The following is a 142,482-nucleotide window of genomic DNA, read 5'->3' as shown; positions in this document are numbered from 1 at the left end:
TATATACATTTTTATAAAAATGCAAAAAACAAATCATCATATATATGAACAAAAAATCTGGAAAAAAACAGGACATATAATCATATATACACACATACATATAATCACACATATACATATAATCTAAAAAAACATCATATATATGAAAAAAAAACAGAGAGGAAGGCCGGCGGCCGGACCGAACGTGGCGGCGGCGTGTGGTCGGGGCAGGCCGGGGGCGTGGGGCGGCGTCGGCGCAGGGGCACGGGCGCAGCTGAGGCGGCGCGTCGGGGTAGGGGCGCACTGGCCGGGGGTGGTGCGTCGGGGAAGGGGAAGGGCGCGGGGCGGCGTGTCGGGGCAGGGCAAGGGCGTGGGTCGACGGCGACGAGGAGCGGGCGGCGAAGGCGAAGGCGACCGCGGGGCGGTGACGGCGAGCACGGGCAGCCTGGCGGCGACGATGAGTTCGGCGTCGTCAGGGGGCAAATGGTCGATGAAACTGAAAAATTTACACGTCATGCTTATATACACAGCGCATTGGTCCCGGTTCGTGGCACAAACAGGGACGAATGCCCCCCTTTGGTCCCGGTTCATGCCACCAACCGGGACCAAAGGTCTCTTTTCAGCAGCCCAAAGGGCAGGAAGCGAAGGCCTTTGGTCCCGGTTGGTGGCACCAACCGGGACTAAAGGGGGGGCTTTGGTCCCGCCTGGTGCCACGAACCGGTACGAATGCCCCCCCTTTAGTCCCGGTTGGTGCCACCAACCGGGACCAAAAGCCTTGTGCTGCCCGCGTCGCGGCCAAAAGTTTAGTCCCACCCCGCTAGCTGAGAGAGCTCGAGAGTGGTTTATAAGCGCTGCTGCACCCACCCTCTCGAGCTCCTCTCAACTGCAGGTTTTCGGGCCTACCTGTCACTTTGTGCCTGTGGGCCTGCTGGGCCTGTTGTAGGCCTGAATCCCGGCCCATGGTTGGGTTTCTAGTCGTATTCGGGACGTGGTGGACCAGTAGGTGGCATTTTTTTGTTTTCTTTGTTGCTTTATTTATTTTATTTTGTTTCTACTTACAACAAAATACTTACTGTTGCTATTTTATTTTATTTTGTTTCTACTTAGTTATTAAAATTTATTTTGTTTCTACTTATTTATTTTATTTTGTTTCTAGTTATTTATTTTATTTTGTTTCTACTTATTTATTTTATTTTTTTCTACTTATTTATTTTATTTTATTTTTCTTATAATGTTTTGAAAAAAAATACTTTGATAATTTTAGTTGATTCCTTTTGCTATTAGAGTTTCATTAAAGTTTTCTAGTTCATTCTTTTTTCTATTAGAGTTTCATTAAAGTTTATTTTGTTTCTACTTATTTATTTTCTGTTCTTTTTTGCTTTTTTATTGATTTTATGTAAATTCTTTTTTGCTTTTAATGTTTTGAACAGAAAATACTTTGATAATTTTAGTTGCATAAATTTCGTGTACAAAACTAGATGCACTTCGTGTACAAAACGGACAATCTCTTTCGAAGTATTAGGGTTTCATACGGAAACTCATCTGTTACAAAGCGATTTTTTTGAACTTATTTAAACTCCAGACTTTTTGTGTGTTCAAAATGCACCATTCAAAGCCACATCATCAATTTTCAACCCTTTCTGACTTCATTTGTTATTTTTCATGCATTTACTGATTTTTTTGAGCTATAAGACCCTAAAATTCAAAAGCGTTTCACATGAACTTTGAAAAGGTTGAAAGTTGGCATGGTATCATCATTTCACCCACATAACATGTGCAAAAAAGTTGAGAGGGTTATGGGAAAAACTAGATGCACTTCGTGTACAAAACGGACAATCTCTTTCGAAGTATCAGGGTTTCATACGGAAACTCATCTGTTACAAAGGGATTTCGTTTTTTTGAACTTATTTGAACTCCAGACTTTTTGTGTGTTAAAAATGCACCATTCAAAGCCACATCATGAATTTTCAACCCTTTCTGACTTCATTTGTTATTTTTCATGCATTTACTGATTTTTTTTAAGCTATAAGACCCTGAAATTCAAAAGCATTTCAAATGAACTCTGAAAAGGTTGAAAGTTGGCATGGTATCATCATTTCACCCACATAGCATGTGCTAAACAGTTGAGAGGGTTAGGGCATGGACAACACATAAAACCATTCTGCTTGTTTGCCTCAGCCACTTCGAGAAAATTATGCAGGCCCTAAATGTACTCGGAGGTGTGTGTGTCACCGTACATCCATTGCCGGTTCATCTGTGTGCATTATATATAATTATGTGTGTCAAAAACTATTACAGATTCACATGGATAGATAAGTGACCAAATTAATAGAATTCATCATCACATTAAAACCAAAGTACATACATAGTTCAAATTGAACAACATATAGCTCTCGAGAGCATCTAGTTAAACCATACATTGAAACTATGTAAAATCTTTCAATGCAACAACAAATGCGATCATAATCACAACCAAGGTAACAATTGATCCAACGGCATAATGATACCAAGCCTCGGTATGAATGGCATATTTTCTAATCTTTCTAATCTTCAACCGCATTGCATCCATCTTGATCTTGTGATCGTCGACGACATCCGCAACATGCAACTCCAATATCATCTTCTCCTCCTTAATTTTTTGACAGCTGGTGGATATAGTAGTGACAAACGTAGACCAAGCTACCTAATCACAACAAGGAATCATATTAGTGGCCTCGACGCTTCTCTAGGGTTTGGGGTGGCCTCGGCAACGCTTCAAGGGTTTGGGGTGGCCTCGACGACAACGCTCTTTTAACTTGGTAAATTTGGGTGGCCTCGGCAGCGCTTCTAGGGTTTAGATCAACTTGTGCACATTGCCAGACCCTCGACCCTCGACCGCTCGGCGATCCACGACCCTCTACGTACCCTATTTCCCGACCCTCGACCCCCTCATGTCACGTCTGTCTAGTGTCAAAGGATTCAACAAAACCATGTCTTCATCATTAGGCGAAAGTAACAGGCGCATGATTGTACGAAGCTCTCTAAAGTTATTTTGGAACGGAGTACCAGATAGGATAATTATCCTATCTGGGACTCCATTCCAGAACAACTTTGCACAACTTCGTACCATCATGCCCCAGTTACTTCCGGATAATGATGAAGCCATGGATTTCTTCAATACTTTGAAACTAGGTAACCTCTCGACCCCTCGGCGATCCTCGACCCTCGAACCCTCGGCGGCCCTCGACCCCTCAACCCTCGAACCCTAGGCCCCTCGACGACCCTCGAACCCTCGACCCTCAAACATCTACCCTAGTTCCCGGCCCTCGCCCCTCGAACCCTCGGCGACCCCCCCCCCCCCTCATGTCGAAGTTATCATCGAGGGGGTATATCGACCCCCCCTCCTCATGTAAGAAGAGGAAAAAGGATCGAAGAAGAACATAGAGGACAAGAAGAAAGGAATAGAGAGAAGATCAAAGAAAAAAAAGAAAAAAAAGAGGAGAAGAAGAATGGAATAGAGGAAAAGAAGAAAAAAATATAATAATTCTATTTTTTCTTCTTCTCCTCTATTCCTTTCTCCTTCTCCTCTTTTTTCTTCTCCTTTTTTTCTCTTCTTATTTATTTGTCCTATTCTTCCTCTCCTCTTCTTCTCCTTCTTCTTCTCCTTCTTCCTCTTCTTATTTTCTAAAAATGTAACTTTTGCATATATAAAACTTTTCTAAAAATGTAACTTTTGCATATATAAAAACTTTTCTTCTTCTAACTTTTGCATACATAGACAAAACTTTTCTAAAAGGTTGAAAGTTGGCATGGTATCATCATTTCACCCACATAGCATGTGCTAAACAGTTGAGAGGGTTAGGGCATGGACAACACATAAAACCATTCTGCTTGTTTGCCTCAGCCACTTCGAGAAAATTATGCAGGCCCTAAATGTACTCGGAGGTGTGTTTGTCACCGTACATCCATTGCCGGTTCATCTGCGTGCATTATATATAATTATGTGTGTCAAAAACCATTACAGATTCACATGGATAGATAAGTGACCAAATTAATAGAAGTTCATCATCACATTAAAACCAAAGTACATACATAGTTCAAATTGAACAACAGATAGCTCTCCAGAGCATCTAGTTAAACCATACATTGAAACTATGGAAAACCTTTCAATGCAACAACAAATGCGATCATAATCACAACCTATGTAACAATTGATCCAACGGCATAATGATACCAAGCCTCGGTATGAATGGCATATTTTCTAATCTTTCTAATCTTCAACCGCATTGCATCCATCTTGATCTTGTGATCATCGACGACATCCGCAACATGCAACTCCAATATCATCTTCTCCTCCTTAATTTTTTTTATTTTTTCCTTCAAGCAAATTATTTTTTTCTTCAACTAAATTTAACCTCTCGGCAATAGGGTCGGTTGGAATTTCCGGTTCAACTACCTCCTAGATAAATCAAATCTATGTCACGTTGGTCGGCATAATTGTCATAAACAATAAATGAAGCAAATAGTTATAAAAAGATAATAAATACCACATCCGAATCATAGACAGGACGAGGGCCGACGGGGGCGGATACCAAAACCATCGCACTATATAATAACAAGGAATAATAAAAGTAAGAAAATTAGACAAGTATCTATATGAAGTAAGAATTTTTTTGTTTCAGAAAGAAGATAAGAACAAGAGGCTCAACATGGTGGTGCCGGCGACGAGATCGACGCGGGCGATCGACGGTGGTGAAGACAGGAACGGGACGTGACGCACCGCTAAACCTAGACAACTCTCGCGGAAATGGAGCTCTGAGGTCAAGTTTCGAGAGGAGAAAGCTTAACTAGTGTGGCTCGGACATTTCATCGAACACCTCATGTGCATAGGAGGTGAGCTAGAGCACCACAAAGCTCTCCCCTCGCCGGCCAGAAAAAATAGAGCAGTGTGGAGTGCTCTACTCGCCGGCGAGGTGGTATATATAGACACCTCATTGGTCCCGGTTCGTGGCTGGAACCGGGACTAAAGGCTACCCTTCTGTCTCGGTTTTAGGCACGAACCGCGACCAATGGCTATGGGCCAGGAGCGAGGACCATTGGTCCCGGTTCGTGCCTGGAACTGGGACAAATGGGTCCACAAGAACCGGGACAAATGCCTCCCGAGGCCCGGCCGGCCCCCTGGGTGCACGAACCAGGATGTATGCCCCCATGGGTCCCGGTTCGTGACAGAACCGAGACTAATGGACTGACCAGGCCCCAACCAAAGCCCTGTTTTCTACTAGTGATCATAGGCGTTTGACGAACAAGGAATGGAAATGAATAGAAGATAGATTTGAAAAAATACTAAGCTGCTGGAAGGGCAAGCTAATGTCTTACGGAGGTCATCTAGTTTAGATAAATTCGGTTTTGACGAGTTTGCCTATGTTGCTTTTGTCCTTCTTTGAAGTGCCGGTTGGGGTGCGGAAAAGACTAGACTTCTATAGATCCCGCTTCTTTTGGCAAACTGATGAGACTAAGAAGAAATACCGGTTGGCCCGATGGGATATCATATGCAGACCAAAGGACCAAGGTGGGTTAGGGATCGAGAACTTGAGGTAAAGAACAGATGCTGGCTTAGCAAATGGCTTTACAGGCTTGTGGTCGAGACCGATGGTATGTGGGCTCAAATTTTGAGAAATAAGTACCTACGCACTAAGACTTTGGCCCAGGTTACAGCTAGGCCCACAGACTCACATTTGGAAAGGGTTAATGAGGACAAAGGTCACCTTCTTCCAACGGGTGAAGTTCATCGTAGGTAAAGGTACCACCGTTAGATTCTGGGAGGATACATGGCTAGGGGAGATGCCTCTGGCTCTACAATATCCATCTTTATATAATATTGTGCAACGAAAGGGTGACTTTACCGCCACAGTATTAAATTCGGTACCGCTTAACATCCAATTTAGGAGATCCCTAGTGGGGGAAAGGTGGAACGCCTGGTTACACCTTGTCCGCAGGTTGATGGAAGTTCAACTATCAGACCTTGAGGATACGATTCACTGGAAGTTAGTCGCGAACAGGATCTTTTCAGTGAAATCTATGTATCTGGACCTAATTGACTCTGGGCCATTGTCTAGGTCTCTTCACATATGGAAGATTAAAGTACCGCTCCGAATTAAGATTTTCATGTGGTTCATGCACAAAGGAGTCATTTTGACCAAATACAATCTGCTTAAAAGGAATTGGATCGGCAGTTCCAGATGTTGTTTTTGTGATCATAATGAAACGATTAAACACCTCATTCTCGAGTGCCCACTTGCAAAATTATTTTGGCACTCAATTCATATTACTTTTAACGTCCATCCTCCAACGAGCATAAACACGTTCTTTGGGACGTGGCTCAGTGGAGTAGACGTACATACAGCGAAACATATCCAGATAGGGATATGTACATTATTTTGGGCGATATGGAATCCTAGAAATGATTTGATCTTTAATGGGACAAACTTCACGAATTTTTTGTAGGTAGTATATAAAGTTACAACGTGGATCCGTATGTGGTCATTACTCACTCATTTGGACTATAGGGAGCTTTGGCTATTGGTTGCAACCGCTGGGAGACGGTAGCATGGGCTATCTTCAGCCGATTTGGATGGCGTGCTGATAATTGGCTAGGTGTATAGGCATCGTAGCCTGGTCAGTTTCGTCGGATGTGGCATCTTTATTTTATTTTATTGCATTTGGCACTATGATTCTGGGCCCCTAGTGACCCTAGGACTTTGTTACTTTATCGTTAATAAGATGGCTGCAAGCATCGATTGATGCAGAGGCCGGGGGTTTTGCCTCCTTTTCCAAAAAAATAGATACAATTAATTACATGATGTCCAAACAACACATGAGGAAGATGGGTAAAGAATATAGAATTGTTTTCACCATCGGCAAGTTGGCACCATATGTCAAGTAACAACAAGTAACAAGAAATTATCCTAGGTTTTGTTAGAACTTGTTTGGAGCAAACAATAAACAAATGGTCTACCCAAAAAAACATGGCACTAAATTTGTTATGCAGAAATAATTTGTGGCAAGAATATTGTGTTTGCTGTGCATTTTTTGTTATTTTGCATATGCAATAACCCCCTCCCCACAGAATAAAAATAACAAAATATGTAAGTGGCAACCGTGTGGCAGATTGCAAAACTGCCACACGCATCCAGCACCGTCAGTTCCGGCCCCACGCGCCTTCCCGATTTTCGGACAAAAATAATGCTTGGATTGGGATTTGATCTCTGGTCTGCAAGTAATCAACGAAGGGAGCTAACCACCTCACCTATGACACTCAATGTTGGACAAGCTAAGGGAAATACTGTTTTTGACATGTTTTGTCTTTAATATTTTAGCACTGAAAAACTTTTGTTTCACTTATCAAACCTGGCACATAAACTTTTCCCGTGGTAAATTCTCCATCACCACCACGATAAATGACGCACCACCAACATGATAACTTTTGTATACCACACGGTACATTATGTGTAAGTAGCATGGTCATAAGCATTGAAGGCGTGATAACTTTGGTGAAAGCATCGTGGTAACTTTGATCATTGGGAAGAAATTTGTTGAACCCCGGCCCCTGGTAATTTCTGTAAATAGCACGATAACATTCACGCCATAGACCTGATAATTTAGATACAAACATCGTGGTAACTTTAACCATTGGGGAAGAAAAATGTGAAAAGATACCCGATAATTTATGTGTAAATAGATGATAATATACACAACGCACATCTGATAACTGAGGTAGAAACACCATGGTAACTTTGAACATAGGGAAGATTTTTTTTGAAAAGATACTCCGGTATCTTCTGTGTAAAATAGCACGGTACTATACCTCCCTTCCCTGGTATTTTTATGTGTAAATAGCATGAAAACATATGCACTGCAATAACTAAACACCATGATAAGTTTTTGACCCTTGGGGGGGGGGGGATTTTGCTGAAACATACTCCTGATAAATTTTGTGTAAATAGCATGATATTTTAAGCACTGCGGGCTTGATAGGTTACCTAGAATCACCATGATAACTTCTTGTCCTGGGAAAAAGTTGTTCAAAACATCCCCGATAATTTTTGTGTGTATAACATGATAATATAAGCACCGCATAACCGATAACTTACAATATAAACATGATGGTAACTTTTTACCAAAGGAAAACAAGTTGTTAAAAACATACGCTCGCCTCGCGGGGCCTCTTAGATGAACACAACACATGATGTGCCACGGAAAAGCCACATAATGTTTAGTGTGATGAGGGGCACACGTGCTCGTGGGTTGGCCTAGAAAAACGGCCCACTTTGACCCGCTATAGGTGTGATAAGTTACGCAAAACATCATGGTAATTTTTGACCTATGGAAAAAGTTGCCGAAACACATCCAGGTTTTTAGGTGTAAGTACCATGATAATATACGAACTGTAGACCCGGTAACTCATGTACAATCCCCCATGGTAACTTTAACCAGGGGCGAGGTTGATGTACACATACCTTGATAACTTATGTGTAAGTACCACGGTATTTCACACATCGAAGACCTTATAACTTGTGTACACAGTGGTAACTTTGAAACGGGTGTAGTTGTTGAAACATAGTATCTGGTAAGTTCTATGTAAATAGCACGGTAACTTACGCAACACAGGCCTGATAACTTGCATGCGAATATCATGGTAACTTTGTCCTGAGGGGAAATCGTTGTAATTTTCTATACCGTTTTTTATAACAAAATTGTAAAAAAAAGGGGGGTCAAAACGATTAGTTTCTTTAGTTTGAGCAACAAATACCTAAGAGTGAGTTGGTTGTGGTGGCGCGCTTTGGTGCCAAGGAGGTGTGGGTTCGAATCCCACATGCGCAATATTTTTTTAATCATGTGGTAGATATGAAGAAGTGGTAGTTTTCTCGGTGGTGGGCGCGCGAGATGTGCGGGAGAAGCAGGTTTCTCGGGTGAGCTTGCGGGGTCGTTTGGGGGAAGGCGGGGTCGAAGGAAGGGGGATTGCATGGTACTTTAAAGTGAAAGAAGTAGAGGTGTGGCAGTTTTGCTTATATGGCACACATGTGCCAAATATCACAGTCCTAAAAATAATAATAATAAGGGGTCAACTGCGTAAAACAATTTCATGGTCGTTTATACGTCTCTTAGGTTGCATCGTGGAGTTCATTTTCTTCTTCTTGTCTCTTAGACTAGGATGGATTGCACAACGGGCGGTAAATATTAATGGCAAGTGGGTTCTTGTTAGTTGTTACAATTTGTTGACCACATCCAACTTCTGGATGCTGTGCACGAAAATACTCAATGGAGCTCGGCCTCCATGCAGGCCGAATTTGAATTGATCAAAATTCAAATTTTCACGTTTTACTTTTAAAAAATACACATATGCTTAGAGACATAATGCAAAAGTGTGTACATTTCCAAGGCGATATACGTTAACATGAGTGCTATACAAAAAAAAAATCTGAGGCTTTTTAGTAGATGCAGTACTCATCCTAAAAGTCCATGATTTTTTTTGCACAGTTCCTACTTCAAGCTATTTCATTTTGAAGTTTTACACATATACACATCACATCCTCGTTTACTTGGTCAATTTTTTTCAGATTTTTTGAAGCTGAGAAGTTTGAATTTTGAATTTTTTTAAAAGTTCGGCCTCTATGGAGGCCAAGCTCCAAAACGCCTTCTCTGTTGTGCAGCTGCACCACGGTCAATATTACGTGATATCACGCCAGAACTTTTCCATGGAGCACTTCAGAAAATATTTTCAGCACCAGGACGTACGTGCACCAGTGGCGGAGCTAGCATTTGACAGCAGGGTGGTCCGCCTTCAAAAAAACAATTTTTTTAGAACAACTATGACATGTAAACATTTTAACTAATTGCAAATATCACATAAATAAATCAATATTGTCTTATAAACACACTAAAATTCTCATTCAAGTGTCAATTTTGCATAAAAGAAGCTTAGATAGTACATAGTATTTACATTGAGAAGTGAAAGAAGACTATTTTCCGGCCTACGCTTTTGCATAGCCATGAATGTATCCAATATATCATTATCATTTACCTCAGAAAAAAGCATCCATCTCAATAATGTGACAAGGCAATCATCCAAAAGAGTATCATCCAACTTATTTCTCAACTTGCTCTTGACTGAAACATGTTGGTGAAAAAATTCTGCAATATCTCCAGTCCTCTTCATTCTTCAATAATTCTGCAATAAGAATTTACTCGCTGTCAATCATAAATTCATAATGACACAACTGAATAGAAATAATATGCTTAATTAGGTGTTTGTTCATCGGTTCATCTTCATCAGTTTGTGTATTCGTACTGTCTAGTGCACAACACAAAAAAATAGCAAGCAAACCCTAAGTAAAAGATTGGGGAATTGGGGAGTGGATGAACGGCACCTCAAATCAGGCCGAGCCAAGTGCAGTAGTGCGGACTAGGCGGCTGCAGCCGGCTTGCAGGGGCACCAGGCGGCTGGGACAGGGAAGGATCACAGCCTGGGATGGTGGTGCGGCTCGCGCCGAGCGATTGGCAGGCCGAATGCGCAACGGGGAGGCAGGAGCGGAGGAGCCTCATGGCTGCTAAGCGGGCCGGCAAGGGCGGCCACCGGCGATGCAGGCGGGGACGGGGCGGCCGGCGGCTGGGTATCGGACAGAGGGTCTCGCGCGCGTACCTGGTGTCGCTACGAGCGAGAGGTGTTTTTCGTTCTAGGTTAAGTTGCTGGGCCGTTTTTTTTCTTCTCTGGCCCATCTCTATATGTATAGGTATATAGGCCGGGTCAAAATCCCAGGGTGGGCCGCGGCCCACCCTGACCACCCTGTAGCTCCGCCCCTGACGTGCACTTGTAGGCTTGTATCAGATCATGTCATGTAGTTCGTTCAGTGTTCTCTGACTTGGCGAAACCAATTAATTGAACTGACACACGACCGCGTCAACACATAAAATTAATGAATAATACACAATTCAGTGTCTACCGAACAGATCACCTAATCAGATTTGTAAGCATTACTATGCAATCGTCAATGATGGTAGTTTACCGGAGTAGCTAGTAAACCTACCACAAAACAACCGCGTATACGATTGCATGTACGAATTAACCATTCATATTTCACTAGTGGATCAAGCACGCGTTAACTGATGGCACGTTTTGAAAATTCAGTTACATTCATGTCCCTGTCTAAAATTAAAGAATGTCAACCTTTGAATGGTTCCTGCGCCTAATGCTTAATTTGGAAGTTTATGGTCCCAAGAATTTCTCCCATGTTGCTGATGCATTTCCGCCGTGTCACATAAATGCAATGAACCGTTCAAATGGCATATCTTAAAGTTGAATATTTTTCAAGTGACACTTTTTGAATCCAATGACCCAAGTATCTTTGTCAAGGAAAGCCTACATTCCTCACCATCCCAGTGGCAGCATTGTCTCAGGACCCAAGGGTTAGTTTAATTCATGGTTCTCATACGCCATTAAGGGTGTATTTGGGTTGACCTCGGGTGTCATTAAGTCCCATCACATCTAAGGGCATCATTAATTGCGTCGATCGTCGAACGGAGAACCCGTTGCTAGACTAAGAGCATGGTTAATAAGGCCCCTCCCAATGCTCCACCTTGTATTGGTGCTAAGACTACCATGTAGACAAAAAATCTGATGTGGCAAGGTAATTAAGAGGAGAGGGATGAGTGTGGTGACCCCAGAAAGAAACAATGCCAAGTGCGAGAACCTAGGCAAAACACTTAAATGAAAGAATTCTACCAATGCATCAAGAACTTTAATTATAAAATCATTAAATGAAGGATGTTTAGCACCAACAAGTTAAGCACCTACGCATTGGAGGCTTTAGTTGCTAAAGTTTATAATGTGCTTAGCACCTCATGTAAACACCAATGCATTGGCAATAGCCTAATATAGCTAGTTGATGGCTATAAGAAATCGCCATGTCATCTATAACCATCATCTATATGCACTTATACAATAATGTGGTCTATAATTAAGGTTGGCTATTTCATTAGTACTTTTTCCATCTTCTATCTATCTCTTTCTTCATATTTATTGCATTTACCTAGAAATGCGTATATAACCAGGCTTTTGCACGAGAGCCCACTCCCCTTACTTTTTCACATCTCTCTTCTTCATATAGGCAAAAGTGCCATGTAAGCGGGCTACAAGCCCACTATTGTACTTGCTCTAAAGCATTGTATTACTACAACCCTGTCACCAGTACTCTACTAAAAAATGTACCAAGTCGTTGAGTAAGCCGGAGACCTGCGGAATTGGATAAGCAGGAGACTTGCAGAACGGGAGATCTCCACCGGCACGTTACGCTGAACAATATATCAAAGTCATAGTAGCTACTAGTAGAAGTAGTAAGAATGAAGCTAAGCTAGGTGCGAGTGGATCGACGTGGGCTCACCGTAAGTAGTATAGCTCTTAGATAGAACCACTTGCAAATGGATCGCTAGGCACGTAACGTTGCATGCTTAAGCGCCTGCGCGCATAAAAGACGTTACCCGTTGCCTAAGGCGAGCCTACTTACACAGACAGATTTAGAAGGTACTTACGTACCAGGGGATGGCTGGCGACTGGTCCTCATCGTCGTCGACGGCCGCAGTGCCGGCGGCCAAGGGCGTGGAGAGAAGGCTGGCTCGGCACCACCAGGCCGTGGTCGGCTTCCTGCTGGGTTTCTTCGTCAGCGTCGTGCTCTACACCACGGTGTCCGGCCTGCTCCGGTTCACCAATACCCTTGGTTAGTATACTTGGTAGTGGTAACCTTCTTCTACTACTATCTCAGTTATCTAAATTCCTGCGTGCGGTTCTCAGTCATACAAGAGCGTACGTACGTGTTAGAGTACCACTTTTCTTTTAGAAATAAGACACCCAAAGAGCATCTTGATTTGGTAATTATTAAAAAAAATAGTGTTTATTGGTTAAAATGCTAATGTGTGTTTCGAGATGGATGCACGATATTAGTCATAACGTACAAGAGGAGTGCTTTTTTTCTTCTTTGCGGTGAAAAAAACTTCACCGCAAACTCCACTATCTCATCAGGTCCTTTCATGAGCCATACAACAGTTCTGGGACCTGATCTACCCATCTGCCAGTAGCCTATGGCTGACAACATTTTGTTGGCGACGTACATGCTTTATTGCATGTTCCTGGTTAAGTCCGAGGAGCAGTTTATGTGTACATATAATGCTAATTATACTTTGAATGACTAAAAGTAGCTGTGCTATTTGTGCTCGGATTTCGGGAGCCACAGGAAAATATCATACACTTGCCAACCCATCAACACTGGGTGCACTGCGTTTGGCTAAGGTGATGCCCCCAAAAGTCACACACTCACGGAGCCTAAGACCGTTACAGTCAGACCTACCGGATCCGGTCCTCTAAACGTCCGCAGACGCGCCCCCTCTCCCACAACACACACTGACTGTGAAATTTACGAAATAGTTGTAGTGTTTGCGATAAATATTACGTGATGGCGGGACCGCATATTTGGCACGGAGCGCTTCCCCAAGATGCAAAACGCGCACTTCCTGCTCCCACGTGCCCCCTTTTGAGCATGTCCATGTGTGAGGCGTGACACCCCCTGCTTTTTATTTCTTTTTGGCTTCATTTTTATTCTTCAAAATAATTAGGGATTTTCAAATAGCTCCAAATTTCTGAAGTATTACGAATTTTGAAAAAAATTGTTCAAGAATCATAAAATGTGCATGAATTCAAAAAAATGTTCATGATTAAAAAATGGAGGGGAAACCATAAAATGTCCACGGATTCAAAAAATGTTAGCATATTAATAAAATTTTCGCGATTAAAAATATATAATTGAGAAATAAAATAATGTTCATGATTTTGAAAAAGTCCGCATATTCAAAATATGTTGATGAATTTCAACAAAATATTCATGTATTTAAAAAAACTAATTTTGAGTTCACTAAGAATGCACCACATATAGCCACGTCATTTTTCTGGAACAACTACTTTTCAGTTCCCATGCAATCCGCTAGCTCCAAATCTAACTACCTATCGAGGACAAAAGTTTTTGTTTTTTTTGCGGAATAGCTCGTACTAAAGTTACCGCTGAGCAGTACCCTAAAACAAGCTAGAAGATTCACTCAGAGTGTTTGCTACTCCCTCCATTGAAAAATAATTGAAGTTCTATGATTGTCTTATAAGTCAAACTTCATTAAGTTGACCACGTCTATATAAAAATACATAAATATTTATAACACCAAATTTGCTTCATTATTATGAAATATATTTCCATGAATCTTTAGAACTTTTTCTATAGATTTGGTCAAACTTTAAAAAGTTTCACTTCGGACAATTCTTGAATTTCTATTATTTCGAATCGGAGGAAGTACTCTCAAAACGAGACCATCCACTTCCTTTTAGATTTGTAACATCTATTTATTTATGAAATTCTTCATAGTAATATGCTTGTTTCTTTGTATGTTCAGTCATTCTGCAGCCCACGTCGGGCGAGCGTACCGAACAAAGTGCCATGACTGCTCCTCCTCTAGTGTTGTCGACACCTAATCATTCTACTGAAGGTATATTAATTACTACTATGCGTCTCGCTATACTCTGATTTAGCATATGTACTGGTAGGTGACAGATATGTGTACGACCATACAGTTTTAGAGAGAGTATGGTTAAACTAAAATATATATATCATTGCATCTATTATGCTACATAGTTTCACAATTTTGTAGATGTAGGTATGTTTTTCTATAAATTTGGTCAAAATTGACTTCTGAAAAAAATGCATTTTATTATGAAAATACTTCCTTAGAAAGAGATCATCTGTGTCCTTGTTACACAGTTCCATGTGCACACACTTTTTGTTACACTAATCTAGCTATATATGTTTCAAAATATATACATTTTATTAGTGCATACTAATTGTATGTTTATTCTGGCTATATATGTTTTAAGATTGAATATTTAAGAGCAGCCCCCGCTCCACCTTGTAATATACCTTAATCATGATACCTAAGCAAAAATCTGACATGGCACCCTATTTAATGAGAAAAACGAGAATTACCATATCTTAATCTAGCTATAGCTCTTAGCGCCAAAACAAAGATAACAAATAACTTTTCTCTCTCACAAAACACATTGAAATGAGAATTTTTTTCTAATACAATCCATTGTAGGACCTATATCTAAAGATCTATCTAATGCATATATGTGTGTGTGTGTGTCGGTAACACTATTCATCACTCGGGGTGCAGAATAAGTTATTCTTCACCCGATGTAATCTTACGGTCATTTCATAAATAAATTATGTTCGAAATATGAATATTACATTCATATTGATTCACTACGTAAAATTTGGCATAAGAAAAACAAAAATATAGGTCATAAGATCGGAAAATTTACATTTTATGTATATTTAACACTATGATATTACGTTTGTAATTTTACGTAACATAAAATATTTTTACGATGATTATATATTTTCTTACGTTCTCTTTTTGCGTACGAAATAAGAAAAATGTATGAAATGTAAAATACGGTGAATTGATGTCAAAATAAAGGAGGTGGGGGGGAGGGGGGTGAAGAATAACTATTCCTCACCCAGGGTGAGATATACTAGTAATGCACTGGAATGCCCTAAGGCCAAGTAATTCTGTTGTGGATTGATGTATACTAACATTGACAGCGGCAGTGCATGACATAGAAAATGGGCAGAAGGATGAGGTAACCAAGACGATGGGGAAAGAACGTATCGAAGACAAAAACTTAGTAGATGGGACCGACATGAGTACAAAAACTGATAACTCATCTGTGTTTTTTTTTCTCTTTTTTTGAGGGTGCATCTATGGTTTATGTTGGAATAATTACTTTCTTGATCCTATGTTGACATAATTATTATTTTTGTTAGTATGCTCTAGTCTCTTGCGGTTATTTTTTACTTATTTATGACCTGATTAAATTAATGTATTAATTCAGGTAACGTGCAAGTGCATAGCACAGACCAGTTAGGCCGAACAGTAAACGATGCTAGTGGCAAGTTGGATGAAGAGCTCATTCGGCAAGAACTCGATCAACACGGTGATGAGAATAATGGAAGCAACGTCACACGTGGTTAGCTCGTTTTAACATTGAACGCCTTGTACTATACCTTGATCATGATACCTAAGAAAAAAAAAGTGATGTAGCATCCTATTTAGTGAGAAAAACGAGAGTTACCACATCTTAATCTATCTATAGCTCCTAGTAGCGTCAAAACAAATGTCACTACTTCTTACGTCTCATAATATAAGAGCGTTTTTAACACTACAGTATTGTTTTCTCTCACAGAATACATTTAAATGAGACTTTTCCAGATACAATCCATTGTAGGAGCTATATCTAAATACCAACCAAATGCGTATATATAACTTAAGGTATAGTAATGCACTGGAATGCCCTAAGGCCAAGTAATTCTGCGTATTTTGCTTTGTGGATTGATGTATATACTAACATTGACAGCAGCAGTGCATGACATAGGAGATGGGCAGAAGGACGAGGTAACCAAGACGATGGGGAAAGAACGTATCGAAGACAAAAACTTAGTAGATGGGACCGACATGAATAATAAAACTGGTAACTCATCCGTAGTTATTTCTTCTTTAAGGTGCATTTTTTTCCGAGTATGCAAGTTAATGTATTAATTCAGGTAACGTGCAAGTGCATAGCACAGACCAGTTAGGTCAAACAGCAAATGATGCTAGCGGCAAGTTGGAGGAAGAGCTCATTCGGCAAGAACTCGATCAAGACGGTGATGGGAATAATAGAAGCAACGTCAAACATGGTTAGCTTGCTTCCGCAAGAGACTCACTTCCCTTCATATGTCATTTCATTCCATTCATCTTCTGAATTAGGTGCTCCAGGCAAGCCCATCTGCGACCTGTCGGACCCTAGGTATGCCATCTGCGAGATCTCTGGGGACGCCCGTGCCATCGGCGCCAACTGTACTGTCTTCCATGTCCCGCCTGCCGATGAGCGCGGCTCTGACGGCCTGGAATGGGCCATCAGGGACCAGTCTCGCAAGGACCTCGGATACATCAACAAGGTGAATGTCAAGACCCTGAGCGCCGCCCAGTCGCTGGTGGCGCCGGAGTGCACCTCCCGGCACGCTGTCCCGGCCATTGTGTTCGCCATGAACGGGCTCACGTCCAACCCATGGCACGACTTCAGCGACGTTCTGATCCCGCTCTTCATCACCACTCGCGCCTATGATGGCGAGATCCAGTTCCTCGTCACCGATCTCCGGCCGTGGTTTGTGGACAAGTACCACCTCATCCTCACCAACCTGTCACGCTACGACATCATCGACTTCAACAAGGACACTGGTGTCCGGTGCTACCCACACATCATAGTCGGCCTACGCAGCCACGGCGACCTCAGCATTGACCCGGCCCGCGCGCCGCACAACTACACAATGCTGGACTTCCGCATGTACATCCGAGACGTCTTCTCACTGCCGCCGGAAGGCCAAGGAATCCCGTACAAGGAGACTAACAAGAAGAACAAAAACGGTGGCACTAGCACGGAGGAACAAAAGCCGCGCCTCATGCTCATCAACCGCGCCGGGATCAGGAAGTTCGTCAACCTTCCAGAGATCTCCGCGGCGGTGCAGGCCGCCGGGTTCGAGGTGCTGGTCGTGGAGCCGCTCCGTGACATGAGCCTCGAGGATTTCTCTCGGCAGGTGGACTCATGCGACGTGCTGATGGGAGCGCACGGGGCCGCGCTCACAAGCTTCTTCTTCCTCCGCACCAACGCGGTCATGCTACAGGTGGTGCCATGGGGCTTAGAGAGGGAGGCCATGAGTTACTTCGGCGTGCATGCCAAGAACATGATGTTGCAGGACATCGAGTACAGCATCACCGTCGAGGAGAGCACGCTGTATGAGAAGTATGGCAAATACCACCTGGCGGTACGTGACCCAGAGGCCCTACGTAAGCAGGGGTGGCAGTTGTTAAGGCAGTACTTGTGGGACGAGCAGGACATCAGGCTCAACGTCACCAGATTTTCTTTGACTCTACACCAGCTGCTTCGAACGCTCGGTGAATAGAGGATAGGAAAGACTACTAGTAGTAGATTACAAGAAGGTTAAAATAACAAATTTGCTCATTTTCAAAACAGTAACTTGTGCCTACTGGAATTCTGGTGTCCGGTGTAATATGCTTCAAGCTTCCGAAATAAAGCACTCGGCAAAATATATGCAAAACATATAGTATGACAAGATGGACTTTACTAATTGTTTACGGACTGTTTATTTTGAGAAAAACACACTTTACACACTAGAACTAATGGCCGAGTTCAATTTGCAACTCCCAGTGTCAAAATTTGTTAGGACTTGAAAAGGGGGTTATCTCAAGAGTTTTTTGATGGTTTAGTATAAATATATGGAGAGATAACTGGTTGCCTAGGATTTATGCACATAAAATCTCAGAAAAAACGAATAAGCCAGGATAAAATGGGTGTTGGAGTTATTCGTGAGCGGGTCAAGGAGATGGGATGTGAATTTAATTAATCACTTGTTTCACCCTCATGATGCCGATGAGATTTTAAAGGTGCATTTTCAATCTTCGGGTGACGGTGATTTTGTTGCTTGGCACTACGAAAAGAATGGATTGTTCTCCATAGAAAGCATTTATAATCGGGCACTTATTCACAAGGAACGGAAGGAGAAGTGTGTCCAGTCTAGTGGAGGCGTCTATGAACAGAGGAAGCTTTGGAATGTCATTTGAAAGGCCATTGTCCCTCAGAAGATCGGAATTTTTGTCTGGTGTGCAGCGTCTAATAGCGAGATGGCACAGCTTAATAGAGTTAAACATCATCAGGCGACTTTGGGCATATACTCTATTTGTGGAATGGAGGATCAAATCACGTTTTATGCTTTGGTGTCTTGTCCTAATCCAAGAGCTCTACGAATGGAGTTGAGGGAGTGTGAAATATGCTGAGGGGGCAGGCTTTCAAGTGTTTCGGAGCCTAATTGGATATGTGAGGGAGTCCTGGATTAAGGGGTCCTCGGGTGTCCGGGCTGTGTGATACGGGCCGGACTGATGGGCCGTGAAGATACAAGGTAGAAGGCCTTCCCCCGTGTCAGGATAGGACTCTCGTTTGCGTGGATGGCAAGATTGGCGTCTGGATGTATAGTTTCCTTCCTCTGTAAGCCGACTCTTTAGAACCCTAGGCCCCTCCGGTGTCTATATAAGCCGGAGGGGTTAGTCCATAGTGGCTATCAGAATTCATATAGGCTAGACATCTAGGGTTTAGCCATTAAGATCTCGAGGTAGATCAACTCTTGTAACCCCTATACTCATCAAAGTCAATCAAGCAGGAAGTAGGGTTTTACCTCCATTAAGAGGGCCCGAACCTGGGTAAACATTGTGTCCCCTTTGTCTCCTGTTACCTTCGATCCTCAGACGCACAGTTCGGGACCCTCTACCCGAGATCGGTCAATTTTGACACCGACAATGTGTATCTTGTTGGATCAGTTAATCCATCCAATACGTGAACAATTCGTATTCATGTTCTCGAGAACTTGACCCTTAATTACATAATGATCAAATTTTTGCCAAGGTGGAGGAGTCTGTTTCAAACTCAGCTACCTTTGTGGATAACCGTGAGATATATATTTTTAACTTGTCCTAGACGTCGTTCTCATCCTTCCAATCCAATGCAAAGTTCGTCCCTGGCGGGTAAGGGACTTAATGATGGGTTAAAGCCTGGTAATACTCCTCTGAGTATCCGTGAGGTATGGCAGCCTCCGCCTTTTGATTATATCAAGATCAATGTGGATGTTGGTTTAGTGAAGAGACATTGCACTGCAAGTGTGGCGGTTGTTGCCAGAGATTCGGCAGAAAACAGGCGAAGCCATTCTCGCCTCGTGGGATTATATTAGTTTGTGTGCTAGTGCTAATTAAGCGGAGCTTCAGGCGTGTCTCGTATGTGTATAGTGGCATGACTCTGTATAAGTCTGTTATTTTTGAAATGGATTGCTCTTTTGTGGTTTTTTTTCTTGCACGTGATAACCTTGATAAATCTTCTCTCGTGGATCTGAAGAAGGAAATTGTAGCCATCACCAAGCTTCTTACAAATTTTAAGCAGGCGAAGATCCATAGACAGGCCAATGTGGTGGGTCACCAACTAGCTAAGTTTAGTTTTGATAGTAGGCCTGATGGTTTTCTCTGTAATAGTGTTCCGCCCTGCTTGGAGATTGCTATAAGGAGCGATTGTATTGAACTATTTTAAGTTTTAATATATGGGGCCTTTTAATAAAAAAGTCGATTAGGACGACCTCAAACTTTTAATACCATTTGGTTTAGTTCACACACACACAAGCGCGCGCCCGCGCGCACAAGCGAGTTGCACCAGGTCTGCTCTGGGCTGGGCGACTGAGGGGTCCCAGAAATGGAGGGCGGATCCTATTCCACATATAATTCCGTGCAATTGTGTACCCATCTATTTCGCATGTAATTCCGTGCAATCGCGCACCCCTCCGAAGTGTTGCGCTCATATAATAAGCTGGCACACACCCATGTAGTTTAAAACATAATTTTCTTTTTATGAAGACAAATCAATATCCGTATTTGCTGCAATACTCTGGTATATGAAAATATTATCACAATGATTTGGAAGCAAAATATATATCTATGGAAGCATGGCGTCTAATTTTGACTAGGCGGTGCAAGACCTAATCATATGCTTCATTTTAGGTATATGGAAACAAATTCTGATGTTTTAGATGCAAGTACAAGATTATTTGGAAGCGAATCCCCCACTCTTTGGATGCAAATACCAATTCTTTGAAAGCAAATTTGTAATTTAATTTGTTTGAAGCAGTGTGTAACAAAGGTAAACTAATTAAAATATGTCTGAAGCAACTTATTGTTACATTGGGGACAATTCTCTGGTCATTCAAAGCAAAATTTTCCCACATGAAAATAAATGGTCGTGTTGGACACGGACCTTAACAAATTGAAACAATCTCATTTTCATATGGAAGCAAATTCGCTAGCAAATAGAAGGAAAATAAATTGTTCAAGCCTTTACTGACGTGTCAAGTCCTTCGTTTTTGTTGACAGTGATCAAGTCCTTACATTTAGTAGAACATGTCTCCATATATCGCAATGTATTTTGGGTCAAACTATGATCGTAAATTTTGGGTCAAACTATGATCAAGTCCTTACATTGAGTAGCCCCTTTGTATTTTGGGTCAAACTATGATCGTAAATTTAACTAATAAATTACGTGTTTTATGTACTAGTAAAAGCAATATCATTCAAAACATTTTTTGAATAAAAAACTAGTGATGTAAATTTAATACTAATATTTAACTTAAATTCTGCTAGTTAAATCTATGGTTGAATTTTACAAGGGGTATTTATAAACCTGAACAGAGGAGGTACTATACTCCAGTGTCACACACACTAAAATTGTACTACATCAGAGCCAAGTCGGGTTCTCTGTTCGATCGAGCGCGGACTTCATAACCAAACCGTTGATGAGCCGGAGACTTGCAAAATGGGATCAGCCAGAGACTTGCACAGCAGGAGACCTACAGAAGTACGAATCAAACCCTCTTATTTCCTGAACCCTTAGTAGCCAGGCACGTTGCTTAGGCGCCAGCAACTTCCATATACTAAAGATATCCCGTGTGTTGCTGCGGAAATGACATGAGAATAAAAATTAAAAATACATACTTCCTTCATCCCATATTGGTTGACGCTCAAAGATGAATCTAGACGTATAGAGAGAGTATGACTACTTATATTTAACTATGCATAGTTCTACCAATATTTATTGAATGTAAGTAGAATAATTGAATGAAAAATATTTTTTGATGCATGATTGCATGTTGAGGTGGGCTTTAATATCATGTATAGTTTTATTATGAGATGGCATGCTTGCATGTTCGTATAAATAAGTTAGTGAAAATTACTCTCTTAGGTATATAGAATACGTACAGACTGATAGACGTTACGTGCGGCCAACCCATAAGGCGAGCCTGCAGGTTACACACAAACAAATTTACAAGTGAGGGAAATAATACATGCAGTGAGAAGTGATCGATCAGGAGAATGGCTAACGACTCGTCCTCAGTATCGGCGCCGGCGGCGAAGGGCGTGGCGATATGGTTGGCTCAACACCACCAAGCCATGGCCGGGTTGGTCGCCAGCCTCGTCTTCTACACCATGGTGTCTGGCTAGTTCGTGTCGACCAATAGCATCGATTAGTACTACACGGTAGTAAGGGCATCTCCTATGCGGCCCCTCAAAAATGCCGGAAAACGTCCGGACATGGTTGTATGGATGCAGTTTGTCATTCAACATGGAACCCATCGGTCCACAGATGAGTCTGGTTGTCTGAAATTTCTTATACTAGACGCAAACCAAAGGGGCTTTGCGGGTGGTCGGACCGCAACCATGCACACGTCCGACAGCCCAATCCCACCCGAAAACATATCCCTTTGCTGTCGTGGATCCCTCTAGTTCTGCCTCAGACTGATGCCGCTCGGACACCGTGAACAAAAACGATGCCAACTCTGACTACACAACGACGTGTGGACCCGCCACCATCGCAGCCGACCCTCTCTTCTTTGCTTCACTACCATCGCATTGTGGCCCCAACCAAGACCACCACCGAGCATCGCCAAGTACCCCAAAGACTCGGACCTCTACCAAGTACATGGATCACCAGAACTGCCGCTTCACCCTCAAGTCGAGTAAATTGCACGAAACCATCACTTTGAAGGCTAGGTTTGCAGAAAACACTACGCTACATTTTCGTTGCAGAACACACCACGTCTTGTGTAATCGTTTTGCAAAAACCACTGATCGGCGGATTAGAGGTCTTTGAGCATGTTTATGACAGATGGGGCCCGTTCGTCAGGAGCTGACTTGGCAAAAACATGCCACACGTACACTTTGACTGGTCTTCTCTGGCCAAAACGATAAGTCATCTGGTTTTCTCGCATGTGCGCCTCTACCCACGCCCAGTCCCGCAGACGGACTGCACCGTCGTCACCGGCGCGCCCAACGGCCCCTCCAGCTCCTCTCCCCTCCCTCTACTCCTCTCCAATCCATCGTCGCTCGCCCCGCCCCGGCCAAGGCAGAGGTCACAGTCGCCGTTGCCGCACCGAGGCAGAGGCCGACACCAGCGCTCCCCCGTGGATCGGCGCCATCCTTGAGCAGGGCCACCCTGTCCTCGCAGGGATCCCGACGCTGCCTGGAGCACCGTCGTCGAATCCATGTCAGATCTGGAGCACCTCGAGCACGAGGCGGGTGTCTTGTAGCTCGGAGACGGCCGAGGAGCTCGCGTGCGCGGCCTGGGACACGCCGACGCGGTCGGGGGCGCGCCGCCGGCTCCTGCCCTCGAATCTCGTCGTTGGTGGGCGGCGGCGCCCATGGAGGCTTGGGTCAACGTCGTCTTCGAGACCCGCCGGTGGACGCTGCCGCCGTTGGGGCAAGGGGTGCGCGATGTCCTGCTAGGGGAAGGGGCGCGCCGTCGGCTGGGCGACCCGCCGGTGGACGCTGCTATCGTCGTCTTCCCGATGCGCTGCTGGGGGAAGGGCGCGCCATGACGGGGAAGGCGGCTGAGGAGAGGAGCGCGACTACCGCAGGGCACTCGCCGGTGGACGCTGCTGCCGCGGAGGCCGACACTGAGGGAGTTGGGGCGGCGGTGGTGGTGGCTTGAATGGGGATTGGGCGAGAGGAAGAAGAGAATGGACTGTGTGGGATCGTGTCAACGTGGCGTTTTTGACTAGTCAAAGTCCCCGCGTGGCATGTTTTTGCCAAGTCAGCTCCTGACGAACGGGACCCATCTGTCATAAACATGCTCAAAGACCTCTAATCCGCCGATCAGTGGTTTTTGCAAAACGATTACACAAAACGTGGTGTGTTCTGCAACGAAAATGTAGCGTAGTGTTTTCTGCAAACCTAGCCTTCAAAATGGTGGTTTCGTGCAATTTACTCCCCTCAAGTCCTTTAACCCCAAACTCCGAGCTTGACTAGTGACGACCTGCAACTATCACTTAGGATTTGACCACCCGAAGCCCGACGCCCCCACGCTGCAAGCCCGATGACCACCGCATGTCAATAATTAGGGAGGAAAATAATCAAACAAAAATAAAAAAACAAGAGAACACATGGAAAGAAAAACAGAAAAAAAATAAAGAAAGATAAAAACCAAGTGAGTAGAACCCAAAGAAAGAAAACCTTCACAAAACCGGCAGAAGGTTGGTAAAAATACTTTGGTAAGGACTAAGGAATGCCTACATTCCTTTTATTTTTATTTTTGCAGGGTGGAATGCCTACATTCCGCACCGTAGCATGGCAGTGGCAACTCGGTCTCCGAACTCCTGCAGCTGAAGCATACTATGATGTGATCTTCTTTTGAGATCAGACGCGCTTAGATTCATGAGGGTTAGTTTGATCCCTGATTCTCTTACCTCGTTAATTGCGTGTTCAGGTTGACCCTCGGTGTCATTAATCCCATCACATGTACATGCACGTACTCTAATGGCATGGATCATTAACTGCGCTGACTGCCGAATAAACAACATTGTCGATTATAAGAGCATCAGTATAGTCAACAGTCAGCTATATGAGGTTGACACGTCACGTATAGCCGACCTAGTAGTAGTAGTTACTAAGAAGTACTATATTTTTTTAATAAATGGTTTATCTTACACTTTTATTATGTTTTGAAGGCCTTGCTGTAGCTGACTGTTAATCTACAGTCCGCTTCTCTTCTCTTCTCTCATCAAATTCAATAAAAATATAATACTTTACTCTTACATCTTTATATCATCTTATTGTACTTTCTCTATACATTTTATACTACTCTATCACACGGATTAAGAAAAAAATGTACTCAACGAGGACTTAAGGACCAGGTCGGTTATAAGCCGGAGACTTGCGGAATGGGAGAGCTAGCAACGGCACGGGAGAGCTAGCTAGTTTGCATAGTTCAGGGTGCAATCGACGGGGATTTTGACTTGGGGGTTCGTTCCGCCCGACCTCTACGAGTTCAGGGTTCAATGAGTATCAAACTAGCTACCTAGTACTAGCACGTCATGTGGAATACTGAGTATCAAACTAGCTACCTGGTACTGGCAGAAGTAAGGGTCAACTAACCTGGTGCGAGTGGAACCATGTGCGCTCACCGCCCAAGCCCTCCTAAACCCCTACGTGGCTCGTAGAACCACATGGATGGAAATCCCCAGGTAGCTAGGCGCCAGCAAACTGCCCTGTATGTGTATACATAAGGCTCCGTCGAAGGCTAAATACAGGTGAAAGCATCACACACAGACCAACGAACATTACAGATAAATTTACAAAACTACAAGAGCGGAGGGAGAGAAGAGACGGAAGGAGAAGTGACCGACGATCAGGATGGCGATGGCCGCCGACTCGCCCTCATCGTCGTCGTCGTCGGGCATGGCGAGAAGGCTGGCTCACCACCACCAGGCCGTGCTCGGCTTCCTGCTCGGTCTCTTCGTCAGCCTCGTGCTCTACACCACTATGTCTGGCCAGTTCGGGTCGACCAAGAGCGTTGGTCAGTACTCCTTTCGGTCCTTTTTACAGCGTGCGGTTCTCCATCCGGCCAATTGACCGTGGCCAGTCGTACTAGATCATACGTGCGTGTTACCCGTGTACTTGTTTTATGGCTAATGCGTGTTTTGAGGCGGATGCATGCACCATAGTCAGATTATAAGCATGCTTCATAATAGCGTAAGTAAGAGACGAGTGATTTATGTGTATGTATAGTGCTAATAATATTTTGGACTACCAAGGGGCTCGTTTGGTTGCTGGGTTTCCCTAAGGATCCCTTCCTTTTACCTAGGCACGAAACAACCCACGTGGAAACTCATGCCGGGTAATCGAGTATGACATTTGGACGATCCGATCCGCAGGGCATGCCAGCCCGAAACCATTTCTTTCCTCGGATAGCAGTCCCATGCCTTCACACTCATGGAAATTTCTCTCGCATTGTCTGCCTCGCGCCATGCTAGTCCGCCTCCTCGCGAAACTGTGACTCCATCGCCTGCTGCCTTCCGTTCTTTTACCTCTCCTCTTCCCCTCCCCTTACCACCAAATGACCATCCCCAAGGAGGAGATCTCCCCTGTGAAAGGAAGGGGGACCCATGTGCTTGTGAAATTTCCCTATCGGGATTTAGCACCCTGGGCTTTCTCCCTCTAGCCACCAAATAAAGCCTAACGAAATGGCTTGATAGACGATAGTTTCCGCCCGATTTGCGAACGACAGTTCCTTGCCGTCCAAAGCTTGTGCATGCACACTCGGTATAGCGCTGCCACGCAGGATTGTTCAGCAGTCGGGCGCTATTTTATCGTGCGTATAGCAGCGCTCAAAGCCTAAAAGTAGTTGTGATAGTTGTACTCCGATTTCATGAGCCACATGAAAAATATCATACGCTTGCCGTCAGCACCGCATTTGATCAGGTGATGACCAAAAATTCACACACTCTCGCGGAACCTAATGTCTCATTTGCTTCAGCTAAGGGTGCTAGGATTGAGGTCCGATCAGAAAGTTCCCGTGTAGCTCAGGCTACATAGAACCTCTTATCCTCAACCCTCCAGCCTTGCTTTGAGATCCGTGCTCTCCAACTAACTTATAACAAGAAGATTTCTCTTTTTTATTTCTCTCAAATGAAACAACATATGAACTTCAAACTCTGCAGATCGAACAAACATTAGAACATCAATGTGTGGAAAAAACTTTCAGATTTTATGGTCTGATATAAATATACAAAATGAGATTTTATTTGACAAAAAATATTATTTTAAGTATTTAAAATGCATGAAAAAAATCTGAAAGTTGTTTCCCAAATTGTAGTTAGAATGTATTGTTGTTCTGCAAAATTTGAAGTTTATATGTTGTCACGTTTGAGAGAAACAAAAAAGACAAATGCGTCTGCACAGATCGTGATGGAAAAATGAATGGCAAAGATAAGGGGTACCATGTAGCTCGAGCTACAGAAAACCACACTCAGGTCCGATCTCCACTGCCCTCTCGTTTATTTCCCATAGAACTGGACGTCCTGCTTTCTCCTAGATAATCTCTCTCTCTCTCTCTCTCTCTCTCTCCCTCTCTCTCTCCATTATTGCTAGATAGCATTATTGCTAGATAAGTTGCTAGCTCAGAGAATATCATATGAAATCCAAGTTTCAGAGAAAACTTCGTGGAAACCATGTATGGAAGTTTTGAAAAAAACTGAAAAAAAAAAGGAATATTAAGAGGGTGATGTTGTATTGCCGTGCAAAATTTGAAGTTCAAACACATTACCATTTATGAGCTCAAACACATTACCATTTATGTTTTAACTTGGGAATTTCACATGCAAATAAAACAACAGTCTTAACATTCAATTTTTTGAAACTTTAAAACAACGTCTCCACGTGGTTTTCATCTTCTCTCGTTGTTGGCTAGGTGCAGGCGGGTTAGTGTCCACGTGGTGTGCAAATGATACTTTGTCGAAGAAATACGGGCCCGGCCTTAGCGCTATGGGCTACGAGATGCCACTCCTCCCATGTCCCATCATTGCCCGTCTTTTCTTTCATCTCACTCTCTCCTTGTCTATCAGTTTATCATTTGTCCAGATCTGGAGACCAGACAGATGGTGATGAGCCCCACATAGATCCGCGGAGTAGGTGTCGAATCTGTTGGCTTCTATGGAGGAGGACTGAGCGACGCTGCTAAGTGGAAGAACTTTTGTTGCCCTCACCCTCCAGGTCCGACTCGCTTGTTATGTCTTTTCTCTTGAATCTTTGACAAATTCGCTCGTCTCGAGCACCACCAATGTCTATGGCCACCGCATAGCCCTCGCGGTTGTCATCACCTGTGAATCCTGTGCCCCCACAGCTCCGGTGGTGCCCCTTGGTCTGCCTCAACGTCAAGGTGCCGCTGACTCCACTGCCGGACAGGGAATTAGAGACGCTGTAGGCTCAAGAGCTTCCACTGGATGATGTCGCCGACGGAGTCCATTGCAGCGAATGGGTAGCCCCGTGGAGGCCGTCATCCATGGGACACAGCTGCAGCGGGTCATGGCAATATAACTGTTAGGTTGATCTCTCTCCCGTTCGAGCCCAACGGGTCGAACGGGCCCCTGACTCGCGCCCTGATCGGGGGCGCTCAACCAAACCATGGTTGGTGGGCCCCTGTGACCCGCGCTATATAAACAGAGGTGGGGCCGGGGCGCTATTCACGAGGTTAATCGCTGCCACAATCCCCACCTACAATCCCTACCGATCTATGGTTAGCGCGGTGCTCACGGGAAGCTCCACCTCCACCTCGCCTACTCTCTGCCATCGCCGTGCGCCCCAGCACCACGATGGCCTCCAGCTCGAGTTCATCTGCTGCTGGACAAGGTAGGTTCACCGGATCTACTAGCCTACTTCGATCCAAAGATCTATCAATGGTATCAGCCAGATCGGGCTAGTTGTTTTCGGTAGAAAGAAATGAAAGCAATAGTTTTTCCCTCCCTAAAGAACCCTATCAGGGCAGAGAAAAGCAAACAAAAAGAACAGCACAAAGATCACCGGAAGAGGCCCTCGGGCTCGCCGGCAAAGTGCGCCGCCACACCGGCCGCACCAGTTCCTCTCGATCCGAACGGGCATCGGCAAGCCGAGCCGTTCGAACGAAGAACAACCCCGCAAGGGGCAAAGTGTACCGCGGCCGATCCGTTCGACGGCGGCGCGCTCACCACAGAGGGGAACGCGCAGCCGGCGAAGGGAATGGCAATGGCACCGCCGCTCGAAGCTCCGCCGTCGTCGTTTACTGCGAGGAGGAGCGGGCGGTGGAAAAGGACAGTGGGGGGAAAGAGAAGGGGGCTCGCGCGGTGCGGTGGCTTCACGCCGTCGCTGGCGGCCGGCGGAGCCCCAACCCCGCTACACAGCTTGGCCGCGTTTCTCTCTCGCTCTCTCTGTCACAGAGAAGGAGGGGGTACAGGGAGGAGAGGGGGAAAGGAGGCCAGAGCGGCTCGCGTGGCGCGGTGGCCCGACACGGTCGCCGGCGGCCGGCGTGGTTTTTCCGCGCGGCCGGCGAAGTCCCGTGCGGGACAAAGGCGAGCGGCGCGACGAGAGAGAATGGGGGAAGGAAACAGAGTCGCACGGCGGGGTGGTGCGCTGGCGCTCATCGCCGGCGGCCGGCCTGGTGCCGCGGCACGGTGGCCCGACCCGGTCGGGACAGCGAGCGAGAGGGGTGCGAGCGGCGCGCGAAGAGAGAACGAGAACGGGGCTAGGGTTCGAGATCAGTCGGCACTGGTTTTGACCAAGCGAAAGCCGCGGATGGCCGTCGGATCTCCACGGACGTCCAGGATCAAAACCCTAACTGGACACGGGCCTTTTGGGCTGAAAGTGGCACAGGCCGGCGTCGGCAGCACGGGCGCAGAAGCTGGGCCGATTGGCAGCCACGCCTTGAGCCCAGTGGCTCGGGCGGCAGAGCTTGCGGTGGAGCAGGCCTTGGGCCGCTGCGGGCCTCCCGCGCCAGGCCGAGGCCGGCTGGAGCTGGCTAATTTTCTATAGCTTTTCTGTTCAAATTAATCCCAAAAAAAATTGTCCAGAAAAAGAAATGTTCATGAATTTTATAAAGAAAATTAAAAAGTTCATAATTTTTTATTCTGTCAAAGAAAAAGTTTCTGTAAAGAGTAAAAGTTCGTGAATTTTTATTCATGATTTTCCGCTGTGTAAATAATTAATAGTGCTCTTTTACAAAGAAAATAAAAGTTTAAAAAGAATTAAGTTTTTAAGAGCATGTTAAAGTGAATATTTTAATGAATATGATTATGTTATTTGTATGACCAATGTTGTTAATAACATGATCATGTTTTATTATTGAAATTTAAAGGTGCTCTTTTAAAAGTGAATCGAACTAAAGTAAGATATTAAATTGTTGCTTCTCTAATGCATTTTTGAACGAACCGGTTAAAATTGCTTAGAGAGTAAAAGAGTACAGAATTATTTTTGAATAGAATATTATAAAGTTTCCGCTGCAAAGTAAAAGTTTTATCCTCCAATTAAATTGGAACCAACGGGAAAATTTAATTGGAAGAAATGTTCTTAGCAATGTTTTTCCCCTGTGGGTGAAATAAGATGCAGATAGTTTCCACTATGACAAAAGAAAGATATTTGTTTTAAAGTTAAAATGTGGCATTGTTATTTTCTGACCAACGTTGATGATAACAATGCTATCATTCTATGAGTCTTATGTTCAAAGTTTAAATCTCTGATAAGTTTTGTATCAAAGTGGTCAATTTTCAGAGAACGGATAAAGATCAAGAAATGCTCTTGAACTAGAGAAATGTATATTTCTTGTTCCCGCTGCAATAAAGTTGATGGTGAAGATTAATTCTTAGCAAAGTTGTTTAATAGAAATACTATCATCACATTGTTTATAAGTTATATGCATTATTTCCATTTCTGCCCAACGGTGATATGGAATTAATGTATAAGGATGATGTTTATTCTAATTCTGCCACAATGGTGATTTAGAATATAAAAGAAAGTTTCAAAAGTTTAATGTGCATTTCTTTTAACCAGACCAACGTAGGGTTATTTTTTATGCCCATCATTGTTGATTATTGGCTAAGTTTTCTCAGACTAAAAGTTTTGCATGCTTTCATTCGTGAAAGCGAATGGCTGGGTACTTGTGACCCAAAAGATGACCAAGAAAAGTCATAACGTGAGGGAGTATGTTCTCTCTAAAGAATGGCATAAAAAGAAAAGTTCAGAGTCTTGGTTGATGAATGTCTTTCATGTACTCTCTATGAAGAAGTTTTTTGAGTCAACATGATTTGAGATGAAAAAAGTACCATGCGTGTTTAATTTGACCAACGTCGGATCAAGCATGTGTGTCAAAGAGCATTCAGATTTATTCCTAAATTTGATGATTCAATATGCAGTCAAAAAAGCCAATTCTGGCATTTATGTTCCCTTACAAGGAATTACCCGCATGGCGGGAAAAGATGATTATGATAAAACCTGCATGGCGGAAAAAGTCTGGGAAAATACCTGCGTAACGGGGTAAAGCTGACATAATATTATGTCAAAAATCCCGTATGGCGGGAGAAATTATGGCAAGAGAAAAATATGATAACTCATGTGCTTTTAATGTATCCCACTTTGAGAGAAAAGAATGGAGTAGCTGAAAGGCGCAACTGTATACTTATGGATATGGTGCGCAGCATGATGAGTTATTCCAACTTGCCATTGGGATTATGGATGGAGGCGCTTAAAACCACCATTCACATTCTTGATAGAGTACTAAGCAAGTCGGTGCCCAAAACACTGTATGATCTATGGACAGGACGGGTTCCCTCCCTACAACACTTCAAGGTGTGGGGGTGCCCTGCTGAGGCCAAAATGTTTAATCCAAACATTCCAAAGTTAGATCCCAAAACAGTAAGTTGCCACTTTATTGGCTATCCAGACAGATCGAAAGGTTTTCGTTTCTACTGCCCTGACAGATATACAAAGTTTGTAGAAACGAGACATGCAGTCTTCTTAGAGGACGAAATGATGAGGGGGAGCTTGGTAGCTCGGAAAATTGATCTTGAGGAGAAGAGGGTGCATGCACCTAATCCGATGATTCAGGAGCCATTTTTCTCACTACCAGTTGCAACTCCACCCATGACAACTATGGGGGAAGACCCGGAACCTGTACGCCAGGAGCCGACTGAACCCGATGTTGAGCATGAAAGGGAGGTGCAACAGCAAATTTTAGAAGAAGTGCCAGAAGTTGAGGCACAAAATGTGCCAGAAACTGAGGCCCTTAGAAGGTCTACAAGATCAAGAAAGTCAGCTATTTCTACTGATTTTAAAGTTTATAACACAGAAATGGTTCATATGGAAAAAGATCCCACCTCATATGAAGAAGCCATGAGAAGCCCTTATTCATCGAAGTGGATGAAGGCAATGGAAGACGAGATGAAAACGATGAGTTCCAAAGATGTTTGGGACTTAGAGGAAATTCCTAAAGGAGCCAAAACAGTAGGCTGTAAATGGGTCTACAAAATTAAGTATGACTCTAAAGGGAATATAGAAAAGTATAAAGCACGACTCGTGGCAAAAGGATTTACACAAAGAGAAGGGATAGATTACAATGAGACATTTTCTCCAGTCTCATGTAAGGATTCCTTCAGAATCATAATGGCATTAGTTGCTCATTTTGATTTAGAGTTACATCAAATGGATGTTAAGATGGCATTTCTGAATGGTGATTTAAAAGAAAAGGTCTACATGAAACAACCCAAGGGTTTTATCATGGAAGGCAAGGAAAATATGGGATGCCGCCTGAAGAAATCCATTTATGGATTAAGACAAGCCTCTCGGCAGTGGTATCTAAAGTTTAATCAAACGATTAAAAGTTTTGGATTTAAAGAAAATATTGAGGATAATTGCATTTATGCAATGTTTAAAAATGGGAAATATATTTTCCTAATCTTGTATGTGGATGATATCCTGCTTGCTAGTAGTGATGTTCGTCTACTACAAGAAACAAAGAAATACTTATCCTCAAATTTTGACATAACAGATCTTGGTGAAGCATCATATGTTTTGGGCATAGAAATTCACCGTGATAGGAACAATGGAGTCTTAGGACTATCTCAGCAAGCATATTTAGAAAAGGTTCTTAAAAAGTATAATATGCATGCGAGTAAGCCACACCTGCTCCAATAGTCAAGGGCGATAGTTTTGGGAAATTTCAATGTCCCAAGAACCAGTATGAGATCGATCAAATGAAAGCAGTACCATATGCTTCGGCAGTTGGCAGCTTACAGTATGCACAAGTGTGCACTCGCCCTGACTTAGCTTTTATCACCGGGGTACTCGGTAGATATCAAGAGAATCCAGGCCTAGAGCACTAGAAGATGGTAAAGAAAGCATTGCGTTATGCGCAAGGCACGAAGGACTACATGCTAATATACAGGAGAAGTGATTCCCTAGAGATAAAAGGATATTCAGACGCAGATTTTGCGGGGGACAGAGATGATAGAAAATCCACGTCAGGATACATATTCACCCTCGCTGGGGGAGCTATTTCGTGGAAAAGCTCCAAACAGTCGATAGTTGCATCATCCACGATGTATGCAGAATTCATAGCATGCTTCGAAGCCACGGGGCAGGCGATATGGCTCAAGAAATTTGTACCCTACTTGAAAGTGGTAGATTGTATTCACAAACCACTAAAGATGTACTGTGACAACCAGCCCGCAGTATTTTACGCTCACAACAACAAGTCGAGTAATGCTGCCAAAACAATAGAGATAAGGTATTATGTTGTGAAAGATAAAATCCAGGATCAAACTAGAAGTCTCAAGCATATAAGGACAAAAGATATGCTTGCGGATCCGCTAACGAAAGGCTTACCACCCAATGTGTTCAAGGAACACTTAGCCGGCATGGGTTTAAGGGAAAGCCTTATGATTCCTAGATAGGCCCAAAAGGAACAGAATTTGTTTCTGAACATAAAGTATGTTGTAGCTGTATGATTCTAACGGCAATTAAGCCGTGACGATGAAACATGCTCTATGTACCAATATGTGATGAAACAGATAAACTAGAAAGTATAAAGTTAAAAGTAAAGTTGAGATCAAGGGGGAGAATGTTAGGTTGATCTCTCTCCCGTTCGAGCCCAACGGGTCGAACGGGCCCCTGACTCGCGCCCTGATCGGGGGCGCTCAACCAAACCATGGTTGGTGGGCCCCTGTGACCCGCGCTATATAAACAGAGGTGGGGGCCGGGGCGCTATTCACGAGGTTAATCGCTGCCACAATCCCCACCTACAATCCCTACCGATCTAGGGTTAGCGCGGTGCTCACAGGAAGCTCCACCTCCACCTCGCCTACTCTCTGCCATCGCCGTGCGCCCCAGCACCACGATGGCCTCACTAGTAGAAAAAGAGGCTTCCATACGCCCCCATTAGTCCCTAAAATAATCGAACCGCGACCAAAGGGGTCTTTAGTCGCGGTTCGGGAGGAGACCCGCGACCAACTATCTGGGCCCAGCGCGCTCGGTCGACAGCTGGCGGACGGGAGGGGCTTTAGTCCCGGTTGGCCTGGCCAACCGGGACTAAAGGTCCTCAGGCTGGCCCGAAGGCCTTTAGTTGCGGTTGGCCAGGCCAACCGGGACTAAAGGCCCATCCCTATATATAGGACTCAGCTCACTTCACTTAGCCACAATTCAGAAGGGGGTGGTGGGTTTGCTTTTGGTTCCTCCTATGCACACAAGGTGTTCGATGAAATGCCCGAGAGCATGAAACAAACATGATATGAAGTGTCCGAGCCACACTTGAGCTTTCTCATTTATTTTTCCTCCGCGATCGCGGTTAGCAACTTGAACCTTTCATGTGTCATTGATAAAATATGCATGTGTGTAGTTCATTGTTTAATTTGTATTATTTCTAGCTAGTTAGTTTAACAAATGCATGATGGTTAATTATATACTTTATATAATAATAATGCAGATGAATCGGCAATGGATGTACGGTCCCCGACTCTCCGGCGAGTTCACTACGGGTTTGAAAGATTTCCTCGTAGTGGCAAATGCGAACAAGCAGTGAGGTTTTATTATCTGTCCATGTGCTGTCTGTAAGAATCAGAAGGGTTACTCCTCCTCAAGAGACGTTCACATGCACCTGCTTCGGCACGGTTTCATGCGAAGCTATAATTGTTGGACCAAGCATGGAGAAAGAGGGGGTTAGAATGGAAGAAGATGAAGAAGGGGATGATATCGATGACAACTATCATGATCATTTCGGTGATACTTTCATGGAGGATGATGCTGAAGGTGGGGAAGGGTTAGGTGAAGGTGAAGAAGAGGCACATGATGAGCCCGGTGATGATCTTGGTCGGACCATTGCTGATGCACGGAGACGCTGCGAAACTGACAAGGAGAGGGAGAATTTGGATCGCATGTTAGAGGATCACAAAAAGTCGTTGTACCCAGGATGCGATAATAGTCTGAAAAAGCTGGGCTGCACACTGGATTTGCTAAAATGGAAGGCACGGGAAGGTGTAGCTGACTCATCATTTGAAAATTTGCTGAAAATGTTGAAGAATATGTTTCCGAAGAATAACGAGTTGCCCGCCAGTACGTACAAAGCAAAGAAGGTTGTCTGCCCTCTAGGTTTAGAGGTTCTGAAGATACATGCATGCATTAACGACTGCATCCCTCTACCGCGGTGAATACGAGAATTTGAATGAATGCCCTGTATGCACTGCATTGCGTTATAAGATCAGAGGCGATGACCCTGGTGACGATGTTGAGGGCGAGAAACCCACGAAGAGGGTTCCCGCCAAGGTGATGTGGTATGCTCCTATAATACCACGGTTGAAACGTCTGTTCAGGAACAAAAAGCATGCCAAGTCGTTGCGATGGCACAAAGAGGACCGTAAGTCCGACGGGGAGTTGAGACACCCCGCTGATGGAACGCAATGGAGAAAGATCGACAGAGTGTTCAAAGATTTTGCAGCTGACGCAAGGAACATAATATTTGGTCTAAGTACTGATGGCATGAATCCTTTTGGCGAGCAGAGCTCTAGCCATAGCACCTGGCCCGTGACTCTATGCATCTACAACCTTCCTCCTTGGTTGTGCATGAAGCGGAAGTTCATTATGATGCCAGTGCTCATCCAAGGTCCAAAGCAACCCGGGAACGACATCGATGTGTACCTAAGGCCATTAGTTGATGAACTTTTACAGTTGTGGGGCAGACCTGGTGTACGTGTCTGGGATGAGCACAAAGAAGAGGAATTTGACCTACGAGCGTTGCTTTTTGTAACCATCAACGATTGGCCTGCTCTCAGTAACCTTTCGGGACAGACAAATAAGGGATACAATGCATGCACGCACTGCTTACATGAGACTGAAAGTGTACGTTTGGGTAATTGTAAGAAGAACGTGTACCTGGGTCATCGTTGATTTCTTCCCGAAATCATAACGTAAGAAAGAAAGGCAAGCATTTCAACGGCAAGGCAGATCACCGGCCGAAGCCTGCGGAACGTACTGGTGCTGAGATATTTGATATGGTCAAGGATTTGAAAGTCATCTTTGGAAAGGGTCCTGGCGGACAATCAGTTCCGCGGGGAGTTGACGGGCACGCACCCATGTGGAAGAAGAAATCTATATTTTGGGAGCTAGAATATTGGAAAGTCCTAGATGTCCGCTCTGCAATCGACGTGATGCATGTTACGAAGAATATTTGCGTGAACCTGCTAAGCTTCTTGGGCGTGTATGGGAAGACAAATGATACAAAGGAAGCACGGCAGGACCAGCAACTTTTGAAAGACCCAGATGACCGGCATCCGGAATGGTTTCAAGGTCGTGCCAGCTACGCTCTTACCAAAGAAGAGAAGGTCATATTTTTTGAATGCCTGAGCAGTATGAAGGTCCCGTCTGGCTTCTCGTCGAATATAAAGGGAATAATAAACATGGCGGACAAAAAGTTCCTAAACCTGAAGTCTCACGACTGCCACGTGATTATGACGCAATTGCTTCCGATTGCTTTGAGGGGGCTCCTACCGGAAAATGTTCGAGTAGCCATTGTGAAGCTATGTGCATTCCTCAATGCAATCTCTCAGAAGGTAATCAATCCAGAAGATCTACCACGGTTACAGAACGATGTGGTCCAATGCCTTGTCAGTTTCGAGTTGGTGTTCCCACCTTCCTTCTTCGATATTATGACGCACCTCCTGCTCCACCTAGTCGAAGAGATTTCCATTCTTGGTCCTGTATTTCTACACAATATGTTCCCCTTTGAGAGGTTCATGGGAGTATTAAAGAAATATGTTCGTAACCGTGCTAGGCCAAAAGGAAGCATCGTCAAGGGCTATGGAAATGAGGAGGTAATTGAGTTCTGTATTGACTATGTTCCTGACCTTAAGCCGATTGGTATTCCTCAATCGCGGCACGAGGGGAGACTAAGTGGAAAAGGCACGATCGGAAGGAAATCAACGATATGTATGGACGGTCATTCTATGACTGAAGCACACCACACAGTTCTGCAAAATTCCAGCTTGGTGGCTCCGTACTTCGAGCAACACAAGAATATTTTACGCTCGGACAACCCGGGGAAGCCTGAATCCTGGATTAGAAAGGCCCACATGGAGACTTTCGGCAGTTGGTTGCGAAAACATTTAATGAATGACAATGATGTTGGAGATCAGCTGTACATGTTGGCCAAGACACCATCTTCGACTATAACGACTTTCCAAGGGTACGAGATAAATGGGAATACATTTTACACCATCGCCCAAGATAAAAAGAGCACCAACCAAAACAGTGGTGTCCGCTTTGATGCAGCAACCGAGAATGGGCAAAAGGTCACATATTATGGTTACATAGAGGAGATATGGGAACTTGACTATGGACCCTCCTTTAAGGTCCCTTTGTTCCGGTGCAAATGGTTCAAGCTAACAGGAGGTGGGGTAAAGGTGGACGAGCAATACGGAATGACAATGGTGGATTTCAACAACTTGGTTACCTTGACGAACCATTCGTCCTTGCCAAAGATGTCGCTCAGGTTTTTTATTTGAAGGACATGAGTAGCAAACCGAGGAAACGGAAAGATAAGAAAACGATCAGTACATCATGCGATGATCCAAAGCGCCACATTGTTCTTTCAGGGAAAAGAAACATCGTGGGAGTGGAGGACAAGACAGACATGTCAGAAGATTATAATATGTTTGGTGAAATTCCGCCCTTCAAAGTGAACACTGACCCAAGCATTAAGTTAAATGATGAGGATGCTCCATGGATACGGCACAATCGTAAGCAAGCAGGGACACAAGGGAAGAATTGATGTGTAATAATTTATTGTACCAAACTTTGTTGAATGGATCATGTGAATTAAAACATACGATGGCGAATCCGGATGATTTGTATTTGATATATTATTTGTATTTTTAAGATTTTAAAATGAATTAGTTTTATTTTTCTGAATTTTTTGATATATTATTTGTATTTTTAAGATTTTAAAATGAATTAGTTTTATTTTCTGAATTTTTTGATATATTATTTGTATTTTTAAGATTTTAAAATGAATTAGTTTTATTTTTCTGAATTTTTTGATATATTATTTGTATTTTTAAGATTTTAAAACGAATTAGTTTTATTTTTTGAATTTTTTGATATATTATTTGTATTTTTAAGATTTTAAAATGAAAAGTATATGAAAAAGGACCTTTAGTCGCGGTTCGTGACCGCGACTAAAGCTCTTTCCGCGCGGGAACGAAAGCGGCGCGAAAGAACCTTTAGTCCCGGTTGGGGACACCAACCACGACTAAAGGGTACCTTTAGTCGCGGTTGGTGTCACCAACCGGGACTAAAGGGGGGCATTGGTCCCGGTTGGTGCCACGAACCGGGACCAATGCTCTGTCTATATATACAGCACTTAGTACATTTTCCCCGACCTCCCATTCTCCTCTCGACGTCGACGCCCTGCCCCGACGCCGATCGACGCCGACGCCGCCAGGCTACTGCTGCGCCGCCCTTCCCCGAGCCTGCACGCTCCCCCAGTGAGCTCCGCCGCCCCCAGTGAGCTCTGCCCCCACTTCCCCTGCCCTACGCCGCCGCCCTTGCCCTGCACTGCCGCCGCCCCTGCCCTGCCCTGCGCGCCGCCGCCACCGCTGCCCCTGCCCCTGCGCGCTGCCGCCGCCGCCCCCCAGTGAGCTCCGCTCCCCTTCCCCCTGCGCCGCCGCGTGCTGCCGCCCCTTCCCTGCGCTGCCACCGCCGCCCTTGCCCTGCACTGCCGCCGCCGCCCCTGCCCTGCCCTGCGCGCCGCCGCCACCGCTGCCCCTGCCCCTGTGCGCTGCCGCCGCCGCCCCCCAGTGAGCTCCGCTCCCCTTCTCCCCGCGCCGCCGCGTGCTGCCGCCCCTTCCCTGCGCTGCCACCGCCGCCGCAACTGCCCTGCGAGTTGCCGCCGCCACCGCCCCTAATTAAAAGAAAAGGAAAAAGAAAATGGCATAACTAATTAAAAGAAAAGGAAAAACATCAATTTTCTGTTCTGGTCATAAAAGAAAAGTTAAAAGAAAATGGCATAACTAATTAAATAATTATCCAAAAATTATGTTTAATACCTCAAAATGTTCAGTGAAACATTTGGCACATGTTTTCAACCTTACTACATGCAGGAGTGACATATGGCGGACGATAGAGCCGAGCCGCTTAGGGATCCGGAGGCTGAACGTTATTTAATGGGCATCATAAACAACGAGATTCCTTATGTGCCGGGCTCAGAATATGAGCAAGAAGAGGATGTAGTCTCTTCTTTTCTGAACCTTGACGGTGGAACAGACATTGTCGATGATCAAGAAGGTGAAGGAACGGACATTGTCGACGGAGGTCAACCGTCAACAAACGACGGTCTCGAATTGCAAGTAGCAACCACCTCCGGCGAGGTATATATATACATTGAGCCTCTCGTGATACAAACTTACTGAAATGTGAATACATATGTATTAACGCGCGTGACTCTCTTTCTTTTTTTAGCCCTCGGCGGGATCGAGTACGACAAAGCGTGGCAAATCCAAGGCGATGAAAACAGGAGAAACATATGCCATTGATTTTGTCAGTGAAACCGGCAAGCCCCTACAGCACACCTCAAAGTTTATCAACCAATGCGGAGTCGTTGTTAGAGACAACGTCCCGATCACCGTCCAGGAATGGAAGGAGCCAAAGAAGGCACGTCTTGGTTTCAGTTTTGTCGACAAGAGAACGAAAAAGGATTGCTGGAGAAAGCTTATGGAACATTTCATTCTACCTCCGGAATACAACAAAGTTGATGAATTCGGTAACGAGGTTCCGGGTGGACGTGAGAGGAGGAGGCTAGTTAAAGAGTTCGCTCTTCAGAAGATGGCCGAAGCATTCCGGAACATCAAGAAAAATTTAACCCGTGACTATGTCAACAAGGGCAAGACTCCGGATTTCAATGGACAACATGAGAAACTGAAAGATGATTGGCCAGAATTTGTGAGGCAAAAGAAATCGGAGCATTTCAAGGAAATATCGAAAAAAATAAGGATAATGCGAGTAAGAAAAAGTTCCATCATATTATGGGGCCAGGAGGATACCGCCTTTCGGAGCCTAAGTGGCAGAAGATGGAGGAGGACTGAGGGTGCGAGGAATCCCTCTAGGTACAGAGGGATGGGACCCAAGGGCCAAAAGCTGGTGGTACGGGCATGGGGGATCGCTAGACCCGGAGACAGGGGTGTGTGTTCACCGGAAGAAAAAGTTTGCTCCCACCCAAGCCCTTATTGACGCAATGACCCAAGCTCAAGAGGGCTTGATCAAGTTCAACAGAGAGAAAGACGCACTGACAACAGCCCTCGGGAATGATGAACACGGAGGACGTGTACGAGGCAAAGGCAGAATTCCGTGGAAAGTAGGGTTTTCCCAGGACAATGACCCGTACTGTTACAGAAGCCGTAAGAGAAAGACAGACCGGGATGCAGATCTTTTGGCGAAGTTTGCATCGGAACTCCATGAGTTGAAGTAGACCGTGCATGAACTAGTAAAAGAAAAATCGGCTGCAGGGCCGCATGAAGATCATGAAGCGGATCGCGGAAGCCAGCAGCGGAGAAGCAGCGTGGCTTCCACGGATGCCCCGCCTGGTGCTAATGCACCGATGATCGAGATTCGTGCACCGGAGCCTCACTACCCCGTGGATGATGTAAAGGAGATGAAAGAATGTGATCTGCATTATCCCGTGGGGAACGTTTCCACGAAGGTAGCTACCGGCAGTGCTTTACCCTGTACACCTGGAGCACTCCACCACAACAACCCTATTGCATATGGCTATGCTCGTGTCACGGTGGAAGACATAGTCCAAGAGTTTGAGGACCTGGAGATTGACAAAGCTACACCCGAAGGGGAGAGAAGACTTGGAGATGTCAAGCGCCAGATCGTTCTATGGAAAAAGAAGTACATAGTGTTTCCAGGCGAGGCGCCAAGGCTAACAAGTCCACCCCCCTCCGATGGTGGTGGTGGTGGTGGTCGTGGTGGCGGTGGTGGTGGTCGTGGTGGTTCACCTACACCTCCTTCACGCCATTCGACGCCGTCCCCCGATCCACAACCTCCGGCGGGTAAGCAGCCGCCGCCCCCCAATCCTCCTCCGGCGGGTACGAAGCCCCCCAATCCTCCTCCGGTGGGTACGACGCCCCCCAATCCACCTCCGGCGAAGAAGCAGAAGCAGGCGGACAGCAAGGAAACCCGCTCCTGGACTATTAACCCGGACCCTTATGTACCTAAGACCACAAGGGTACCGGAGCCATCACTGAAGCCTCTCCTCCCAAGGCCTTGGGAACTTAGTGAAGCTGAAACCAAATTGGCCGCGTCTGCTCATTATGAGAAATGGAAGGCGGATACGAAGGCGATAAAAGAGCCTGAGCCCAAGCAAGTATTCACTGAGAAGCAAAAGAAGTGGGCTAAGGATTTTTTGACGACACCGTCCCAAGCCGAGCTGAATATGCCTGACGACTATGGACATGAACTTCGTAGGCAAGCAAAAATATTGAAGGAGGAGAAAGAAGAAAGTAAAAAAAGCGGGAAACAAGTTGACCAGCTCGGGATGCAGAATAAACAATCGATCCCCCCGCTCATAGTGAAAGCCGGTCCGGAAGAGGACCCCGAGATCATAGCAGCTGCGGCAGCACTTGGATTGACTGTAGCGAATGCCATGAAACAAGCGTCCGAGATGGGTTTGACTCTTCGTGCCTTCTTAGGCCTTGAGGATGCGCCAGTGTGTGAGATAGCTTTACAATATATGCGGAATGGGCCTCTCGTCGAGCCTGCGCGGGAAAAGAGTCTACCACCACAAATGCGAAATCTGCTACGTTGGTACAAGCAATTCATAACATGGGCCGACAAAGAATATGTTTATGCGGATGTTACAGAGGAGCATCACGCCAAACGGTACTCTGTACAAGTTCATATGAGTGAATTGTTCCAGCTGTTCAATCTGCGCGAGCTCGACAAATCTATCCTGAGTTGCTACATTCTGTAAGTGATTTATTTCTACCTCATCTCGTTCTTCATTGCCTGCACTATATATATATATATATATATTGTCCTAACTATATTGTTGCGTACGCTATTATGCAGATTGAAGATTTGGGAATGCAAAATAAGAAACATCCATGATGTTGGGTTCATTGACCCACATATCGTTAATGGACATGTGTTACAAAATCACCCCGAAGACATGGAGAAAGACTTGTACAAGTTTTTTAGAAAGCATCAACTCAAAAGTCATATTCTATTTCCTTACCATTTTGGGTGAGTGTCTCTCTCTTGTGCCCATTCTCTTTTGTTTACTCCATGCATGGTATGTCTAATCGATGAGTTATGTATGACTGTGCATGTAACGTGTCCGCAGGTTTCACTGGATTCTGCTAAATATTGAACTTCACACCTCCAGAGTTCTAATCATGGACTCTATGGATTCGGATCCAAAGCATTGGGCCGACATAGAAAAATGCTGCAAAAGTAATTATTTTCAATCATTTGAGCTCTATATCGATCGGTCTCTTTCGTTCATTTCGTAATATCAAGTAACTAATAACTCCCTTGTTCATTTAATTTTCTTTGCCCTGTAGGGTTTGGAGACGGTTCTCAGAAGAAATTGTCGGTGAATTCAAACATGAGCTAGATTTTAGAAGGTTAGTTAATGTGGATAAGCAGCCACCGGGGACCAATCTATGTGGATACTATGTTTGTGAGAACATCCGGAGACACACCTCTGAGCGGAAGGCATCGGATAGCGTGTGGAAGGCGACGGATAACTTGCGGAGGAGGCTTAGTCCAGAAGCTCGCTTCCGACCAATTCAAGATGAATTAGCAGGATTTTTATGAGGGAAGTCCTCAATCCTAAAGGAGAACACTATACCGAGGACGAAGAAATTTATATGCATACCCGAGATTGAAACTTGTTCGAAGTTGTATATGGTCATCCATCCTAATTGTGTATGGAAACTTGTTCGAAGTTGTATATGGTCACCCGAGATTGAATATATATTATATATTCCTCTTGAATTCTTCTTGTTTGAAATTTCATATGCATGTATATAGTAGCGTAGAATATGTGTACTGAAACTTCATCAAAATTAAAATAAAACACAAAATAAAATATAAAAGAAATAAAACACTACAAATTAAAAAGAAACCAGGTTTAGGGGGGCTAAAACCCTAAACCTGCGGAGGAGGCCTTTAGTCCCGGTTAGCCACGAGAACCGGGACTAAAGGTTCTCCGCCCGACGGACTCCTGGCGCCCACGTGGACGGGCCTTTAGTCGCGGTTCGTAAGAGGCGCGACTAAAGGGGGAGCCTTTAGTCGCGCATATTTAGTCCCGGTTGCACAGCCGGGATTAATGGCCTTCGTGAACCGGGACTAAAGGCATATTTTCTACTAGTGCCTCCAGCTCGAGTTCATCTACTGCTGGACAAGGTAGGTTCACCGGATCTACTAGCCTACTCCGATCCAAAGATCTATCAATAACCTCTATCCGAGATCAATCTCAAGCTACCGTTCCAATTCGTGAAGCCGGCACTCGTGCCACAGATTCATTGTACCTAGGACACCGATTCACTACACTCATGTGGCCAACCAGCACCATGTAGACCCCACCGATTGTGGCTTTTCTCTTATGGAGAACGAATTGATTGTGCTCGATGAGAAGAATAAGGTTAGGGCTGAACTGGGCTACTTTTGCTCTAAATGGGACCTTCGCTCCATCGCGGCACATCTTGCACTACCACTTCCTCTGCCTCCACCCAAGCCGAATTAGTTGCTTAGTTTTTATTCACGGGTGTGTTGTGTTGAGCCCCCAACAAGACTTTGTTTGTTTACCCTGCAAAAAAAACAAGACTTTGTTTGTGCTCGCAAAAAAAAAACAATACTTTGTCTGTGTTATTTTTTTGCGACTTGAACTCTCCCTTTGTTGTACCAACCTTGTTGTTGGCCGTTGCTTTATAATCTAAAGCGGGGAAATCATTTTTCGTCAAGTGGGTTGTTAGCCCAGCCACCCATTGTGAGTCAGAGTTGGCTACCCTCGACCCAAAATTTGCACGAGGAGCCAGAGTTGAGAGCTTGATCAGCGATGTAGTATAGTTTAGTCTTTTATGTAACCGGCTGTGGGGAAAAACACCCCCGCATCACCCTATTCTGGCGACACGGGGGGCGATAGTCAGTGCCGTCGCCAGGAGCCCTCCTCCCCCGATCTACTCGTCCCGCCGCTGCCTGAGGACTCGCCGGCGAAGCCAGGGCGAGGCCGGGGACGACGACGACGTGGCGCTCCCCTGAGGCGCCTCTCTCCTCCCCGGTCGTGCTCCCATGTGTGGCCATGGCCAGCGGGTGGGCGGAGGCTGGATCTTCGGGGCGGAGGCGACCGGGCCGTGGTGCTCTCTGGCGTGTGGTCGCGTGGGTCGGCGGCGTCGGGAGGCCTAGACATGCAGCTGCTGGCTTTGGCCTAATAATGGTGGTTTGTCCTAGCGCTCTTCTTCCACCAAGTCGTCTTTCTGTCAGATGTCAACCTCTTGGATCTGGCTGCTGCGAGTTCCCGTCTTCCCGTTCAGAGATCTATATGGCTTGGCGTATGTTGTCCCTAGATATCTAGATCGAAAAGACTTTGGTTGCATGCGCTCATATTATCAGCCAACACGGCTTCAAGTGGGCGCGGCGTGAGGCTTCACTTTCTTATTGGTGCCATGAGACATGTCTAAGTCAAGATTCACAAGGCATTGATAGAGGTGGAGAAAGTCATCATGGTCGCTATGATTGCAGGTCTTAAAGCATTGGCGGAAGGGTGTATTGGATGCGATGAAGACTGTGTGCCAGGTGTTTGGTGACTTGCAACTGCGGCCTCAGCAAGTGGTGGCGATAGCACTGGAGGACTGCAATTTTGGTGGTGCTCCTCGAGTATCGAGTCTCGATTCACGGGGTGAAATCCAAGTCTGGCCTTTATTGGTTGTACCTGGCAATGACCTTGTTGAATGCATTGTTTTCTTCGGGTGAACTCGGACTTTCTCCAGTGTGAAAATCCAAGATCTTTGATCGGACAACGACAACGCTTGTGCATTGTTTCCTTCTTGGAGGCGTTGCTTTTCGAGAACCTCTTTTGTATTCCGAGTGTTGTATTTGGTGGTGGTTAGAGTGCTGCTGATGCTAGTGACTCATCACCGTGGTGGGGTGCTTTTTTCTTCTGTTATTTTTATTTTATTTTTTGGTTGTGTGTATCCTTGATGCCTTTGGTCATTATTCGTACCGAGGCCGAGGCCGGGTATAATTTATATCTTCGCGATATTAATATATTCCCTTTGTCGAAAAATAGTCCAATCTTTTATTGGGTGGGGACCATTGGTGAGGATATGATGGGCGGAAAAAGAATAAGAAATGATCCTAATATTACATAGAAAATTGTTTCGCTTGAACCCAATGGTAGACTGGGTGACTTACAACATCTTATATAATGTCCCTTTAGAATTCTCCTTCTACACTAGCTCTACAAATCTGGAAACATGTTAGTCACCGTTCCTTTTCACAAGAATGGAAGATATATAAGAGGTTAGTGATCTAAAACATTTTATTAGTGATCTAAAACGTCTTATATATCTTCACGGAGTGAGTAATATACAAGAGATACATTTTAATTCGTAGTTCCATTAAAATTATTGTACTGCGAGTTGTTCTGTTAAATTCACTAAAAAATGCACCACATATAGCCAGCCATTTTTTTAGAACAATTAATTTTCTGTTTCCATGCAATCTGCTAGCTCCAAATCTAACTTACGTAGATCAGATTAGCGTCTTTCTTTTTTTTCTTTTGGGCAAAATCTAGTAGTACTAAAGTTAGCACCGAGCAGTACTTGGAAACAAGCTACTCCCTCCGATCCATAAGAAGGGTTGTGGTTTTAGTTCAAATGGATCGGAGGGAGTAAACGATAGTGTTTTTCTAGTCCCAAACAAGACCACCATTTTTAAAGATTTGTAACGTCTATTGATGTATGAAATTCTTCATAACAATATGCTTGTTTCTTTGTATGTGCAGTCGTTCCGCAGTCAATGTCCGGCGAGCGTGCAGAACAAAATGTCAGGACTTCTCCTCCTCCAGTGTCGTCGGCGCCTAACAATTCTATTCAAGGTATATTAACTAGTAGCGTCCAGTTATATTCTGGTTTTCTGCGTAGGTACTAGGCAGATATGTGTACAGTCGTACCTTTTTAGAGAGAATACAATTATACCAAATACATGTCATTAGATATATCATGAACATAGTTCGACGATCTATGTGTGACATCTCGGAAATAGTTTGATGACCTAGGATGCACTTCACTGTTTCACATTATTGTATATGTTTGCTACATAGACGTAGACTTATTTCTCAATAAATTTGGTCAAAGTTGGACATGCATTATATTATGGAACAGAGCAAATACCTTTTTAAAGAGAGATATCATGTGTGTACTTGTTACACAGTAAGCACACACTTTTTGTTAAAAAAATCTACTGATATATGTTACAAAATGTATACAGTTTGTTAGTACATATTAATTGTATATCTATTTGGCTATATATGTTTTATTATGGCTTACTTGAATATCTAAGGGCAGTCTTGGTTCTTCACCTTGTACTATGGGCTAATACCCTTTGGCTTCTAGGTGTATATACACCTCATATAGGGAAAATAATTATTAAAAAGGTAAAAGTTTGGAAGTTCTTATTTAAGTACTATTTTTTCCCGTATAGGGTGTACTAGAGGCTAACGCGCACTTCACCGCGCTGTTCTTCACTCGTGGGATTAATTCTTATATATCTAATAGATTATCGCGGTCGGTTGTTCTGTTTGGATTTTATCAATGTTGACTTGTGTTTTAATTATGTCATGAAGGTGTTTTTTCGTTTGTATATCGTGCCGGGCTTGTGTTGGAAACAATATTTCCTAGAGGAGAATGAAGTTTTTTGGTGCGTCCTTCTCTAGTGTCTTTACACGTGTCGGCCTCGGTGCCAGCTGGTGGTGGTCATTTGAGCCTCTTGAGAAGTCCTATTCCACGCTAAAATCAGAAAATTGCTGCTATAACACTCACGTGGATCGGCCATAGAGCTCTCGCTCGCTTAACTTGACTCTCTACTCCTCTCGGTCGGTTAGCCTTTTTTCCGCTCGCCCCATTGCTCGGTCAGAAAAATGAACTATATTTTTTAGAAAATTGGTTAGTTTAATTAAAATATGTTCAAGGATTAAAAAAATATTGTGAATTTACAAAACCATGAATTATAGAAAATGCTCATGAATTTAAAATATATTCATGGATTCAAAAATTGTTTGTAGATTAAACTAGTTTCAATTCTGAAGAGTGTTCAAAGCTTTAAAAATATCCGTGAACTTCAAAATATTCATGAATGTAATAAATATTAATGAGCTAAAAATGTAAATTATTATTATTTGTTTTTTTAATGTTCACAAATTTTAATAAGCGCTCACGAATTAAAACCTGTAAAAAATTTAAAGAGAGAAGGGGAAACAAAACTAAGCAACAAACAACCTTATATGCGGGTCCCGCAGCGATCCCACAACCCCCGAAGCACCAGAGCGCTCCAAATCGTGGGGGCTTAGTATCTCTATATCTGAATTATGAAGGCTAAGCAAAATCGGACGTGATATCATATTTAATGAGAAAAAGGAGAGTTATCGTATCTTAATCTTACTATATATAGCACTTAACATCAAAACCAAGATAACTCATATTTTTCACTCACAAAATACATAAAATGTGAGTTTTTTTAGATACCATGATAAGATACAATCCATAGCAGGAGCTATATCTAAATACATATGTAATGCATATAGTATAACTTAGATATAATGCACTGGAATGCCCTAAGGCGCCAAGTAATTCTGCGTATTTTGCTTTGTGGATTGATGTGTACTAAGGTATCAAAGACAAAGGGAAAAACTGGTAACTCATCTATTTTTTGTGTTATAATTTACTGATTGACCAGCTTTCAAATTAATTTGATTCAGGTAACGTGCAAGTGAATACAACATACCAGTTAGACCAAACAGTAAATGATGCTAGTGACAAGATGAAGGGAGAGCTCATTCGGCAAGAACTCAATCAAGACGGTGATGGGAATGACGATGGAAGCAATGTCAAACATGGTTAGTTTGCTTCTGCCAAAAACTCACTACGTTCATGTGCCATTTCATTCATCATTTAATTCGCCACATACATGCAGGTGCTCCACGCAAGCCCATCTGCGACCTAACAGACCCTAGGTACGACATCTGCGAGATCTCCGGCGACGGCCGTGCACTCGGCGCAAACCGTACCATCCTCTATGTTCCGCCCGCCGAGGAGCGCGGCAGCGACGGCCCGGAGTGGGCCATCAAGGACCAGTCCCGCAAGTACCTGAGTGACATCAAGGAGGTGAATGTCAAGACCCTGAGCGCCGCCCAGTCCTTGGTGGCGCCGGAGTGCACCTCTCGGCACACTGTCCCGGCCGTCGTGTTCGCCATGAATGGGATCATAGGCAACCCGTGGCACGACTTCAGCGATCTCCTACTGCCCCTCTTCATCACCACCCGCGCCTACGACGGTGAGGTCCAGTTCCTCGTCACCGAGCTCCAGCCGTGGTTCGTGGACAAGTACCGCCTCATCCTCACCAACCTGTCACGCTACGACATCGTCGACTTCAACAAGGACATTGGTGTCCGGTGCTACCCGCACATCATAGTCGGCCTCCGCAGCCACGGCGACCTCAGCATCGACCCGGCCCGCACGCCGCAGAACTACACAATGCTGGACTTCCGCCTGTACATGCGGGACATCTTCTCGCTGCCGTGGGACGGCCAAGGAATCCCGTACAAGGAGAAGGCCAACAAGAAAAACGCAACCGGCGGCATCGATGATGGCACGGAGAAACAAAAGCCGCGGCTCATGCTCATCAACCGCGGCTGGAACAGGAAGTTCGTCAACCTTCCAGAGATCTCCGCGGCGGTGCAGGCCGCCGGGTTCGAGTTGCTGGTCGTGGAGCCGCTCCGTGACACGAGGCTGGAGGAATTCTCTCGGGAGGTGGACTCGTGCGACGTGCTGATGGGCGCGCACGGGGCCGCGCTCACAAGCTTCTTCTTCCTCCGCACCAACGCAGTCATGCTGCAGGTGGTGCCGTGGGGCTTGAAGCGCGAGGCCATGATTTACTTCGGCGTGCATGTCAAGGAGATGATGTTGCAGGACATCGAGTACAGCATCACCGTCGAGGAGAGCACGCTCTATGAAAAGTATGGCAAGGACCACCCGGCGATACGTGACCCAGACTCGATACATAAGCAGTGGTGGCAGGGTGCAAGGAAGTACTTCTGGGAGGAGCAGGACATCAGACTAAACGTCAGCAGATTTGCTCCCACGCTCCACCAGTTGCTTCAGACGCTCAGGGAATAGAAGCAGAAGGTTAAAACAACAAATTTGTTCATTTTCAAAGTAGTAAGTTTCGCTGACGGGAAATCTGTTCGTAAAATGAGCTTGAACCACCCGTATGGAACACTCTGCAGAAGTATTCAGAGATTATAGTATGGAAAGATGGAGTTTACTAAAGGTTTACAGACTGTTCTGTTTTGAGGGGAATACACTTTACTAAACCCTTGACTAATGCCCAATTCAATTTACAACTTTTCGATTTCAAGTCGTCTAGGACGGCAACCTCCAAATCTGAACACTATTTAGTTTAGTTGACACACGAGTGCACGGGCACACGTAGTGAGTTATTGATACTAGATGACCCGTTGCGTCCATGGCGGAAAAAAACAGATGCAGCCGAGAACTTAGGCTTAGGCTAATTGTATAAAACTATAACCGAAAGAAACGGCCGTTACATCAAAGGCTCAAAACCCAAATACAAGTGAGGGGTGCGGGCTAATTGCAAGGTACAGGAAGCTCAAAGAAATAAAGCAATTATGTTCTGTTGTATATGCACGGTTGCACTCTGGACTGGAGCAGGCCTAAACATTCCAGTCGGCTGATGGTTAGTATTCCGTCAGATTCTTTTTCTACAGCGTTGCTGAAACTCTCTACTAGAGTTTTCAACTTCAAACAACACATTACGGCAATACAGAGATTGAAAGAACATTGTACCTTGTAGCATCTCCAGCAGAAGGTGGATGTGATCATCAACATAGATTTAGCATAAGGGGGCCCAAAAGCTCACCATGGCACCTTCTCGACTTCCTTGTCCTACAAGATGCAATTTGAGGGGTGTACCACCACGCCTCTGCTCAAGACCGTTTGGACGGTCTATGCCACTCCAAAATGCAAGTTCTCCGCTTGGTTAGTCATCCACAACAGAGTTTGGACGGTCGATAGGCTACAACGGAGGGGATGGCCAAATTGCGGCTTGTGCCTGCTCTGCAACCATGTCCAGGAATCGGCGGCCCATCCTCTGTTCCAATGCCGCTTTTCGATCGCCGTCTGGAACACGGTTAAGGCGAGGATCGGATTGGTTTACCTCTCGACGAATGATTGGGCAACTATGAACAATGCCAACGACTGGTGGACTAAGTTTTCCTTTGCGCGTTCGCCATCTTGGAAGGGAATGGCCTCTCTCCTCATGTTGGTCTCCTGGGAGCTATGGAAGGAGAGGAGCGCTAGGGTTTTTTAGAAATACTTCCACGCCTTCGATGATTATTGTTGACAAGATCCTCTCGCTTAACTTTCCTCTAGACAGAAGCTCAGGCAGGAGGCAGCCTCATGGTGAGATCATGATTTCATAGCGATATTTGTTTTTTTTTATGGAAACTGTAGGAGATGCTCCTACAACAAATTTTAATTAAAGGAAATAATGTTAGTACAAAATAGGTACACAATACTAATAAGGAAAAAAGAAAACAAAGAAACAACTAGGGAAGGGCACGCAACCAACCTAAAAAGCGGTCTTCTCCTTGACCCTATATATGCACAAGTACGTAGGTCAATGGTTTGATGCTCAATCCTATGACACTAGGTTAGAAACTTAAAATCAAATCCAAATTTGTAATTAATCAACTTAGATCATAATTGTTACTAAAGTGCACTTGTTTATATTTGTTATTGCACAATACGAAAGAGTGCAAGTTTGTGTAATTCATGTGCAAGTTCTCAGTATGATATAATTCTTGCATATAACACAAAGTTTAATTCTAAGTATTTATGATTTGTTCATATTAAGCATAGTCGTATAATGTTAACTCTATTTAATTTCTTGTTTTCTTTCACTCTCATAGTTCATTATTTCTTGGAAAGAAATTGCTTCTTTGTTTTTGTTTCTTTATTTTTAGGGTAATACTAATGCCCTTAATTAATTCTACTTTAGAATAAGACATGTTTTTGTTTTTGTTTTGTTTTTGTATATGACTTTGTTTATTTGCTTGTGCTAATGTTTCTGGCTCTCTTATTTGTTATTGCCTAGTTGATTTGATGTTGCAATCTTGTGACACCATCTTTTATTTGGAACTTATAATATAACTAATTTTTCTAGTTATAACTATTATTGAAGTTGCACTAGTTTACACTTATTATTTCATAGCACAGAAGAGTGCAAGTTTTGTGTAATTCATGTGGAAATTTTGAGTATATTATTGTTCCCACATAAAAGAAAGGACTTTAACATAAGTCTTTATAATTGGTTCTTGAGTGTAAACCACGTCAGTTCTTGAGTGTAAACCATGGCGCCAGCAGTACCTCGATCCCACGCAACCCTAAGAAAGGACTTTAACATAAATCTTTATGTGTAATTGAATGGTGTATCTTGAGTGTGAAAACAATTTCAAACTCAACCGATAAAGCAACCGCTACTTTCTTTTCAAGCCTGACTTGTTCCCTCCCGAAACTTAGATTCTTTCTTGGAGATGGTCCGGTTTCTAATCAGTGTAGGTGACAAATTTTGTGAAACCTTCTCAATTTTTCACCTCAATATATTGATGTCATATGAGGGCACCATGCCAAGTTTCATGTTTTTTCAGACTTCCTTCACATTTTTCATTATAAGAAAAGAACCTACATGTTCAGGGTCGAGTCCTAGCACCCAGATGTTTGGAAATCCTTTCCTTTTCTTTGATAAGACCTAAACATTAACTAAAGAACACAAATAGGTTTTTGTAACCTAATTTTGCAACAACGCAAATCGTGCATTTGTAGTTCAAATTTGAATTATATGCACTAAATGCCTAGAAATGCAATTAATGACTTAAATATAGCAAACATACCCCCAAAAAATCAAACTTTTGCATTCGTCATGTAATGGTGCATCTTGAGTGTACAAAAAAAAATTCAAGATCAACCGATGAAGTAACTGACATGTAGATGTTTGAACTTTATTTCCTTTTCTTAGATAAGGCCTAAACGTAGAATAAATACCACACATAAAAATATTTCTCCAAATTTTGCAAAACAGTTCATGCACTTGCAGTTCAAATTTGACTGATTGTCATTCTCATAAAAGAAAATAAAAATTATAAGAGTAGTAAAGGAGGTCATGCCGATGTCATGCACGTGCTTAAGTCTTGTTTTCCGGTTGATCGATTTGGACGCCGTGCATTAGTTGTGACCTTGCTTGTGCTTAATTCCTGTCTATTGATCTGATGATTGAAACAACAAGAAAGAAGCAAGCTCTCTGCTCCCATGGTGTGCTTCTTGTAACCTACACCCTAAAACGTTTTGGCAGCTTAAATTCAAACTGCCAAGATATCTTGCATTACATTTGGGAACAGAGGTAGTAGTATCACATATCTAGTAGTTTCCCTATTCCCGGAGTGTTCGAATTAGCTGATGCAGCGTGGGAGCAAATCTGGTGATGTTGAGTCTGATGTCCTGCTCCGCCCAGAAGTAGCGCTTTGCACCCTGCCAACCCTGCTTGTGTACCGAGTCTGGGTCGCTTACCGCCGGGTGGTCCTTGCCGTATTTTTCGTAGAGCGTGCTCTCCTCGGCGCTGATGAAGTACTGGATGTGTTGCACCATGACCGCCTTGGCCTGATTGCCGTAGTAATGCAAGGCCTCGCGCTCCAGGCCCAGCCCCACCACCTGCAGCAGCACCGCGTTGGTGCGCAGGAAGAAGAAGTTTGTGAGCGCGGCCCCGTGCACACCCATCAGCACGTCGCACGAGTCCACCGCCCGGGCGAACTCCTCCATCCCCATGTCACGGCTCGGCTCCATGACCAGCAGCTCGAACCCGGCTGCCTGCACCGCCGAGGAGACCTCCGGAAGGTTGACGAACTTCCTGCTCTCGCCGCGGTTGATGAGCAAGAGCCGCGGCTTTGGATTCTCCGTGACAGTACCATTGTCGTTGCTGGCTGCATTCTTCTTGTTAGCCTCCTTGTACGGGATTCCTTGGCCTTCTGGCGGCAGTGAGAAGACGTCTCGGATGTACAGGCGGAAGTCCAGCAATGTGTAGTTGCGCGGCGTGCGGGCTGGGTCGATGTCGAGGTCGCCGTGGCTGCGGAGGCCGACTATGATGTGCGGGTAGCAACGGACGCCGGCGTCCTTATTGAAGTCGATGATGTCATAGCGTGACAGGTTGGTTAGGACGAGACGATACTTGTCCACGAACCATGGCTGGAGCTCGGTGACAAGAAACTGGACCTCGCCGTCATAGGCGCGGGTGGTGATGAAGAGCGGGATCAGGACATCGCTCAAGTCGTGCCATGGGTTGCCTATGATCCCATTCATGGCGAACAAGACGGCCGGGACAGCGTGCCGGGAGGTGCACTCCGGCGCCACCAAGGACTGGGCGGCGCTCAGGGTCTTGACATTCACCTCCTTGATGTCCCCCAGGTTCTTGCGGGACTGGTCCTTGATGGCCCACTCCGGGCCATCGGTGCCGCGCTCGTCGGCTGGCGGGACATAGAGGACGGTACGGTTGGCGCCCATGGCACGGGCATCTCCGGTGATCTCGCAGATGTCGTACCTAGGGTCAGAGAGGTCGCAGATGGGCTTCCCCGGAGCACCTGCATGCACGTGGCCGATTCAGATGATGAATGAAATGGCATTCGAAAAGAAGCAAGCTAAGCGCAACTAACCATGTTTGACGTCTCCATCGAGTTCTTGCCCAATGAGATCTTCCTTCATCTTGTCATTAGCATCATTTTTTACTGTTTGGCCTAACTGGTCCCTTCTTTCCCCATCGTTCTTGGCTGCGCCGTCCTTCTGCCCGTTATCTATGTCATGTACTGTAGTTGTCAATGTTAGTATGCCAATCAACAAACAAAATACCTAGGATTTGGTATATGTATTTGGTATAATCGCATTCATCATAGTTTCATACACATATCTACTACCCTAATACCTATGCTATATAACAATATGACCCGACGCGCAGTGGTAATTGATATACCTTGAATAGAATTATTAGGTGCCAACAACGCTGGAGGAGAAGAGGTCCTGGCATTTTGCTCGCCCGATGTGGACTGCAGAACGACTACACACATACGAAGAAGCAAGCATATATTATTCTAAAGTAAATAATTACATAAATAAACGACTCACAAATTTTAAAAAATATGTGTGTTCCCATTTTGAGACTAGAAACAACGTGAGCGAATCTTGTAGCTTGTTTGGTAGTACAGCCCAACGTTGGCTTTTAATTACTACTCCCTTCATAAAAAAATATAAGATCACTTAGATGGAATACTAGGCAAGTATGGATTGGGGCAGAATCTATAGGAAACACCGGAGAACTACACACCACGCAAACACCGGCCCGCAGCACATAAACAACTTGTGTCAAAATAATGGACAGAAAGAGAAATATATTAGTGAGGAGAAACCAAGACATGCCAGTACTAAAGGAAATAAACATGGAGAGGAAAATGGAGGTTGGACCGGAGGTGGCTGTTCTGATCTCAGGCTCGTGTGAGATTGGGTGAACAGTAAAATCAAATAAAAAGGAAAAGAAATCAAAAAAATCTGATTTTTTTTGGGTGAAACATTGAAAAATGTTTTGCTAGCTTGCAAAATTTCGTCACCAGATGATATTTGTGGAAAATATGGCAAAAAAAACTGAGGCTCCAAAATGTTATGTTCAAAAAGATTTTGGAGCATCGATTTTTTTTGCCACGTCTTCCACGTCATTGCAGGATGAAATTTTGCAAGCTATATTAAAACATTTGACAATTTTTCACACAACAAAATCAGATTTTCCTTTGTTTTTTACTGTTCACCCGAGCTCACATGAGCTCGGGATTAGAACAACACTTTCGAGATCGAACCTCAATCCTAGCGCCCTTAACTGAAACAAAGTGGCTTTGTATATGAAAATGGGGGAGTACTATCTAATGACATTAAATAAATATTTAGATATAGTAGTCGCAATACATTATATCTTAATGTTGCACTTGTATCTAAAACAACACTTAGTTAATATCTTTAGATGGTCGCATTTACTGTTTTACGTGACTCATATATTACATAATTTATGTATGATCCAGTATCATAATATGATGCTATTGTCATATACTTCCTCTCATTAATTGTTTTGACACTAACATGCTTAAGTCGTTGACATTGCATCAGAGGTTGCATCATATACCTACCCTATCCCACTACAGAAGAAGATTACCACTACTAAGTACCCCCCCTTCGTTCACTATTCTAAGATGTTCGAACTATTTTCTGATTTGGTGATGCATATATACGCATTTTAATGTGTCCATTAACTCATTTCAGTCCGTATATAGTCTATAGTAAAATATCCAAAGCATGTTATATTTGTGAACGGAGGGAGTACTAACCAATGTCATTTGTGGACCGGGACGGGCCAAACACCACGGTGGTGTGGAGCACGAGGATGACGATGAGAGCAAACAGCAACCCAACCACGGCCTGGCGGCGGTGAGCCAACGTTTTCGCCGCGCCCTTCACCGCCTGCGCCGGCGCCGAGAACGAGTTGGCAGCCATCCGGCCGCCGCCCTAACCGGCCGGCGGTAGCTTCTCCTTCCGTCTCTTGATCTCTTCTCTCCCTCTGGTGTAACTACATTCTAAATTTGTGTTTAGTGGCCTCTTCTTTCTCCTTCTGCTCTAACTACATTCTAAATCTGTGTGCTGGGTAACCTCTTCTTCTCTCCCTCTGCTCTAACTACATTCTAAATCTGTGCATTGGGTAAACTCTTCTTCTCTCCTTCTGCTCTAACTACATTCTAAATCTGTGTCCTGAGTAGCCTCTTCTTCTCTCCCTCTGCTCTCACTACATTCTAAATCTGTGTGCTGGGTAAACTCTTCTTCTCTCCTTCTGCTCAAACTAGATTGTAAATTTGTGTGTTGGGTAACCTCTGCCTGTGGCGCATATGTGTGTGTTTATATACACGCACGCAGCAGGCTGTTTGCGGGCGCCTAAGCAGCGTCCTAGCTAGTGATCTCCATGTGCGTGGTTGCAGTAAGAGGTTTGACTAGGAAGGGTTGGGTGGTGAGCCCGCATGGATCCACTCGCACCTAGCTTCGTCCTTACTCCTGCAAGTCAGCGGATTGGATTAGAATAGTACACGAATAGTATGGCAAACGGCTCTCTGTTCGACGATCAGCTGGCGCAGTTAATTGCAATTAGACAAGTGATGGGACCCGACCCGAGGTGGTCAACCCGCCAAACACGCCATTAATGGGGCATGAGAACCCCGAGGCCATCGCTAGCAACGTGCGCCGATCCGATCCGATCCGATACCAGATGCAAAGGCCAACCAGCTGTGCCGTGCCGACCATATGCAGAGGTGGGTGCGGACTGGTGTAGCAGGATCTGGGACGACACCTCGGACGTCGGGTCGGTTTGCATTACTTTGACTTGTGATGAATGACCAAGGGCCAATGAATTTGAATTCTGCAGTCGTTGGCTGAAGAAACGTACTGTACTAAAAAGATTCATGCATTGGCTTGGATTTCTCATGTGAGAGTACGCTCATCTTGCGTATTCTAGAAAAAAGAGAGTATACTAATATGATGGAACACATATACTACCTCCGTTCTGGTTTATTGGACCCTGTCAGAAAAGATAGAGAGCGACGATTGGCATTATCTGCTGGATGCATTACTGAGCCTTGAGGACGAGTATATACTGAAGGCTGGTTTATTGGTTCTCCTTGTATTTTGTGTCAAATTTTGTCCTAAGATTTAACTAACACATGTTAATGCATGTTACAAAAAAAATATCATTGAAAACTACGTTCAAATATGAATCTATCGATATAATTTTTTGTGACATGCATTAATATTTTGTTAGTTAAATCTATGGTCAGAATTTGGCACAAAATCCAAAGGGAGCCAATAACCCAGGATGGAGATAGTACAAGACTTGAAGGGCAAGACGCCTCCTAGAGATAAGATGGAAACAATTTCTATCTAATCCCGGACAATCTCTAAATGCCAAATCTCTAACATCCCACCGCAATCGTAGCGGTAGCGTTGCGAACAACGGAAGCATTGCGGACGATCAGACTGGAGAGAATAGCAGCCGATGGGCTGACATCCCCCTGCAGTTGCAGCGAGAGCATCATGGGCGGTGTCACGTTGCGGGCGCGTGGACTGTAAAGGAAGCCGGCGAGCTGCCCAAGCGAGCTGATAGCCCTTTGTGCCGTTGTCGAGGTAGCCAAAAGCGTGGGTGGTGTAGCCGTGCTCGAGGTAGCCATGCGAGGTAGTCGTGGTCGATGTCGAGTCGGGGTGGCCGGTGTCGAGGGAGTCGCCATGGAGCTGCGGGCGCAAAGAGGCGCCGAGTTAGTCATGGGCACAGTGGCGTCGAGGTAGTGGTGAGCCGGGAAGAAGACGGTGTTGATGAGGCGTCGCGCCGGGTTTGCCAAGCCCGGGGACACCGGACACGTCGTGAACGAAGGCACACGTCGGTGTTGCCAGCACCAGACATGCATAGATGGACAAAGACAAAGTTGATGAAGTGCCGCTCCAGGCTTGCCAGGCCCGGGGACACGTCGTGGACGATGGCACGCATCGGTATTGACAGCACCGGACATGCGAAGCCGGGGACCTGCAAAAGATGTACGCTGTGTCGGAGGATTCGGAGGGGTCAGCGGAGCTGGACTCAACAACGGTTGCGACGCCAATTAGCATGGGGCCGATGTCGCCGACGATGTTTAGAGTAGACGAAGTGGTCGGGGAAGATGACGGCGACGTTGGCGATGAGCTGGTGCTGGACGAAGATGAAGGGGGTGGACGGGCGGCGCGACTTGGGTGAGCGAGTAGCAATGGAGCCAAAGAAGAGCGGTAGGCGCGGCCGGGTGGCTGGGTTAGGAGCACGACGACGATGCTCGAAGTAGGCGAGGAAGAACCTAATAGCGTGACGAAGAGTAGCGTCGACAGTGGCGTTCTCACGCCAAGGGAGGCTACATGGCACGTACCATGGGGAAGTCGACGCACGGGGATGGCGCAGTGGACCGCGTGCCGCGGGGCTACGGCCTGAAGCGGCGACGCATCGGCGGCATACTAATCGGGGCGACGGCAGGAAGACCTCGCGTGGCAGCAGGGACTGCGTGCCATGCTCGCTACGGCCCGGCAGGGCGACGCAGCGGCAACGTGAGGGTCGGTGCAGCCACGGGTACAGCCTAGAGCGGATGACCTCGGAGCGGCGGTGGACCGCGGGCCGCAAAATTATGACCCGAAGGGGCGACACAGCGGCAGCGCGCGGGTCGGTGCAACCACGGGCGGCGCCAGGCAGCATGCCGCGGCGCTACGACCCGAAGGGGCGACGCAACGGCAGTGCGCGAGTCGGTGGAGTAGCGAAGAGAACCACGGGGAGGTGGCGCTGCCGCCCGACGAGGCGACGCAGCGAGAGGCCGGTGCTCGATCGATGGAGGGGCGCGCTGTAATCGAGAGTTGTCTTCACTGGACCTTCGGAGGCGCACGCAGCTGACGGGCCAGATCGGTTGCACGGCGCAAATGTGGCGGATCACAGGCGGGCGGGTGATCAATTGGGTCACGCGCGAGGTCGGGGACGCTGGTCGGTGGAGGCGGGGTGGTGGCGGAGTCCGAGTTGAAGCCGGCGAGACGGCCGGCGGGAACGGCGTGCAAAACGAGCGGCCAACGCGGTGCCGGCACCCGAGTAGTTAAGCACGAGCGGCCAACGCGGCATGGACGCCCAAGCGGCTAGGCCGAGCTGCGAATGCAACGCCATACGGAAACGACCGTCCAAACGCGGCGGAGACGGTGGATGATGAAAAACCCCGGTCGGAGCAGGGCGGCAGACGCACGGACGACGGACGTGAGGGCCGGCGTGTCGCACAAGGCCGCCGGGTCGAAGTGGAGGCAGGTGGGTCGCGCCAATGTCGGAGTAGAGACGCGCTGGGTCAACAGCGGTGGTACGCGACGCAAACAAATCATTGATCGGAAAACAAAAAAGAAACACATATCAAGACGACCGGTGGGAGAGAGAAACCCTGATCAAAAGATCGAAAAAAAAAACTCTTGAGGGCAACCGGTCAATACGACTAGCGGACGAACCCTATGTACGGGCCGCGCGGCCCCCTTCGGCGATCATGGAGACCGACCGCCCCGGGGGCGGCGCAGAGCGGAAGCGGCGGCGATGACTAGAGTTTAACGGTTAGGCTGATACCACGTCAGAAGGAAAAGAGATGGAGGATTGGTATAATGCGTTGGATGTATTATTGAGCCTCAAGGGCTAGTATATATTGAGTAAGACTTTGAAGGCAAGACACCTCCTATAGATAAGATGAAAACAATTCCTATAAATCTCGGACTATCTCTAAATACCAAATTTATGTTTAACAGTACTCTTAGTATTTTGTGCCAAACTTTGACCATAGATTTAACTAAAAAAATGCATGTCATCAAAACTTATATTGTTGGATTTGTATTTGAACATAGTTTTCAGAGATATTATTTTTGGTTACATGCATTAACATTTTGTTAGAATCTAATGTCAAAATTTAACACAAAATGTGAGAGGACCAGTAAAACAGGACGAAGGTAATACTAGCATGGAAAAGACTGTAACCAGTATTTCCTGTGGTATTTTCTCCGTTCGAAAGTACTTAATGCTCAGATAGATGTATCTACTAGCACCGAAAAACGTCTAGATATATCCGTTTGGGTGTCATCTAATTCCGGATGGAAGGAGTAGTATTTAATGAATCTGAACCGACAATGAGCGAGAAACTGAAAGGTTGACACAGTATCAATAATTCAGTTGCAAGCATTTGATTAAAAAAAAAGCAGCCCGATGCATGTAGCTCCCGCTTGCACAGTGTCCAAGGAAGGGCCCAACCAGTTTGGGTCTATAGTACTCTCTCCGTCTAGATGTGTAAGTCATCTTACGAAAACCAAATAATGCCAAAACACTTACGCACGATGCATTAACTTCTACCTTGTTTCTTATTTCTTGACATATCAACCAATAAAAGATATGGGTGTACATGCTTTTAATGACTTGAGACTACCAAACACGACATGCAGTGAATAGTTCATTGCATGCAATGCTATTAATTAGCAAGTAAACATTAAGTTTTCTCATTTTCCCCTCCTCCTTGGTCACGGTGCACAACCTAAAATGACTTATTCACCTAGACGGAGGGAGTACACATCATTTTTCTACATTTTTGTAAGTGCCTGTTTCCAGGACTTCAACACATGACCTCATAGTTACAAGACAACAGCTTTACCACTGCTCCAGGACTCCCTTTCTTACAAGCACTTGATTCCTTGATAAAATCCGTTTGACTGAAACCAACGGATACATACATTGGATTCTGCAAATGGTTAAGCGAAAAATAATTTTCCAAGAACCATGAGCAAGCAGAATACTTTGGAACTGGTACAACAAGTCTGAATGCTCCAGGCAACCAATTAAAAAAGCAGCACGTGAAGGGAGGGGAGAACAGTACAACCCATGTGTAAAGACTAAACGGAGTTACTATAAAAAATCATCGTGTGCACTGTGCTCTTCAAAATGTAAGGGAGAAGTACATCACAGAGTGCAAGATTATAAACTGAAGATCTGAATGAATTTCCATGAAAGTTGTGCTCTTCAGAAAGTTTGCAGAATTATAAACTGAAGTTTTGCGCAGCACAAAAAAGGAAAAAAAACTCAAGTTTTGCAGGAATCTCCCTCGTGTAACAAAGTTTGATCTTGGAGGACTTCAATCCGAAGTCCAGAGCCTGTACTGCACTACGAACCAAGCAAAAATCTTGCAGTTAAGTGGCAGACCAACACTCCAAAAATGCAGGGTGACAGCAGCAGCAGGGTGACAGCAGCAGCAGGGAAACGAACAAACATTGCCTTCCAAATTTCAGACCTTGTCAACACTCTGCTTTGGCAAGGTGTTCAGGCACTTCGGTGCAAAAGCCATCGCCCCGCATGGGCGCCAAAGGGGATTTTCAATCGCTCAAGGTGGGATGTGGGGTTGAACTCTGCGAGGCCAGGAACTGAAACATCAACTGTTCGATCTGAATCTCCATCACCATGTACGGCCGGCCCTGGTGCTCACAAACTCGTCCCCAGAAGGGAAAAATGAGACAAGGAACAAGCATTTACGCATAGTGCACTCTGCTCTGTCTGTCTGACAGTGCATCCCATAGAAATTGTTTCATGATTGTGAATTCGTAATCGTAACCAATGTATTGTAGTTTATATACAACCTCTTGGATCCACGATGGGTTCGTGCAGAGACGAATGAGAAATTACAGTGAAGAGAATTATTCTTTTTCGAAAAAATTAATGAAGAACATTAGAAAGGTAAATAAATACTTTGTACAAAGCAGTAGCTACTAGTTCATCAGAGAAATTCAGTGCAGAAAAAATTCAAAAGAACTGTACAGGCACTTGATTATCAGAGAAACCCAATCGACTGAAACCGATCAACGCATAAGTTTGTTTCTGCAGACGGTATGAGAAAATAATTCCATCCAAGCACCATGAACAAGCAGAAAATTTCAGACATAGTATCAGAAGTCTGAATGCTCCAGGCAGTACATGAGGGGGCAACCAAATGTTTAAAATTTATCATGTGCATTGCGCTCTTCAGAACGTAAGGGAGTGGTACATCACAGAGTACAAGATTTTTTTTTTTTTTGCTATAGCACAGAGTACAAGATTACAAACTAAAGTTTTGCAAGAATTTCATGATTGATTAGTGCAGCTGACAAACCCATTGTGCAACAACAAAGAAGCTAATTAACTCATCGTGATCGCAGAAAGAAGTTCAGAGTATTCAGCAAAAGACATCCATGAGTACAGTTCAGAAGAGTAGTACTCCCTCCGTCCGGAAATACTTGTCCTAGAAACGAATAAAATGGATGTATCTATAACTAAAATAAGTCTAGATACAACCATTTCTAGGACAAGTATTTCCGGACGGAGGGAGTAAAATCTTACATGTTTCGGGATAATTTAACAACACAAAAGTCTTGCATGTACCACAATAATTACGTCATAAATGTATCAGAAGAACTAAACGTCTTCATCTTTGTTTAGAGGTATATAAACAAGGCACATGAGATGCTGCTCAAGATCTTCCTCGCCCAGGTTAACAGTCCAGAGCTCTCATTATATGGGTTGCAGCACACACACTGGCTCCTTCAGAACAATAATGCTTATTCTGCAGTTGTGTTCTTTGCAAACCTTGCCCACTTCACAACCACAAATACATAGACTTGATCGTATGCCTCGTCAAAGAACCAGAAGAAAGCAATTCTCCATGTCCTCTTGAACAATAATGCACAAAACACTATCCAGAGCCCTGCCACAAGTCCCAGCACAAGACCAAAATGAAAGGTCAGTGGATCAAACTCTTGCTTGCTGCTTCCGAGATCACCATGGATAGAAGTACCATTTCCAGAACAATTTTTGTGGAGAGGAGGCCCACAAAGTCCACTGTTGCCGATGTACATAATTGATGGGTTGTCCGAACTGAGAGTGTCAAGTTGGCGGCCAGAGGGTATCCTCCCAGATAAATTGTTGTAGGACAGGTTCAAAGCCTCCAAAGATGTTAGACTTGACAAGCTCGACGGGATTCCACCGGAGAGCTTGTTTCCAGAGAGGTCAAGAGATACTAGTGACTGCATGGCCCCAATCATGTTTGGAATTTGCCCACTCAATTTGTTCGAGGATAAATTCAAATTCATCAGTGCAACAAGGGAAGTGATGTCTCCAGGGATTTCACCAGTCAAGGAGTTGCTTGATAAATCAATGCTTACAAAATCTGCAAGCGTTTTACCATACACAAGTTGTTGTCCTTTTGTAACCACTGAAAATATATCTCCAAATAGACCAGGTTCCATCACGATCAGATTGTATCCCATGACTCCATACATTTCCGCGAAATCCATATTTACCTTTGTCATAAATGTTAAGTTCGACAGATGCCAAGGTACTGCACCAGAAAAATTATTGCTTGATAGATCCAAGTATTGAAGAGAAGGGGAGCCTTGGCGCAGTGGTAAAGCTGCTGCCTTGTGACCATGAGGTCACGGGTTCAAGTCCTGGAAACAGCCTCTTGCAGAAATGTAGGGAAAGGCTGCGTACAATAGACCCAAAGTGGTCGGACCCTTCCCCAGACCCTGCGCAAGCGGGAGCTACATGCACTGGGGCTGCCCCTTTATCCAAGTATTGAAGATACTTAAGCATTGTTATGTCGACTGGAATATTATCAGAAAATGCATTGTGGCTCAGGAGTACAAAACCTAAATTCCTCAGATCTCCAATCCATGTAGGCAATCTTCCAGACAACTTGTTCCATGCAAGATCCAAGAACTCCATATTTGTGTTATTCTGCAAGAATGCAGGGAATTTTCCTGATAAACTGTTGTTACTGAGCACAAGACACTGTAGTTTTTGGATGTCAAAACAGTGAGGAATTTCACCCTCCAAAAAATTGTTTGACAAATCCAGATAAAACAGTTGTTGCAATTTGCAAATAGAATCTGGAATGGACCCAACAATTCGATTTGAGTAGACAATCAATAGTTCAAGTTGGGAGGCTTCAAAATTTGATGGTATTATTCCTGAAAAGTTATTGTTGGAGATGTCTAACGCAGTGATATTTGCCAGCAACGAAGGTATTGACCCAGTGAGCCGGTTTGACGTTAGAGAAAGAGTTTCCAAAGCCATACCATCCAGGTGTGCTGGCAAGCTGCCACTTATTTGGTTGTTAGAGATGTCGAGATGTAATGTCCGTGAAAATGTATACCAAAACCAATCAGGAAACTTGTCGTCCAAACCAGTGCTCGAAATGTCAAGTTTAGTGATCCCCCGCAGCTGCCGAAGCCAAGCTGGAAAGAGAGGACCGATCTGGCAAGATCTAAAATCTGCATTTTGTAGCTTAAATAGAGAATGCCAATCTGAATCCACTACAATCTTCAAGTTATTGGAAGACAAGTCTATGGAGTTTAAACTTTTTAGGTTTGCAAAGTGTTCTTCTGTGATCAGACCACTAAGGTTGTTGTTGCTTAGGTCCAGATAATCCAGAATCTTGAGAGAACCTAATTCAGTGGGTACACTTCCATTAAGGTGATTATTGGAGAGGACTAGATAGGTTAAGCTAGTTGAATGCATAACCTCTGATGGTATTGGTCCAATAAATTTGTTCCCTCCAAGAGAAAGAGTATCCAAATGCTTCAATTTTCCAAGCTCGGCTGGTATACTTCCGGTCAAGTTGTTGCCGCTTATGTCCAAAGAAGTAGGAGCAGTAACGGCACCAATTTCAGTTGGTACATTCCCACTGAGCTGATTCAAGTGGAGATCAAGAATGGTTAAACATGCCAAATTCATAAGGCTTGGCGGTACAAGTCCAACGAGGTTGTTGCTGGACCGGTGAAGTATGCTCAAGCTGCTGAATTGCCCTATAAAATTTGGCAGGGTCCCCATGAATTCATTTTGATGGAAATGCAGCTCCAACAATTTCCCCCATGCGCATCGCGGTAACCCCTCTATCAACTCCACTATATCGCCATTCATAGAATTTTGAGAGAGGTCGAGGATTTCCAAACCGCATAGATTTTCAAGAACAGTCTTAAGGTTTCCAGTCCTATTCAGATTGTTGAATGACAAATCAAGTACCTTGAGTGATGTCATGTTTCCTAGTGCGTCCGGAAATTTTCCAAAACCAAGATTTAGGTATTTGAGGGTCGTCACTTTCCAAAACCAACTTGATGCAATTGAGTGGCCTAACTGATTCCTTGACAAATCAAGCTTCTCAAGTTTCGTGATGTTAAGGTAGGGAAGCGAGTGGCTTGCAGTATCAAGTGAACATTGAACAAGATTGATAACCCTTAGAGATGGAATCATATTCAAGGTACGAGGCCAGTCGGTTATCACTGAGAGATTTATTTTGCTCATGCTAAGGTACTGCAGCAATGGTAGCTTTGTTAACCAGGTGATATCCGTTGAATACATCTCGGAAAAAAACCTAGCCTGGGCAAGGTCAAGATGCTGCAACTTAGACAAGTTACCAAGTTGAGAAGGAACTCTACCGGTAAATGGAATGCCAGAGAGGTCAAGATATCTCAAGTTCTCCATGGAGCCCAAGAACTGAGGAATGTCATTATTTGGGCCTAGCAAACAGTTCATGCTAAGATCCAGGTGCTCTAGATGCTTCAAGGAAAGTAGAGAGGGACTTATCTCGCCAAACAATGAATTAGCATTACTGCATGGACCTTTGAAAGTGTACGGAAATGTATTGCGAAGGTGAAGCTTGATGACATGGCCTGTCTGGTTGTTGCAGTTGATGCCCCTCCACCGACAGCAATCATGTCCCTGCCATGAGGCGAGGGCATGATCGCCGTCACTTGTGATGCCCTTGTGGAAGGAGATCAAGGCGGCCCTCTCAGCTGGGATGCATCCGCCGCCATGGGCATGCAACACTTGTGAAGCTGAAGTGATGCTTATGGCGATGAGGGTAGTGAACAAGAGATGCATCTTGGAAGAACAACAGTTGAGTAGTTGGGGAAGCATCATACGGGCTAGATCTGTATGCTACAGGCTCAGTGTTACTAGTATTCAGCTATATACCATACTACTAAGCCCCACGGGGTCTACGGTCAAAGTCCCAGTCATGCAATTTTGTGACTAGAATGTGGTGGGAGTTGCCTGCCTGCAATCACACACTACTGTCAAGGTCACTACTCAATTCTGTTTGTTGTATATGCAGGTCGCACTATGGACTTGAGCAGGCCAAAATCGAACAGAAGTGTTCCACAGCCCCGGCATCGCCTCTATGTACACTTTTTTTTCTTTTGCCAAATCCACTTGCTGTTTGTCGATTATATAGAAGTATCCAACGATCTGAAGCACGGCCTCACCAAAAGATAAAATGACACATTCATATAAATCGACAAGTGAAAATCTCTACTCGAATTCTTATGTCCATAGATAAGCAATGGAAACTAATCTTGTGGACATCATATGCTAAAATACTTAAGTACTCCCCTCGTTCCAAAATAGATGACCCAACTTTATACTAACTTTAGTACAAAGTTACTACAAAATTGGGTCATCTATTTTGAAATGAAGGGAGTAATTAGGAGTGCTAGAAGCCTTTTTGGACCAGCAGAGACAAATGAAAAAAAGAAGGGAAGACATTAATACGTACAACATGATATAGAACGGTGAAGGCTTAAGCCGCTGCGCTTCTAGTCTAACACGATGACTATGGGTCATGTTCCAACATGGGACATGAAGATTGTCCACCGCTATCTTCTCTTGAACCATTTCCCTTTGCCTCTAGACTATCTGGCTCTTCCGATGAACGAGTATTCTCCCTCCTCCCGGGTCGCCCTGCTCACGACTGGGAGGAAACCCTAGTCGCCGCCGCTTGGGGTCCCCCGCCTTCTCCTCCTCCACCTCGCCGCGGCAGGGAGATCTCGCCCCTTCGCTCGTGCAAGATCCAGGTAGGGGAGAGAGTTGCCAGCACCCGCCGGCCACGACCTCGCCGCAGCCGCCGGCCTCGACCTCGCCGTAGCCATCGGCCTCGATCTCGCCGCAGCCGCCGGCCTCGTCCTCACAGTAGCCACCGCACCGCGCCATCGTCGGGGACAGGGACCAGGAGGCCCCTGCCCTCCCCGGTGCGCCCCACCACCACCGGCCAGCCAACGGCACCCACCGAGCCGCCGACGTCGACCAACAGGCCGCCACCGTCCGCCACATCGACCAGCCGAGGAGCAGACGAGTGAGGGTCGACCACCACCGTCACGGTGCCACCCCCACTGGCCAGAAGACGAGGAAGCAGCCGCCGCCCATGACCCGCGCCGCCCGGAGGGCCAGATCTGGCGGAGCACGACCAGAACCGGCCCCAGGCGCGCACCTCCAGCACACTACCCACCACGTCGCAGCCACGCCAACATCGGTCGGTTCCGGCACGCTGCCGCGCCCGTCGATAGCGCGACACCCCTGCCCCGCCGCCTCGGCCCGCTCCGAGCCTGCCGGCTGGGCCGTCTTCCCGCCAAGGGTTGGTTTTGGGGTGAAGGGAGTGCCTTTTACCTCTCATCGGTCGGTTACGCCCATTAGCCGTTGTGGTGGTTGCAGAGGGGTCCTGGATGCAAGGGCGGCGGCCTCGGTGGTGGTAGTCGTGTTGCTTGTGGGCGAGGTGCACGACTCAGGTGTGGGCTGGTTGCTATGGCCGCACAGGCGGCATGGCGACCGGTGGCGTTTCGAAGGTGGAGCGTGCGTGCCAAGGGAGATTCCCTGCTCGACTTTGGTCGGGCCGACGGCGGCAACCTCCATGGGTGTCATCTCCTTCCTGAAGGCGTCGTCATGGCTCCTCTCCCCCTTCGAATGATCCAGGTAAAAGCCATGATCCTTTGGATCCGGCGGCGACGACGCTCCGGTGTCGTTCCCCTTCTTGAAGGCGCCGTCTTGGAGGCCTACATTCGCCGAGCTCAGCCTCGTCTCTCAGTGACAGTCTGTCATGGTGGACTACTCCTACTACTTCAAGCTCTGCCATTATTGCTCATTTGATGTATGCTTGGATGAGGTGTTGTGGCTGTTCCTGTACCTGCTGTATCTGGCCTTGGGTGTGTTATATGGTTTCCGTTGTTTGTATCAGTGATCGTTGCTTTATAATCTTGTTCGGTATCTGGCTCTTCCTCAATCTCTACCGAAGCTAAGTGCAAGCGCTGACCAACATAATATTCAAAACAAGCATCTCCCCAAGAACAATCATGTACCAGCTTATCAACAAAGTGGCGATTCATCATCTGGATCGGCAGCATCCAACAAAGGAGTCTTAGCTTATCAACCATTCCTGGCCACAACGTACACATTACCAGGTTGGTTCCAGAACAAAGCATAAGCTCATAGATGTTGCACATCTTCTCCATTCTAAATCTTTCATTTAAGCCAAAATGAAACGTTGACGTTCTAAATATTTTTCTAAATATGCTAACGTGATTGGAACATCTCAATGCAATGGAGAAACTCTTACCTCCTTCAGGACCAATGTAATGCTTTTTTTCCTTTCTTGCCCTTGTCCTGTATAGTTTTCCTTTTAGCCTTTCTGGTTACCGCTTGTAATCATGTACTCCCTCCGTTCCAAAATATAAGTCTTTTAAGAGATTCCAATAAGGGACTACATACGGAGCAAAATGAGTGAATCTACATTTTAAAATATGTCTATATACATCCGTATGTAGTCTCTTAGTGAAATCTCTAGAAAGACTTATATTTAGGAGCGGAGGGAGTACATTTCTACTGTTCCTTTTTGAATAAAGTTTGGTAGGCTGTGGGGTGTTTACCCTACAGTAACCAGTCAAAAAAAATGCACTGGAGAAACAAGTAGTAGCTTTTTCTGGAACGAAGCAACCTAAGAAAAGGAACTACTCCAACTAGAGCTCCAGGCATCGGTATTTCCGAATTAATTCACGGTTGCCCAAAATTTATCTTTGGCAAACAGCAGGTCGGCGGCGACGGGCTCCCTGTTCCACTGTTGAGCGCATGGGTGCAGGGGGGGGGGGGGGGGGGGGGGGTGTGATCAAAATCACTTACGAACAGCTGTTACTCTCTGTTCGGCCACCTCTTCTCCATATGCTTCAGCGCAGCAAAAATTCAGAAGAACTGTACAGGCACTTGACTGCCAGAGAAAACCCAATGGAGTGAAACTGATCCATGCATAAGTTGGTTTCCGCAAATGGCAAGAGGAAATCATCATCCAAGCACCATGAATAATTGAGTAGAAAACTTCGGACATGGTACAATAAGTCTGAATGCTCCGGACAACTCGATTAGAAAAGCAGCACGAGAAGGGAGAACAAGATAAAGATCTTTCTCAACCTGTTCAACTTCAACAGTGGGTTGCAGCACAGACAGCATATGACAGCTAAAGAGATTGAAAAGAGCACAGGGAGCACAAAATAACATTGTACTTCTTCAGTTCACAATTATAAGATGTTTTGAATATTTCAATATGCACTACACGGACTGAAATGAGTGAACAAGGACACTAAAATGCATCTATATACTTCCGAATCAGAAAAACGTTATAACATCTTACAATTGTGAACGGAGGGAGTACCTTTGTAGGTTCTCCAGCAGAAGGTGGATTGTGAACATCCAACATCGATTTAGCAGACGGACGGCGAAAAGCTTGCTCCCCGGCGGATGGTCCATACGATCCTCTATTTATTTATTGAGATGGTCCATCCTGTACTGCACATGGTCCAGGTGAGGTCTGGACGATCTCTCCATATCGTCTATGGAGCAACTGGTGGCAGTCTCTCTCTGTCCGAGTTGAGGTGAGACGAAGACCGAGAACCCCCTCATCTTATTGGGCGCCGGGTTGGTTGGTGGACTCAGCTGCGAACTCGAATCTCACACGACCTGGTGCAGGCAAATCAACCAACAAGTGGTTGCAGGGGAGGGGGAGGACTGCTGGTTGGGTCAGTACAGTAGACAGTTTCTGCAAATGGTGAGAAGAAAACTTCATCCAAGTACCATGAGCAAGCAAAAAATTAGGGCATGGTGTACGAAGTCTGAATGCTCCACTCGGCCGACTAGAAAGCAGCACAATCCAAAGGAGAATCGCGGTGTCAAAGACACAGAGCAATGAAATTTAGGACATTGTGTAAGAAGTCTGAATGCTCCGCACAACCGACTGGAAAGAGGGAGAATCGCGCAGTCAAAGACAAAGAGCAAGGCCGCTTTTTTAACTCAACAAAATCAAAGCTAGAAAAAAACAACTGAAATCTATGATATTAACCACTACCCAAACGAGACAAGGACCAAGTGCAGTTCTAAAAATCATTGTGTGCGTTGTACTCTTCAGAAAGCAAGGGAGTAGTGCATCACAGAGGACAGGATTATAAACTGAAGTTTTGCTTGCTCTATTTCCACGATTGATTTGGTACAGATGACAAACTCATCGTGCAACAAAGAAAAACACCCAACTCATTGCCATCAAAGAAACAAGTTGAAATTATTCAGCAAATGACACTCATGATTACAGTCCACAAGAATAGTTAAGTCTTACATGTATTGGATGCATTAAAAAATATATGTTGGTGCCCACGATACATACCATGAATGGAGGCATGGTTCGTCGCCATCTGTTCGAGGCACATAGATCGCCACCAGCAGACGGGTGTGGACGCTCGGCGGTTGCGCGATGGTCGTGCGTGGCCGGAAGGGGCGGGACCCGTCGTCCTCAACAGGGGCGGTTCTGGCTTAGATCTATAGCAGCGGGGCTTGCAGACGTCAGCAGAGGTGGCGGCGGCAGAGAATGGGCGAGCGGCGGTGGAGCGGTGAAGGAGGAGGGCGAGGATGGGCGAGCGGCGGTGGAGCGGCGGCGGAGGAGGGCGAGGATGGGCGGGCGGCGGTGGAGGCCCAGCCGTGCTCTCGTCGTTGGGAGGAGGAGGTGCGGGGCGTGGGAAAGGTCGTGGTGCCGGGCGTGCGTGCGTGTGCATCGGTGGGGTTTTTTTTGGACGGGGTGGGCGGGTCATCATTCCAGGATCAGTGGCTTAATTTCGTGTGTTGTTGTGTTAACCACGGGAGGATTAGAGGCCATCAGATATTGTAGATGGACGGATATAATTGCTTGGATCTGCCACCTCTCATGCCTTTATCTCTACTATTAAAGGGGATCGAACGTCGTGATGGTTCGACCACCTCGTTCGATCCTCCCGCCTCGTACAACAGCCATCGCTCGATGTCCCACACGCCCGCATAAAATCCAGCCCGCAAGCCCACGTACCATCGATACTGCCTTCCTCCCATCCCCGACCACGTTGGACGTGGCCCAGAAACCAGCCCACACTTCCTCCCATCCCCGACCAAACACAGAGAGAAAAAAACTGTCGCTAACACGCACTCACGTCTCCGCCTCCCCCCAACTCCCAACTCCCAACTCGCTCCCGATCCCGACCCCATCTCTCTCCAGGAAAAGTCGCCGCCACCGGCGGCTGTGTTCGTCGCCCCGCCACCGATCCATCCGCTGCCACGCGCCTTCTGGATCAAGGTGAGGGATGCCTCCCGTCCCGTGCGCCCGCCTTGGAAGAGAGATGAGGGAGAGAAAGAGAGAGATAAGAGAGAGGGAAGAGCGAACAGCGGCGGCGCTGGCCTAATCGCCGACAGAGGAAGATGAGGTCATGGTTCCAAAGCGTGGCGGGTCAGCGCTGCTGATTCATGGCTGTCGACTTCCTTGTTTGCTTTTGGCTGCGGGCGCGGCGCACCTTGCCTTCATGTCACCAAGAAGGTCTGCAGTCCATCATCATCCGACGTAAACTTCAGGGCGGCCACCAGAAAGATCCTGATATGCCGCCATTATGCAGGAGCTCTCGGTTATGGTGAGATAGAAACTCCAGAATACTTACACTTATAGCTATACTATGTCTCTTTTTTTCTTCCAAGCTTTATATTCATTGGTTGATATGATTTCTTAGGTTAGGATATTTTTTTTGGATAATCCTGGTCTGAAAGCTTGTGCAGAAGGAAAAATCTGCTTCCCAATCAGGCAGTTCATCAACAACAATGCCAAGATTAAGTTCAACAAGGAAGCCAAACAACTTTTTACAGTGTGCACTCTCACAAGTATTATGGTTGGTAGTTGTTTCCCCTCTCCTGATCGAATGAATTATGGATGTCTCTGGTGCTACTGATAGATTGGTTTGGTGGTTGGTGTGATTTTTCAGGCCTGGTAAACAAGAAGGCAGCCAACTGCTCATAAAGAGAAACCGATAAGGAGATCTGGACATATAAGGTGATTATCGCTTCTCTTTGATTTCTTTCAGCATGAACGTAGATGTGCACATTCAGATAACTTTTATTGTCCGTGTTGCTTGAATACAAATTTTATTATCTGTTCATCTTTCTAACTTTAACCAGTGGTTTGGTTGTAGACCGACAACAAACTGTAGTACAATAAATCAGGCAATTAATTTATTGTTTTACCGCATTCTGGTATTGTAACACCCCGCATGTAACTTTCCATATTTGTAACTCCGACTCTTGCCATTTTCGACTATGTGTTATGATATTCCTCCGTGGTCGGGTTTTTGTCTTTCGTTTTGCATTTTGTTCATGTCATGCATTTCATATCATGTCAGCATGTGCATTGCATTTGCATACGTGTTCGTCTCTTGCATCCGAGCATTTTCCCCGTTGTCCGTTTTGCAATCCGGCGCTCCTATCTCCTCCGGTGTACCCTTCTTGTTTTCTTTCGTGTGCGGGTGTCAAACTTTCTCGGAATGGACCGAGGCTTGTCAAGTGGCCCTAGTATACCACTCGGAGACCACCGGTCAAGTTTCGTTCCATTTGGAGGTCGTTTGGTACTCCAACGGTTAACCGGGCATCCGCAAAGTCCATTTGTGTGTGCAGCAAAAACCCCCTCTAAAACCAGCCCAAAACCCACCAAACTCTCTTCCATGCTCTAGGTCGTTCGATCACAATCGTGTGGACGAAACCGCACCTCATTTGGAGTCTCCTAGCTCCCTCTACCTATTTATATGCATCCCCTCCCGAAACGAAACGCAGACGAACCCTAGCATTTTCCCTCGCGCCGCGCCGGACGTGTCCGTACGCCGGCCGGACAAAGCCGCCGCCGCCTCCAGCCACTCGCGAGCCGCCACCTGTCCCGCGGACCTCCCACCGCCGCCGGCCCGGCGAGCCCGTGGAGGGCCCGCCCGAGCCCGCATCGCCGCCGCCCGAGCCCGCGCTCTCCTCCGCGCCGGCGACCGAGCCCGCCGCCGCCGGCCGGTCCCGCACCCTCCGCCTCGCCGCCGACGGCCGCCGGCGCCACGCCGCCGCCGCCACCGCGGCCACCTCCTCCCTCCGCCGGGGCCCGCGCCGGCGCCGCCTCCTCCACCGCCGCGCTCTCCTCCGCGCCGGCGACCGAACCGGCCCCGCACCCTCCGCCTCGCCGGCGCCACGCCGCCGCCGCGGCCACCTCCTCCCTCCGCCGGGGCCCACGCCAGCGCCGCCTCCTCCACCGCCGCGCCCTCCGGCCTCCCCTCCTTCCTCCGGCGTCGGTCGCCATCGCCGGCCACCTCTCCTCCTCCGGTCGAGCCTAGCTACTTCGGCCTCGATCCGATCTGGTACTGCCGTTGACTTTTCCCGAGACCCTAAAAATCTGCTAAGTCTTGATATTTCTCCAGCATGTGCCTCTGTTCATAGCCTCATAACTCCTTGCATGGAGCTTCGATTCGCGCGTGTAATATGTCAAATTGTTCGTCTCATGATGGTCTATATTTTTTTCAATTGCACCATGTTCATTAGAGATCATCTTGATGCCCAAATCTCTGTTGCAAGAGGGCTAGTTGCTGTTATCTGCTGGTTCTTATCAGAACTTGGAGATTTGTCATTTTTGTATCATTTAATCTGTGCATCTTATGGGCATGAGCTCTACATGTGTTTTGTTGTATGCCATGTCATATTTCTAAGGGTGTATGACATGTATTTTTGTGATCTCTGTGGTGACTAGCACAATCATGCAAAGTAGGCTCCGTAATGTTTCTGATTTCAGGGACTTGGTGATTTCTCTAAGTCCTTGTCTGCTGTTATTTTGTTGCCATGTAAACTTGATGCTACAGAGATATCCATGCATATTTTGGATATGTTCAGTAAGGATGTTTTGTAGCTATTGTTGTAATTGATCCATTTCTGCCCTTGTTTGCAATTATGGAGTACCATAGCATGACTCAATCTTGCTCTACTTTTACTATAAAATATTTCTGGCAGATTCTTTACATGATATGCAATTTTTCCAAGCTTATTGTAGTTGATCCATACATGCTATGCTTATACTCTTGCCATTGGTAGCTTTATAAACATGCCATCTTGCTGTAGGTATGCTTTTTTTGTTATGCATTGCTCTGTAGTGAGTGCATCAAGCTCACAAAGAGGCCAACATATTATTGTTTCAGCCATGCTCTGTTTTCTGCCAAGTCTGAAACCTGATAACGAAACTTGCTATGTTTACAAGCTTTCCATCATATCTTCTGGTCATTTTTGGCTTATGGTCAGTAAGGGACTTTTGTCATATGCATTTAGTAGAACACTGCCATGCCTTGTTTTGCTATGTTAAGTTCCTGTAGCTTGTTGATTTCGTGCTCTGAACATTGCTACCTGATGCTGTTTTCTGCCATGTCCAGTTTTTCACTAAGTCTGTGAACCTGTTATCTTTTGCACTTTTGCCATGCTTGTTTGAGCTTGATATGTTGTGATCTAGCCGTAGCCCTGTGTTCATCTTTTGTCAAGCATCTCCTGTAGATTACTTTCATATGCTTTGTTGCTATGTTGGATTGCTGTAGCATTGTTACTTGTTGCATTTTAAGTGCTATCATGCTGTTAATCGCAGATTCGTGTCATTCTTGTTTTGCCCGTCATTTGCAAACCGTGCATCCGTTTCCGGTGATCTTTATATCGATTTCGACCGAAATCATCTCATCTTTCCAGTGGCATGCTTGGTTTTCCAAGTCACTGCATTTTTCATCATTTTCCTTCCGGAGCACGCATATGCATCGCATATCATATCTCGCATATCATACATGTGTTGCATCATGTTGCTTGTGCATTTCTCGTGATTGATTGTGGTTCCGTTTGTTTGTGTTCTTGTCTTGGGTAGAGCCGGGAGACGAGTTCGTGAACGAGGAACCTGTTGAGTACGCTTATGAGGATCAAGCTTTCGACAACTCTGAGAACCTTGCAGGCAAGATGACCACCCCTCGAAATCACGTTTATCTTTGCTTTGCTAGTTGTTCGCTCTATTGCCATGCTGCGCTACCTATCACATGCTCTATCATGTCTCCCATATTGCGATGTCAGCCCCTAACCATCCTTTCCTAGCAAACCGTTGTTTGGGTAAGTTACCGCTTTTGCTCAGCCCCTCTTATAGCGTTGCTAGTTGCAGGTGAAGTTGAAGTTTGTTCCATGTCGGAACATGGATATGTTGGGATATCACAATATCTCTTATTTAATTAATGCATCTATATATTTGGTAAAGGGTGGAAGGCTCGGCCTTATACCTGGTGTTTTGTTCCACTCTTGCCGCTCTAGTTACTGATATACCGGGATTGTGTTCCTTGAGTTTGCGTTCCTTACGCGGTTGGGTGATTTATGGGACCCCCTTGACAGTTCGCCTTGAATAAAACTCCTCCAGCAAGGCCCAACCTTGGTTTTACCATTTGCCGCCTAAGCCTTTTTCCCCCGGGTTTTCTAGAGCCCGAGGGTCATCTTTATTTTAAACCCCCGGGCCAGTGCTCCTCTGAGTATTGGTCCAACCTGTCAGTCGCCGGTGGCCACCAGGGGCAACTCTGGTCTGGCCTATCGGAAGCTTGGACAATTCGGTGTGCCCTGAGAACGAGATATGTGCAGCTCCTATCGGGATTTGTAGGCACATTCGGGCGGCTTTGCTGGTCTTGTTTTACTATTGTCGAAATGTCTTGTAAACCGGGATTCTGAGACTGATCGGTTCTTTCCGGGAGAAGGTTTATCCTTCGTTGACCGTGAGAGCTTATGATGGGCTAAGTTGGGACACCCCTGCAGGGTATTATCTTTCGAAAGCCGTGCCCGCGGTTATGTGGCAGATGGGAATTTGTTAATGTCCGGTTGTAGATAACTTGTCACTTGACCCAGCTAAAATACATCAACTGCGTGTGTGGCCGTGATGGTCTCTTCTCGGCGGAGTCCGGGAGGTGAACACGGTTTGAGTTATGTATGACGTAAGTAGGAGTTCAGGATCACTTCTTGATCATTGTTAGATGACGTCCGTTTCATTGCTTCTCTTCTCGCTCTCTCTTGCGTATGTTAGCCTCCATATATGCTTATTGCCGCTGCAGCTCCACCTCATTACACCACCCTTCCCTATAAGCTTAAATAGTCTTGATCTCGCGGGTGTGAGATTGCTGAGTCCTCGTGACTCACAGATTCTACCAATACAGTTGCAGGTGCCGACGATGCCAGTGCAGATGATGGGGTCGATCTCAAGTGGGAGTTCGATGAGGAACGTGGTCGTTACGATGTGTCTGTTCCTGATGATCAGTAGTGGAGCCCAATTGGGATGATCGGGGATCTAGCATTTGGGGTTGTCTTATTTTCATCTGGATCTTGACCGTAGTCGGTCTAAATATGTGTGTATTTTGGATGATGTATGAATTATATTTATGTATTGTGTGAAGTGCGATTGTAAGCCAACTCTTTATCCCATTCTTGTTCATTACATGGGATTGTGTGAAGATGACCCTTCTTGCGACAAAACCACTATGCGGTTATGCCTCTAAGTCGTGCCTCGACACGTGGGAGATATAGCCGCATCGTGGGCGTTACAGGTATCAACTACTAAGGAAAGTAGTACAATAAACAATTTTGGCTTGCATCGATTTTTCTTGTTACTATGCCTTTTTTAAAAGGATAGATTAGTTTTAAAGTTAGTTTTATTTTTCATCATTTGACATGTTAATATTTTTGTCGTGTACTGATATACTCCCTCCATCCCAAAATAAGTGCCTTTGATTTAATAAACTTTACAAAGTTGTACTAAATCAAAGATGCTTATTTTGGGATGGAGGGAGTGCTTGCCTTGCATTTTTCCTTTCTTTTGGTGCTGGTAAGAACAAATGTCGGTTGATATGCTCTTGTTATGGCCCTGCTAAGTACAATTAACTTTGTTTTAAAAAATCACACATATATTCTGATTCATAATAGCATTGTAGGCAAAGGGTTGGAACACGCGGTGTTTAAAATTTAGACAACAATTTTCAGTATAGTATTCCGAGGACTACTAGATGGTTTAAGGTGGCAGCTTCAGATCCCAAAAATGTGTGTGAGGAGTCTCCAGACGCGCGCTACAGGCTACATCCTTAGGTTTGGTCGTCTCTTCTAGCTTAATCGTGTTTAGACCATTCCATTAGTGGTACTCCCTCCGTTCGTTTTTATAAGGCATTTAAGGCAGCTGGTTTTGAACTGTTTAGAACACTGTGTGAACAGGCTTGAACGTCTTATATAAGTGAACAGAGGGAGTAGTAGTTATCACGAGGAATCCCTCATATCTGGATTGAGAATTTGCTACTATGAGATTTTCATCCGTGCCGTGCTCTGCTCAATTGGCATATTAGGCAACATGTACATGGCCAAAAAAGCGCTGACCACCGAATCCCGTCCTCGAGCAGGCTTAGGAATTGAAGATACCTAGACCCCCATGAGGTGGGTATCATCGGGTAAAGCTATGTTATGAACAGCGACAACTCATATGAGGATGCCGAGGAGATCAATTGGATTCCTTTATTGTTATTGTTGCACGACAATATCTGTTATTGTCGCTATTGGTAGAAAAAATATCCCAATGTACACAATGTATTTGCCAATGTAACATCATGATTAATCTCAATCTGGGACAATGCATTATTTTCTAAATATAGTCAAACATCACCGGATATATACTTTGAACAATCAAAGGAACATGCTACCAGTAGGAAGAAAACATGCTTGCATTTTCTTAGATGGTATATAGGACCTGAATACTAATTGTTGGACTGCCGACGTACTATGTATATTGTAACAGAACTACGTGGATGATAATGTCATTAGAAAAACTTGAAAGAATTACGGTGGCTGTTAGTTTGCTCGAAGTGAGTATACACTACAATGCTTCTCATAGCTTTATACTTCTATGATGCAAACTTATGTATTCTGGAGTTTGTTTGTTTTTTTGCTAGGGAACTTTGAAGCATGTGGTTGAAGTAAATCTACATTCTGAGAAAGAATTTGCATATTCAGGAGAAGGACTGCAAACATGGTGCTTGCTTTGTTAAGATTTTTATGTTCTCAAGGATGTTAAAGGGTTCCTCCTGAGAATCAAGAGGACAAGCTTGAACTCAAGCTGCCTCTTCACACAAAAGTGCTTGAACGTAAGATGCTCCTCCCGAGTCATTTGACAGATATAGAAATAAGATTTTATGAGAAGTAACCTGAAGGTCAGATGTGTTTTGTAGTAACTGTACCTCTTCTGTTATCTTTTTTTCTTTATGATTGGGAGTAGTATATGTTGTTTTAGAGGGTCTATTTTTCAGAAAATAAGATTCTGTTCTTTTGTTTCAGTACTCAACGTAATTCATGTTTCCTTTCAGTTAGTTGTGAGAGGCACTGCTTAAGTTTTATTTCAACTAATTGGTCGCCAAAAAAGATATTAAAATAATATTTTCAATTGATAAAAACATAATATATATATAAATACAACATTTCGAAGAGGGTTCAAACACAATGGCGACAAAAAAGGTTAAGGAAAAGGAAGGGTAAGGATAAAGATATGATGTGAGGAGGGCGTGGTTAAAGAAACACGACCATGCCTACGAAGAAAGAAGGGGAAGAAACAATGAATTTGTTATTATAGGAATTGAAACAATCGTGCTTCACTATGTTTTCTGTTCACCCGTAGCAATGCACGGGCGTTAAACTAGTAGGGGTAGTAGATAGATAGATAGATATATTAGACGGGGGATGTTAACCTTGGGTAATTTTATGGGGAGAAAACATGTAGGATGTGTGACTATTTATAGGCACAACGCGCGAAGATGAGCATGCCTATCTACGGGTTACTTCTATATCTATGATTTTTTTTATAAGTGATTTATTGATGAATTTTATTAGGGCATTAAATGTTGGACGCGGCTATACCTTGCTTATAGCGAGGCAACCTCCCGACTCGCTGAAGCGTGTTGCTGTCGCACGAGCTTTTGGGTCGGCCCAGTGTGCGGGAGGCCACTGCCTCATTGTTTCCCCATGTTTTTTGCTTTCATTTTTTTCTTTTTTTACTCCATCTATACTTCCAAATATTTTAAATAAATATATTACAAAATAAAATTTACATAAAACATTTAAAAAAACGTTAACCAACACTTGAAACATGTGAAATGTGCATAGATAAAATGTTTCTCATGTATATGAAAAATGTATAAAAATATATATAATATGTGTGAAAAAAGTTGGTCGTGTATTTAAAAATGTATTTGGAAAAAATGTTAAATAACTATTTGGAAAATATTAATCAAGCATTTAAAAATGTTGAATGTGTATAAAAAAATGTTGACCATGAATTCAAAAAATGTTAAAGTTGTATTTGAATTTTTTTAATCAAGCATTTGAAATATGTTAAATATGTATAGAAAACAATGTTACCATGTATTAAAAAAAGTTAAACTTGTATTTGAAAAATGTGAATCAAGCATTTGAAAAGATGTTAAATGTTTATAGAAAAAATATTGACCACGTATTCAAAAAATGTTAAGGTAGTATTTAAAAAATACTAATCAAGCATTTAAAAAAATGTTAAATGTGTATAAAAAAATGTTGACCATGTATTGTTAAAATATTAAACTTGTATTTGAAAAGTGTTAATCAAGGATTTGAAAAAAATTGTAAAATGTCTATAGAATAAATGGTGACTATGTATTTAAAAAAACATTAACGTTATATTTGAAAAATGTTAAATCAAGGATTTGAAAAAAAAGGTTAAATGTGTATAGAAATTTTTTTAATCTGGAATTTGAATTTTTTTGGAAGTGTAATGAGAAAATGTTGACATTGTATTCAATAAATGTTAATCTTGTATTTGAAAACTATTAAACGTGTATTACAAAAAATGCATTAAATTTATACCAAAAAATGTGCATATAAAAACAATGAAAACACGAGAGAAAACAAAAGAAAACCAATGAAAAAGAGAAAAGAAACGAACAAACCCTCAGAAAAAAGAAAGGAGATAAAAGCTAATGTAAAAGAAAACGAAACAAAGAAAAAGGAAATAAAATAAAAAGACTAGTAAAACGGAGAAAGAAATGTGGAAAACCAGTACAAAACTAAAACAGAAAGAAAAAAAAACCTGAAAAACCATTGGAAGACCGACTGTTTTTCTTCAACTAGGTCACGACCTACCAACAGAACACGGATTGGAAGATGGTCAGTTGGCTAGTAGGTCTACACTGCAACATAACGATCCCCGGAATGAATCCCACGAGCTCTCCCTTTTTGGACTCGCTATAAGAGAGATATAGCCTTTGCGTTAAACGTTACCGCTTACATGGTTTCCGCGGGCATGGGCTCTGCTAATGGGCCTGCCTGTTACTGTAGACTATTTAGCCGAGTCTTCCATCGGACTTGCTGTAAGAGATATAGCCTTTGCGTTAAACGTTGCCGCTTACATGGTTTCTGCGGGCATGGGCTCCGCTAATGGGCCTGCCCGTTACTATAGAGTATTCAGACGAGTCTTCCATCAGACTCGCTATAACCGAGATATAGCCTTTGTGTAAATGTTACCAGTTACATGGTTTCTGCGGGCATAGGTTGTTTTCTAACCGGCACTAGCCCAACTAGAAAGTACAAGCAATTTTGTTTTTAGAAATATAAGGGATTCCCCTGTTCTATTTGATAATACAACCAAAGAAAATACAAACAATGCCTCGTCAATTTAAATTATCAATTTAACTATATTTGGGGTACATGAAAACACTTTTACCTCTATATTTTTATCTAACTCCTAGATTGAAGGTATTTGGAGTTTTATTGTGATTTTAGGCCAGGCTTCAGGCAGAAAACTATCCCCTTCGTCCCATATAAGGTACGACGTTTTTTGACTTTACATTATTGGACGGAGGGAGTAGAACCCAAGGCTGGCCCCACCAACGGGATTTCGGCTGCAGTATGTTCTGCGGTCATCGTCTTCCTTCCGTCTTCATTTTGTGTTGTGCATGATTATTGATTGATGGTGGTGTGTGTGGTTGCGGCAGAACCCATGTCCTCATGGGTTCATGTGCTGCTAGTAGACTACTAGCATTGCCCGCGCGGCGGCACGCCGCGCCCCATTGATACATTCCGTTCATAAGAAGTGTTTTTATTGTTTACAATAAGACTCAATTTAAAGCAAGAGTACTGTATATGTGAGATTGTGGCCACAAAAAGAGAAGTTAGAAAGAAGACATTTATTGTCACAATACATGGTGAATGCATGTGTGATGCCGCGTAGGTGTTGGCATTACTAAGAATTGTAGCTAATGGGTTTGCATTAGCCTGCACTCAACCAATGATAAAAAGGATTGAAATTGTAAAGAGTTACTTACTGAAAGCCACCATAATAATCAATACCAGATTTTGCTGAATCAAAATAGAAGTGTTTACATCAGTGAATTTATCAATGCTAAGAAAGCCATCTATAATATAATCATAATGAAGAAAAGAAATATATAACAGCATGGCAGCGACTTGAATCAGGAGAGAAATTTGAATATATTTTATGGCATGACTTCTGATGTAATGAAACAAATCTAACTATATTACAAATATAGTTAACAACTGACTACTTGAAGAACGTGAGAAGATATATATATATCCTAAAACTAATAGTATTACTTTACTGGATCAGTTTATGATCTTCTGTACTCACATTCTTCTCATATATTAGCAACAGCTATATTAAAACTCAGATTCTCGCTACTTAGAGCTTCTTTGTTAGCTATGGTCATATTAGGTTTAATCTTGAGAGAAATAGTAAAGTTTGGAGAGTGACCAAGGATATAGACTATTAACTACCACTGAATGTTTGTGATGCTGATTGCATGAAAATTTTGCTTGCCACGGTTGAGGGTACAACATTCAGTTAGGAACCCTTCTAAAGAAATCATCATCTATAAATGAAAATAATTGCGGGTTAAAAAACCTTTTGGAAATTGCACCATATATATCAAGTAAACAAAAAGAGCTGTTGCTGAACTAATCATGTTTGGGGTAGGGGAAAACATTACCAATGCAATTCCTTGCTTAATTAGTTCGGCCTCCTAAAGAGCATTTGCAAACAGGGAGCAAAATTCAATATTGCGCACCACGGCCATATAATACGCAGAAAATACAATCACGGAACGACTCTGAAGTATATGAATAGGGATTGATCCTCCTTTCACTTTGAAGTGCATATTTCTGCTTCACAAAGTCATTATGTTTCTTTCGCACATCTAGAGTAGACTAATTAACTTGCTTTGATTCACCGCTCCTACACTCAATAGATGAAGGGCTAGCTAAAGTCTAGTCTAAATATAGTCGCCAACAATTTTAGCTAGTGAATCCCAAATAATAGAGCCGGTATCTTCTAACAGGAAGCACGCACAGTGTACAACCTGGAGCCCTATCCGGCTCGCAAAAAGGAACACCTGCAAAAATAGAACGCACCACACATATCAAAGTACCATCCAACAACAATCAACAATTTTTTTCTATTGAACATAAATCAAAATGCAAAAATCATATTGCACCTACTGAAACACACAGATGCTGAATTATTCTGTGGGATTTTTGCCTACTTATATCTCCTTGTGTTGCCTACAAAAACAACTTCTCTAAAATCTTGCCTACATTCTGAAGACCCTGATGCAAAACATGGATTAAAATGAACATTTACGCCTTTCGTGAAAATCCCTTCTCGGCCTTGAGTATGCTGCATCTCTCAAACCCATTGCTCTCATCCCGTGGATGGTAGCAGCTAGCCATCCTCGTGCTACCCCCACCATTAAAAATAGTGAAGAAATGCGCGAGTCAGCAAAAAATTGAGCATAAAAATGTTGCACAGGCAGCTATGGCCCTCACTTTTCAAAATAAAAAAAAAAGCTATGGCCCTCACTGTTTTGCTTGGCCGTGTGATTTGCGTTTCCGTGCTCATGATTTCCATCACCGATTTGCTCCTGCTCCCTCGTGATCTACATCCACCCCGTCACCATTCGTCGCTGTTGATGGCCAGGACGTGTCGGCGAAACAATCATGGAGGCCAAAAAGCACAGGGAACTCACCTCTGGCCGCGGATGTAGCAGAGCGCCTCGTCCCCCCATCTTCCGGCCCCCTCCTTTTTCCTTGGCGCGGTTGCGAGCCGCTCTGCTCACCCGTCGCGCGGTTGACTTGCAAGTGACCACCTCCCCCCGATGTGCTGCTTGCTTCGCCGGTTCGCTTCTCTGTTGTTCGTTGTCGATTGAGAGTAGGATCAACAGGCCCGCTTTCCCAACCGAATCTCCTCCCTCCGCTACCCACAAGAACCACCAACAGCAGAGTCCGATGACAGAGAACAAGACCCTAGACAACCGAGGCACCAAAACACTTAACATAAACAAAAACTTGATGACAAACAAACGGAAAAACACAAAACCAAACGAACCAGATCGCGCCACAAAATCTGCCGCTCATCCAGAATCGGAAGGCTGTACAGAGCGGCCACCCCAACACAACGGCCGATCATCAGACGGCGGAGCATGCTCCATACATACGGCTTGAGCGGACACCACGGGCAGACGTAGCAGAACGGCCACCACGCCGGCCAACCACAGCCCCCCGCGACCGAGGAGGCCGACCCGAACGCCGCGGGCCATTACGACAGGAGGAAGGAGCTACCATGGAGATAATGATATGGCAAGAAAGACGGTCTATTTATAAACCACAACCCGATTGCAGAACGGCAGCGGCAACGGTAAGCGGCGAGGTTTCCAGATTAAACGACGGCAGCGGCGCCGATCAGAAACAACAGCAGACTCTAGATAGCAATGGAAGCGGCACCGATCAAAAACACGAGGAGCCCACAGACGTTACGCAAGCGCCCAAGGATCGCCACACAACCAGGTCAACGGGCCATCAGGGCCCACATGCACAACAAATTGCTAACCGCACCCACGAACTCAGCACTCACGTTAACAAATTTTTTATCGCAAGTCTAAGATCCACGACGCTATTTCTAACCCTCAGGCTACCAAAAAAATACACGTGCCATGTCCAAAGTTACCCATAGGTCATTTTCATCCAATTGGGTTTAATATTGGGGTGAAAACGCCCCCGGAAATAGGGGCTTGGGTATGATCACTATATGTCGGCTAAAACTAGCCAATAAACATTCCAATAATGCAATAGCAATTGGACAGTGCCACCTTCTTCATAACACGTGTTTTGAGACAGAACACCACCTGAACTGAATCAGTGTAGCTCTGCTCTGCTCTGCTCTGAACAGTTTAGTTTAGCAGGGAAGGGATGACTTTGCCGCCAAGCAGAGAAAACCGCCATTAAAACCTTGCTTACGACCATCAGAGCAGAGGCTAGTCCCACTCCCGTCACCTTCCCGTACGACAGAGAGAGCGCGGAGGGGCGACCGTCTAGGGTTCCTCCGCCGCCGCCGCCACTTCAACCCACTGTATCTCCCACCGACGCGTCCTCCTACATCAAGCTCCTCAGGAGTCTCCTCCGGTTAACGACGGTGAGTTGATTCCCGTCTCCTTTCAGCCTGCCTCGATTCCCCTTGTGCTCGCACCACTTACTCGCTTGCTCGCTCTCCAGATCCCACTGAAAACGCCCGCCTTTTCCCTCCTCGCCCGCGTCCGTCCCGTCCTTCTTTCTTTCTTGCTAGATGGATCAGGTCAGTGTCCGTCTTCATGGAGATTCCCCATATGTTGTTTCCCCTCTGATTCATGGTGTGGATCTATATCTATCTAGTATGTTTGTTTGGTTCAGCGTGGATTTGTGCGCAAGTCCATCGTCCGGATCTCCTTCAAGTGGCCGAATCCTGACAACAAGGGGAAGATACTGACCGTCGTCCTCCCCGGCACCATCGTCTCCATCAAGGACGATGGATCCTGCGTCGTGCTCGCGGATGACACATTCTTCCGACAGGAGAACTGCCCTTTCGTGGTGAATCTGCCGACTGCCGGGGGATACGATGGTGTGCCAGTGGCTCCATCGATGCAGTTTTTCGTAGATGGCTTCTGTGCATTGGTTCTTCAGGTGCAACCAAATGGTTATGTGCCACCGGTGACATTTGAGACTGGGCCTGTTCGGCGAGAGGAGAAAGTGTATGGCTTTCTATTTCCACAGGAGGATTTCTTCACGCCAACAATGTATTGTCCAGGAAACGTCACGTAAGATTACTATATATGTATAGAGGATCATCAAACTTCTTAGCATGTTGCATTTGGGTTAGATTAGATTAGATTAGATTAGATAGCTCTATTGTCTTCTTGGCTCTGAAATAGCTGCAAGACTTTCGATATGGATAATCCGTAGATGGTCGCAATATTGTGTTTAGTTGATTTTGTTCGGTTCGAGGATGTTTGAAGTTAGTATGGTGTGTGTTTTTGTTAGGATAGCTGGAAGGTTGCGTTGGGCTGAAATCCGGGGTAGGGCATCCCCTTGACGCGAATGGTTATGTGCCATTTGTCAGTTTCATGAGATATGAAATTGGGGGCATGATGCTCCCTTTCTATAACAATAATAATATAGCTCTAATGTGCTGTTTGTATTTTGTTTGTTTGTTTGTTGTGAGCAGCGATGGAGGAACAGGCCCATTGGCAAATTGGAGGCATGGTATTCCTTTTCATTCATTTGGTCGTTTCGGATCACCTATATTCAACCAAAGCGGTCATCTTGTTGGGATATCTTATCAAGATTACGAGGCATCACTAGTAGAAAACAGGGCTTTGGTCACATGGCAGTTTTCACGTTAGTCCCGGTTCAGTCACGAACCGGGACTAATGTGAGCATTTATCCCGGTTCGTGCGGCTAAGGCATTAGTCTCGGTTCACCTGGGCCCTTTAGTCCCGGTTGGTGCCACGAACCGGGACTAAAGGGTGCGATGCCCATTAGTTCCGGTTGGTGGCACCAACCGGGACTAAAGGTTAGACCTTTAGACCTTTAGTCCCGGTTGGTGCCACCAACCGGTACTAATGGGCTTTGAGGCATTAGTACCGGTTCATGGCACGAACCGGTACTAAAGGTCCCATCTACACCCCCCCCGGACCGCCTTTTCAGTTTTAGGAAAAACAAAAGAAAATGATGGAAGTGTCAAAAAAAAAGTTTCCCATGTGATATGTGGTCTAGTTGTTGGGAAAATTAACAAATATGAATTTTGACTTTATTTGCAAAATCTCTCTGGATTTCTTAAAATGGGCATAACTTTTGCATACGAATTCGGATGAAAAAGTTTTTTATATGAAAAATCATCTACTCGAAAAGTTACATCCGAATTTAACGGGGGGAACCCCGTTAAACATTTTCAAAATCCTCAAAAACCTAACAGAAAAAAAGATACGGGGCTTTTAAGATCTGGAGAGGCAAAAAAATTCAAAAAATTACAAATTGTGGTCAAACTGTGGTCAAACAATGGTCAAACTAATTATTCTAGAATATTAGTGTTACTAAATAATTATTTCAGTTGTTTTGAATTTTGGTCAAATCTGGTCAAACTGTGGTCAAACAATGGTCAAACTAATTATTCCAGAAATATTAGTGTTACTAAATAATTATTGTTTTTTAAAACAATAGTTTCAAACTCAAACAGTGAAATGTGTCACTTCATGCTCAAGCTAAATTGCTGAGGGTTAATAGGATTGACATCTTACTATTGTCAGGAAAACAACATGTGTAGACTTGGAAACGAGGGAGGGAGAATAGAACCCGGAAGTTAAGCGTGCTCAGGCTGGAGTAGTGAGAGGATGGGTGACCGTCCGGGAAGTTAGATGATTTGGAATGATGAGGGGTGATTAGAGATTAGAAGATAAATTGAGCAGTGATGAGGGGTGGTGATTAGAGATTAGAGGTTAAAATAATTCAGAAATTTGAAAATAAAAAAAATAAAAAAGTTTAAAAAAATCGCAAAAAAAAATTTCAAAAAAAAAAATCATAAAATTTCCTTTAGTCCCGGTTGATAACACCCATGTGGACGGCCTTTAGTCCCGGTTCGTGTAAGAACCGGGACTAAAGGGGGGAGGCATTAGTAACGACCCTTTAGTCCCGGTTCAAAAACCGGGACTAAAGGCCCTTACCAACCGGGACAAAAGCCCTCTTTTCTACTAGTGCATGGTCCGTGAAGTTCCTGCAACAAGCTGTCTTTAGGGAAGCGGAGATCAGCAGGTACTATGTGATCCGCCATTTGTGTACATTAATATATATAGTGTTGCAATGTGTTGTACCACTTACCTTCAATACTGAAATTCAAATGAGTTTCTATGGCCATGCATGCCTTTAACAGTTTCAAGTACAGAATGAGCACTATATACCTAGTTATAGTACTACAGATTAATTCTACTATTGGTTCCAATAAATGTGGCAACAACTTTTGCTTACATCTTTCCTTATTTTCTTTTCTGTAGTGCATTGGGTAGTGTTTCCTATGTACTGAACGGAAACCCAATTCCCCGCGAAGTCCCAATTCTGCCCGTCTAGGAGCAGCAGGCTGTAAGCACTACTTGAACAAATTTTCAATGTACAGATTTCTTTTCGGGCGACAATCTTAATGTACTGTTTGATAGGGGAAAACTTTACTTGTTACAGTTTTTACTTGTTGCTACCGATTCTTAATCCCAAGAGTTGACTACTATGCACTGCAGGAGATAGCGCCTCATGCCTTCACCTCAACAGCAGATGGAAAATATCAGAGCACATTCTCAGGCAGCAGCATACATGGTGGAGTTGACTGTTGTTGCAGCCTAGTGTAGTTTTCAGTTTAGTTTCTTTTATTAAACTACTACATGACTTGTTATCTCAGCCTAGTGTGCTTGTTGATTTAGTTTCTGTCTTTGAACTGCCATGACTTATTTGCAGCCTAGCGTAGTTGTCGATTTATTCTCTTTGTTGAAATGTAATCTGATTTGCTGTGGTAGCTTAATGAACTTGTGGATTTAGTTTCTGTTGCTGAAGCTATCATGTGGCTGGAATGACTTTTATCCTTGGAGCCCCAGAGCTTAGAGGAATCATTTTACGAATTGAGTTGTTGGGTGTTCGCCCATTTTGTCAGGTGATGTGAAATTGGAAGTTTTCTTATCGATTAAACTGTCGAAGGCTAATTGTTGCTGATGACACAAACAAACCAAATTTTGCGAAAGAACAATTTCTACTAGTACTTTGTTCGTAGTCTATTTATAGCTGTTTTTCCTTTTTTTTCTTTGTCTTGCAAAGTAGTTTTGCTCTGAAGTTTTAAGTTTTCATGGATGTACATCTTTGTTGTCGAACGATTGAACATTTCAGTTTTTCATGGCACATATTTAAAAACTAATGTCTAGGAGATGATAATTTTGAATATATGTTCTGGTGGTTTGTGGGATTCGTTGCGTGCTTCATGTGAAACGGACTTGTTTTGCAGACAATGGAAATTTTGTAGCATTCAAAAAATTATAGGTTGGTACATGCAGAGAAATAACGCCACACTAACTCTTACAGTTACAGACTGTTCATGTTTGCAGGTATGTTTGGATATGATTTACAGAAAAATGTTACCAAGCAATGGGGAAATCAGCATGCAGGATATTTCCTGACAAAAAATATTCTAACCAAAATCCATCTGAAACTGGTAGTACGTGGACAACATATGCTTGGTGACACATTTATGTGATCTTATGACTTACATAACAGTAAAGTCATAAAACTATCAGATGAACTAAGCATCTTCATATTTATTTAGAGGTATAAACTAGGCACAGGGTATAACATATGCTACTTAAGATCTTCCTCACCCTGGTTAATAATTTAGAGCTCTTTTCATTGGTTGCAGCACAGACACTGCCTCCTTTAGAAAAGAAAATTGCTTATTTTGCTGCTGTGTTTTTGGCGAAGTTTGCCCACTTCAGGACCACAATTACATAGACTTGATCATACGCCTTGTTGAAGAGCCGGAAATAAGCAATTCTCCATGTCCTCTTAACCCCACGAAACTTGAGAAACGGAACACATGCAGCTCTAAAAATGCACTGTACTCTTCGGGAAGTAAGGGCGCAGTACATCACAGAGCACAAGACTATAAACTGAAGTTTTGCAGGAATTTGCACAATCGATTTCGTCCAGAGGACAAGCCCATCCCACAAAAAATATAAGCACTCAACTCATTGTGTAGCAGAAAAAAGTTGAAATAATTCAGGGAAAGAAACTGATGATTACAGTCCAGAAGAATAGTACAGAAGTCTTACATGTATCAACTATCAAGCTAATTAAACAATGCACCAAAGACCGCAGTAGTTACATAACAGTAAAGTCATAAGACCATCCGAAGAACTAAACACAGGGTATAACATATGCTGCTTAAGATCTTCCTCGCCCTGGTTAATAATCTAGAGCTCTTTTCATTGGTTGCATCACAGACACTGCCTCCTTCAGAAAAGAAAATGCTTATTCTGCTGTTGTGTTCTTTGCGAAGCTTCCCCACTTCACGACCATAAATACATAGACTTGATCATACACCTCATCGAAGAGCCGGAAATAAGCAATTCTCCATGTCCTCTTGAACAACAATGCACAAAACACCACCCAGAGTCCCACCACAAGTCCCAGCACAAGACCAAAATGAAAGGTCAGTGGATCAAACTCTTGCTTGGTGCTTTCAAGATCGCTATGGATGATGAAAGAATCATTTCCTGGACAATTCTTTTTTTTTTGGAACGAAGACGCCAGACGCGTCCGGCTTTAAATTAATAAAGCCCTCAGGCACCAGTTCAGCAAGGTACAACCCAGAAAAGCATAAAACAGGTTCAGTCCAAGAGGACGACGGAAACGAGCACAGAGGTTCCACGCGAAGGCAACATTACACCATACAAATCATCCAACGCAGAAGACCTATCTAACATGAAACAGCCACCGGAGGCACCAAAAGCATCATCGAGTCGTCGTGTCTTGTCTAGCCATCACCTGGATAGTCTTGATGCGCGCCATGGCCTCCGACATGCGCTCAGCATCGCGCTCCTTCCCCAGCGGAGTCCAAGTCTGAAAGAAAAGGTGACATTTGAAGATCACATCCGCAGGGTGGTTAGGAAATTTTTTCTCAATCGTAATTTTATTGCGCGTCGTCCAAATAGCCCACAGTAGCGCCCCTACGCAACGCCAAGCGATTCTACTACTAGACCCTCGCGTGGTTTTAAGGATGGCTATCAGGTCGTTCCCCGAGGCTGGGTTCCAGTTCGAGTGGAAGGCTTCCCTAACTGCACTCCACGCGAACCTGGCTAGGTGGCATCTAAAAAAGACATGGTTAGCATCTTCACCTAGACCGCACACAGTGCAGGTACCGTCAGCCGGACTGTTACGTTTTGCCACATTATCCGACGTGGGCAGCCTATTCCTGAGCAATTGCCACATGAAGATTTTAATTTTCAAGGGCAGGCCTGCCTTCCATAGCCCCCTAGCTATGTCTAGCGCTGTCCCTTCAGTAAGCTTGTTGTATAAAGATTTAACCGAGAATTTCCGGGACGCTGTCAAGCTCCATTCGACCAAATCTTCGCCCGGCCCTATACGGTTGTCACCAATTTGTTGCACTAGGTCGTCCCATGCCTCCCGTTCGGCAATGGAAAGGGCCCTCATAAAATGGATCGCTGGAGGGTCAGTACGGACTGCCTCTCCCACTAAGATGTTGGTGTCAGTGGCAATCCGAAAAAGATTGGGGTGACTTTGCCAAAGGGGAGAGGCTCCCAGCCAATGATCCAGCCAAAAGCGAGTGGATTGTCCATTTTGAATCTGGAATTTGGCCCCGATAGCAAACGCTGGTCGGACCGCTTGGATCCCTTTCCAAAACACGGAGCCGTTGGCCAGGGCACTGAAAGGATTCCCATTTGGGAAATACTTAGCCTTAAGCAGCTGAGCCCAGAGATTCGTCTCGTTTTGGGCAAGCCGCCACCACCATTTGGACAGAAGGGCTACGTTCATAAGTTTGGAGTTTAGGATCCCCAAACCTCCGAATTTTTTTGGCCTACAGACAGCCGCCCACTTTACCAGGTGATATTTCCGCTTGATACCAGTTCCTTCCCAAAAGAACCGGGATCGCGGTGTATCTATCTTAGCGTGCACGCCATCCGCTAATAAGAACATCCCCATAGTGAATAGGGGCAGGGAAGAGAGGCTCGAGTTAGTTAAAATGAGCCTAGCCGCAGAAGACATAAAACGCCCACGCCACGGGCTAACCCTATTGGCCACCTTCCCATACAGCGGCTCCCACTCTGAAATCGAAAGTTTGCGATGGGATATAGGAAGCCCCAGATACTTTATTGGAAAGCTCCCAAGCTTGCAATTAAGTAGATTTGCGGCACGCCGAATTTGATGGTCGTCCATCCCCATGATGATGACCTCGCTTTTAAGAAAATTAATTTTGAGACCGGACAAGATCTCAAAGGCTAATAACAAAAGCTTAATCGATGCGATACTATGATCGTCGGGCTTAAACAAAAGCAAGGTATCGTCTGCGTATTATAGATGGGTCACACCACCCGGGATGAGGTGTGGAACGAGTCCCTTAACATGACCAGCCTCGCTGGCCTTGGACAGCATAGCTGCCAAAGCGTCTGCCACAAAATTAAAGACAAGTGGGGAGATGGGATCGCCCTGTCTTAACCCTTTCCTATTACGGAAAAACTTCCCCATTTCGCCATTGACAATAACCGAGGCGTTGCCACTCGAGATCAGATGCATGATCCGGTGTACGAAACCCGCCTCAAATCCCTTTTTGAGGAGGACTTCCCGCACGAACTCCCAGTTTACGCGGTCGTACGCTTTTTCAAAATCGAGCTTGAGGATAACGCCCTGTCCACGAGTACGTTTTAACTCGTGGATTATCTCCATGAGCGCAATAGGCCCTTCAAGAATGTTTCTACCCTTAAGGAAAGCGGTCTGGCTCTTATGGATAACTCGTTGGGCAACCGGCGCTAACCTAGAGGCAAAGGCTTTGGCACATAACTTGAAGGGAACATTTAGGAGCGTGATCGGACGGAACAGCTTGATTGTATCCGCCCCTTTGACCTTGGGAATCAAACAAATCGCCCCATAATTAAGTCTCGAGAGGTCAACCGTACCTAGGGCGAAGCCATTAATAATAGCTTGGAAGAGTTCTCTAAGGAAAGGCCAAAACTTTTTGAAGAACTCTACCAGCCAGCCATCCGGGCCTGGAGCCGTGTCGTTCTTCATGCCCGCAAGCGCTAGGTCAATCTCTTGTGGCATAAAGGACAGCATGAGTGCGTCGTTTTCCTGTTGAGACACCCTCTCCTCCGGGCCCCATAAGTCTTCCCTAAGACTTAAGCCTTTCTCGTCGGCTGTTCCCAACAACTCGACAAAGAAATCGAAGATGTGCTTAACGATTTCAGACTGGGACACCAGAGTCCCATGCTCCGACTGTAGTCTTAGGATGGTACTCTTGCGTTTACGGCCGTTGGCGTACGCGTGAAAGTAGCCGGTGTTGGCGTCTCCTTTCACGACCCACTTGACGCCGCCCCTACGTCGCTAGTACTCCTCCTCTGCTCTAAGGATAGCCAAGACCTGGTTTTCTAGAGAATATCGGTGCTCCCATTCGTCGCCAGAGAAAGGTCTGGCATCCGCCTACGCGTCTAAACTCGCGATTTCTTCCACGATGCATTCCCTTTCCCTTTTGGACTCGCTGCCGTGGTTGGCCCCCCATCCCCTGAGGAAAGCCCGCAATGCCGCAGCCGCAGTGGACCAGAACTCTACTAGTCCTCTTTGGCACCCCACCTGGTCTCCAATCAAGGCCCAACGAGTCGTGACCAACTGACAAAAGCCCTCGTGTTCGAACCACGCCGTCTCGAAGAAAAATCTACGGCTGCGACGCCTACTGTCCTCCCCTGACGACAGAATTAAAGGGACATGATCTGAACCAATGCGCGTCTCGGCCATTAAGGTACAAAGGGGGAACAGGGCCTCCCAATCGTTTGAACAAAAAACACGGTCGAGAACACATCTCACTGGAACCTGCTGTTTGTTAGTCCAAGTGTACCTTGCACCTGTCCGCGCAATTTCCCTAAGAGCCGCGGCCGCAATAACATTGTTGAAAAGGGACACCCTAGCCCAGTCAATGTTGCTATTGCTCTTGTCCGCCCCCGAGCGGATCAAGTTAAAGTCCCCGCCCACCACGATGGGCAAGTTGGCCGCTCGCTTGGCCCCGACCAAGGTTGTGATTTCCCCCAAGAAATCTGCAGACCTCGCGTGATCCGCCGGCCCGTAGACACTGACAATCACCCAAGTAGCCATGGATACCCGGTGACGAACAGTAACTGCAATATAGAATAAACCCGGCTCCCACGCAATAACATCACAGATATCTCTATTACAACCCATCAGCTGACCTCCAGAGTGCCCCATGGAAGGGGTCCAAAACCAATCAAAACGCTGTAAAGGATCATACGCCACTAAATCTCTAAACGAGAAATCAGCCTTAATAGTCTCTTGGAGCGCAACAAAATCTATGTGTTCTTTAGACATATACTCTCTGAGCTGCGTACGCCGCCCCCCATGGCCGCATCCGCGAATGTTCCAGAAGATGTATCTCATCAGATAACCCTATTACGCAGGTGAACTCCACGGGAGCTCACCGCCTTGGCCACACGCTTCCTTGCCGGCGCTCGGCTGGAAGAAGGCAAGTCCGAGGCCACCCCGGCCTCGTCTTCCTCGGTGGGCAAATCTACTGCACCAGCCCCTACTGGTATCACGGCCTGACCATCCGCGGGCTGCACAACCGCACAACGGGCGGCAGCAGCCGCAAGAGCGGCCTGAGCATCTTCACGCGCGCGAACTAAGGGAATGATATCCAAAGGCGAGGAATCTAGTGCAACGCCACTATCGTGAAGAATCTCAGCTAGATGGACGTCAGAGAAGGCATTTAAGATCTTGTAAGAGGGGGAAGGGTTACCTGTCACGTCCATGTTCTTGTCAGCCGCACGGAGCTTGGCGCTTTCCAACGAGGACAAGTTCCCGAGCTTGGCCTTGGCGCGCACGCTAGGAGCCCGGGTCGCCACCGGAGTCGCTCTCGAACGCTTGGCCTTGGTCGCCGGCCCTGGCGCCTCCAGAGCCACTCCTAGCTCTCCTCCCAGCGCATCGATCGCACCCGCCGCCTCCTTGGCCACCGTCTTGTTCCCTGGTTTCCTCCCTGTTGTCTTCTTGCCCTGCCGCCCGGAGCCGCTCGACATCCGCTTGCCCGAGGCCGGGGTAAGGTCAGTTGCCTCGCATCCTGACCCCGAGCCCCCTGCGCGCGCTGGAGAGGCAGTCAAAGGGTCTGACTCCTTCGACACCAGCGGCAAGGGCACAGGCTTGATTTGAGGCAAGTTGGAGCCGTACTGGTCGAAAGACTGATCCAGGGAGCGGGCGAGGGGGGGGGGGAACTAACAGCAGTGTCTTGAGTAGCTATCACACCCAACTTTTCCCAAGTCTCCATGTCAATGGAAGTATCTGGAATGCTCTCTTCGGGTTCCTCATGCATCTCGCCCATCTCCACATCTTGGCCAGCCGGGGCCGCCCCCGCGCCCGGCGCCACCTGCTGGTGCCCCCCAGCCGCAGAGTTGCCCGTTGCCGCACCCTTAACAGCTTGCTTGGAGTTAATCACCGCGGCTGCCCCGGGTTTAAGTTTGAGCTGCCCGCCCGCACCATGCTGGCTTTCTGAAAGGGGGGCGGATGGGCCCGCCCCAGACGCACCACTTCCGTTCCCCAGCCTCCGCGGCATCCGCTCCACCTCCACCTTGATCTGGTACCCTTCTTGGTTAAACCACACTTCGACCGTGCCGTTAAGTTTAGCCGGCGACTTGCAAGCCAGTTTCATCCTCACAGGCCCCAACTTTATGAGGGAAAGCTCGTCGACCACGATCGGACGTCCCAGCATCTTAAAAGCCTCCTTGATACACTCAATCTTGCGGTGTTTCTCAGGGATCCCGTAGAGCCGCACCCAAGCTTCTGGCATCACCATCGGGAGAATCACCTCTTGCTCCACATCACGCACCCTAGCAATGATATCGTTGATAGAAAGGAAAAGCTTGCCACTAGTCCGGGCCATATGCAGGAGATCTGCTGAAGGGAACACCACCATGAAATCGTCCTCTCCTACTTGGGTGACTTGCCAGTCCCAATCCCCCGTGACCATGTGGTTGAGCTCCTGAATAAGAATCCGCAGGCTCAGACGTCCTGGCTCAGCCGAGAGGATGGCGGCGTTGCCAACAGAGAGCTGCCGTGGACCCTCGGATTCCTCCTCCTCTTCGAACTGCAGACAAAAGAAGCCTTCCCCAGAAATTGCGCTACCCATGATCTGCAAACAGGCTGCCGACCCCTCGTCGGGCAGTGCGCAGACGCATGTCCCTCCTCCTTGCATAGCACACACAAGGGCTTGAATTTACACTGCGACTGGAAATGGCCAAGTCTCCCGCACTTGAAGCATTCCACCTCCGGGGCCTTCGGCACATCCTCCACTAGAGTGGGTTCGTCCGCCGTACCCTTCGATCCAGGGAGGAGCGGCACCGTCAGGGGGGCGGAAGCCGCCCTGGGCCTCTTGGCCAGTGGATCCCCGTGGCCACCACCACAGTTAGGGTGATCCATTGGCTTCCGCTCCAACTCCCGCCGCCGCGCCAACTCCTTCTTCTTCTTCTTCTTTCTCTCCTGCTGCTGGATCCACCAGGGGGGAGGAGGACCCCAGTCCCCCTCGCGCCCCACTTGCTCTTGGAAGCGGTCGGATCTACCACTTTGCCTCACGCGCATCTCCTGCGACGCCTTCTCCCGCGGGTCTCGCTCCCGCCGCCGTGCCCCATCCAGGTCCTTGGCCTCCATCGGCCTCTTCTCCATGCGCCGCTCGCTCATCACCGCCGCTGCAAACGAAATGGGAAGCGAAGGAGGGGGGGGGGTGGGGCGAATGGATCTGGCGAGGTGAGCAAGGCGCCGCACCTCGTTTCTGGTTGCGGGAAACCCTAGCGAGGGGGCGAGGCAGCCGCGCCGCAGCCATAAAAATGTGCCGTCGCTGGGCCTAGACCTAGGAAACGCTGGCGCGGGCCTAACCGGGCCAGTCGGCCCAGTAAGAACCAGGCCACCGCCCGCAGGCTGATGTGTGGGCCCCACTAGGCAAGACACACCCTCGCCACCCGTCCCAGGCACGGGGGCCGGCCCACGGCCCACTAGCCCGACCACGGCCACAGGCCCAGCAGCGCCAACCCTAGCCTGCGAGGAAACAGAGCCATCGTCCTCCGCCGACCGCCCTGCCGCCGCCTCCACCTCCTCCGGCCCCCGACCGGCGGCCACCTGCGACGGCAGGCGCGGCCACTCAGCCTCCGAGGCCACTGGAGCGAGCATCGCGGACGCCGCCCACGACCTGATCGTCTGCGCGGCATCTCCAGGAGACGCCCCCCTGACCGGGGTCTGCGAGGGCGGCCAGGCCTGAACAGCGACGGCGCGCGAACCCCGGCCACCCGGGGCGAAGCGGCGACGCGCCCCAGCGGCGCCGCTCCCCTCGGCTTGCGCGTAGGCGACAAAATCACCCAACGACGGGCCCTCAGGCACCGGCCGCCCTGCCTCCGACTCCAGATCCACGCCGTCCACGTCCTCCGGCTCCTCTCCTGCCAACGCCCAGAACCTACCTCCTACCGACGCCACCACCGAGCCCACCGCCGCGCCCCGCCGCGACCAAGCCGGGGAGGAGCCAGGACCTCTCCTAACCACCTCCCAGCCATCGCCGGCCGGAGCACTGGGCGACCGGGGCAAGGTGCCCGAGCCGTCGCCTGAAGGAGCGCCTAACGGTCTACTCATCCTAACCAAACTGATGACTCTGCCTCGTGGTTTACTCGGTCATGTGCCTTTCCATCTTTTTAAGAGGAGGCCCACAAAGTCCACTGTTGCCGATGTATATAAGTGAAGGGTTATCTGAATTAAGGGTGTCAAGTTGCCGGCCAGAGGGTATCCTTCCAGATAAGTTGTTGTAAGACAGGTTCAAGGCCTCCAACAATGTCAGACTTGACAAGCTCGATGGGATTTCACCAGAAAGCTTGTTCTCAGAGAAGTCGAGAGATACCAGTGATTGCATGGCCCCAATCATGTCTGGAATTGGTCCACTCAATTTGTTTGATGATAAATTCAAGTTCATCAGTGCAGCAAGGGAAGTGACGCCTGTAGGGATTTCACCGGTCAAAGAGTTACCTGATAAATCAATGCTCACAAAATATGCAAGTGTTGTACCATATAGAAGTTGCTGTCCTTTCGTAACTACTGACAATATTTCTCCGAGGTGACCAACCCCCATCTCCAGGGAATTATCTCCCGAATCATGTACATCATCCATATACATGAATTCCGTTTGTACTATTTTCATGAGTGTTAGGTTTGATAGATGCCCAGGTATTGCACCAGAGAAATTGATGCATGATAGATCCAAGTACTGAAGATGCCCAAGGCTTGTTATATTAATTGGAATATTACCAGAAAATGTATTGTGGCTCAGTAGTAAAAAACACAAGTTCCCCAGATCTCCTATCCATGAAGGCAGTCTTCCAGACAACTTGTTCCATGAAAGGTCCAAGAACTTAATAGCTGTGTGATACGATCCTCAACTCCCTCTGCTCGATCGAATATCAGTTCATCACATATCTGGGTACAATTGATGAATTTGGTAGCAGCAAGAAAGGGGATCGGGAATTGAGAGCCAGGGGATGGGAAGGGGATAACGCCACAGGCGGCCGGTTCAGGGTTCTGTTCTTTCTTGCCCTTCCACTCCACACACACAAGCTTATATAGCTAGGTCACTTGCTCCAACTTGGGCCATTGCAACGACTGTTGGGCCTCCTCTCCCGCCTGGGCCGTCCTTGTACTGTTTCCTGATGAGCAGGCCGGTGCCGGGCAGTAGTAAGGCCCGTGACACTGTGTTATTCTGCGAAGATGTTGGCACTTTTCCTGATAAACTGTTGTTACTGAGCAGTAGAAATTGTGTTTTTTGGATGGGAAAACAAAGAGGAATTTCACCCTCCAAAGAATTGTTCGACAAATCCACATAAACTAGCTTTTGCAATTTGCAAAGAGATTCTGGAATGTACCCACCAATTCGGTTTGAATAGATAATCAATACTTGAAGCCAGGGTGCTTCAAAATTTGATGGTATTACTCCTGAAAAGTTATTCTTGGAGATGTCTAAAATAGTGATATTTGTCAGCAACGAAGGTATTGACCCAGTGAGCCGGTTTGAACTCAGGTAGAGTTCCTCCAAAGCCATGCTATCCAGATGTGCTGGCAAGCTGCCACTTATTTGGTTGTTAGACATATTGAGATATGTTGCCTGTCAAAATGTATACCAAAACCAACCAGGGAACTTGTCCACTAAACCGGTGCTTGAGATGTCAAGATGAGTGATTCCCCGCAGCTGCTGAAGCCAGGCTGGAAAGAGAGGACCGATTTGACAAGATGCGAAATCTGCAAACTGTAGCGAAAAGGGAGAATGCCAATCTGAATCCACAACAATCCTTAAACTATTGGAAGACAAGTCTATGCCCTTTAAACTTTTCAGGTTTGCAAAGTGTTCTTCTGTGATCACACCACTAAGGTTGTTGTTGCTTAGATCCAGTCCAACCATATTCTTCAGGTAACCTAATTCATTGGGTACACTTCCATTGAGGTGATTACTGGAGAGGTCTAGGGTGGTTAAGCTAGTTAAATGCATAACTTCTGGTGGTATAGGTCCAGTAATTTTGTTGTCTTTGAGAGAAAGGATAGTCAAATGCTTCAGTTTTCCAAGCTCGGCTGGTATACTTCCGGTCAAGTTGTTGCTAAATATGACCAAATAAGTTAGAGCAGTAAGAGCACCAATTTCAGTTGGTACATTCCCATTGAGCTGATTCATGCTGAGATCAAGGTAAGTTAAACGCACCAAATTCCAAAGCCCTAGTGGTATAAGTCCAACAAGGTTGTTGTTGCACATGTCAAGTATGTTCAAGCTGCTGAATTCCCCTACAACATTCGGCAGGGTCCCCATGAATTTGTTTTCACTGAAATGCAGCTCTTGCAATTTTTCCGGTGGACATTGCAACCCTTCCATCAACACCCCTATATCTCCATTCATAGAATTATATGAGAGGTCGAGTATTTCCAAATGGCAAAGATTAATAAGAAGATTTTTAAGGTTTCCAGTCTTATTCAGATTGTTGTCTGACAAATCAAGTACCTTGAGTGACGTCATATTTCCTAGTGCGTCCGGAAACTTTCCAAATAACTGATTCTGACGAAGACTGAGGTATTTGAGGCTTGTTACTTTCCAAAACCAACTTGATGAAATTGAGTGGTCCAAATTATTATAAGAAAGATCAAGCTTCTCAAGTTTCGTGAGGTTAAGGTAGGGAAGCGTTTGGCTTGCAGTATCAAGTGAGCATGCAGCAATATTGATAACCCTCAGAGATGGAATCATATTCAAGGTATGAAGCCAGTCAGCTATCATTGAGAGATCTATTCCGCTCATGCTAAGGTGCTGCAGCAATGGTAGCTTTGTTAACCAGGTGATGTCCGTTGAGGACAACCCAGAATAATCAACCTGGCCAAGGTCAAGATGCTGCAACTTGGACAGGTTACCAAGGTGAGAAGGAACTCTACCGGTAAATGGGATACCAGAGAGGTTAATATATTTCAAATTCTCCATGGAACCCAAGAATTGAGGAATATGACCGGTTGGCCCTAGCAAACAGTTCATGCTAAGATCCATATGCTCTAGATCCTTCAAGGAAAGCAGAGAGGGACTTATCTCGCCGAACAATGACTTAGCATAAGCGCACCCATCATAGTAATCGCCGTCATCAGGGTTCAGAACTGTATTGCGACGAAGGTGAAGCTTGATGACATGACCTGTTCGGTTGCTGCAATCGACGCCCCTCCACCGGCAGCAATCCTGCCCGTGCCACGAGGTGAGGGCATGAGCGCCGTCATTTGTGATGCTCTTCTTGAAGGAGAGCAAGGCGGCCCTCTCGGCTGGGATGCAGCCGCCATCATGGGCTTGCACAAGCTGGGGTTGAAGTGCTAGTGCATGCACCATTTGTGAAAAAGAGGCGATGCATATGATGATGAGGGTGGTGAACTGGGGACTGGTTGTGCCATGCATGATGGAAGAACAAGAGCTGGGTAGCTGAGAAAGCATCATACGGGCTAGATCTGTATGCTATAGGCTTAGTGTAACTAGTATGTAGCTACATACCAGAGCCATGCTACCAGAGATGTTTGGCCACACTAGAGTCTACGGTCAAAGTCCCAGTGCTTCAGGGTTTCAAGGAGGCCCACTCAATCAAGTCTGGTTCATACAATTGTGTGGCCAGGCAGAATCGGGGGCGTCACAACCTGCCTCTATCAGAGCATCTACAGCTCAGGACATCAAATCCGGCCCTCAAGCGCGGACATTGACCGAACGCTCCTTATTTTGCTGCGTCTTATATCCATGCAACACATGCACGTATGAAAATGAACTTGCCTTCATCAACAAATAGTACCAAATTTAGTTAAATCAGGCATAATTATAGCATAAATGATCATCAGACAACCAAAGGATACAATTTCAATCAGACGGTGCCATAAAATACGATAAAAATAGTTAATTAAACGGAAAAGGGCGAAGGAAATCATCATTTCCTTGCCGCCCCCTTCCGCTTGCGGTCGGCGGTCGCCCGCCGGAGAGTCATCGTTGTTGCTGAAGTCGTCCGACAGCTCCATGTAAACCCCAGCAAACCTGCGGAGCAAGCGTTCCTGCTCCTCAGCGTGCCTCCTTGCCTTCACCTTCGTCGCCGCCTTCGCCGACATCTCGCGTTCCGACAGCTCGTTAGCGAGCCAGAGCACTTTCGCGTTCTTTCGCCATAGCCGCTGCACATCCGTCTCCGCCGTTGTGAGGGAGCGCCGAAGGACGGATGCAATGAGCGCGTCCTCAGGATCGACTGGCACGCGCGCGAGTGCCCGGCGCCTCGCCGACACGTCGCCCGCCGCCACAACCATCCTCGCGCGTTGTCATGTGGCCCACGCCTCCGACTCGAGCGTCCTCGGCCGGCCCGGCGCCGGCAAGGGCACAAGCACCCCAAGGTGCTCCTGGACGCCCTTCGGAGGTAGAATGGACGTGGTGGAGGCGGGGCGGCATACCTGGAGTAGGGCGGAGCTGGCGGCGCTCCCACCGGTGCTGCGTGCCGGACAGGACGGCTCAGCAATGTCGCCCACACTGCGACGATGGACGGAAGGGGACGACGCGTCATTCCGTGAGCTATTGCCGCCCTGATCTAGACGGGGGCGGCACAAGCAATGCGGAGAGCGACCGCATCGACGTCGCTCTCGTCGCCATTGGTGCAGGAGCTGACGCGGTCGTCCGCCATGGATCGGACTGGGAAGAGGAGAGGACGAAGAGAGTGGAGTGGACTGAGGCTTAAGGTTCATCGAAGGGGATATATGTGGGGTAGGGGTGGGCCGGGCTAACGTGGCAGACGCACCCGGGCGCGCCCGGGTCGTCCCATATCTGCTCCATACTTGGGTTGGATATGAGGGGCGCCGGACAGCCCGTGCGTTTGAGGACGGTTTAAGACACTCGGGTGGGTCGGTTTTTTGTGACTGGTTAGGCCGCTTGGGCATTTGAGACAGGTTTGAGGTCTTCGGCGATAGATGCTCTCGCGACCTGCACGCTTGATTCCACCGATTTTTTTCTTCTCTCGAAAACCGTATATGTCAATAGTAAATCGCTAGTGGTTTTTCTGGTTTTTGGCTACACAATATGAAAAGAAAATAAAAGTGCTAGAAAGGGGACTTGTCTATTCATTAGACTTTGAACCAACTAAGCCACTTTTATAAGCCACTTTTAGTTGTTGTCTGTTGTATATAAACAAGGTTATTTTAAACCTTTCCTTTTTCTGTCATACCAGCGATAATAAATTTTTTTTGCTTGATAACTTTGGCATGACCAGCGTGATAACTATGACTTGAGCAACATGATAACTATATTATGGTAAGCCTGATAACTATAATATGAGAAGGTGAACCCAGGCCACCCTGTCTCTGCTATGCTCGGCCCATGCTCTTCCTATGAGAGGCGTTCTTCGCCGGTATGGACGAATGGCCGCCGTGGAAACCAACTTGGGATCCAGCAAGAATTCACAAGAAGTGTACCAGCACTTGATTACCAGAGAAAACCCAATCGCTGAAACCAATAGATGCATAAATTGGTTTCTGCAAATGGTAAGATGAAAACTTCATCCAAGTACCATGAACAAGCAGAAAACTTAAGACATGGTACAAGAAGTCTGAATGCTCCACACAACCGATTAGAAAGCAGCACGTCAGGACCAAATGCAGTTCTAAACATCATCATGTGCATTGTACTCGTGAGAAAGGGAGTACATAACAGAGTACAGGATTATAAACTGAAGTTTTGCAAGAGTTTCCATGATAGATTTACACCAGATGAAGAACCCATTGCAACAACAACAAAAGTAATTTATCTCACCCCTGATCGCAGAAACGAGTTCAAAATATTCAGCAAAAGACGTTCATAATTACAGTCCAGAAAACTAGTAAAGTCTTGCATGTATCGGGATATTTGAACAACACATAAGTCTTGCATCTACCACAACAATTATACAATAATGATGTCATAAATGTATCAGAAGAACTAACATCTCCATCTTTATTTAGAGGAATAAACAAGGCACACGATAAACATATGTTGCTGAACATCTTTCTCACCAAGTCACCATGGTTAATTAATAGTCCAGAGCTCCCATTCAGAGAAAAAAAGTGCTTATTCTGCGGCTGTGTTCTTTGTGAAGCTTCCCCACTTCACAACCACAAATACATAGACTTGATCATATACCTTGTCGAAGAGCCGGAAATAAGCAGTTCTCCATGTCCTCTTGAACAACAAGGCACAAAATACCACCCAGAGCCCCACCACAAGTCCCAGCACAAGACCAAAATGAAAGGTCAGTGGATCAAACGGTTGCTTACTGCTTTCAAGATCGCCATAGACGATGAAAGAATCATTTCCTGGACAATTATTTTGGAGAGGAGGCCCACAGAGTCCACTGTTGCCGATGTATATAATTGACTGGTTGTTCGAATTGAGGGTGTCAAGTTGACGGCCAGAGGGTATCCTTCCAGATAAATTGTTGTAGGACAGGTTCAAGGCCTCCAACAATGCCAGGCTTGACAAGCTCGTCGGGATTTCACCAGAGAACTTGTTCTCAGAGAGGTCAAGGGATACTAGTGACTGCATGGCGCCAATCATGTTTGGAATCTGTCCACTCAATTTGTTTGATGATAAATTCAAATTCATCAGCGCATCAAGGGAAGTGATGTCTGTAGGGATTTCACCAGTCAAGGAGTTAGCTGATAAATCAATGCCAACAAAATATACAAGTGTTCTACCATATATAAGCTGCTGTCCTTTTGTAACTACTGACAATATTTCTCCAAGGTGAGTAGCTCCCATCTCGGTGTCGTTTCCAGTGACTCCATCATCCATTTCCAGGAATTCCTTTTGTTCTTTTTTCATAAGTGTTAGGTTTGATAGATGCCAAGGTATTTCACCAGACAAATTATTGCATGATAGATCCAAGTATTGAAGATTCCAAAGCCTTGTTATGTCGACTGGAATATTATCAGAAAATGCATTGTGGCTCAGTAGTACAAAATGTAAATTAGCCAGATCTCCTATCCATGTAGGCAATCTTCCAGACAACTTGTTCCATGCGAGATCCAAGAACTCCATATCCGTGTTATTCTGCAAAAATGCTGGGAATTCTCCTGATAAGTTGTTATTACCGAGCAGAAGATATTGCATTTTTTGGATGTCAGAACATTCAGGAATTTTCCCCTTCAAGAAATTATTTGACAAATCCAGATACAACAACTGTTCCAATTTGCAGAAGGATTCTGGAATGTACCCACCAATTTGATTAGAATATATAAGCAACATTTGAAGTTGGGAGGCTTCAAAATTTGATGGTATTACTCCTGAAAAATTATTGTTGGAGATGTCTAACATAGTGATATTTGATGGCAACGAAGGTATTGAGCCGGTGAGCCGGTTTGAACTTAGGTAGAGTTCTTCCAAGGCCATGCCATCCAGATGTGCTGGCAAGATGCCACTTATTTGATTGTTAGAGATGTCGAGATATGTTGTTTGTGAAAATGTATGCCAAAACCACTCAGGAAACTTGTCCTTTAAACCGGTGCTCGAAATGTCAAGTGCATCGATCCCCCGCAGCTGCTGAAGCCAAGCTGGAAAGAGAGGACCCATTTGGCATGATGCAAAATCTGCAGCCTGTAGCCTAAAGGGAGAACGCCAATCTGAATCGACTACAATCTTCAAATTATTGGAAGACAAGCTTATAATCTTTAAACCTTTTATATCAGCAATGTGTTCTTCTGTGATCACGCCACTAAGGTTGTTGTTGCTTAGGTACAGATAAACCAGATTCCTCAGAGAACCCATTTCAATGGGTAATGGTCCAGTAATTTTGTTCTCTGCAAGATTAAGGTAAGCCAAACGCTTCAATTTTCCAAGCTCGGCTGGTATAATTCCAGTCAAGTTGTTGCGGCTTATGTCCAAATAAGTCAGAGCAGTAAGGTCACCAATTTCAGTTGGAATAGTACCGTTGAGTAGATTCCAGTCGAGATCAAGGATGGTTAAATGCACCAAATTCCTAAGCCCAGTCGGTATAGATCCAACAAGGTTGTTGCAAGAAAGGTCAAGCATGCTCAAGCTGCTGAATTCCCCTATAAAATTTGGCAGGGCCCCGGTGAATTCGTTTCCATGCAAATTCAGCTCCAGCAGTTTCCCCCGTGCACATCTCGGCAATCCCTCCATCAACACCACTATATCTCCAATCATAGGATTTTTAGAAAGGTCGAGCACTTCCAAAGAGCAAAGATTTTCAATGTTTCCACTCTTATTCAGATTGGTAGCTGACACATCAAGGACCTTGAGCGACGTCATGTTTCCTAGTGCATCGGGAAGTTTGCCGAATAACCAATTTGCACGGAAATTCAGACGAAGACTGAGGTATTTGAGGCTCGTCACTTTCCAAAACCAACTTGATGCAATTGAGTGGCCTAAATTATTCTCAGACAAATCAAGCTTCTCAAGTTTCGTGAGGTTAAGGTAGGGAAGCGATTGACTTGCAGTATCAAGTGAGCATGCAGCAAGATTGATGACCCTTAGAGATGGAATCATATTCAATGTACCAGGCCAGTCAGTTATCCTAGAGAGATTTATTCCATTCATGCTAAGGTACTGCAACAATGGTAGCTTTGTTAACCAGGTGATGTCCGCCGAGTACATCTCGCTATAACCCTGACCAAGGTCAAGATGCTGCAACTTAGACAGATTACCAAGTTGAGAAGGAACTCTACCGGTAAATGGCATGCCGCAGAGGTTAAGATACCTCAAGTTCTCCATGGAGCTCAAGAACTGAGGAATGTGACTATTCGTCCCTACCAAACAGTTCATACTAAGATCCATGTGCTCTAGATGCTTCAAGGAAAGCAGAGAGGTACTTATCTCACCGTACAATGAATTAGCATCACTGCACGCATGATAGGTATCAGTTTCCACAGTTGTGTCGGCCAATGAATGATCATGACCACACCCATATGTGTTAAGGTCCGGACTTGTATTGGGAAGGTGAAGCTTGATGACATGACCTATTCGGTTGTTGCAACTGACGCCCCTCCACCGGCAGCAATCATGTCCGTGCCACGAGGCGAGGACACTTGCGTTGTCACTTGTGATGCCCTTGTGGAAGGCGAGCAAGGCGGCCCTCTCGGCTGGGATGCAGCCGCCACCATGAGCATGTGCAAGCTGGGGTTGGAGTGCTAGTGCATGCCCCACTTGCGAAAATGAAGTGAAGCTTAAGATGATGAACAACAGGTGGGTGGCGAACATGAGATTTGTTGTGTGATGCATCTTGGAAGAACAAGAGCTGGGTAGCTGGGGAAGCAATCGTACGCACTAAATCTGTATGCTACAGGCTCGGTGTTACTAGTATTTAGCTACATACCAGAGCCATACAACAGTCTACGGTCAAAGTCCCAGTGCTTCAGGGTTTCAAGGAGGCCCACTCAATCAAGTCGATCTGGTTCATACAATTGTGTGGCCAGGCTGATGGGAGTTGCCAGCCACTGGACTAGACGACTAGTAGCCTGCGTGTAACGATAGGGTACTGTCAAAGTCATCATCACTCAGCTCTGCTGGATGTAGAGGGCGCACTCTGGACAGTGGCACGCTTAACCATTCCAGCCATCTGAAACTCTCTAGACTTTTCAGACTTCGAACTACATCTGACAGGCAGCCCTCGTGTGGCGTCGTGTCGGCTTACCATCCACCGCCCAACAGCACCCAATGTCCCTCTTGCCTGGACTGAAACTTCAGAGGAAAAGAGGACGACGACGCTATGATTTTTTGACACTTAACCTTCTGCTGTAGTACTTAACCTTCCTGGATGCACTCGGAAAGGAAACTTCAGAGGAAAAGAGAACAGACAGATGAAACAAACTACTTTGTAGCGCTTAACCTTCCTGAATGCACTCTGAAATTTTGATGCTAAAAGCTCCGACGTAGTCTCCAGCATTCCTAAACATCTCAATGCAACGAACAAACACGCGTAGAATTTTTCCAAACGAGGCAACTTAAGAAAGGAACTACTACTACTAGAGCTCAAGGCGTTGGTATATTTATGGATTCATGGTGGCCAATAGAAGGTCGGCGACAAGCTCCCTGTTTGGCTGGAGACCGCCGCTGAGGGCATAGGTGCCAACTGCCAAGGGGGAATTCAGTCGCTCATGTTGCCCACCATGTTTTTGCTTCTTTTGTCTTCTCTTTTCTGTTGATTTTGGCTTGGCTAGCTTAGTTTTTTTCTTTTCTTTGCCTTCCTCTGGTTTGTCAGGCTTCTTTTTCAGTCTGTGCAGATTATGTTTTAAAGATAGTTTTCATTTCAAATAGAAGCAACATTGGAATTTTCGCCAAATTCAGTTGCAGGTTGTTGATTTTTGGGCAGAGGGAAGGGGGACGTAATTGGCCCCGTCAGGTCCACTCAATTATCTTTAGAGATTGGTCATAGTACACATAATTTCCCTCTAAAATATAGTCGCGACATTTCTGCTTGTACACGGAAGAGCACTTAGGTCATACTTTGTGTCCACCATATTAACTGTTCTTCTCTTCAAGATGTTTACCGTCAGAAAGATATGAGCAAGCTGTTCTCCAAGAGTTGTTGATTATCATAACCTAAGGATCTCGGTAAACATCACACTTGCTCGAATTCAGGAAAAATAGAAGTAGATTTAATTGGAAAGGGATATTGGCAATTAGTATTGACCAGAAAAGTATGCACCATTAATAATGGCAATAGTTGTGAAGATAGTAAGCGAAAGATCAGCATTACTTGGTCTCAGAAAGAAAAAAACAAAGGGAAAAGGGCGATCCATCTTCTGAACAAAAGTTTCATAAGACTATTTTGTAATTATGAAAATAAGCGATAGTTTGTTCAGGTACCCTGGAAGGTCTCTCTGAATTACTATAACTGAAGCAATATTGCTGTAAGTGCTTCATTCCTCGATGCAGTACGTTGTCACAGAGGAAACCCGTTCAATCAAGTCTTGTTCATACGATTTTGTAGCCCGACTATGATGGGAGTCACCAGGTATAGGACTGCCTGCGATGACACGGTAATGTCGAAGTCACTCAGTTATAAACATTCCAGCATAGTATTACACCAGATTTTTTTTCTACAACGTCGCTGAAACTTTGTACTAGAGTTTTCAACTTCAGAAAACAAGATATGACAGCAAACGTAAGAGATTGAAAAGAGCACATGAAGCAGCACAAAACAACATACCATGTAGCATCTCCAGCATAAGGTGGACTATGATACTCCAAAATCGATTTCTCGAGCAGATGGCTCGTACGATCCTCTATCTATTGACATCGTCCGTCCTAAAGTACTCCACATGGTCCAGGACTGGACCGATCCCTCGACATCGTCTCGTCTATGGAGCAACTGCCGGTCTCTGCCCGAGTTCAGGTGCCGGGTTGGTTGATAGTCACCGAGTCTCCGTCGTCATCCCTATCACGGCGGGTGGACTCAGCTGGGAAGTCGATTCTCGCACGACCTGGCGCAGGCAAATCAACGAACAGGTGGTGAGCAGAGTAGGGGACACACACACGCACGCACCCATGCCTTGCCTTGTGTACAGGGGCATGGCCAAGATTATTACAACCCAAATAATCCTACCATTGGTGAAGCAAAACAAGGTCAACAAGGCGGCCGTCGCTAGGGAGGCGACGTTGGTGAATGGGCGGGGCATCGCGATGGGGAGAAGGAGCAGAGCATCAGGACGGCAGGCGACATCCAACGTCCCCTTTAGTATCCTACTATATACAATGGCTGGGTCTAGTACTCTGCATCCTCTTCTAGCTGCCGTGGAGTGAAACTTCAGAGAAAGTTAACAGAATGGAAGGCTCAGACACGACTGAGCAACACGGACGACGCGCGGATGAAACAACTACAACTACTTACTTAACCAGACCGAGTGAACTCGAGAAATTTGACGCTAAAAACTCTGACCAAGCCTCACTGCCTCTGTGCAATGAAGAAACTAGTAGTACTGTAGCTTTTTCTGCACAAAGCAACTGAAGTATGCGTCACGTTCCAACACGGGCGCATGAAGATTGTACACCTTGGGTTTGTACTCTTCAGAAAGTAAGGGATTAGTACATCACAGACTCACAGGGTACAAGACTATAGACTGATGTTTTGCAGGAATATCCACGATTGATTTCGTCCAGATGACAAACCTGTCATGCAACAAAGGGAACTAACTCACTGCGATTGCAGAAACAAGTTGATGTTCAGCGAAAGACACTCATGATTACAATCCAGAATAATAGTAATGTACCAAAGATACTCATGATTGCAATCCAGAATAATAGTAAAGTATTACTGTACATTACATGTATTGGGATAATTAAACAATACTAAGGTCTTGCATGCACGCACAGCACTTGAGTGTTAGACAATAGTAATGTCATAAATGTATGAGAAGAACTAAACATCTTCATCTTCATTTAGAGGTCTAAACAAGGCACACGATATAACAAATGTTGCTTCAGATCTTCCACACCCTGGTTAATGTTCCAGAGCTCTCATTCAATAGGTTGCAGCAACATACACCTGACTCCTTCAGAAAAATAATGCTTATTCTGTGGTTGTGTTCTTTGCGAGGCTTGCCCACTTCACGACCACGAATACATAGACTTGATCATACACCTCGTCCAAGAGCCGGAAATAAGCAACTCTCCATGTCCTCTTGAACAACAATGCACAAAACACTATCCAGAGCCCCAACACAAGTCCCAGCACAAGACCAAACTGAAAGGTGAATGGATCAAACAATTGCTTGCTGCTTCTGGGATCACCATGGATGATGAAAGAATCATTTCCTGGACAATTATTTTGGAGGGGATGCCCACAAAGTCCAGTGTTTCCTATGTACATAATAGACGGGTTGTACGGATTGAGGGTGTCAAGTTGGCGGCCAGAGGGTATCCTTCCAGATAAATTGTTGTAGGACAGGTTCAAGGCAGCCAACGATGCCAGGCTTGACAAGCTCGACGGAATTTCACCAGAGAGCTTGTTCCGAGAGAGGTCGAGAGATACCAATGATTGCATGGACCCAATCATGTTTGGAATTTGTCCACTCAATTTGTTCGACGATAAATTAAGATTCATTAGTGCAGCAAGGGAAGTGATGCTTGTAGGGATTTCACCAGTCAAGGAGTTACCTGATAAATCAATACTCACAAAATATGCAAATGCTCTACCATACACAAGCTGCTGTCCTTTTGTAACTACTAAGAATATTTCTTTGAACTGACCAGCACTCATCTGGATCATGCCGTCAATTTCTGATCCAGTATATCCATCATCAATATACATGAACTGCTGCTTCTGTACCTTTTTCATAAGTGTTAGGTTTGATAGATGCCAAGGTATTGAACCAGAGAAATTGTTGCCTGACAAATCCAAGTACTGAAGAACCATAAGCCTTGTTATGTCCACCAGAATATTATCCGAAAATGCATTGTGGCTCAATAATACAAAATGCAGTTTCCCCAGATCTCCTATCCATGTAGGCAATCTTCCAGGTAACTTGTTCCATGCAAGATCCAAGAACTCCAAATATGTGTTGTTCTGCAAAAATGCTGGGAATCTGTTAGCACACAATCAACAATTCACTCAACTCGCCTCCATTATCGCCGGATCAAGCTACAATTCACGAGTTCATCGAGAGGGGATCGAAGGAGGAGGAAGGATTATCCGTTACAACACGAAAGGGGAAAGTTAGCTAGCCTGCCAGCCGTTCGCCAGCCACTCACACGCTATCGCTAGGTTTAAGTATACTGCCCACATGGGCCCATTCCGGGCCAGCCAGCCGAGCCGGCAGGCGAGGCTGTCTCTTGGGCCGGCCCACTCCTGTGCTTGGTTCTCTGCTGCTTCTGTGTCTTGATCGCTGCTGCTGACAATCCCTCCCCTGTTAGAGACGGCTTGCCCCCAAGCCGGTGCTCTAGGGAATTTCTGCTTGAGCTGCACCTTGTCCTCCCATGTCGCCATCTCCACTTGAGTGTCGCTCCACTTCACCAGCACTTGCACCAGAGTATTGGATCCGCGACGTACCACTCGCTGTTGCAGTACCTGCTCGGGAACTGAAAATTGCATTTCTGGGGAGGGAAGTTGGGTCAATACTGTTAGATGTGTATAGTCTCTTTTCGGTATATCCCCATTGTATAAGGGGTTTCCTGCACTTTACCACACATGTATATGTAATGGCCTTTGGCCCTTAGTAAAGCTCAGTTGCTCACTTATCTAACATGGTATCAGATGCTAGGTTAGCCCCGCTCTCTCGCACGCCGCAACTCCGTGCACCCCCCTCCTAGCTTCCCTCGAATCCTGTCGTTCCAGCCCATTCCGTCGCTGGCTGGCCGAATTCGGCACCCGCTTCTGCCGCCTGCCCGGACCAGGCACTCCTGCTGCGCCCGAAGCTCTTCTTCTCCAGCCGGCCAACCTTGCCCTCCGCGCACCTGGCCCGCCTGCCCGTCGGCGCCCCCGCCGCCGCTGCCCGCGGCTGCCTGCGCCAGGCCGCTCGCCTTCGCGCCCTGCCTCTGTTTGAGCGGGGATCGAGCCCCGCCCGCTCCGCGCCTGCTCCAGATCGAGCCCCGCCCGCTCGTCCCTGCTTCAGATCGAGCCAGGCCGCCCCGCCCGCTCGTTCCTGCTCCAGATCGAGCTAGGCCGCCGGCCCCTGCTTCGGGTTGTGCGGCGCCAGGCCGCCCGCCCTCGCGCTTCTGATCGAGCGTGGTTGCCTCGCTCGTCCTCCAGCCCGATCCCCATCGGGTATCTTCAGTTCGTTGACCAAAAAAAAAGGCGGAAGCTGAACAGAGAAAGCAAAAGCAGACCTTCGTATGTCTTCTTCGGGCTATGTTGATGTTCCTAGGTGTTCGGTGATCTTTGATGGCACCAACTACGCTGAGTTTGTGGGCTTCATGCGCATTCATATGCGTGGCCTTCTTCTGTGGGGTGTTCTTTCTGGCGAGGTCCCCTGTCCGCCATGCCCTGTTGCGCCAGTGGCCCCAATCCCACCGGTGCCGCCGGTCCTTGCTGTTGATGGTTCTCAGGCTGACCGGGATGTTGCCAAGGCTCAGGATGATGCTGCGGTTGATGCTTATGATCAGCAGCTATCCGCTTATTCCGATGCTCTCTCTGTGTACCGGGATGATCTGTCTGCTAACACTCAGTGGTGCAATGATGATGCCCGAGCTGCTGCTGTTCTCACTGCGAGTGTCCTCCCTCAGTTTGCTTCCGAGTTCATGGGACTTGGCACAGTTGCAGCGATGTGGTCTTATCTCTGTCAGCGCTATCAGCCCTCTGGTGATGCTCTCTACCTATCTGTGATGCGTCAGGAGCATGCACTCCAGCAAGGTGATTCCTCTGTTGATGAGTTCTATTCACAGTGCTCTGCCATCTGGCGTCAGCTTGACTCTTTTCGGACCGTCGTTTGTGGAACTTGCCGTTGCTGTCAGACTACGCGGTCCGATTTGGAGTTCCAGCAGGTTCACGAGTTTTTATCTCGTCTTCGCTCTGAGTTCGAGCCTCGCCGTGCTCACCTGCTCACTCGTGGTCGTGTTCCTATCTCGGAGGTACTTGCTGAGCTTCGTGCTGAAGAGACCCGCCTACGCTCTGCTGGGTTACTTGTGGTTCCATCCGTGTTGGCCGCCCGAGCTCCTATGCCCCCTGCTCGCCTCACCGCTCCTGCCTACTCCTTCAGGGGGGGTGGGTCGTCCTTCTTATGCTAAGAGGGGCCGGTCGCGCCGTGACACCTTTTGTGGCTACTGCTCTCGGCCAGGTCACCTAGAGTCTGATTGCCGTGAGAAGAAACGAGACTAGAGGCACTCCTCTTCCAGTGGGACTCCTGGATCCTCCTCGACCCCGTCACTCGCTGACCAGGACATTATGAGGCTCAAGCGTCTCTTAGCTTCCTCAGGCTCTTCGTCGACCGGTTCCGCTGCTGCTGTGACTGCAGCCACTGCTCCACCACCGCAGGCATCTACACAGTCAGGTACATCTTCGTGGGTTCTGGATTCTGGAGCCTCTTTTCATATGTCTTCTGATTCTTCCGTGTTGTCTTCTCTCCGACCTCTTGATTCGCCTGTTAATGTTCTTACCGCTGATGGCACACCTCTTCCTGTTGCTAGCCGTGGTCTTCTTTCCACTCCATCTTTTTCTGTTCCTAGTGTTTCACATGTTCCTCGCCTCACCATGAATCTTTTTTCCGCTGCCCAACTTACTGATTCTGGTTGTCGTGTCATTCTTGATACCGACTCTTGCTCCATTCAGGATCGTCGCAGCAAGGCTTTGGTTGGTGCTGGCCCTCGGCACGGTGAGTCAGAGGGCCTTTGGGAGGTTGACTGGCTTTGTTTTCCTTCCGCTGCCACCACTTCAGCCAGCTCCCATGCTCTTGCTGCCTCTTCGTCTGCGTCCTTCCAGCAGTGGCATCATCGCCTTGGTCACATATGTGGCTCTCGCTTGTCTTCTTTAGTTCGCCAGGGCCTCTTAGGGTCTGTATCTGGAGATGTTTCTTTACATTGTAATGGCTGCAGACTTGGCAAACAGACCCAGTTACCTTATCCTATCAGTGAGTCGGTATCTCAGCGTCCTTTTGACTTAGTTCATTCTGATGTATGGGGTCCTGATCCCTTTGATTCGAAAGGTGGTCACCGCTACTATATCTTGTTTATTGATGATTTCTCTCGCTACACTTGGCTCTACTTTATGAAATCTCGTAGCGAGGTTCTCTCTATATACAAACGTTTTGCTGCCATGGTTCACACCCAGTTTTCCACGCCCATTCATACTTTTTGTGCTGACTCCGCTGGTGAGTTTATCTCCCAGCTGTTGCGTGGTTTTCTTGCAGAATAGGGTACTCTTGCCCAGTTCTAATGTCCTGGTGCTCATGCTCAGAATGGCGTTGCCGAACGTAAGCATCGTCATCTCCTTGAGACGGCTCGTGCTCTGATGATTGCCGCTTCTCTCCCACCCCATTTTTGGGCTGAGGCTGTTTCTGCATCCACCTATCTCATCAACATACAACCATCGACTGCTCTGCAGGGTGGTATTCCTATGGAGTGTCTCACTGGTCGCTCTCCTGACTACTCAGCTCTTCGTATGTTTGGATGTGTGTGCTATGTCCTTCTTGCCCCGCGAGAACGCACCAAACTGACTGCTCAGTCGGTTGAGTGTGTTTTTCTTGGCTACAGTGATGAGCACAAGGGCTATCGCTGTTGGGATCCTGTTGGTCGTCGTTTGCGCATCTCGCGTGATGTGACCTTTGACGAGTCTCGCTCTTACTACCCACGTCCTTCTACCTCGAGCTTCTCCGTGGACGATCTTTCTTTTCTTCTTCTCCCTGATACATCCTGCAATGTGCCTCCTCATGTTTTTCCTCCTCCGCCTGCACCTCTCCTTCCTTCTCCTTCACCACCAACACCATCTTCCCCATCCTCCTTCTCCAACTCTCCACCATCATCTCCAGTCCGTCGCCCTCTCTCACCATTTCCTCTTCACTATACGCGTCGCCCTCGTTCTGAGGATGTTTCCCCTGATGCGCCTTCCACCTCTGGTGCACCTCCTTTCACGCCTCCCCCGTTTCATAACCTCCGTGCTCGGCCTCGCCCACCGCATGATCGCTACTCTCCTGATCGGTACGGTCTCTCTGATATTGCTGAGCCCACTTCCTATCGGACTGCCATGACTCAGCCTGAACGGCAACTTGCGATGGCCGAAGAGCTTGCTGCCCTTGAGCGCTCTGGCACATGGGATCTGGTTTCCCTTCCTTCCGGTGTTCGTCCCATCACCTGCAAGTGGGTCTACAAGATTAAGACTCGCTCCGATGGTTCTCTTGAGCGCTGCAAAGCTCGTCTTGTGGCATGTGGTTTCCAGCAGGAGCAGGGACACGATTATGATGAGACATTCGCTCCTGTGGCTCACATGACCACTGTCCGCACTCTTCTTGTTGTGGCTTCTGTTCGTCAGTGGTCTATCTCTCAACTTGATGTCCAGAACGCCTTTCTCAATGGCGAGTTGCGTGAGGAGGTTTACATGCAGCCACCACCGGGGTACTATGCTCCTGACGGTATGGTCTGTCGACTTCGCCGCTCCCTCTATGGTCTTAAACAGGCCCCTCACGCCTGGTTTGAGCGCTTCGCCTCTGTGGTGACTGCCGCTGGTTTCTTGCCCAGTGATCATGATCCCGCGCTGTTTGTTCACACGTCTCCTCGTGGTTGGACTCTTCTCCTTCTTTATGTTATGACATGATCATCACTGGTGACGACTCTGACTACATCGCCTTTGTTAAGGCCCGCCTTCATGACCAGTTCCTCATGACTGATCTTGGTCCTCTTCGCTATTTTCTTGGGATTGAGATCTCCTCGACCTCTGATGGCTTCTACATCTCCCAAGAGAAATATATTCAGGATCTTCTTGCTCGAGCTGCTCTCAGTGATGACCGCACTGTTGTGACTCCTATGGAGCTCAACGTTCAGCTTCGTGCCTCTGATGGTGACCCTCTTCCTAATCCCACTCGCTATCGTCACCTCGTTGGTAGCCTTGTCTATCTTGATGTTACGCGTCCTGACATCTCCTATCCTGTTCACATCCTGAGTCAGTTTGTCTCAGCCCCCACCTCTGTCCACTATAGTCACCTCCTCCGTGTTCTACGATATCTTCGTGGCACGATCTCTCAGCGCCTTTTCTTTCCCCGCTCCAGTTCTCTTGAGCTCCAGGCTTACTCTGATGCTACCTGAGCTAGTGATCCCTCTGATCGACGCTTGCTGTCTGCTTACTGTGTCTTTCTTGGTGGCTCTCTTATTGCCTGGAAGACAAAGAAACAGACTGCAGTTTCTCGCTCGAGTACAGAGGCTGAGTTGCAAGCCATGGCTATGCTGACGGCTGAGGTGATCTGGTTACGGTGGTTGCTTGAGGACTTTGGTGTGTCTGTTGCCACCTCGACTCCCTTACTGTCAGACAGTACTGGTGCTATCAGTATTGCGCGCGACCCGGTGAAGCATGAGCTCACCAAGCACATCGGTGTGGATGCCCACTTTGTGCGTGCTGCTATGCAGGATCAGACTCTCGCTCTTCACTATGTGCCCTCTGAGTTACAGTTGGCTGACTTCTTCACGAAGGCACAGACTCGAGCGCAGCATGCCTTTTTCCTCTCCAAACTCAGTGTTGTTGATCCACCATGAGTTTGAGGGGGGTGCTAGATGTGTATAGTCTCTTTTTGGTATATCCCCTTTGTATAAGGGGTTTCCTGCACTTTACCACACATGTATATGTAATGGCCTTTGGCCCTCAGTAAAGCTCAGTTGCTCACTTATCTAACAAATACCTCATGAGCTTGGACGAGCACCTTCCGCAGAAGAGAGACATGGAATACTGGGTGCATACGACTGGAGACTGGCAATGCCAAGTGGTAAGATACTTCACCAACGCGCTCTAGAACTTCAAAAGGTCCATAGAAGTTGAAGGCCAATTTGTGATTCGCCCTGGGAGCAACCGATGTCTGAAGGTATGGCTGCAGCTTCAGAAAAACAGAATCCCCAACCTCGAATACACGCTCAGATCGATGCTTATCGGCCTGTGTCTTCATGCGCTGTTGCGCACGCAACAGATGTTGACGTACTGATCCAATAATCACTCGGTGATCATCAAGCCACTGTTGCAGATCAGCAGACTGCACTGTACTATCTGCGGTCAACCCAAAGTGACGAGGCTCATGGCCATAGATGATCTCAAAGGGAGTCTTGCCCGTAGCCGAGTGCCAATTGGTATTGTACCAGTATTCACACAGTGGTATCCATTTAGCCCAGCGAGAGGGATGAGCACTGACAAAACATCGCAGGAAACATTCCACTTGTTGGTTAACTCGCTCCGTGTGTCCATCAGTTTGAGGGTGACTCGCTGTACTCACACGCAGCTGAACACCAGCTCGCTGGAAAAGTTCCTCCCAGAACTGGCTTGTAAATATGCGATCTCGATCAGAAACTATAGAGAGAGGCATCCCATGCAAACGGTATACTGTGTTGAGGAAAGCTTCAGCCACTGTAACTGCAGTAAACGGTTGATGCAATGGAACGAAGTGTCCATACTTCGACAGCTTGTCAATGATCACCATCAAACAGTTATACTGCCCAGAAACTGGTAGCCCTTCGACAAAATCCATAGTTACCATTTCCCATGGTAAGTCAGGGATAGGCAGGGGTTGCAGTAAACCCGGATATGGAATTCGTTCGGGTTTCGCTTGCTGGCATATGGTGCAGTTCGAGACATATTGCTTAATGCAACTGCGCATACCTTGCCAACGGAACAGTTGCCTGACACGTTTGAAAGTGACTGGGAAGCCTGAGTGTCCACCAATTGGACTGTCGTGGAAAGCACTAACAATTGTGTGCTGCAACTTGGGATCTGCACCTACCCAAATGCATTTGTCAACCCTTAACAGTCCAGATTTCAAGGAAAATTTGCCGCCGCGTCCACCAGAAGAGGCAAGTTTCTGCAGGAGATCAGAGCAAAACTTGTCCTGAGTGTAGCTGTGCACAATATCATCGAGCCAGGTTGGTTGAACAGTTGATATGGGGAATAGTTCAGGCATAGTTTCAGCAAAAGTGTGTGGCTTCCTGGACAGGGCATCCGCAGCATGATTTTCCACTCCTTTTTTATAGACAATACTGTATTGTAACCCTAGTAGCTTAGTTAGGGCTTTCTGCTGCCACTTGGTATCCAGTCGTTGTTCAGACAAACTGGCCAAACTGCGCTGATCTGTTTTGATAATGAATTCAGACAATTGCAGATACTAACGCCAGTGTTCCAAAGCCAGCAAAATTGCCAGATATTCTTTCTCATAAACCGATAGCATTTGATTCCTTGGGCCCAAGGCCTTGCTCACATACGCCAGTGGGTGCCCTTCCTGCATCAACACTGCACCCACTCCTATGTCACAAGCATCAGTTTCAATAACAAACTGTTTAGAGAAATCTGGAAGAGCCAGTACCGGTGCTGATATCAGTGCTTGTTTGAGGGCTGTAAAAGCTTGTTGTTCAGTGCTTGTCCAGTGGAACGGCACCCCTTTCTTGAGCAAATTGGTAAGAGGTTTGCTAATGAGACCATAACGAGCTATGAATTTCCTGTAACAACTAGCCAGACCCAAAAATCCTCTGACCTCCTTAGCAGACACAGGTACGGGCCACTCTTGAATGCTTGTAATCTTTTCAGGATCAGTTGCAACCCCTTGAATGCTGATGATGTGGCCCAAATAACTGATCTGAGTTTGAGCAAAAGCACACTTTGACAACTTCACTTTCCACTCCAGGTGTTCCAAATGGAGAGCATAGGTTGAACTGAAAATTAAGATATCGTCAAAGAATGATATGGCAAATTCTCTGAGGCAAGGGGACGGAGTGTCATTCATGGCAAAATGGAAGGTGTTTGGACCACCAGTCAGCCCAAAAGACACAACTAGGAACTCAAAGTGCCCAAAGTGTGTTTGAAAAGCTGTTTTATGTTCTTCACCAGGAGCGAAGCGAATTTGGTGGTACCAGCTCTGAGATCGAGCTTAGAAAACCAACAGGATCCAGCTAATTCGTCCAGCACCTCGTCAATGACAGGAATAGGGTATTTGCTCTTTACAGTTACTGCATTTAAGTGTCTGTAGTCAAAGACTGGTCTCCAGGTCTTATCTTTCTTCTGAACCATAATCATGGGCGACGAAAAAGCACTAGTGCTATGTCGGATGATACCCGAACCCAACATCTCCTTAACTTGCTTCTCCATCTCATCCTTGAGGGCAGGTGGAAGCCTGTATGGTCTGATAGAAACAGGTGAAGCCCTGGAATAAGTGGGATAGTGTGATCATATTTTCTTCTAGGTGGAAGGCCAGAAGGAGCTTCAAACAGAGTAGCGTAAGTGTTGAGAATTTCTTTCATTTCAACTGGTAACTCAGTTTTTTCTGTGCCTTTGGAAGAGAGCAGCGATGACAGTTCAATCATGGCCAAGAAACTAGGAGTAGCATCTTCACCTAGTAATGTGACAGTAGTACCATTCAGGTCAAAAGATAACCAATGTTCAGCCCAGTCCACTTGCATGGGGCTATGGGTGGCCAACCAATCTAAACCCAGAATTCCATTATAAGATCCCAGAGGAAAGATCTTAAAGTCACTGGTGAACTTGTGCCCATCTGTTGACCAAGATCCTGACAGCAGCTGCTGGCTGCAGGGAACTAAATTCCCATTAGCAACCTTAACCATTTTAACAGGCATATCAGAAACCCCCTTAATTTGAGCAGCAACAGCACCATCCAGGAAGGAGTGAGTGCTCCCCGAGTCAACCAGGAAAGTGAGCTTGTGTCCTTGCAACTGTACTGTCAGTTTCATAGTTGCAATCGCCGGAACAGATGGATCTCCCAATGTTGCAGCTGAAATGCAAATCGCATTGACTTCTCCAGTACTCTCAGCTTCAGTGTCACTTGATTCTGCTGGCATATTCTGCACATATTCCAACATCTCTTGTACTACGTGCAGCTGAACTTCCTGTTTGCATCGGTGATCTCTCGCCCAACGTTCTCCACAAATGAAACAGAGTCCCTTAGATTTCCTATAAGCACGAAGAGCTGACCAGCGGTCCTCAACTGGAGCTGGACGGCTTGTTTCTGCTGTATGTTTGTCCTCAACTGCTTTACTGACAATACACTGCGAGCAGATGGCTGGAAATTTTTCCTGTTGTGAGACGCTGACTGAAACTGTTGGCTGGAACGAGTGATCTCCTAGTTCTTCAGATAGTAGAGCCAGAGCATACGCTGCGTCTAGATCTGAAGGTTGTTGAATTCCCACCAGCAATCTGACTGATGGCACTAGCCCTTCCATGAATCGAGTGACATAATGTACCTGACTAGGATTTGGCTCATCTGCAGTCAGCTGATCGAACAACTCTGAGAATCGCTCCACGTAATCCTCAACTGTGCTGGTCTAGCAGATGTTAAACATCTGCCTGAGAATATGCTGATGCTTGTTGCGTCCAAAGCGAGATTGCAGCAACGAACAAAATTCAGGCCACGCTATGCCCGGAGCGCGGCGTTGGACTGATTCAAGCCATCGTGCTGCTGCACCTGCAAACAGAGCAGTAGCGAAAGGGATACACTGATGTACTGGAGTGTTCCAGAACTTGAAGTAATCCTCACACCGGGTCTGCCACAACTTGGGGTTTGTCCCATCGAATATGGGTAACTCGATCCGGGGACCGAAACCAGAAGAATCCGCAGCGAAGGGACAAAAAATTCCGGGGGTTGATTCGGCTGCCTGAGCACAATCTGGTCCTGCTGCATACCTCTGGCCGGTGGTGGAATGTACTTGGGAGTTGCTGGGCATGGATCGACCTCTGGTCGGAGCCTTTCCTGGCTCGTGGTGCCGCTTGCCGGAGCCGTGGACTTGGTGGTGGCCGAAGGGGGACCTTGGGACGTTGGCGATGCGGGCGACGACGCATCGCCCCGATCCGCGGCCATCTCCCCGCGCAGTTCATCGATGTCGACTCCAAGGGACAGCTTCACATCCTCGAGTCGCCCCGATAGCTGGTCGAGCTTGGAATCCAGCTTCGCGAGCGCGGGGACCATCTCTTCGCTACGCTCGGAGGAGCTCTTGGCGAGGGCTGCGTCGAAGTCGGCGCGGAGAAGCTCGTAGATCGCCTTGGTCTCCGGCGAGATCCATTCCATCGCCTCGGCTCGTCGGCGATTTGCCAGGCGCGTGCGGTGGTGGTGTTGAGGCAGCTCCAGAACGGAACGACTCTGATACCAGGTTGTTAGCACACAATCAACAATTCACTCAACTCGCCTCCATTATCGCCGGATCAAGCTACAATTCACGAGTTCATCGAGAGGGGATCGAAGGAGGAGGAAGGATTATCCGTTACAACACGAAAGGGGAAAGTTAGCTAGCCTGCCTGCCGTTCGCCAGCCACTCACACGCTATCGCTAGGTTTAAGTATACTGCCCACATGGGCCCATTCCGGGCCAGCCAGCCAAGCTGGCAGGTGAGGCTGTCTCTTGGGCCGGCCCACTCCTGGTGCTTGGTTCTCCGCTGCTTCTGTGTCTTAATCACTGCTGATGACACAATCTTCTTGATAAACTATTGTTACTGAGCAAAAGATATTTCATTTGTTGGATGTGAAAACATTGAGGAATTTCACCCTCAAAAAAATTGTTCGACAAGTCCAGATACGATAATTGTTGCAATTTGCAAATAGAATCTGGAATGTACCCACCAATTCGGTTTGAATAGATAAGCAACATTTCAAGCTTGGAGGCTTCAAAATTTGATGGTATTACTCCTGAAAATTTGTTGTTGGAGATGTCTAACCTAGTGATTTTTATCAGCAACGAAGGTATTGACCCGGTGAGTCGGTTTGAACTTAGGTGGAAATCTTCCAAAGCCATGTCATCCAGATGTGCTGGTAAAATGCCAATCATTTGGTTGCTCCTGACGGTATGGTCTGTCGAAGTCGCCGCTCCCTCTATGGTCTTAAACAGGCCCCTCATGCCTGGTTTGAACGCTTCGCCTCTGTGGTGACTGCCGCTGGTTTCTTGCCCAGTGATCATGATCCCACGCTGTTTGTTCACACGTCTCCTCGTGGTCGGACTCTTCTCCTTGTTTATGTTGATGACATGATCATCACTGGTGACGACTCTGACTACATCGCCTTTGTTAAGGCCCGCCTTCACGACCAGTTCCTCATGACTGATCTTGGTCCTCTTTGCTATTTTCGTGGGATTGAGATCTCCTCGACCTCTGATGGCTTCTACATCTCTCAAGACAAATATATTCAGGATCTTCTTGCTCGAGCTGCTCTCAGTGATGACTGCACTGTTCTGACTCCTATGGAGCTCAACGTTCAGCTTCGTGTCTCTGATTGTGACCCTCTTCCTAATCCCACTCGCTATCGTCACCTCGTTGGTAGCCTTGTCTATCTTGCTGTTACGCGTCCTGACATCTCCTATCCTGTTCACATCCTGAGTCAGTTTGTCTCAGCCCCCACCTCTGTCCACTATAGTCACCTCCTCCGTGTTCTACGATATCCTCGTGGCACGATCTCTCAGCACCTTTTCTTTCCCCGCTCCAGTTCTCTTGAGCTCCAGGCTTACTCTGATGCTACCTGGGCTAGTGATCCTTCTAATCGATGCTCGCTGTCTGCTTACTGTGTCTTTCTTGGTGGCTCTCTTATTGCCTGGAAGACAAAGAAACAGATTGCAGTTTCTCGCTCGAGTACAGATGCTGAGGTTCGAGCCATGGCTATGCTGACGGCTGAGGTGATCTGGTTACGGTGGTTGCTTGAGGACTTTGGTGTGTCTGTTGCCACCTCGACTCCCTTACTGTCAGACAGTACTGGTGCTATCAGTATTGCGCGCGACCCGGTGAAGCATGAGCTCACCAAGCACATCGGTGTGGATGCCCACTTTGTGCGTGCTGCTGTGCAGGATCAGACTCTCGCTCTTCACTATGTGCCCTCTGAGTTACAGTTGGCTGACTTCTTCACGAAGGCACAGATTCGAGCGCAGCATGCCTTTTTCCTCTCCAAACTCAGTGTTGTTGATCCACCATGAGTTTGAGGGGGGTGCTAGATGTGTATAGTCTCTTTTCGCTATATCCCCATTGTATAAGGGGTTTCCTGCACTTTACCACACATGTATATGTAATGGCCTTTGGCCCTCAGTAAAGCTCAGTTGCTCACTTATCTAACAAATACCTCATGAGCTTGGCCGAGCACCTTCCGCAGAAGAGAGACATGGAATACTGGGTGCACACGACTGGAGACTAGCAATGCCTAGCGGTAAGATACTTCACCAACACACTCCATAACTTCAAAAGGTCCATAGAATTTGAAGGCCAATTTGTGATTCGCCCTAGGAGCAACCGATGTCTGAAGGTATGGCTGCAGCTTCAGAAAAACAGAATCCCCAACCTCGAATACACGCTCAGATCGATGCTTATCGGCCTGTGTCTTCATGCGCTGTTGCGCACGCAACAGATGTTGACGTACTCATCCGACAATCACTCGGTGATCATCAAGCCACTGTTGCAGATCAGCAGACTGCACTATACTATCTGCGGTCAACCCAAAGTGACGAGGCTCATGGCCATAGATGATCTCAAAGGGAGTCTTGCCCGTAGCCGAGTGCCAATTGGTATTGTACCAGTATTCACACAGTGGTATCCATTTACCCAGCGAGAGGGATGAGCACTGACAAAACATTGCAGGAAACATTCCACTTGTTGGTCAACTCGCTCCGTCTGTCCATTAGTTTGAGGGTGACGCGCAGTACTCATACGCATCTGAACACCAGCTCGCTGGAAAAGTTCCTTCCAGAACTGGCTTGTAAATATGCGATCTCGATCAGAAACTATAGAGAGAGGCATCCCATGCAAACGGTATACTGTGTTGAGGAAAGCTTCAGCCACTGTACTGCAGTAAACGGATGATGCAATGGAACGAAGTGTCCATACTTCGACAGCTTGTCAATGATCGCCATCAAACAGTTATACTGCCCAGAAACTGGTAGCCCTTCGACAAAATCCATAGTTACCATTTCCCATGGTAAGTCAGGGATAGGCAGGTGTTGCAGTAAACCCGGATATGGAATTCGTTCAGGTTTCGTTTGCTGGCATATGGTGCAGTTCGAGACATATTGCTTAATGCAACTACGCATACCTTGCCAACGGAACAGTTGCCTGACACGTTTGAAAGTGACTGGGAAGCCTGAGTGTCCACCAATTGGACTGTCGTGGAAAGCACTAACAATTGTGTGCTACAACTTGGGATATGCACCTCCCAAATGCATTTGTCAACCCTTAACAGTCCAGATTTCAAGGAAAATTTGCCGTCGCGTCCACCAGAAGAGGCAAGTTTCTGCAGTAGATCAGAGCAAAACTTGTCCTGAGTGGAGCTGTGCATAATATCATCGAGCCAGGCTGGTTGAACAGTTGATATGGGGAATAGTTCAGGCATAGTTTCAGCAGAAGTGTGTGGCTTCCTGGACAGGGCATCCGCAGCATGATTTTCCACTCCTTTTTTATAGACAATACTGTATTGTAACCCTAGCAGCTTAGTTAGGGCTTTCTGCTGCCACTTGGTATGCAGTCGTTGTTCAGACAAACTGCGCTAATCTGTTTTGATAATGAATTCAGACAATTGCAGATACTGACGCCAGTGTCCCATAGCCAGCAAAATTGCCAGATATTGTTTCTCATAAACCGATAGCATTTGATTCCTTGGGCCCAAGGCCTTGCTCACATACGCCAGTGGGTGCCCTTCCTGCATCAACACTGCACCCACTCCTATGTCACAAGCATCAGTTTCAATAACAAACTGTTTAGAGAAATCTGGAAGAGCCAGTACCGGTGCTGATATCAGTGCTTGTTTGAGGGCTGTAAAAGCTTGTTGTTCAGTGCTTGTCCAGTGGAACGGCACCCCTTTCTTGAGCAAATTGGTAAGAGGTTTGCTAATGAGACCATAACGAGCTATGAATTTCCTGTAATAACCAGCTAGACCCAAAATTCCTCTCACCTCCTTAGCAGACAGAGGTACAGGCCACTCTTGAATGCTTGTAATCTTTTCAGGATCAGTTGCAACCCCTTGACTGCTGATGATGTGGCCCAAATAACTGATCTGAGTTTGAGCAAAAGCACACTTTGACAACTTCACTTTCCACTCCAGGTGTTCCAAATGGAGAGCATAGGTTGCACTGAAAATTAAGATATCGTCAAAGAATGATATGGCAAATTCTCTAAGGCATGGGGACGGAGTGTCATTCATGGCAAAATGGAAGGTGTTTGGACCACCAGTCAGCCCAAAAGACACAACCAGGAACTCAAAGTGCCCAAAGTGTGTTTGAAAAGCTGTTTTATGTTCTTCACCAGGAGCAAAGTGAATTTGGTGGTACCAGCTCTGAGACCGAGCTTAGAAAACCAACAGGATCCAGCTAATTCGTCCAGCACCTCGTCAATGACAGGAATAGGGTATTTGCTCTTTATAATTATTGCATTTAAGTGTCTGTAGTCAAAGACTGGTCTCCAGGTCTTATCTTTCTTCTGAACCATAATCATGGGCGACGAAAAAGCACTAGTGCTATGTCGGATGATACCCGAATCCAACATCTCCTTAACTTGCTTCTCCATCTCATCCTTGAGGGCAGGTGGAAGCCTGTATGGTCTGATAGAAACAGGTGAAGCCCTGGAATAAGTGGGATAGTGTGATCATATTTTCTTCTAGGTGGAAGGCCAGAAGGAGCTTCAAACACAGTAGCGTAAGTGTTGAGAATTTCTTTAATTTCAACGGGTAACTCAGTTTGTTCTATGCCTTTGTAAGAGAGCAGCGATGACAGTTCAATCATGGCCAAGAAACTAGGAGTAGCATCTTCACCTAGTAATGTGACAGTAGTACCATTCAGGTCAAAAGATAACCAATGTTCAGCCCAGTCCACTTGCATGGGGCTATGGGTGGCCAACCAATCTAAACCCAGAATTCCATTATAAGATCCCAGAGGAAAGATCTTAAAGTCACTGGTGAACTTGTGCCCATCTGTTGACCAAGATCCTGACAGCAGCTGCTGGCTGCAGGGAACTAAATTCCCATTAGCAACCTTAACCATTTTAACAGGCATATCAGCAACCCCCTTAATTTTAGCAGCAACAGCACCATCCAGGAAGGAGTGAGTGCTCCCCGAGTCAACCAGGAAAGTGAGCTTGTGTCCTTGCAACTGTACTGTCAGTTTCATAGTTGCAATCACCGGAACAGATGGATCTCCCAATGCTGCAGCTGAAATGCAAATCGCATTGACTTCTCCAGTACTCTCAGCTTCAGTGTCACTTGATTCTACTGGCATATTCTGCACATATTCCAACATCTCTTGTACTATGTGCAGCTGAACTTCCCGTTTGCATCGGTGATCTCTCGCCCAACGTTCTCCACAAATGAAACAGAGTCCCTTAGATTTCCTATAAGCACGAAGAGCTGACCAGCGGTCCTCAACTGGAGCTGGACGGCTTGTTTCTGCTGTATGTTTGTCCTCAACTACTTTACTGACAATAACACTGCAAGCAGATGGCTGGAAATTTTTCCTGTTGTGAGACGCTGACTGAAACTGTTGGCTGGAATGAGTGATCTCCCAGTTCTTCAGATAGTAGAGCCAGAGCATACGCTGCGTCTAGATCTGAAGGTTGTTGAATTCCCACCAGCAATCTGACTGATGGCACTAGCCCTTCCATGAATCGAGTGACATAATGTACCTGACTGGGATTTGGCTCATATGCAGTCAGCTGATCGAACAACTCTGAGAATCGCTCCACGTAATCCTCAACTGTGCTGGTCTAGCAGATGTTAAACATTTGCCTGAGAATATGCTGATGCTTGTTGCGTCCAAAGCGAGATTGCAGCAACGAACAAAATTCAGGCCACGCTATGCCCGGAGCGCGGCGTTGGACTGATTCAAGCCATTGTGCTGCTGCACCTTCAAACAGAGAAGTAGCGAAAGGGATACACTGATGTACTGGAGTGTTCCAGAACTTGAAGTAATCCTCACACCGGGTCTGCCACAACTTGGGGTTTGTCCCAACGAATTTGGGTAACTCGATCCAGGGACCAAAACCAGAAGAATCCACAACAAAGGGACGAAAAAATTCCGGGGGTTGATTCGGCTGCCTGAGCACAATCTGGTCCTGCTGCATACCTCTGGCCGGTGGCGGAATGTACTTGGGAGTTGCTGGGCGTGGATCGACCTCCGGTCGGAGCCCTTCCTGGCTCGTGGTGCCGCTTGCCGGAGCCGTGGACTTGGTGGTGGCCGAAGGGGGACCTTGGGACGTTGGCGATGCGGGCGACCACGCAGCGCCCCGATCCGCGGCCATCTCCCCACGCAGTTCATCAATGTCGACTCCAAGGGACAGCTTCACATCCTCGAGTTGCCCCGATAGCTGGTCGAGCTTGGAATCCAGCTTCGCGAGCGCGGAGACCATCTCTTCGCTACGCTCGGAGGAGCTCTTGGCGAGGGCGGTGTCGAAGTCGGCGCGGAGAAGCTTGTAGATCGCCTTGGTCTCCGGCGAGATCCGTTCCATCGCCTCGGCTCGTCGGCGATTTGCCAGGCGCGTGCGGTGGTGGTGTTGAGGCAGCTCCAGGACGGAACGACTCTGATACCAGGTTGTTAGCACACAATCAACAATTCACTCAACTCGCCTCCATTATCGCCGGATCAAGCTACAATTCACGAGTTCATCGAGAGGGGATCGAAGGAGGAGGAAGGATTACCCGGCACAACACGAAAGGGGAAAGTTAGCTAGCCTGCCAGCCGTTCCCACTCACACGCTATCGCTAGGTTTAAGTATACTGCCCACATGGGCCCATTCGGGGCCAGCCAGCCGAGCTGGCAGGCGAGGCTGTCTCTTGGGCCGGCCCACTCCTGGTGCTTGGTTCTCTGCTGCTTCTGTGTCTTGATCACTGTTGCTGACACAATCTTCTTGATAAACTGTTGTTACTGAGCAAAAGATATTTCATTTGTTGGATGTCAAAACATTGAGGAATTTCACCCTAAAAAAAAATTGTTCGACAAGTCCAGATACGATAATTGTTGCAATTTGCAAATAGAATCTGGAATGTACGCACCAATTCGATTTGAATAGATCAGCAACATTTCAAGATTGGAGGCTTCAAAATTTGATGGTATTACTCCTGAAAATTTGTTGTTGGAGATGTCTAACCTAGTGATTTTTATCAGCAACGAAGGTATTGACCCGGCGAGCCGGTTTGAACTTAGGTGGAGTTCTTCCAAAGCCATGTCATCCAGATGTGCTGGTAAACTGCCACTCATTTGGTTGTTAGAGACGTCGAGATATCTTTTCTGTGAAAATGTATACCAAAACCAATCAGGAAACTTGTCCTCTAAAGCTGTGCCTGAAATGTCAAGATGGGTGATTCCCCGCAGCTGCTGAAGCCAAGCTGGAAAGAGAGGTGAAGGAAATATGCCCTAGAGGCAATAATAAAGTATTATTTATTTCCTTATATCATGATAAATGTTTAAGATTCATGCTAGAATTGTATTAACCTGAAACATAATACATGTGTGAATACATAGACAAACAGAGTGTCACTATTATGCCTCTACTTGACTAGCTCGTTAATCAAAGATGGTTATGTTTCCTAGCCATAGACATGAGTTGTCATTTGATTAACGGGATCACCTCATTAGGAGAATGACGTGATTGACTTGACCCATTCCGTTAGCTTAGCACCCGATCGTTTAGTATGTTGCTGTTGCTTTCTTCATGACTCATACATGTTCCTATGACTATGAGATTATGCAACCCCCATTTACCGGAGGAACACTTTGTGTGCTACCAAACGTCACAACGTAAATGGGTGATTATAAAGGTGCTCTACAGGTGTCTCCAAAGGTACTTGTTGGGTTGGCGTATTTCGAGATTAGGATTTGTCACTCCGATTGTCGGAGAGGTATCTCTGGGCCCACTCGGTAATGCACATCACTATAAGCCTTGCAAGCATTGTGACTAATGAGTTAGTTGCGGGATGATGTATTACGGAACGAGTAAAGAGACTTGCCGGTAACGAGATTGAACTAGGTATCGAGATACCGACGATCGAATCTCGGGCAAGTAACATACCGATGACAAAGGGAACAACGTATGTTGTTATGCGGTCTGACCGATAAAGATATTCATAGAATATGTGGGAGCCAATATGGGCATCCAGGTCCCGCTGTTGGTTATTGACCGGAGAGGTGTCTCGGTCATGTCTACATAGTTCTCGAACCCGTAGGGTCCGCACGCTTAACGTTACGATGACAGTTTTATTGAGTTTTGATGTACCGAAGGAGTTCGGAGTCCCGGATGAGACCGGGGACATGACGAGGAGTCTCGAAATGACCGATACGTAAAGATCGATATATTGGATGACTATATTCGGACTTCGGAAAGGTTCCGAGTGGTTCGGGTATTTTTCGGAGTACCGGAGAGTTACGGGAATTCATATTGGGCCTTAATGGGCCATACGGGAAAGGAGAAAAAGACCCCAAAGGGTGGCCGCACCCCTCCCCATGGGCTAGTCCGAATTGGACTAGTGAGGGGGGCGCCCCCTTCCTTCTTTCTCCGTTCCCCTTCCCTTCTCCTACTCCCACAAGGAAAGGAGGAGTCCTACTCCCGGTGGGAGTAGGACTCCCCCCTTGGGCGCGCCACCTCCCCTTGGCCGGCCCTTTCCTCCTTGCTCCTTTATATACGGGGGCAGGGGGGCACCCCAAAGACACACTTGATATACGATATTTTAGCCGTGTGCGGTGCCCCCCTCCACCATATTACACCTTGATAATACCGTTGCGGAGCTTAGGCGAAGCCCTGCGTCGGTGGAACATCATCATCGTCACCACGCCGTCGTGCTGACAAAACTCTCCCTCAACACTCGGCTGGATCGGAGTTCGAGGGACGTCATCGAGCTGAACGTGTTTAGAACTCGGAGGTGCCGTGCGTTCGGTACTTGATCGGTCGGATCGTGAAGACGTACGACTACATCAACCGCGTTGTGATAATGCTTCCGTTGTCGGTCTATGAGGGTATGTGGACAACACTCTCCCCTCTTGTTGCTATGCATCACCATGATTTTGTGTGTGCGTAGGAATTTTTTTGAAATTACTACGTTCCCCAACAGTGGCATCCGAGCCTGGTTTTATGCGTTGATGCTATGCACGACTAGAACACAAGTGAGTTGTGGGCGATATAAGTCATACTGCTTACCAGCATGTCATACTTTGGTTCAGCGGTATTGTGAGATGAAGCGGCCCGGACCGACATTACTCTTACGCGAGATTGGTTTCACCGTTGCGAGCACTCGTTGCTTAAAGGTGGCTGGCGGGTGTCTGTCTCTCTCACTTTAGTTGAACCGAGTGTGGCTACGCCCATTCCTTGCGAAGGTTAAAACAACACCAACTTGACAAACTATCGTTGTGGTTTTGATGCGTAGGTAAGAACGGTTCTTGCTAAGCCCGTAGCAGCCACGTAAAACTTGCAACAACAAAGTAGAGGACGTCTAACTTGTTTTTGCAGGGCATGTTGTGATGTGATATGGTCAAGACATGATGTGATATAATTTGTTGTATGAGATGATCATGTTTTGTAACCGAGTTATCGGCAACTGGCAGGTGCCATATGGTTGTCGCTTTATTGTATGAAATGCAATCGCCATGTAATAGTTTTACTTTATGACTAAGCGATAGAGATAGTCGTAAAAGCAATTAGTTGGTGAGACGACAACGATACTACGATGGAGATCAAGGTGTCGCGCCGGTGACGATGGTGATCATGACGGTGCTTCGGAGATGGAGATCACAAGCACGGTGCTTCGGAGATGGAGATCACAAGCACAAGATGATGATGACCATATCATATCACTTATATTGATTGCATGTGATGTTAATCCTTTATGCATCTTATCTTGCTTTGATTGACGGTAGCATTATAAGATGATCTCTCACTAAAATTTCAAGATAAAAGTGTTCTCCCTGAGTATGCACCGTTGCGAAAGTTCTTCGTGCTGAGACAACACGTGATGATCGGGTGTGATAGGCTCTACGTTCAAATACAACGGGTGCAAAACAGTTGCACACGCGGAATACTCAGGTTAAACTTGACGAGCCTAGCATATACAGATATGGCCTCGGAACACAGAGACCGAAAGGTCGAGCGTGAATCATATAGTAGATATGATCAACATAGTGATGTTCACCATTGAAACTACTCCATCTCACGTGTTAATCGGACATGGTTTAGTTGATTTGGATCACGTAATCACTTAGATGATTAGAGGGATGTCTATCTAAGTGGGAGTTCTGAAGTAATATGATTAATTGAACTTGAATTTATCATGAACTTAGTCCTGATAGTATTTTGCAAATTATGTAGATCAATGGCTCGCGTTGTTGCTTCCCTGTGTTTATTCTTGATATGTTCCTAGAGAAAAATTATGTTGAAAGATGTTAGTAGCAAAGATGCGGATTGGATCCGTGATCTGAGGATTATCCTCATTGCTGCACAGAAGAATTATGTCCTTGATGCACCGCTAGGTGACAGACCTATTGCAGGAGCAGATGCAGACGTTATGAACGTTTGGCTAGCTCAATATGATGACTACTTGATAGTTTAGTGCACCATGCTTAACGGCTTAGAATCAGGACTTCAAAGACGTTTTGAACGTCATGGACCATATGAGATGTTCCAGGAGTTGAAGTTAATATTTCAAGCAAATACCCGAGTTGAGAGATATGGAGTCTCCAACAAGTTCTATAGCTAAAAGATGGAGGAGAATCGCTCAACTAGTGAGCATGTGCTCAGATTGTCTGGGTACTACAATCGCTTGAATCAAGTGGGAGTTTATCTTCCAGATAAAATAGTGATTGACAGAATTCTCTAGTCACCATCACCAAGTTAGTAGAACTTCGTGATGAACTATAGTATGCAAGGGATGACGAAAGTAATTCCCGAGCTCTTCATGATGCTGAAATCGACGAAGGTAGAAATCAAGAAAAACATCAAGTGTTGATGGTTGACGAGACCACTAGTTTCAAGAAAAGGGCAAAGGGAAGAAGGGGAACTTCAAAAAGAACGGCAAGCAAGTTGCTACTCAAGTGAAGAAGCCCAAGTCTGTACCTAAGCCTGAGACTAAGTGCTTCTACTGCAAAGGGACTGGTCACTGGAGGCGGAACTGGCCCAAGTATTTGGTGGATAAGAAGGATGGCAAAGTGAACAAAGGTATATTGGATATACATGTTATTGATGTGTACTTACTAGTGTTTATAGCAACCCCTCAGTATTTGATACTGGTTCAGTTGCTAAAGAGTAGTAACTCGAAAACGGGAGTTGCAGAATAAACAGAGACTAGTAAAAGGCGAGGTGACGATGTGTGTTGGAAGTAGTTCCAAGATTGATATGATCATCATCGCACACTCCCTATACTTTCGGGATTAGTGTTGAAACTAAATAAGTGTTATTTGGTGTTTGCGTTGAGCATGAATATGATTTGATCATGTTTATTGCAATACGGTTATTCATTTAAGTTAGAGAACAATTGTTGTTCTGTTTACATGAATAAAAACCTTCTATGGTCATACACACCAACGAAAATGGTTTGTTGGATCTCGATCGTAGTGATACACATATTCATAATAATGAAACCAAAAGATGCAAAGTTAATAATGATAGTGCAACTTATTTGTGGCACTGCCGTTTAGGTCATATTGGTGTAAAGCGCATGAAGAAACTCCATACTGATGGGATTTTGGAATCACTTGATTATGAATCACTTGATGCTTGCGAACCGTGCCTCATGGGCAAGATGACTAAAAACGCCGTTCTCCGGAACTATGGAGAGAGCAACAGATTTGTTGGAAATCATACATACAGATGTATGTGGTCCGATGAATATTGAGGCTCGTAGCAGGTATCATTATTTTCTGACCTTCACAGATGATTTGAGCAGATATGGGTATATCTACTTGATGAAACATAAAGTCTGAAGCATTTGAAAAGTTCAAAGAATTTCAGAGTGAAGTAGAAAATCATCGTGACGAGAAAATAAGGATTCTATGATTTGATCGCGGAGACAAATATTTGAGTTACGAGTTTGGTCTTCAATTAAAACAATGTGGAATAGTTTCACAAATTCACGCCACCTGGAACACCACGGTGTAATGGTGTGTCCGAACATCGTAACCGTACTTTATTAGATATGGTGCGATATATGATGTCTCTTACCTTTCTACCACTATCGTTTTGGGGTTATGCATTAGAGACAGCTGCATTCACGTTAAATAGGGCGCCATCAAAATCCGTTAAGATGACGCCTTATGAACTGTGGTTTAGCAAGAAACCAAAGTTGTCGTTTCTTAAAAGTTTGGGGTTGCGATGCTTATGTGAAAAGGTTTCATCCTGATAAGCTCAAACCCAAATCGGAGAAATGTGTCTTCATAGGATACCCAAAGGAGACAGTTGGGTACACCTTCTATCACAGATCCGAAGGCAAGACATTCGTTGCTAAGAATGGATCCTTTCTAGAGAAGGAATTTCTCTCGAAAGAAGTGAGTGGGAGGAAAGTAGAACTTGATGAGGTAACTGTACCTGCTCCCTTATTGGAAAGTAGTTCATCACAGAAATCTGTTCCTGTGACTCCTACACCAATTAGTGAGGAAGTTAATGATGATGATCATGTAACTTCAGATCAAGTTACTACCAAACCTCGTAGGTAAACCAGAGTAAGATCCGCACCAGAGTGGTACGGTAATCCTGTTCTGGAGGTTATGTTACTAGACCATGAGAAACCTACGAACTATGAAGAAGCGATGGTGAGCCCAGATTCCACAAAATGGCTTGAGGCCATGAAATCTGAGATGAGATCCATGTATGAGAACAAAGTGTGAACTTTGGTTGACTTGCCCGATGATCGGCAAGCAATTGAGAATAAATGGATCTTCAAGAGGAAGACGGACGCTGATAGTAGTGTTACTATCTACAAAGCTAGAATTGTCGCAAAAAGGTTTTTCGACAAGTTCAAAGTGTTGACTACGATGAGAGTTTCTCACTCGTATCTATGCTTAAGTCTGTCCGAATCATGTTAGCAATTGCCGCATTTTATGAAATATGGCAAATGGATAAACAAAACTGCATTCCTTAATGAATTTATTAAAGAAGAGTTGTATATGATGCAACCAGGAAGTTTTGTCAATCCTAAAAGTGCTAACAAAATATGCAAGCTCCAGCGATCCATCTATGGACTGGTGCAAGCATCTCGGAGTTGGAATATACGCTTTGATAAGTTGATCAAAGGATATAGTTTTATACAGACTTGCGGTGAAGCCTGTATTTACAAGAAAGTGAGTGGGAGCACTACAACATTTCTGATAAGTATATGTGAATGACATATTGTTGATCGGAAATAATGTAGAATTATTCTGCAAAGCACAAAGGAGTGTTTGAAAGGAGTTTTTCAAAGAAAGACCTCGGTGAAGCTGCTTATATATTGAGCATCAAGATCTATAGAGATAGATCAAGACGCTTGATAAGTTTTTTTTCAATAAGTACATACCTTAACAAGATTTTGAAGTAGTTCAAAATAGAACAGTCAAAGAAAGAGTTCTAGCCTGTGTTACAAGGTGTGAAATTGAGTAAGACTCAAAACCCGACCACGGCAGAAGATAGAAAGAGAATGAAAGTCATTCCCTATGCCTTGGCCATAGGTTCTATAAAGTATGCCATGCTGTATACCAGATCTATTGTATACCCTACACTGATTTTGGCAAGGGGGTACAATAGTGATCTAGGAGTAGATCACTGGACAGCGGTCAAAATTATCCTTAGTGGAATAAGGATATGTTTCTCGATTATGGAAGTGACAAAAGGTTCGTCGTAAAGGGTTACGTCGATGCAAGTTTTGACACTAATGTAGATGACTCTAAGTCTCAGTCTAGATACATATTGAAAGTGGGAGCAATTAGCTAGAGTAGCTCCGTGCAGAGCATTGTAGACATAGAAATTTGCAAAATACTTATGGATCTGAATGTGACAGACCCGTTGAACTAAAATTATCTCACAATCAAAACATGATCACACCTTAGTACTCTTTGGGTGTTAATCACATAGCGATGTTAACTAGATTATTGACTCTAGTAAACCCTTTGAGTGTTGGCCACATAGAGATGTGAACTATTGGTGTTAATCACATGGTGATGTGAATTATTGATGTTAAATCACATGGCGATGTGAACTAGATTATTGACTCTAGTACAAGTGGGAGACTGAAGGAAATATGCCCTAGAGGCAATAACAAAGTATTATTTATTTCCTTATATCATGATAAATGTTTATTATTCATGCTAGAATTGTATTAACCGGAAACATAATACATGTGTGAATACATAGACAAACAGAGTGTCACTAGTATGCCTCTACTTGACTAGCTCGTTAATCAAAGATGGTTATGTTTCCTAGCCATAGACATGGGTTGTCATTTGATTAACGGGATCACCTCATTAGGAGAATGACGTGATTGACTTGACCCATTCCGTTAGCTTAGCACCCGATCGTTTAGTATGTTGCTCTTGCTTTCTTCATGACTCATACATGTTCCTATGACTATGAGGTTATGAAACCCCCGTTTACCGGAGGAACACTTTGTGTGCCACCAAACGTCACAACGTAAATGGGTGATTATAAAGGTGCTCTACAGGTGTCTCCAAAGGTACTTGTTGGGTTGGCGTATTTCGAGATTAGGATTTGTCACTCCGATTGTCGGAGAGGTATCTCTGGGCCCACTCGGTAATGCACATCACTATAAGCCTTGCAAGCATTGTGACTAATGAGTTAGTTGCGGGATGATGTATTACGGAACGAGTAAAGAGACTTGCCGGTAACGAGATTGAACTAGGTATCGAGATACCGACGATCGAATCTCGGGCAAGTAACATACCGATGACAAAGGGAACAACGTATGTTGTTATGCGGTCTGACCGATAAAGATCTTCGTAGAATATGTGGGAGCCAATATGGGCATCCAGGTCCCGCTATTGGTTATTGACCGGAGAGGTGTCTCGGTCATGTCTACATAGTTCTCGAACCCGTAGGGTCCGCACGCTTAACGTTACGATGACAGTTTTATTGAGTTTTGATGTACCGAAGGCGTTCGGAGTCCCGGATGAGATCGGGGACATGACGAGGAGTCTCGAAATGGCCGAGACGTGAAGATCGATATATTGGACGACTATATTCGGACTTCGGAAAGGTTCCGAGTGATTCGGGTATTTTTCGGAGTACCGGAGAGTTACGGGAATTCATATTGGGCCTTAATGGGCCATACGGGAAAGGAGAAAAAGACCCCAAAGGGTGGCCGCACCCCTCCCCATGGGCTAGTCCGAATTGGACTAGGGAGGGGGGCGCCCCCTTCCTTCTTTCTCCTTTCCCCTTCCCTTCTCCTACTCCCACAAGGAAAGGAGGAGTCCTACTCCCGGTGGGAGTAGGACTCCCCCCTTGGGTGCGCCATCTCCCCTTGGCCGGCCCTTTCCTCCTTGCTCCTTTATATACGGGGGCAGGGGGGCACCCCAAAGACACACTTGATATACGATATTTTAGCCGTGTGCGGTGCCCCCCTCCACCATATTACACCTCGATAATACAGTTGCGGAGCTTAGGCGAAGCCCTGCGTCGGTGGAACATCATCATCGTCACCATGCCGTCGTGCTGACGAAACTCTCCCTCAACACTCGGCTGGATCGGAGTTCGAGGGACGTCATCGAGCTGAACGTGTGTAGAACTCGGAGGTGCCGTGCATTCGGTACTTGATCAGTCGGATCATGAAGACGTACGACTACATCAACCGCGTTGTGATAACGCTTCCGCTGTCGGTCTACGAGGGTACGTGGACAACACTCTCCCCTCTCGTTGCTATGCATCACCATGATCTTGTGTGTGCGTAGGAAAATTTTGGAAATTACTACGTTCCCGAACAAGAGGACCTATTTCTCAAGATGCAAAATCTGTGAACTGTAGCCTAAAGGGAGGGCGCCAATGTGAGTACACTACAATCTTCAAATTATTGGAAGACAAGTATATGTTCAATAAACTTGTTAAGTTTGCAAAGTGTTCTTCCGTGATCACACCACTAAGGTCGTTGCCGCCTAGGTACAGATGGACCAACTTCTTCAGAGAACCTAATTCAGTGGGCACACTTCCATTGAGGTGATTACTGGAGAGGTCTAGCATGGTTAAGCTAGTTGAATGCATAACCTCTAGTGGAATAGGTCCAGTAATTTTGTTGCCTCTGAGCCGAAGGGTCGCCAAATGCTTCAATTTTCCAAGCTCGGCTGGAATACCTCCGGTCAAATTGTTGGCTCTTATCTCTAAAACAGTCAGAGCACTAAGGGAACCAATTTCAGTTGGTACATTCCCGTTGAGCTGATTCCAGCCAAGTTTAAGTAAGGTTAAATGCGTCAAATTCCAAACCACTGGTGGTATAGGTCCAACAAGGTTGTTGTCGGACAGGTCAAGCATGCTCAAGCTTCTGAATTCCCTCATAAGATTTGGCAGGGTCCAATGATTTTGTTAACACTGAAATCTAGCCCTAGTAGTTTTTCCATGCGCATCGTGGCAACCCCTCCATCAAGGCCACTATATCTCCATTCAAGACATTTCCAGAAAGGTCGAGGATTTCCAAACAACAAAGATTTTTAAGAAGACTTTGAAGGTTCGCAGTCTCATTCAGATTGGTAACTGGCACATCAAGGACTCTGAGTGACGTCATGTTTCCTAGTGCGTCGGGAAGTTTGCCAAATAACCAATTTGCATCCGAATTCCAACGAAGACTGAGGTATTTGAGGCTCGTCACATTCCAAAACCAACTTGATGCAATTGAGTGGTCCAATTATTATAAGATAGATCAAGCTTCTCAAGTTTCGTGAGGTTAAGGTAGGGAAGTGATTGGCTTGCAGTATCAAGTGAACATTCAGCAATGTTAATGACCCTTAGTGATGGAACCATATTCAACGTATGAGGCCAGTCAGCTATCCTTGAGAGCTTTATTGTGTTCATGCTAAGGTATTGCTGCAAAGGTAGCTTTGTTAGCCAGGTAATTTCAGTTGAGTACATTCCAGAATAACCCTCGCCAAGGTCAAGATGCTGCGACTTGGACAGGTTACCAAGCTGAGAAGGAACTCTACCGGTAAATGGAATGCCAGAGAGGTTTAGATATCTCAAGTTCTCCATGGAGCCCAATAAGTGAGGAATATGGCTATTTGGCCCTAGCAAACAGTTCATGCTAAGATCCATGTGCTCTAGATGCATCAAGGAAAGCAGAGAGGGACTTATCTCTCCGACCAATGAATTACCTTTGTCACACGGATAATAAACGATGCCAGGGTCCGGACTTTTATTGGGAAGGTGAAGCTTGATGACATGGCCTGTTTGGTTGCTGCAGCTGACGCCCCTCCACCGGCAGCAATCCTGTCCTTGCCACGAAGCGAGGACACCAGCGCTATCGCGTGTGATGCCCCTATGGAAGGAGAGCAAGGAGGCCCTCTCGGCTGGTATGCAGCCGCCGCCATAGGCATTGTGGGGTTGTAGCGCTAGTGCATACACCGTTTGTGAAAAGGAAGTGATGGCTATGATGATGAGGGTGGTGAACAAGAGAATGGTTATGTGACACATGCTGGAAGTACAAGTGCTGGGTAGCTGGGGAAGCATCATATGAAGTACTAGATCTGAGTGTGACTAGTATTTAGCTATGTAGCAGAGCCACACTAGCAGAGACGTTTGGCCACATTCTACAAGCCCCAGGGAGTCCACGGTCAAAGCACGAGGCGTTCAATCATTCAATCAGGTCTTGTTCATGGAATTTTGTGGCCAGAAGCCGACCGCTGGACTAGTCTAATTGGGCAAAAAACACATATTTGACCTGAGGACGAAAAGAATTCACATTCTGAACTGCTTTCGAAAAAATTTCACTGAGCTGGCCGTTTCGAGTGGCGCCCGACAGATAGGCGCCACACTATACTGTGCAGCGCCTCGCTCTTAGGCGCCACACGCCGGTCCAGCGTGGCAGCTCGGGCCCCACTCCTGGTTGTGCAATGCCTAACTGAAAGGAGTTGCACAATGTAGTGCAGTGCCTAACAGAAAGGAGCTGCACAGTCTAGTGCAGCGCCTAACTGAAAGGAGTTGCACTATCTTATATTAAAACTGTTGTAACTTTTAATCCGTGAATCCGACGAAAACGTGCCTTATATGAATGTTGCACATTTTTCCGTGTTCTACGCAATGGTGGCATTTTCATCTATGTTAGGATCAATTTGCTTGATGAAAACCCTGTTGCAAAAGTATGTCATAATATAACTGACAGAATTTGTTAAAATTTACAAACTTGACATGATGATAGCCATTGACCTATAGCTCTTACGCATTTGCAACCTACATGAGTTTTGCACTGCATAATGTGTACTTTCACGCCATGCCTATGCTTGCCATGTTAATCATCTTTAACATGTTCATTTCTTGCATCTAAGTGACTAACATGATATAAGTGAACTTCTGTTATAGAAAGTTACATTTTGTAAGATCCATAGTAATTAATCCTGACATCATATGAATATGATCTAACTATGAAAGTTGGAAAATTTTATGTCTACCTTAAGTCCATGTCATTTTCATACCCACTAAATATTTACATCGCTATGTTTTGAAACACTATAGTATCTAAGGCAATGTTCTGCCAGATTGACACGTTAATTTCACCAAGTTTGTCAACAGAACTTGCATTTTGTAAAATGCATAGTAAATCAACCAAGCTTCATATGGAATAACTTTATATATGAATTTGAGCATCTCCATGTCTACTTTCAATATATCCAGCGTGTTGCCATGTTGAAAACATTTAACCTGATGTTATGTCGCACTAAAGTAGGCATGATAATGTTGTTGACAAATTTGTTGCATATCTTGACATAATCATATCTTGATTTCGACAAAACCCCTTGGCATGAACTTGATATGTTTTTCATTTAGATTTTGTTTAGATCAATTTAGTTTTTCTGCTGGCTAAACTCTGTTATTCATTATGCTAGTGAGATAAGCCTTCTAACATCTAGCTAGTAGGGCTGACAGCTAGTTTTCCCGTCAACTCTGTTTTGTCGTCCTGGTTAGCATGAGGCCATCCTGGGTTATCAAGTTCAAACCGACTCACTCCATAACGACCTCAGCTTTTTCCAGTAGCCTAAAGACAGAGTCCAAATCAGAGAACATGTGCTCTTGCTACTGACAGAAAACATTATAGGTGCTAAATTTTAAGGCTATATAAGTATACATCTTATAAAATGCAATGTTCTGATGATATCCATGAACTCGATGAAATTAATGTGTCAATCTGGCAGAACATTGCCTTAGGAACTTTACAGTTTCAAAACATAGTGATGCACATATTTAGTGGGTGTGAAAATGACATGGACTTAAAGTAGACATAATATTTTCTAAGTTTCATAATTAGATCATATTCATATGATGCCAGGATTAATTACTATGGATCTTACAAAATACAACTTTCTGTAACAGAAGTTCACTTATATCATGTTAGTCACTTAGATGCAAGAAATGAACATGTTAAAGATGATTAACATGGCAAGCATAGGCATGGCGTGAAAGTATACATTATGCAGTGCAAAACTCATGTAAGTTGCAAAAGCGTAAGAGCTATAGGTCAATGGCTATCATCATGCCAAGTTTGTAAATTTTAATAGATTCTGTCAGTTATATTATGATGCACTTTTGCAACAGGGTTTTCATCAAGCAAATTGATCCTAACATAGATGAAAATGCCACCATTGCGTAGAACACGGAAAAATGTGCAACATTCATATAAGGCACGTTTTCGTCGGATTCACGGATTAAAAGTTACAACAGTTTTAATATAAGATAGTGCAACTCCTTTCAGTTAGGCGCTGCACTAGACTGTGCAGCTCCTTTCTGTTAGGCACTGCACTACAGTGTGCAACTCCTTTCAGTTAGGCATTGCACAACCAGGAGTGGGGCCCGAGCTGCCACGCTGGACCGGCGTGTGGCGCCTAAGAGCGAGGCGCTGCACAGTATAGTGTGGCGCCTATCTGTCGGGCGCCACTCGAAACGGCCAGCTCAGTGAAATTTTTTCGAAAGCAGTTCAGAATGTGAATTCTTTTCGTCCTCAGGTCAAATATGTGTTTTTTGCCCAATTAGACTAGTCCAGCGGTCGGCTTCTGGCCACAAAATTCCATGAACAAGACCTGATTGAATGATTGAACGCCTCGTGCTTTGACCGGCGTGTGGCGCCTAAGACTCAGGCGCTGCATAGTATAGTGTGGTGCCTAAGACTCAGGCGCTGCATAGTATAGTGTGGCGCCTATCTGTTGGGCGCCACTCGAAACGGTTAGCTCAGTGAATTTTTTTCGAAAGCAGTTCAGATTGTGAATTCTTTTCGTCCTCAGGTCAAATATGTGTTTTTTTCTGTCGAATTGCTTGCCTGCAATCACACGGTACTGTCAAAGTCACTACTCAATTATTATGCACGCCGACCGGCCAGTCTTCCGCCAAATTCATTTTTGTACAATGTTGTTGAAACTCTCTACCACTCCCTCACTTTTGTAAGGCCTTATAGACATTTCAGACAATATGCAAAATAGGTCAATTTCAGTTGTCCGAAACAACTTATAAAAATGAACGGAGAGAGTAGTAGAGTTTTCAACTTGAAACGACACATGGCAGGAAAAAGGGATAGAAAAGAAGATAAAGCAGCACAAAATATCATAGTAGTACCTTGTAGCATCCTCCAAACTCGAATTTAGCAAATGGAGGGCCAAGAACTCGCTTCAGCAGGTGGTCCTGTTGGAATTTTGATAGTAGGCCTTTGGTCCAAAGCCCAACTAAAGTTCTGAAATTCTCTTGACCGAGTGAGACTAGAGTTTAGTCCCACCACGGAAGTTGAGGGAGAGTTGCACCTCTTTATAAGGTGAGCTCTTCTACCACTTGTATGAGCATGAGAAGAGGAGACCTACACGCGCGCTCCTCCTCCACGCTCGCCTCGTCACGCCTCGCCACCACGCACGTTGTCTATATTTTTACTGCTCGGGAAAATTAATGAGTCATTTATTAATAATTAACGGACGCGTTAATTATTGAACCGTTTCCAATTCTTTTGGATCGTGACGACTCGGACATGGGGTTTACTCCCACGACCTACCCGGCCCACACTATATAGTCAGGCTGACGTCTACCCTAGCCGCCGCCGCTTTGTATGCTTTCGCACCAGCGTTCCAGATCATTGCGCCGCCAAGCAAGTCTTCTCCGTCCCTCCTTTCGGCGTGCACCGGGAGAAGGGACATCAGGCCTCCGGAACCCCGCCTCTCGTGATCCTGTACGGGAGAGGGGCAATCAGGTTTTTGGGGCGCGCACTCGCGCGACTGCTGGCAGCGACGACTTCTTCCCCGACATCGGCAACCTCATCCTCGACGACATGGACGACAACGTCAACGCCGGCGGTGCTGCTCTCGCTGCACCGTATGTAATACTATCCTTCCTGTTCGAGATCTTGGTAGAATTCATGTTTCTAGTATGTGCCCTAGATGTGATATGTTCATCTATTATGCTAGTTCGCATGATTAGTTTAATCTCTGCTATTGCTGTCATGATTTATCTTCTGTTTATTCGGATTAAATCTCGTAGTAATTTGCTCATATTTCCAACAATCCAAAAACCTGATTATAGGCAATTTACTCCGAGTGGTTTTGCTGCGCATATGAAGCCGCAATCCTTTAAGGGGGCGCAATATAAGAGGTGGCGCACGAGAGCAGTCTACTGGTTTCAGACCATGAGCTGCTATGACGCCACTAAGGGCAAGCCTGAGGGCGATCTTAATCCAGCACAACTGGAAGCTTTTGAGAAGATCGATACTCTCTTTATAGGCGCTCTTCTGAGTGTTCTTGATGATTCCATTGTGGATTTGTATATGTTGTTTGACAACGGCAAGGACATGTGGGCTGCGCTCGAGGCCAAGTTTGGTGCCTCGAACGCCGACAGCGAGTTGTACGTCATGGAGCAATTCTATGACTACAAGTTGACTGATGAGCGCTCTGTTGTACAGCAGGCTCATGAGATACAATCTCGCAAAGGAACTCGAGTACTTCAAG

General features: G+C 45.8%; 7 protein-coding genes, 4 long non-coding RNA genes and 2 pseudogenes across 19 annotated transcripts; 4 read left to right on the top strand and 9 right to left on the bottom strand.

Annotated features, from left to right (window-relative positions):
- The first annotated feature begins 12,553 nt into the window (after positions 1-12,553).
- LOC109768277 (beta-1,2-xylosyltransferase XYXT1-like) lies at positions 12,554-18,047 on the top strand. The gene is made up of 5 exons (XM_073498768.1): positions 12,554-12,728; positions 15,941-16,075; positions 16,406-16,576; positions 16,650-16,781; positions 16,849-18,047. Exons 1-5 carry the CDS (start codon positions 12,554-12,556, stop codon positions 18,045-18,047), a joined length of 1,812 nt encoding a protein of 603 aa, XP_073354869.1.
- Positions 18,048-25,377: 7,330 nt separating this feature from the next.
- Positions 25,378-49,427, top strand: LOC109768276 (beta-1,2-xylosyltransferase XYXT1-like). Its single transcript, XM_045228466.1, has 4 exons — positions 25,378-25,540; positions 46,040-46,132; positions 48,011-48,148; positions 48,226-49,427. Exons 1-4 carry the CDS (start codon positions 25,378-25,380, stop codon positions 49,425-49,427), a joined length of 1,596 nt encoding a protein of 531 aa, XP_045084401.1.
- Positions 49,428-52,419: 2,992 nt separating this feature from the next.
- On the bottom strand, positions 52,420-56,320 carry LOC109768266 (beta-1,2-xylosyltransferase XYXT1). 2 transcript variants are annotated; one of them, XM_040388723.3, is made up of 4 exons: positions 55,742-56,320; positions 54,346-54,429; positions 54,032-54,169; positions 52,420-53,959 (listed from the first exon to the last, which is right to left on the bottom strand). In XM_040388723.3, the coding sequence occupies exons 1-4, from the start codon at positions 55,905-55,907 to the stop codon at positions 52,758-52,760; spliced, it is 1,590 nt and encodes a 529-aa protein (XP_040244657.1). In that variant the 5' UTR covers positions 55,908-56,320; the 3' UTR covers positions 52,420-52,757. The 2 variants fall into 2 exon arrangements, with proteins under 2 accessions (XP_040244657.1, XP_020182595.1); XM_020327006.4 differs by having other exon boundaries at positions 54,032-54,181; positions 55,742-56,317.
- A 5,687-nt stretch (positions 56,321-62,007) lies between these two features.
- Positions 62,008-67,046, bottom strand: LOC109768275 (receptor-like protein EIX2). Its single transcript, XM_073499684.1, has 2 exons — positions 63,481-67,046; positions 62,008-63,290 (listed from the first exon to the last, which is right to left on the bottom strand). The coding sequence occupies exons 1-2, from the start codon at positions 65,908-65,910 to the stop codon at positions 62,550-62,552; spliced, it is 3,171 nt and encodes a 1,056-aa protein (XP_073355785.1). The 5' UTR covers positions 65,911-67,046; the 3' UTR covers positions 62,008-62,549.
- Positions 67,047-69,274: 2,228 nt separating this feature from the next.
- On the bottom strand, positions 69,275-70,840 carry LOC120964276 (uncharacterized). Its single transcript, XR_005756042.3, has 2 exons — positions 70,463-70,840; positions 69,275-69,844 (listed from the first exon to the last, which is right to left on the bottom strand). It is a non-coding gene; the product is annotated as an uncharacterized lncRNA (long non-coding RNA).
- Positions 70,841-71,061: 221 nt separating this feature from the next.
- Positions 71,062-79,242, top strand: LOC120964275 (uncharacterized). 6 transcript variants are annotated; one of them, XR_006663436.2, is made up of 4 exons: positions 71,062-71,726; positions 71,869-71,982; positions 72,072-72,339; positions 76,704-79,241. It is a non-coding gene; the product is annotated as an uncharacterized lncRNA (long non-coding RNA). The 6 variants fall into 6 exon arrangements; XR_006663438.2 differs by having other exon boundaries at positions 71,597-71,726; positions 71,869-71,978; positions 76,704-79,242; XR_012183979.1 differs by having other exon boundaries at positions 71,065-71,982.
- Positions 79,243-81,123: 1,881 nt separating this feature from the next.
- On the bottom strand, positions 81,124-83,773 carry LOC123493938 (uncharacterized). Of its 2 annotated transcripts, XR_006663439.2 has the most exons (4): positions 83,561-83,773; positions 83,202-83,478; positions 83,036-83,111; positions 81,124-82,912 (listed from the first exon to the last, which is right to left on the bottom strand). It is a non-coding gene; the product is annotated as an uncharacterized lncRNA (long non-coding RNA). The 2 variants fall into 2 exon arrangements; XR_012183571.1 differs by having other exon boundaries at positions 81,124-83,111.
- A 600-nt stretch (positions 83,774-84,373) lies between these two features.
- Positions 84,374-88,066, top strand: LOC109768273 (uncharacterized). Of its 2 annotated transcripts, none has more exons than XM_020327009.4 (6): positions 84,374-84,643; positions 84,724-84,802; positions 84,898-85,301; positions 85,709-87,291; positions 87,531-87,615; positions 87,768-88,066. In XM_020327009.4, exons 2-4 carry the CDS (start codon positions 84,794-84,796, stop codon positions 85,884-85,886), a joined length of 591 nt encoding a protein of 196 aa, XP_020182598.3. In that variant the 5' UTR covers positions 84,374-84,643; positions 84,724-84,793; the 3' UTR covers positions 85,887-87,291; positions 87,531-87,615; positions 87,768-88,066. The 2 variants fall into 2 exon arrangements, with proteins under 2 accessions (XP_020182598.3, XP_073355784.1); XM_073499683.1 differs by having other exon boundaries at positions 87,531-87,643.
- A 907-nt stretch (positions 88,067-88,973) lies between these two features.
- Positions 88,974-99,793, bottom strand: LOC109768271 (receptor-like protein EIX2; annotated as a pseudogene).
- A 2,814-nt stretch (positions 99,794-102,607) lies between these two features.
- LOC109768265 (receptor-like protein EIX2) lies at positions 102,608-106,774 on the bottom strand. Its single transcript, XM_073499682.1, has one exon. The coding sequence runs from the start codon at positions 106,061-106,063 to the stop codon at positions 102,896-102,898; it is 3,168 nt and encodes a 1,055-aa protein (XP_073355783.1). The 5' UTR covers positions 106,064-106,774; the 3' UTR covers positions 102,608-102,895.
- A 1,055-nt stretch (positions 106,775-107,829) lies between these two features.
- Positions 107,830-108,491, bottom strand: LOC120964274 (uncharacterized). Its single transcript, XR_005756036.2, has 2 exons — positions 108,390-108,491; positions 107,830-108,267 (listed from the first exon to the last, which is right to left on the bottom strand). It is a non-coding gene; the product is annotated as an uncharacterized lncRNA (long non-coding RNA).
- An 861-nt stretch (positions 108,492-109,352) lies between these two features.
- Positions 109,353-121,188, bottom strand: LOC109768269 (receptor-like protein EIX2). Its single transcript, XM_040388721.1, has 2 exons — positions 120,866-121,188; positions 109,353-110,367 (listed from the first exon to the last, which is right to left on the bottom strand). The coding sequence occupies exons 1-2, from the start codon at positions 121,186-121,188 to the stop codon at positions 109,353-109,355; spliced, it is 1,338 nt and encodes a 445-aa protein (XP_040244655.1).
- Positions 121,189-123,856: 2,668 nt separating this feature from the next.
- LOC120961933 (uncharacterized) lies at positions 123,857-137,986 on the bottom strand (annotated as a pseudogene).
- Positions 137,987-142,482: the final 4,496 nt, after the last annotated feature.

The sequence above is a fragment of the Aegilops tauschii genome, chromosome 5 (assembly GCF_002575655.3).
Source record: "Aegilops tauschii subsp. strangulata cultivar AL8/78 chromosome 5, Aet v6.0, whole genome shotgun sequence".
In the NCBI taxonomy this organism is placed as follows: Eukaryota; Viridiplantae; Streptophyta; class Magnoliopsida; order Poales; family Poaceae; genus Aegilops; species Aegilops tauschii.
The sequence above is the reverse complement of the archived record's forward strand: the minus strand, read 5'-3'. Positions and strand labels throughout refer to the sequence as shown.

Coding starts and splice junctions, on each gene's coding strand:
- LOC109768277 (XM_073498768.1), top strand. CDS start 12,554: ATGGCTGGCGACTGGTCCTCATCGTCGTCGACGGCCGCAGTGCCGGCG. Junction 16,577..16,649: donor CGACATGAATAATAAAACTG/GTAACTCATCCG, acceptor GTATTAATTCAG/GTAACGTGCAAGTGCATAGC. Junction 16,782..16,848: donor TAATAGAAGCAACGTCAAAC/ATGGTTAGCTTG, acceptor ATTCATCTTCTG/AATTAGGTGCTCCAGGCAAG.
- LOC109768276 (XM_045228466.1), top strand. CDS start 25,378: ATGGCGATGGCCGCCGACTCGCCCTCATCGTCGTCGTCGTCGGGCATG. Junction 46,133..48,010: donor GCCTAACAATTCTATTCAAG/GTATATTAACTA, acceptor AATTTGATTCAG/GTAACGTGCAAGTGAATACA. Junction 48,149..48,225: donor TGGAAGCAATGTCAAACATG/GTTAGTTTGCTT, acceptor ACATACATGCAG/GTGCTCCACGCAAGCCCATC.
- LOC109768266 (XM_020327006.4), bottom strand. CDS start 55,907: ATGGCTGCCAACTCGTTCTCGGCGCCGGCGCAGGCGGTGAAGGGCGCG. Junction 54,430..55,741: donor CCGGTCCACAAATGACATTG/GTTAGTACTCCC, acceptor GTATGTGTGTAG/TCGTTCTGCAGTCCACATCG. Junction 54,182..54,345: donor ACCTAATAATTCTATTCAAG/GTATATCAATTA, acceptor TGACAACTACAG/TACATGACATAGATAACGGG.
- LOC109768275 (XM_073499684.1), bottom strand. CDS start 65,910: ATGATGCTTCCCCAACTACTCAACTGTTGTTCTTCCAAGATGCATCTC. Junction 63,291..63,480: donor CCGACCACTTTGGGTCTATT/GTACGCAGCCTT, acceptor TTTATGACAAAG/GTAAATATGGATTTCGCGGA.
- LOC109768273 (XM_020327009.4), top strand. Junction 85,302..85,708: donor TATTGTCCAGGAAACGTCAC/GTAAGATTACTA, acceptor TGTTGTGAGCAG/CGATGGAGGAACAGGCCCAT.
- LOC109768265 (XM_073499682.1), bottom strand. CDS start 106,063: ATGCATCACACAACAAATCTCATGTTCGCCACCCACCTGTTGTTCATC.
- LOC109768269 (XM_040388721.1), bottom strand. CDS start 121,188: ATGGCTTTGGAAGATTTCCACCTAAGTTCAAACCGACTCACCGGGTCA. Junction 110,368..120,865: donor AATAGTTTATCAAGAAGATT/GTGTCATCAGCA, acceptor GTGTGCTAACAG/ATTCCCAGCATTTTTGCAGA.